The sequence below is a fragment of the Manis pentadactyla genome, chromosome 5 (assembly GCF_030020395.1).
Source record: "Manis pentadactyla isolate mManPen7 chromosome 5, mManPen7.hap1, whole genome shotgun sequence".
NCBI lineage: Eukaryota > Metazoa > Chordata > Mammalia > Pholidota > Manidae > Manis > Manis pentadactyla.
This window is the reverse complement of record NC_080023.1, coordinates 32232254-32342177: the sequence shown is the minus strand read 5'-3', so window position 1 is coordinate 32342177 and position 109924 is coordinate 32232254. Positions and strand designations below refer to the sequence as shown.

Below are 109924 nucleotides of genomic sequence, written 5' to 3'. Positions count from 1 at the left end.
CTGGACCCAGAAACGCCTGACGGAAGACATGTCCTTATGACATACTTCCTAGCTCAAAGCTACCCCGACATTAAAGCTAAACTCAAAAAGTTAGAACAGGGCCCCACTACCCCACAGACTGAGATCCTAACAGTGGCCTTTAAAGTCTTCCATAACTGGGAGGAGGAGAAAGAACGCCGTAAACAAAAGGCTGATCAGGCCAATTTCCAAATGTTGGCCCAGCTGATAAAACCACAACCGGGGCGCCCTTCTACAAACAAGCCCCGCCCAGGAGCTTGTTTCAAGTGTGGACAAGAGGGACATTGGTCAAGGGCGTGCCCCTCCCCCAGATCTCCTACCACCCCATGCCCCAGATGCCACAAAAAGGGCCACTGGGGGTCTGATTGCCCAGCCACCCGAAGGGGAGGCTGGACGAACAACCCCCATCCTAAGCCCGCCGTAGTGGGGCTGGCAGAAGAAGATTGATGGGGCCTGGGGGCTTCTCACCCAACCATTTCCATCACCAAACAGGAGCCCAGGGTTACTTTAATAGTAGACGGTCGCCCCATCTCCTTCCTCCTAGACACAGGAGCCACCTTCTCAGTCTTGCGGGAATACCGGGGCCCTACCACGCCTGCCATTACTCCTATAGTCGGGGTAGTAGGTAAACAGATTTTCCCATTAACCCCCCCCCCCTTTTATGCACAATCCAAGGCAATCCCATACCTTTCTCCCACTCCTTCCTGGTTATGCCCCAGTGTCCCATCCCCTTACTAGGACGGGACATCCTTTCTCTCCCCCATGTTTCCATAACTATATCCACTCCCACAGCCCCCAGTACTCCCTTTCTGATGGCCCTCATAGCCGACGACCCCCCCTCTACCCAATGAAAGCTCCAGTTCCGCCCTCATACACCCTGTAAATCCCAAAGTTTGGGACATTACAAGCCCCTCCGTGGCTCTATGTCCTCCTGCCTCTGTCAAATTAGGTGACCCCTCTCAGTATATCTGTCAGGCCCAATACCCCCTAACCACTTCAGCCCTCATAGGCCTCCAACCCATCACTCAAGATCTTTTAAACAAAAATTACTTCAGGCCCACTCACTCCCCGTTTAATATCCCCATATTAGCTGTTAAAAAAAACCAACAGATCTTTCCGCCTCGTCCAAGACCTCGCCTCATCAACGTGGCCATCGTCCCTATCCATCCCTTAGTCCCAAATCCATACACCCTTTTATCGCAGATCCCTGCCTCGGTCTCCCACTTCTCAGTCCTAGATCTCAAGGACGCATTTTTTTCTATCCCTCTGGACCCCTCCTCCCAAGATTTTTTCACCTTCACCTGGACGGACCCATACACAAGACATTCTGAACAACTCACTTGGACAGTTTTGCCACAAGGCTTCCGAGATAGTCCCCATATTTTTGGATAGGTCCTAGCTCAGGACCTCAAACAGTTTCATCATGATCACTCTGAGTCCACCTTATTACAATACGTGGGTGATCTTCTACTCTGCAGTCCCTCGTGGGAACAGTCTCAACTTGACACTGCCTCCCTACTTAACCTTCTAGTTTCCAGAGGTTACCGGGTATCCTCTGTCAAAGCTCAAATCTCTTCCCCTTCTGTCACTTACCTCGGATTTCTTCTATTTCAACAAAGAAAGTCCATTACCTTAGACAGAAAATGGCTCCTCTCTGACCTGCCCGTTCCCAAAACCAAGACAGAAATCCTTTCTTTTCTAGGCCTGGCTGGGTATTTTAGAGTGTGGATCCCTAACTTCTCCCTGTTGGCAAGACCTATATACGACCTCAGCAAGGGCCCCCCTGAAGAACCATTATCCTCCTCACCCCGACACTCCTTCATTAAGCTCTGTCAAGCCCTTATGGAAGCCCCTTACCATTCTGTCCCCACATCACCTAAAGGATCTCTTAACCTACAAAAGTTTACAGACTCTCCCTCCCTTCAGACTCCTGACCTTACTGTCCTCTTTCCTCCAAAATCCCGTTCACCCCCTTTGCCATCCATACCCGAATCATGACTCTCCCTCGCTCTCTCTTGCTTTTTTTCCTCATTCCTATTGTCTTCCCCGCCACCCCAGCCTCCTTTGTATGGCGATTCAAAGTCAGACAGACTTACACACAGCATCAAACAAAAATTACTGCCCTCGTTGCCACATCAGACTGCCCTCTGAAAGGCTGCTCCGAGCCTTTATACGTCCACTTTCCTCCCTCCACCGAAGTGTTCACTAGCAGCTACCTTTATTCTCCCTACCTCTGCTTCCTCCATGACCAAAAACAAGCCTGTTGCAGGTGATGGCCAGACACCTACAGGGGATGTCCCTACTGGTCTTGCGCCATTCACTACATGGGTAACTCCCGGTACCCACAGTATTACTCCTCCAACCTATTCTCTTCAATACTAACAAACCCCTTCCTTACCTGGCTTTAGCCCATTGCAGGCCCTATAATAATCATTCTCCTCGCCTGTCTCTTCTTGCCTTGTAAAGTTTATCAAATCCCAAGTTGGTAAAATCTCTAATCAAACTTTCAACCAGCTTTTACTCAGGAACTACCAGCTTTTAGCCACAGAAGATCCCTCACCCTCACGTAACCTCCTCACCACATGCTGAGATGGACCCCTCTCTCCACTGGAAACTGTTCCGGGAAACAATGGCCGCAGACGCCTGGCTTCTGGCACCCGTATCCTCTTGGAACCATTAGAATCAACAAGTCCTCGACCTATGGTTACAGGGAACCTTCATTGATTTCCAACCTGAAGAAGTCCACGTCTACTCGTCCTTACTGTGGGGAGTCCTATCAACCCTTTCCTCCCGGTCCTCAAGCCCTCACTCCCTTCTCCGCCCCTGTTCAGCAGGAAGCAGTCAGAGAGAAAGCAACGTCCACAACCCCATAGAGGAGAAAGGGGGGAATGAAGGGCCCCCACCCATAAGATGGCAAAATTCCTGCTTCTCTTCCGGGTCCCCGGTTCCAACCGGCGCCACCTGTACCCCAGTCACCCCTCGCCTCCCTAATCCCAGCACCTAGCCAATAGCCACCAGCCCCATAGAAGTGACACCACAATCACCCCATGCCCCTTCCTATGTAACCCAGCACCTTTCCCTAATAAAGCGGATTTCTGCGGTGAATTGCTGCTGTGTGTTGCTCCTTTCCTTTCAGAAACTATATTGTCCAAATTTATAGCTGCTAGTTTGGGTTTCCAGAAGAATTTTCATTTTTCAGAGGATCCTCTTCAAACTATTTTTATCCTAAACTTATGTTCTACTCTCTCCCTTTCTCTACGCAGTCCTCCTATAGAGCAGTCACTCTTTAAGGCCACCTTGCTCTTCCCTGCCTTGGTTCTGTTGCATTTGCCCTGTCCTTCCATCTGTAGGATCCTCTCTACTCTTCAAAGGCAGATAGGCTACCTTGTCCACAGAGCTTCCCCTGCTCACCTGAATTGGAGGAGTCTCTCTTTTCTGCATTCCCGTAGGATTTAGTCCTCTTACCACAGTACTTCTCATATCCTGCCTCACACCACAACTACTTGTAGTATGTCTGTTTCCCCACCAGACTGTGAGTGAGAGTGGGAACCATACCTCCAGTTTCTGAGTCCCAAATGACAGGTACTCGCTTCTTGGTTAATGGAGTTTGACCGATGTTGGTTGTAAATTCAATATAGTGGTTACCTCTGAGGAATGGGGAAGGAGATGGGACTGAAGATCTAGATACCATTAACTTCTTCCACAATGGCAATGTTCTTTTATAAACTTGGTGATGGGTATGTGAGAGTTCATTGTGTCATGATTCTATGTACTTACTATACTTTGAAATAACACTTTGTACCTACTTGATATTTAATAAACCAAATTTTACAAAAGACAAATATTGTATAAACTGCATCTTCCTTTCTTCCTCTGTCAGTAGATAGCTTCTGTCTGTCTGTCTCTCAACTACATTTCTTTCCCTTTATGTAAAACATGGTAGAATAAAGACCTGAACTCAATTTTCTGAAAGTTTATTCTTATAATTTGGCTTTGCTTATTTCTTTGTCTCTTTTTAAAAATTTTATTCTCTTTTCGGTCTACATCTTTCTTAACCATCTCCAATGATTTGAGCTATTCTAATGAGTGGCAGTCTTACAATAATGAGTAGAAGGACACTCTCTGGAAGACTCATGCCAGAAGATGATCATCAAAAAACCCCAACAAAGATCCACGCACTGCTACAGCTGTAGATGCACTCATCCTACCAGCTCCTGGACTTGCCATGGGAATGAAGGAGATATCTAAGCTGGCCTGTGCATACAGTAAAACAACAAATTTGACTGGATCTATACTGTTGGAACTCAACCAAGAATTAGGAGAAGTGCAAATTGTAGCGCTCCAAAATCTTACAACTACAGACTATTTACTGTTAAAAGAACATAAGGGATGTGAACATTCCCCAGGAATGGGTTGCTTTAATTTGTCTGATTTCTCTCAGACTGTTCAAGTTCAGTTGGACAATATCCACCATATCATAGATAAGTTTTCACAAATGCCTAAGGTGCCTAACTGGTTTTCTTGGTTTCACTGGAGATGGCTGGTAATTACAGGTATGCTTTGGTTATGTAACTCTACTCCTATTATGTTAATGTGTGTGCACAATTTAAGTAGTAGCTTAAAACCTATACATGCTGAAGTTACTCTACAAGAAGATATGTCAAAGAAATAATCAATCTTCCCATGTTTTCTTCCGCCTGCTACTTCTATAGCTTTTCTTCTTCCTTCCTAACTACAACCCTTAAATAGAATTCGTGCCTCATATCAAATTTACCGAGTATCATAATTCTTCCAAGTGGTAAAGATACCTCAAGACAAATGCTGGGCATAGAAGCCACAGGGCATAAATATGCAAAGAAATAAAAAGCTAACCTTTTCAAACAGTAAGGCTTCTCTCTCACTTACCAACTTTACATTTCCCTGTATGGCCCTGGAAGATGACTGGTTAGCCAGAGACGGGTAAGATTCCTCAAGGGAGGAACAACCTAAGACAGGCACAGTCGCAGAGGGGTCATCAGGTGAGAAATTGGGGATCAACAGAGGTGAGGCTTAAAACCTCACCCCCCCGTTCTGAGAGAAATCTTCTGCATACGTGGATGTTTTATTGCCCTTGTCTAGCTTGGATTAACACATAGTCTACAGGCACACACTTGATCATCTACATTTGCTCTCTTACAACACTAAACTATGTTTTCTACCTTTATCTTGTATCTACCTACCACTTCAGCATTTTATTAAAAATAATAATAATAAAGAGAGAAATGTGGTATCCACATGTAAATCAATCATAAAAATCAAATGAGTATTCATATTTGAACTGACTGTTTATAGTTCATAATGCATGAGCAAAACCGAAAGTTTCTGTGATGACTGCCCTTGTACTGTTCACTATGTAACTTATTCATTATGTAAGAATTTGTTCTCCATGTAAGAACTTGTTTGTTATGCCTCAGAAGATTGGAGACTGACGAAAATTAGGCTTGGGGTGGATTAATGATTGTGCATTGAGCATTGACCCCCCATACAGAATTTTATTGTCGTTAACAACCATTTGATCAATAAATATGAGAGATGCCCTCACAAAAAAAAAAAAAAAAAGACAGACTTCCAATGGTAAAATAAATAAGTAACTGGGATGTAATGTATAGCATAAGGAATATAGTCAAGATATTGTAATAGCTTGGTAGGGTGATAGCTGGAACCTAGAATTACGTATATAAATCTTTTATCACTGTGTTGTACACTTGAAACTAATGTAATGTAATACTGTGCGTCAACTACCCTTCAATAAAAAATAATTATCTAAAAAAATAATAATAATAATGAGTAGAAGGAAGTTCTTACATTTAAAAAATCTAAAGTATGTTATCAATTAACCTAGATGCATTTAAAAATCCTCTACGAACTTTAGAGATCATGTACTTTAGTATAGACAGAGTAGTCTAGACTTCTGTAATTTGAAGGACAAGATGAAGTGTGCATGCATGGGCGGGGGAACAGAACATTTTGGCAAAAAATAATACTTCATAAAATCCTTTGGGTGAGTTATTTCCACCCTCCCTGAGAGTTAAGGCTGTCACTGGAAGGAAATATGGAGAAAACAGAATCACTTCCTGAAAGAATATGGTTTTGTGGGTTAGCAGTTAAGACAATTTCATCCGAGAATAATAACAGGTCCATGTTGAAAAGACTCAAGTGATGAGAATACTTATTGCCTTGCATAACAGAAATTTGGAAGAGGATGCTTCTTGGTTAATTCAAGACCTATGTTCCCAAGCACACAGGTCCTTCCCTCCCTTTTTCTCTGCTATCTTCAGTGTGTTGATTTTGTCTTTAGGCTTCCCCTCTCATGGTCTCAAGAAGAGATTGCATTAAATGGTGCCATAGCACCAGCAATTGTGACATCCTTACACCACAATGTCCTTTTTAAGATTAAAGAAATTCTTATAAGAACCACTCCCAACCTGAAGATTTCTCCTCATGTCAGAGCATCTAGAATTGGGTCACAGACCCATCCTTAAACTGACCAATGATGGGGGATGGGGCCACCAAGACTAGCAGAGAAGGATCAAGATTTGCCTGGTGCCTAAGGAAGGGTGAGGAATTGACCATCAGAATGAAAAAACAGGGCTCTGTAAGCATGGAAGAAGAAGTGACTGGTGGGCGCCTTTGTCAATGTTTCTCCTCAATTTCAAGGAGAGGTGCAGAGAGAGACTGCAACCAAAACATAGTCTTGTTTCATTTCCTAGAACAATCTCTTGAGGCATGGTAAGTGTTTTCATTGCCCAACATTTTCTGATGGGTGTCCACAAAGTTGTCATGGGGCCATTATCTCCCTCCAAAGATACGTCTATTTTCACATAGAAAAGTGATATCAGTGTGTGATATTGCAGAGGCAGGCACACATTATCATGAAGAGCTGCATAATAGGCATTATCTTTCTCTCATAAGGTCAGGCCAATTTCTTCTTGCAGAATTACCTCTCACACATTGAATGATGTCTTGGTGGATTGTTAATCAAAGTTTCCTATCAGCCAAGGAGTGACATGTGACCCAAGTTAATTCCCAATTTCAGAACTTTGGTTTTAAGTGCAGTGACATGAGGGTGGAAAAAACGATTTCAGTAGCAGAGTTGAGTTTTTCTTGCTTTTAGACCTGCCAATTTTCCCCCTACCCCCACACTGTTCTGTTTCTGAGCTTGGCTCTCCAGCCTTCCCTTTGATTCTGTGAGCTAGCCATAATATCTTTGCAAAAAGATCCTTTTCCTCTTAAGTTTACAGAATTGTTTTCTGTTGACTGCTGGATATAACATCTAACATCTATTTTATTTCATAAAGTCATAGGATGTCTGAGTTGTAAGAAATCTTATAGATCAACCAGTCAACTCTCTCATTTTAGAGCTGAGGAAACTGAAGCCCCCAGAAGCTGAGGGGTTTCACCCAAGGTCACATCACAGAGCTGTCAGTGACCGAACTGGGTAAAAGACAAGGTGTCCTTTATCCAAGGTAGTGCAGACTGCTTTTTAAAAGGATTCTTTTTTAGTATAAGTCACAGCCCTGCCCAACTTTCTCTCTCACTGCAATGTTTAATAAAGAATAGTGACTTTAAAATCATTCTTTTCTCCCAAACCAACAATTTGCTTTGTGTAGTTTAAAAACTTATTTTAGAGATAGTCCTTTCAAAGAATGTGGCATCTGGTAACGATAGGCATCAGTTTATATCCTTATATGGAGCCTTGATCCTTTCCAGCTCTTTAAATGTTTATTTTCCCCTTACATGAAATTCCTCTTGGGAAAGGAAGTAGTTTGCTCTAGGGAAACATATGGGCTAGGGTTCTGAAGATGATTATTTACCATATCTAAGTCTTGTTTCTAGCTGTGCACATTTGGGGAGAGCCTTCCAAGACTTATGCTAAGAGATATATAATCTGCTCTGGTTTCTGGTTGCTTTAGGGCAGTCATAGTTCATACAACCATTGCTAAAATAGCTTAATGTTGGGGAGTTGGGATAGAGATGAATAATAATGGTACTAATTATGTGCGATGCACTTACATGTATTAGTTAATTCATTTTATTTCACACTAGAAGGTACATACTATTATCATCTCCCCAGCTTATAAGTGAAAAAATTAAGGCAAACAGAGGTTTAGTTACTTGCTCAAGGTCACATAGCTTTTGAGTGGCAGAGTTGAGATTTGAACCCTGATTTGGTTTCCAAGTCCATGATGCTCTTAACCCTCTGCTCTGAGGCATCTTAATCACAGAATTTCTCTATGGAGGTAAAAGTAGATTCTTTTTCTTAGGAAAAAAGATAGTCTAATAGAGGCAAATGCCTTTTTAAAAAAAAATTAAAGTATCATTGATATACAATCTTATGACAGTTTCACATGAGCAATATTGTGGTTTCAGCATTCACCCATATTATCAAGTCCTCACCCAGCCATTGCAGTCACTGTCCATCAGTGTAGTAAGACGTTATAGAGTCATTTCGTGTCTTCTCCGTGCTGTATTGCCCTCCCCGTGACCTACTTATGTTGTGTGTGCTAATTATAATGCCCCTAAATCCCCTTCTCCCTCCCTCCCTCCATCCCAACCCCTTCCCTTTGGTAACCGCTAGTCCCTTTTTTGGAGTCTGTGAATCTGCTGCTGTTTTGTTCCTTCAGTTTGAGGCAAATGCCTTTTTTATAAGCACCTCTAATAGGGAGTTGTGTGTGGTGAATCTCTTGTGCCCCAACAATGCTCAGAGGGTATACTTAGAAACAATACTCAACCACAAATTCTGCTATGTGGCAAATGCCCTGTCTCCCCCCACGTGACAAAGTACCTCTAAAGGACTCAGTTATTTGTGGTGGCTGTGAGAAAAATTGCACACAATGAAGCCTTCTGCTTTGCAAACTCATAAAATAGGATCAAGAAGTAATATTTTAATGAATTATTTAAAAGAATTAAATTCTTTTTACACATCTCAAAGACATGAATTACAATGCAAAACCACCCGAATATTGATAATGAAGGCTGTGAACTGAGTACCTGAGAAGTCCCTTTTCACTTCTGAAGTCCAAAACACATTTTTGTACTTGAAACTTGCTACAGAGAGACAGGAAATCATCTTTATTCCATTCCTGTTTTGGCAAAAGGACAATGTAGCTTTTTATTTTAAAGCAATATATCATAACAAAGTTCCACTCTTATCACAGGAAACCAACAGTGCATAACGATTATATCATGGTGAGATTTTTTTTCTTATGTTATTCTTTATTCAGGATGAAACATTTGTAGAAAAAAAGGGTATTTAAAAATGCTGTCTATTTTAGTCAAGCTATCTAAATAACAGACTAATCTTAGAAGGAAAGCTCTCCATTATTCAGTAATTGCTGCTTTTTTACAGAATAATTAAATCAATGTGAGCAAAAAAAAAAAAAATTTCAATGGCATGTTTTAGTTCCAGAAATTTCATCATAGACAGAAATCACACAGGCTGTGCTCTAGAGAATCTGCTGGTTTGAATGAAATGGATGGTTGAGGAGCAGGAAGGGGGCAAGAGAAGGAGGATAAAGGAGGTTGGTTATTCTGCCTCTCTTGGAAGCCAGTTGTAGGAGCCCTGGGCTTGTGGGCCTCCCCTTCCCAGGCGCCCAGATTGTCTACTTGTACCCCAGACAGGCCAGTGTCTGAGACACCATCTTTCCTTCCTGTTTACCACCACCACCACAGGTGAGCAGTGCAGAACCTCCCCGACATCTCAGGACCCAGACTTAATTGATTAGCAGCTTTTTTTAGTGAACTTTAACTGGAGTTCATTACATGTTAAAGCCTTGGATGGGTCCCCTTTTGATTATTAACATATTGCTGAAGTGGAGGTCTTTTATTTATCCATCTGGTTGTTAATATGACACCTACCTCATGTCAGGCACAGGCCCATAGCAGAGACAGGTAACCCAAACAATTACAATGCAGAGACCTGAAACCCAGACAATTATAATGGAAGGGGCTGGGTTGAGCCTTACTTCATTGAGGGAGTGGTTTTCTCTATCTTTGAAATCCCAGTCCCAAGCCAGGTGTCTGAGGTAAAAATTACCCAGTAAAAGTTTGTGCACCTAACAAATGGAGTGCTATGGGAGCCCAGACAGGGACACCTATATCAAGAAGATGGAAGTGAGGGAAGACTTCCTGGAGGAGAGGACACAATCTGAGTCTTAAAAGATAAATTGGCCAGGGCAGAAAGTATACAGAAAAGGAAGCTCTAATTCAACATCTCTGTCCTGCAACACACACACACACACACACACACACACATGGGTTCCTGATATACAGGAAACAGAAGTATGCTCTCTTTGCAAATGGTAATAACTACACTATTATCTATTTCAAGGACAATGAAGTAATTAATGTGAGAGAGATGGGACTTTGGTAAGCTTGAGAATGTCAGAGTTCTGCAGAGGAAAATCGACAGTACTGTGATTTGTTGTGATATTTTTCACACTATATAATTGGAGTTTGTAACTGCTTAATCAATTAAAGATTAAGTAGTCAGCCTTAAATGCTACTGTGCAACTGAAAGAACAATTTATTACAAGAAAGGTTATTGGAAGAAAGCCAGCTTGCAATCAGAGGCCCACCACTGTAGGTAGCAGTGGACTGGGGCTCCAGAACCAGGCTGCCCTGCTCAACCTGGAGAAAGAAAGAAATAGGAGCCCTTGGAAACTGACTGTGGGTTGAGGATGAAGAAAACCCCCTGCCTCTGCTGACAGCAAGGCTTCTGGCAAAAGTAACACTACACATACAACTAAGACAGAGACTGTAGGAGGAGGGGAAAGATGATGAATTCAATATGGACATGTTCAGATTCAGTTTAGTGGGACATCCAAATACTAATGTACAGGTGCGTGGCAGGAGATTGAGTCTGTGATGTCAGGGTTCCAGGTAGAAATTTGGGCATCCTCAGCGTACAGGTGGATGGTTGCAGAAACCATGGCTATTCCTACTGGATTTCTTGGCTCAAACTGATTTACATAATTTTGGATGAGAAAAGTGCATAGTAAATTCCAAAGGGAATTCTATTTTACTTGGTAGAGTGGACAACAGTTGCAATAAAGTAAGTGTTTGTGGACCTACCAGATGGATATATACATGGATGGATGGTTGAATGAAGTTGAGGAGGTTAGAGTCATGAAAATCTGATGTTTTCTTCTTTTACTTTACTTCATGATTTGTTTGGTTTAGTTCTGGAAAGAAAAAAATATATGACTTCTTAAAGAGGCAAAAAGGCAACATTTGGATGCAATACAATGGAAGATTTTATTCCTGCTTTTAAAAATCAGGGAGCCTTTCATTGTCTAAGCCAACCAATTTCAGACCATTTGATGTGTATTATTGCCATTAGGTATTAATGCCCTAGCAATGACTGGCCCACTGCTGCCTTCACAGCAAACCCAGATGGAGATGACCCGTCGAGTGACAGACTGGGTACTGTTCAGCTAGCAAACACGTGCTTTCACACATGACTTCCCATGGGGAAATGTGAGTCTTGACTCTACACTCCTTGCCAGAGACCAAGTGGTTTTAAAAGAAGAAGTGTGGGATACCAGGCATTGGTTTGTAAAAGCCACCTCTTATACAAATGGTCATACCATGGTCTCAGGGGCTGCAAAATAGACCAAGACTCTAACAGTCAATCACACCAGTATCAAGGAAATACACAGGGAAGGTTAAAAACAAGTCTTCCATTAGCATTGATGGATAATTTTTACCTTATGAGGGTAAGTTAGTTCTGACCCTTCATGAATCATTGAAGATATGCTTAAAATGCACAGTTGTGACCAAAATGATTAAAATGTGTTCATACCTCACTATAGGCACCAAATGGTTTGGGCAATGCCAAGGAAATTACAAATCCAATTTGTAGTTCAGGAAGGTCATCAGGACTCAGATTCATTATCTGCTGAGACTTTGCTTTCCATTTATTACTCTCCTTTGAGTGAAATGGAACTGTGGAAGCAGAGCAGAAACCTCAGTTCATTCAACCCTGACACGTTATTTGTGTCTACAATTTCGCCATAAATTTGGAGAAGGAGAGACAGAAATTGCAAATGCAGGGATTTAAATCCCCTTGTGCTACATTTGTCAAGACGAGCAGATTGTAAATTGCCTCTTGCAAATATGATATGCATTTGGGCATCAAGCTAATAACTCTGAACCACAGACACATTCATTGGCGTGGTGTTTCCCTCCAGAAGTTTCTGAAATTACTTCTGTAGTCATTACATGTCCCAGAGCTGTTCAGGTTTAGCAGGAAGATTAGAAAGGCTTTCTGACTAAGTTGGAGTCTTTTTTCAATGAGATGGAAATGACAAATTTTTCTGTTTACATGATCACAGTCTTCATAAACTGTGTATTTGGAGTACTTGGTTTGAGCTTTCTGAGCTCAAGGAGCTCAGAAAGCAAGGAGAGATGTATACAGTCATCAAAATTGTGTTAGAACTGTATAGGAACATTGGTGATGAAGACATCCCAACTATTGAGACGCTCTCACTCACATTTCTGGCCCTTCTATTGAAAAATAATCTGTGTATTTTACTTAAGTCTTTGGCAGGGCCCTATCCTCTCTTATCTTTCTGACCAGAAGCACTTTTATTTTGCTTCTTGTTTTAATTTTTAAAAATTTCATTTTGTGAGCCATCCATTGATACATTCGCATTATACAAATATTTAAACACTACAGACAACACTAGAGTCCCCTCTGATTACTATTGCAAATTCTGACATTCTCCCTGACACTATTGCAACCCTTTTCACCCCAATCACAAGCATTGTTGATAGTTTTGTATCTTTCTAGATCTTCTAGGGGAGTATGTGTATATGTGTGTGTGTGTGTGTATGTTATATGTAAATATATTACAAGTTCCATACTGTAACTCTTTTTTTTACTCATTGATGCATCTTGGAGTTCTGTTACTACAAAGATGTATTCTAGTCTGTTATGGGCTGAATGTTTCTGTCCCCTCAAAATTCATAGGTTGAGGCCTAATCCCAGATGCAATGGTATTTAGAGGTGGAGCCTTTGGGAAGTAATTAGGTCATAAGGATGGAATCTTCATGAATGGGATTAGTGCCCTTATAAGACGAGACACAAGAAAGCTTGCTTCTTCTCTCTGCTCTCTGCTGTGTAAGGATGCAACAAAAAGCCATTTGCAAACAGAAAGTTGGTTTCCACCAGATACTGAATCTGCTGGCATATCACTCTTGGACTTTCCAGCCTCTAAAACTGGAGAAATAAATGTTTGTTGTTTAAGCAGTCTAGTCTACGGCGTGTTTGTTATAGCAACCCAAATTGCTATGACACAGGCTTCTCTTTATTCTTTTTAACTGTTGTATAATATTCTACAGTATTGAAATACCACAGTTATTCATTTTAGTTGGTTCTAATTTTTTCCCTGTAGTCTATTCCTGCCTGATGAAGAATCTTGAAAAATTCCTCGGAGTGAATTCTTTTAAGTAAAAAATATAAGTTCCATTCACTTTAATGGAAAAAATGTTTATGCATTTCTAAGCCCCCCAAATCCTACTCATACTGTAACACCTAATACCATTCAAATGGATACCATTACTCCTATTGTTCACTTAAGGTTTTGATGTATTTGTCCATTCAACAAATAATAACAGCACCTACTATATGCCAAGCACTGCTTTGGGTGCTGGGAATATAATAACAAACAAAAACTATCCCTGTTTTTTGGAGCTTACATTCTAGTGCAAGAGACAGATAATAGACAAGTAAGTAAGATGGAGAGGATGTTAGGTAGTGATACATCTTAAGGAGAAAGAAAGCAGGGAAAGGGAATATAGATATTCCCCACTTTTTGGAAGTTTGTCTTATATCACTTTGCTTTTACAAAAAAGCTATTTCAGTACCTGTTCTTGTTAACTGAAAAAATCTGAAGAGGATTTTCACTTTTATTAAAAAAAGGTGAACAGCAAAAATAGCATTTAGCATTTGTTTTGCAGTGAGCCTTTACAGAGGGAGCACATACCTCGATAGTGAGAGTTACCCCACCAAGCTCCTTCCTCGGGAACTACACTCAGCATCAGGTCACCATAGCTTTACCCTGATGTGTTTTGTGCATCCAGTAACTAGCAAGATGTGTCCTAAGGTATCAGAAAAGCCTATCAGAGGTTAATTCTGGGGTCTGGGAACACTAAAAATTTTCCGTATAAATTACTGTTTTTTTTAAAAATGTTTTTGTTTTATGCCATTTTGGTTTACCAAAGTTTTCATAGGAGCGCTCTACTTCTTTTGCATAGCAGGGGGAGTGCCTGTATAAAATATAGTGAGTGTTGCAAGTAGACTTGAAGAGACTTCACTGAGAAGGTATCTTTTGAATAAAGTGAGGGCGGGACTGTGAGGCTCTCTGGAAGAAGTATCCTACACATTCCTAAGATGCCCTCTTGGACCCAACAATTCTTTCTGACGGAAGTGGCTGGAGCCCTTCTGCCCTGCAGTTCATCATTTGGTTTCTTGTCCTTTATCACATTTTTCTAGCAGTATATTTTCTCCCAAAGATAGCAGACTAGAGCTTTCCTGCAGAAATGTCAAAAGGCGACCATAGTTTTCAGTGGGAAATGGATCAATCAATGTGAAGTTTATAACATGAGGGAGAATGGAACACATAAGCTATCCACTTTCTCTTGGATCAGAGGCATCGGCAGGAAAAACGTAGTTAGCCCTTTCTCTCTGACAGGGAAATTTATGGAACAATTTGTGTCTGCCTGAGGCCACAGGATAAAGAAGAGCTCAGGTATTAGCTGGAAGAGAACTCAACCCAAGGGAAAATGCACAACTTTTGCTTTTTATGACCACTTATCTGCTATCACTGTGGGCTCTGTGTAGCATTTTATAACTACCTAGATATAAAACCTTGCTCTTCCAATTATTAGTTGGATAACTCTAAGCAGATTATTTTAATTTCTCCGAGCTTCACTTTTCATCTGTAAAATGGGTATGATAATAGTAGCTACCTCATAAGGTCGATGTTGGGGATTAAATGAGATGGTGGAGGTAAGGTGTCTGGAACTCAATAAATAAGGATGCCACCCCCCCATCATCACAGTCACCGTGACCACCACTACCACCACCATCAGGGTCACCATTATTTCTTGGGCTAACTAGGCAACAGCACCTAGATCAGGGACAAGAAGGAATTATTTAGTACATCTTTAAAAGGTTTATCAGTATCTCACGGAACTTGAAGGTTCACCTGAAAGGCTGCCTAGGCAAGCCGTTAATCTTCAAGTCAAGGAAAGCATTAAAACCCCAATGCTCCAGGCAGGTGGAAGAGGGTTAAGGATATTCGGGAAGAGTGGTTTACAAATGGGCTTCCCTGGCCCCAGAGAAGGGAGAGGGGGAGGAGGAAATGGAACCATTTGAGGAATATCAAGGGTACCTGTGAGACAGAAGCGCTGTGTTCATGACGGCCAGGTAGCTGCTTGATGTAAACGTCTGTGAAGCGGTGAAGAGGCCTGTGGGGAGAACAGTCTGGGGGCCTAAAACTGCACTTGGCTTCATTGCGTCTCTTTAGTTCCAGTTTGTTCTCTGTTGCATGGAAACAATGGAAGCTGACGAAGCTGACGACCACAGTCTTCAGCTACAAAACCACCTCTCGTGGATGAAGAGAGCTAAACATCTAAGTGTTCAGATATCTCTAAAAATAATGTTAGGTTTCTCTTTCAGGGGAGGCTGTGGATGATGGTTTAAAATGCTAGCTAGGCAGGCCAGACTGACCTGGGTTTGATTCCTAGCTGTGTTACTAGTTGGGTAACATGGGGTGAGTTATGTAGTTTCTTTGGTCTCAGTGTTCCCCTTTGGGAATACTATCCACCCAATAGGGTAGTTACCGAGATTAACTGGGATAATGCATATGAGACACTCAGCATCGTGCCCAAGCCCATAGTAAATACTTATGAATTATTGTTATTGAGATCTTCTGGATGCATTGTTTTCTGGTGGGATAAATGGGGAAGGGATAGTATTAAGTGTAGAGAAAGGGGAGAAGAGATTTGGAAAAGAAAGGCCGAACTTTAAAAGCTGATCCAGAGAGAGGTATTTAATGACTGTCAAAAAAAATTATTATAATTCTGAGAGAAAAAGGGTAAAGATGGCAGGGACTCAAAGGCAGAGGCTTAGCTTTGCGTTTTGCCAAGGTTCCATCCATCTGGCCTTGGCTTTTACGCTTGCTTTTTCCTCCAAATGGCAGCTCTAGAAGCGTGGGGGTGAAACCCAGGTCAGGAAGATAGACCGTCTCTGCAGCCCCCTAACTTCTGTACTCAGTGAAGGCATATGAAAAACGTACATATTATTCTTTTGCAATATAGAATTCCTTTGAGACTAATAGAAAAGACAGGCCTGTCAAGTGAGTCAGCAGTGACCACAGGCGGGCATAATCCTATTGCGTCTTGGCTGACAGCTCATGCAGAAAAAAATATTCTTTGATCCAGACAAAGGTAAATGTAGCTCCAATCCCAACACAAAATCCTGGCCTTCCATAATCAGCTTCTATTCCCAGTCTATGATGACCCTAGCATCAGACATAGCAGAAAGACAATCAAAACAATTTTCTACTGTTGGGTTGTGATAATGTAATCATCGCCAAAGGTAAAACGCTCAAAGGGTAGAATAACTCAGATTATTTTCAGAACCAAGCAAAACAAAAGCAAACAAACAAAAAAACTGCAACGGTGTCTTTCCTCAGGTTTGTTTAATAGCAGATATTGTAATGAAGCATCTCTTATAGGTGAACATATAGAAAATGAACACAAAACTAAATAAGTTATGAGAGCTAGAAAAATAAAACAAATGGCTAACCACATGATTTTTTCTTTTATGTAAAGACTGGCTGGTCTGAATTCGCTCCTAGGGCTTTTTGAATGCTAATCAACTACAACACCAAGGCAAAATTACAGTTCCAAGATGGATTTTCAATATCTCTTCTGATGTGCCATTCCGAACACAGTAATTTAAGAAACCAAGTTGAACCTGAATGTGAGTATCAGAATATAGGGCATGCTTAAGAGGGAGACTGAAGGGTAATTTTTGCACTACAAAAATTAGTTTGACCTTGAGAAATACTTGCTCTCATAAAATTGAGTCTGGATTGAAATCCTGTATTATGATCCACCCCATATGTTCAGTGCATGTATATGTATACACACACACTTTTTTTTTTTTAGGATGGAAAAGAAATGTCATTTCACATTTTTGCTAAATTACTTCCCTATGAGGTTATATCCTAGATCCCTGGGATGGCTGTATTTGGAATCTGCCTGCTTTTGTTTCTAACTTAATCTCAGCATGGCCAGCCTGTGGAGAAGGTAGGTGACTTCCCAGATATTCAAGCACCTCAGGGCAGCTGATTTCTACAAAGCAAAGGAAAAACTCTTGTCTCTAGAGTCAGACCTCCACCTTACATTTACCCTTTCCTTTAGCCTGTCCAAGGCGGGGCTTCTTTTATTCCTGTGGGCTCTGCAGCTGAGGCGCATGGTTCCTTAGCTGGTGTTGCTGAGGCTGCTGCATGTCCCAGCTCACTCCTGCCACTGCCTCAGCCAGTCACCCCACTCATTTAATCATGAGCTTGATGTGCAGCTCAGTGAGAGACCCAGAGAAAAGAGAGCCTTCCATTCTCAGTAGCACAGAAGCTTAGGCCTCTGCTTTAAGATTTGGGACTCAATTTTGCCCTTTAGAGTCATATGTATCAATACCCCAAAGCAATTTTTCTTGGATGCATTTGCTTTGACTTTGAAATATGCTTTTGATGCTTTCTGTTTAATAAGACACAGGCCGAGGACTACATTCATTATTTAGGCTAGAACTTATTTTGCACTTGATGTAAGAAAAAAACCTGGCACACTTGTTCAGGGTAATTGCATAGAGTGAAATGAACCCAATTTATGTAAAGGATTATTAAATGAACATCAAATTTCCAAAGTAAGCCTGCTAAATCATTCATTCAGTAACTGATTGACACTTGTCCAGATCTGGATCCCATGTTTTGCCAGGTTTTAAAGTAAAGCAAAGCATCATTTTAATGTGATGGTGAAAAACAGCATTGAAAGAGAGCAATCCTGGAGGGGTTATGGGGGGGTGGATATATTTTAAGTGATTATTCTATCTTAAATAATGTAATTCACAGAACAGGGAGCTAGGCCCCAGGAACTATCTTTCAGCCTGTTTCCAACTGGCAACCTTTGACATTTATTAAAAGGTATGTAAATACAATGTAAATAAGTCAGCTACTTTGTAAAGAATAATTATCTCTTGTATTCTTTTACAGATTTCTATTTCATTTTATGATTAAAACTCTTGCTATCACTATAATGTACAATCACAGTATCAGTTGGTCACAGGGACAGCAGTACAGCAGGGAGAATATAGTCATTGATTCCGTAACATCTTTCTATGTTGATAGAACCACACTAGAGGGGGTGAGGATTTATAAGTATGGGTAACTGTTGAACCACTATGTTGTACATTTGAAACCAATACAAGATTCTATATCAATCATACTTCAATTAAAAAAAAACAAAAGAACCTTTTGCTATGTACTGAATGGTTGCAGTTGGGCATAGTTTAATTCTAGCTCCCTTGAAACTATTTGTTTCTTTTCCATTTGCCCTTAACATCTATAAGTCTGGTGCTAAAAAGTCTGATGTGAAGAAACTGTAAGTCTAAGTCCTTTCCTCTGCTCTACACATAAAAAAATCTAAAATTTCTGAAGAGGTAAAGGCAACATTTTCATCCATCATTCTCTAGATTTAATAGAAATATTTCAGGCAATCAAAAAGCAAGTAGAAAAAAAAACACCTTTAATTGATTCTTCAGAGAATTTTTTTCCAGATTGTAAATAAATTGTTCTTTTGTTTTCTATTTGGCTGTTTTAGGAGATACACAAATGAAACACAGGCCATAGGCAAATGAAATGCTAATAAGACATGGGATGGTACTGACATATCCCTATTTTGCCTGTTCGGAACAAAGGCATTCTATTCTATTAGGGGAATAAAAGCAAATGTGTGAATGAGGGATTTTCACTTTGCAGAAGTACAGGCTTCATTTGCCCTGGAGAAAGCCACTGGGTAATTGACATCTTGTGACAGTGTCTGTAAGGATATCAGTGGGCTCTGAACTAGGAGCATTAGATAGAATGCCCACCTGGAATGAACTCGTGGAGCTCAGGAGAACTGCCCGTTGACAGTGGGTCTCTGGCTGCAGGGTCTGGCGGCCTCTCAGGGATCAATATACCAGTGAGCCAACCTACACGTCAGTGATTCCTGCCCTTAGAGGCAATGATAGTATTTGTCACAGGTGAGTGTGATCTGTGTATTCAGGGACCAGCTTGATTCAACTGCAGAAGACTAAAAAATACAGACAGAGGGGTCTACTGTGTTGAAACCCCTTTAATTTTCTATTAGAATGCTTCTAAGCTTTGTAATTTTTGCTATCATATACTTAGGGCTATAAGAACACAATTTTAAACCAAATCCTCTTTAGTATCCCTTTTCATATATATTTTCACCTCATATATAAAGTTTGAGATAGGAAAGTTCAAGGAGGGTGGAAAAATACAATAAACTGAAGGGCAGGACATTAAAAAGCAAGAATTTATCTTGCTCTTCAAATTTTTTAAGAGTTAGAAAATTTATTAGTATTTGTAAGCATTTTAAGAATTATTATAAATTCTTTTTCAGAATATTTGTCTCTAATGGGGTGAGATCATGTTCCTCTCTTGTGAGCACACAGTAGAAACTCAATAAATGCTTATTTTGAGAATGAATGGCTATAAAGAGATACTTATGTTCCTCTTTTATCATAATAGGCAATATCAACAAGAATGTTATCTTTTTCCATGATATTTATGAAACAAAACTTCATTCATTATAAATCAAAAACTGATTTGACGTAGTACTATAAGAATGGGGGATTTAAGGGATTACAGAAAAGTCTAGGATCTGCCCATGAATTTCTAACTACAGCATGCTTGGCCTGGAAAATGGAAATGAAAATTTGTGAATGAATTTCAGATTAAAGGAAATGATCAATACAAAGCTGGGAAACTTTAAATTAACCTAAAGAAAACACAATTATTTGTAAAAACAACCATATACATTAAGAGAAATGATACTCTCTTTCAACCTGCATTCTCAGTACTGTCTGTGCAAAACTGCATGTAGTGTTCTTAAATAGGCATCTGTGGCCAGATGCATAGAAAGCATCCCCTTAAATGATATTTATCAAAGCAATGTGGCCTGCTGTTCCTTTTAACTAGATGGAGTCTGGCCAGGTCACGGCTCTGCTTTTGAACAGCTGGTCTGGATGTGTGACACTTGCAGAATGGGCAGCAGCAGCTGGAAGGCATCCTGAATGTATGTTGTGCTATTGCAACCCTGCGGGAGGAGAAAGACGTGGTAGAAGGGTTATTTTCACAGTTTAAGCTTGACAATTTTTCCAATTTGATAATGCTCCCTCTCGTCAAATCTCATAATATTTTATAATATTTTTCTTGTAATGTTGATGCTTAAAGCAAATGTAAACACATTCCCTTTGGATGGAATGCACCTAGCTCTTCATTACTATACTAACAGAGAAGAATTCACTCAAAATGAGAGACAAGACGTTTCCGTAGACTTTGAGGGTACATCAGTATGTGTATATGCATGACCTGATATATCCAGTCTTACCAATCCTCTTTCCAGACCAACTCTACTTCCTATGAAGGAGACTCCAATGTGTCCTAACCTACAGATAATAAACAAGAACAGTGTACATAAAGCTAACCAGAGACATTATTGTGCAGTTATTCATAGCAAATCCTGGAACCCTGCATCCTCCCATGCATGTTGGTACCTTTTACTTGTTTTGGGTATTTGATGTGCTATTCTAATATACAGTATTACACAGAAAGGCCTTTTAAAGTTTCAGATAACTAGAACATGAGAAAACTTCTGCTGGGGGAGTGAATGAACATTTGATCTCATATTCTTCATGACCTGACATGGTAAATGAGTCTGTTAATGCCTTTTGGGTGAAAAGGAGAGATTTTCTTGTTCTATATTCTGCCTCTGTCTGCCGGGGTGTCCTCTTAGCTGTGTCTGTGTCTCCAGAACCTGCCCCTACAGCTCCTTGTCCCTTCTAGGCAACTGCACCCCACAGTGTGGCTGTGTCCTAAACAATAATACTTGGTGCCACCACTTTGTTAATTTTGTATCTTGGTAGTTTTCCTTAACAGTAAGGTATAATTCTTAAAAACACTGCTACAAATATGTAGGTAGCCCTCCCTGACTTGGCATTTGGTAACTTCCAAATTTTGCAATCGACAGCTTCTTCAGACAGCAAAAAACATATGTACTGCCCATGTTCTAACTCAGGTTCTTAACACCTTGAGGCTTCATCCAGGTGACTTGGAGGTACAGACGTGCCAGTTCCTTATCCTTCAGCTTTTAATGCGAAGGGTTTCTCCACTAGCCACAGCTTATGAGTCAAGAATGAGGCCCCCCGGGCCTCTTTTCTTCTCTTTTATATCACTGCTTCTGGCAAAGGCACAGGGCTGTCGGGGAAGCTTCAAGTCCATGTCACAAAGTCTTTGTGAGTGGGCAGCCCACAGAGTGAGCAGCCACAGACGGTAGTGCTTCTGGTCGCTGAAAGAGCAGAAGCTAGACAGTCTACTTGTCATTTCTGCCTGTTTGGAACTTAGACCCAGCTAAAGTGAAACTTATTGTGAATGCAGGTAAGTGCCCATTTTTACAAAAATCACCATGGAGCAAGAATCGCTCATTGCAGCCAATAATCATGGTGTTGTATCTGGTGTCAAAATTGACAGTAGAAATAAGCTTCTGCCAGAGGAAACAGCAACAGGAATAACGTGCAAGCTTAGTGTTTCTCTTTATAACCTTGAATTCTTGAAAATTAGGTATTGTTGCTTCACCCGAGGGTTTACAGCTGGTGGAACTACACAAATGTACTCAAAAAAGACTGTCGATGATAAAATTTAGAATTGCAATAATACTTGCTGCCTGGAGAAAGACAACTAAATGTAGCTTTAGTTTGCTTTGATCCAAAAGCACTTTCTTCCTGGGGCCACTTACCTCTAACAATACACTATTGATCATAGGGTTAAGGACTTCAGCCTTCTTGTTGCTCTGCAGAATTAAAAGGATGAAATTGACAGATTAGGTGCTCATACTAAGACTTGTCACATAAAATATCATATGCTGGCTTTGCTGAGGGACCTTTTAAGAGAGGAAGGGGAGGAAATGTTGAGGGCTTATTATAGACCAGGCTTCATATTTGGTGCTTCCTCTATATGATCTCATTTAATTTTGTAGAAATCCTAAAAGGTACCATGATAACCCTAATTTAAAGATGAGAAAATAGGAATCAGGGAGACTAACTTGTTTAAGTCACACAGCTAGAAACTGAAACTCAGACCTTTTTAACTATCTGCAGCTTGTAGCGGATCTGGGACTCAGGTGAGATGAGCGAGGCTGAGCTGTGCAAGTACAGGGTCAGATCCTGACTTCACTTAAAATATAGGTATTTTGTTCATTATGACTTTTTTGCATTCATTTTGATTTTTAAAAATATTGCATTAAAATATCTAGATGACTAAAGTTGTTTCTTTGTCTTTTTTGAGGGGCTCCCCTTAGATTCTGCAGTGGTGTTGAGTACCATAGTTGCCTATCCTAATCGAGCCCTGGTCCGTAGTCCTTTTTTTTTTTTCTTGTCCTTTTAAATGGAAACATGGGTACTTGGTTACAGGGTGTGTCTTCCAAATTAGCAGCAAAATTAAAAACATTCTTATATATGACATGCAAAATTAAAACATTCTTAAATATGGCATGCACTAGGTCTTCAGATCCTACTTTGCAAATCATGAATAAGCACAGAATACAGAGCCTGATATAAAGTAGGTATTCAAAAGTAGGAGCTAGTGTTGGTATCATCATCATTATTATTTCTACTATTGTTCTATCAATCAACAGTGTTCTCTATTTAAAAAATTCTATCTGTTCTTAGATAATCAGTAATTAAAGGGGTTGGAAAGAGAGGAGGTAATCTTAATAGGCTGCTTCCCTTACTGTACCTGGAAGACTTTATGATAAACAGAAGCATAAAAATGAAATAAATCTTCCCAGAGCAGCTCACTTTCACTGACATTACTCTGTAGAGGGCAAAGCAATGTCTTACTGGGGAAACCATAATGGAATCTTGGGAAAAAAAGTCTTCAAAAAGCCAGTTATTTTAGTAAGTAACCAGAAAATCCATTATGGTATTTGCTTTCATGTTTATTTGATTATCAATAAACCTCTAAAATATAATAAAAATGAGGGCAATAAAATGACATTGGTTCTTAGAATCAATGAGATGTGCAAGCAATTTAAATGGAGTCTGGAGAGCAATATACACTCATTAACTTCAAGTTATGAGTGATGGCGGTTGTAGAGAATAGGAGCAATAATGATGGAAATGATTCACCACAGCCTCAAATCAGGTGTATTGTTGTGGTCATGTGGCATTTCAATAAACTCTGTTTAGCTTAGCTTTCTCTTTCTCCAAAGTGATCATTTGTGTCTCCCTGATTTTGTGCATGCAAATATTTGTATACATGTGTGTACAATATATGTAAGTGTGTATATATAAGTTTTAGTACACACCCATCTGCCATAGCCTTGCTGCTAAAAATGCAGACTGTGGATCAGGAACATTGGTATCACTTGGGAGCTTGTTAGAATGTAGAATCTCAGTCCCCATCCTTCTACTGCATAAGAACCTGCATGTTAACAAGTTCTCTAGGTGACTTGCTTCCACATTAAGGTCTGAGAAATACTGTGCCAGAATACATTATGTTAAACAGAAAGGCAAGAAATACCATGAATATTAACTACTAATGTAAGTAAATTAATGTTTAACATGAATCATATAAGACATATAATACATACACATGCAGACATATACATCCTCCTCACAAGATAACCATAGATAATCAGACAGCTGGCTATCTGTCTGATGGAAGCCACCTCGGAGTTGAGAGATCGATAGAAAGCCTGGATGAATCAGTCCACCCCTCTGGCTCTCAGTTTCCCAACTAGTGAACTGTGGAAAGAGTGAGAAGAGGGCATAGAGGGTCTTGGGAAGCCAAGTCACCTAGGCAATCTCATCCCGATGAAGACCTCGCACCTCTCTGTGAACCTAGCAGTTATGCTGTCCATGGGCCCCAGTTAACTTAGACAACACTGAGCACACAAATGCATTTCATCAAGCCTACCGTGCCAATGCATTTCCACCTCCCCCTTTATTCTGCCTGCATTCAGTGAGGATCTTAATTCTGAGGGCCTGAAATTACACAACTATAAAAGATGATATTTACTAAATAAGAGACGCAAACCAGATTCCTTGACAACAGAATGATTAGGTAGTATATAGTTCATCCCTAATTGAGTGAGTATGGGAGACACACATCTCCTGACACTTAGGTCCAGAATCATTTCCACTTCTTTTGAGAGATTCTCTTGGCCTCAGGGGGTAGGGAGTGTACCCCAACAGTCAGCCGATCTACATGATATGACCCTGCCCCCAATTATGACTGGTGATACCAAGATGGACATCTGACCCACACTGATGAGCCTTTCAAACCTTCTCACCCAGGAACCTGGAATTTGAATGGACAGACACAGGGTCTGGGAACTGCTGTAACTGAGTCACATTAATAGCAACACTTTAGAGAGAAGATACATGAGCTCTGGTGCTGGGTCCCCACGGCTGTTCACACTCCATTACCTTTAATGAAGTCTCTTTTCTGTCTAAATATTTAGAACTTGTTTTTGTTACTTTCTGTTATGGGTTGAACTGTGTGCCCCCCAAAAAGACAAATTGAAGTCTTAACCTCCAGTAAATCAAGATGTGAACTTATTTGAAGATAGGTTTCTTGCAGATATAATTAGTTCAGATGAGGTCATACTGGCATACCTTAGCCCTATATGAGTGATGTCCTTAGAAGAGGGAAATTTGGACACAGAAATGCACAGAGAGAGGATGAGGTGAAGATGGAGCAAGAGACTGCAGTTATGCTGCCCTAAGCCAAAGAATGCCTGGGGCAACCAGCTGTTGGAAGAGGCAAGGAAGGAGCCTGCCCTATAGGCTGCAGGAGGGGAGCAGGGCACTGCTGACATCTTGATTTTAGATTTCCAGCCTCCAAAACTGTGAGAAGATAAATTTCTATTGCTTAAACCACCCAATTTGTGGTACTTGTCATAGCAGCCCTTGGAAACTAATACATTTGCAACAAAAAACACCCTAACTAAAAAAGGACGTAAAACCTGCTTTTTCTCATGGAAAAAGTCATCTACCCTTGAATCCTGGGCTTTAAAAGAAAACGTAGAAAGGTTAAAAAGGAAAATTTTCTCCTGTCTTCCCTGATCACACTAAGTTTCGAAAACGCACCCAACATCTCACATGTCTGGGATGGAGTGTTAGGGCTAGAACCCAGTTATATGGGAGCCCTAAACTGCTAATTGTTAGATAAAGTGCTCTTGGCCGGACTTCAGTAAACATCCAGGCAAAAGCTTCTCTTTGTAGAGCTATCAAAGAAGGCACTGCATCCTCTTCTTTTCATCACAGCTCCCCATAGACCCATCTCCCTTAAAAAGGTGAAAAAAGAATCAATGTTATAATCTTACCCCAACAGTGGTTAAAGAATTCATAAACTTCTTTGATAAGGAGGCCACTTCCTTGCACATTGCAGTAGTTAATCTGAAATACAAAAAACAAAAAAGGTTTGGGGATTTTCAATAAGGTAAATAATATAACCATCGAGACAATTACTGATATTGATATTATATTCCACTTAAAAGAATGGCACACAAGTTTCAAGAGGCTCTGTAGAAATATTTTCTTAATGATATTCCACAATTCACAATCATGGTTTAATCTAATCCTAGTTTTCTTTGCATTCTCATCTGAAGAATAATTATCTAACTCACTGCACCTCTTTTTAGAATCAAGAGCATATGCAGAAAAATATCAGGCTTGAGCTCCACATGCACAGGGATATAAGATTCTTGCCAAGTAGATTTTCTCCAGTTTTTTGTATTTTTAAAAAAATAATAATGAGCATTCACTGAGGTACTATGTTAAGAATTTCTGTATACATAATCATATTTAATGTTCATAGTGACCTTATAGTCACTTATGTTATTATTCCATTTTATAGATGAAGAAACTGACAAGAAGTTTAAGTAACTTGCTTAGGACATGCAGTAGTAAGTGATAGATACAGCTGGGATTCAAACTCAGATGTTTCTTGAAATCTTGATTAAAGATGCCTCAAAATAAAGATCCTATAGAATATGTTTTTAAGACTTACATCAAAACTCTAAGGTTATTCCAGTCATTCTAGTACTAGGATTTTACCCTAAGAAAATAATGTAAGATAGATACAAATATTTAACCAAAGCAATGTTTGTCATGACATTACAGATTATGACAAAAATTGAAAATAATCTAATTACATAATAATGTGTGTATTGTCTGATCTTTTAGACAATTGTTTATGACTTGTATGAATAGTGATTAAAATGCTATTAGAAAAACAATAACTCCAAGTTAAGATTCTTACATGTTAAAAGACCTAGTGATGTCAGAAGGGTAAATGTTATTTTGAGACATAGGGGTCCTGTCTAAGCTACGTATTCAAGTTTATTGAGCTATATTCATCTATCTACTAATCCACCTATCCACTCATTCATCCACCCATCCACCCATTTAAAAATTATCTGCAGAAAAGGTCAGGAGTAAGGACTGGGAATGGCCCAGGACCTTCTGTCTATGGACCAGGACCACTTGTCTTGACAGGTGGGTGAAAAGGCTCTTCTTTTATAGACAAATGTGAGGCCTATTACCCTTTGCTTGGTGCAGCTTGGTAAGGTTGGGGCAATCTGGACTGGCAATCAGAAAGAAGCTAAGAGTAAGGTCCTGTTATCCATATGCAGGGACTTCTGAACACCCTTCCCCTTTCAAATAAGTACTACAAATATAAAATAGCTCTTAGATGTTTTCCTCAATATTTTAAACTTTTCCTGTTTTGCCCTTTACTCTTCATTCTATACACTGAAGTAAGTATATATTCCTTCTAGGCATATTAAGAGCAGGATTGTGCAGTTCTTATAGTATTTTTGATTTTTTTCACATGTTTAGATATGAAAATCTAGGCAAATCCTTCTAAGTGAGGAAAATGTCATCCATAGTAGAAAGACACTAATATTGACTTTTTGGAAAGTTCTTCCACTAAAAATTTGTTCCCCAACCCACAATACCAAATGCAGTAATAAGCAAAGACTAGTTAGCTAGCAAAGTGAACGAGTGTGTTGAAATGTGTGTGTGTGTGTGTGTACCCATACATTTTTAGGAGGCTGTTATTTTGGCTCCTGGGTCTGTATAATAATGAGAGGATATCTGGACCTGTGCTAATTTTCTATATTGCAACATACAATCATAGGCACAAAAGCTAATGGGTTGTTTTTTACCTCCATACCAACTATTTTAATAAACTCTCCATACCAACTATTTTTATGCATACAAGTTACATATATATACTTTATTTCACTAGATAAACTAATAATAGCAGCCACTACTTATTGAAGAATATAACATATGACAGCACAAATGCACACATATGCAATCCCACAGTGAACTGGCTCATATCAGCGACTATCGCTGCCAGGATTCAGAATTTGCAGAGCTGGTAGGGAGACTGCGGGTGTGTTTGCATATTTTCATGAAGTTAGCTGAGAAGCTGAATTACAGTGCCTTTTCTCTATTCATGTGGTTTGTTGAAAATGTAATTATCCTCAAAGGTCTGTACTTCTAAGACTTTGATCTATTAAAATAAACACTTAGCTCTGAATAGTATAATGCGTCTTCCCTTAAATCTCTTCATAAATAATTCCTAGGATGTCTAGTTAATTATTATTATTCTTGCTAACATCGTTCAGTTCTTAAGAGAGTCCTTATTTCTCAAGATGTCCATAGAAAAAGAGAATTAGTTCCCATAGTCTAAATCATGAGTAGCTTAGGAGGTGTGTTTCTATGTGTTTATATTTGAACGGCACATATATATATAATTGGAAAAAATAAGAATTAAAAGTAATATTTACTTTATCAGAACTTTTGCTTGGTCCTGAGCTGGTTTTTCTTCTTCTTGTCCATGAAGAATTAATTCTGCTACTTTATGAAGCTGCTCGATACAGCGTGCTGTTACTTCTGCCAGACTTTCAATGGACAGCATGTATACTTGCTGAAATATATAAGTGAATGTAAGAAAATTTTCACTGAGCAGATGCTTTTTAAAAAACCCTATGACATTAAAAAAAAATTACATAGTTCTTGAAAATCAAAACAAAAACAAATATGACTTGACAAGTTTACCCAATGGTTAATGGGTGTATCTAAGGCTTTTGTGGGTAGAAATGCTGCCATAAAATGGAAGCACTACCAGGGACCCCAGGCAAGCCTTACTCAAGCTGTGTGCCTCAGAGCAATGCTGGGTACAGAGCAGGTAGGTGCTCAGGAATGGGTGTGGGATGGCAGCTGAATGAATGGACCTCAATGGACATTTTTCTTTCTAGTGGTTTAATTTAGAAAGTTACTTTCTCTAAAATTAAAATTTGATGTAAAATGAAGTTACTGCAAACACACTTTTGAACATAGGCATGTAATAAATGGCGCACATATAAACTTATTAAGCTGCAGAATAAAAACTGCAGCAATGAAATTTTTTTGGAAAAAGCTTCAATTACCTCCTTAGTTATGGGGCATAAAGCCATTTTATAGTTACAAATTTGCATATAAGATGGAATTTTAACCTAAAGATAAATCAATAGTGCTCTTAAAGATCTTTTTTCCTTTAAATTATAATTGCAAAGCTATGGAGAAAAGCTACAATATCTATGCTAAGTCACAAATTTTGGCATAGAGAAATTTTAGTGTTTATTACATTAATGCTCATATTTCTGTAAGGTGAAACAGAGGACAAATGAAAATGAAATGACTTCTCCTCACTTTAAATTAGGCTGCTAATAAAATCAACACAGTATTACTGCTCTTTAGGTGGACGACCTAAATAAATTCACCTCAACCGCCTTAGTTCTCCTTTCTTCCTTTGTGTCTTCTTTGGGGTTATCGGGTTTCTCTTCCTCTTCTTCCTTTTTAGTTTTCTCCTCTGACTCTTCGGCCACATCTACTGACACCACAGTCTGATCTTCTTCCACCCAGTCATGAGCTTTTTTCATAGCCTGCAAAGGCCCCCAACCAAAGCAAAAGGCATTTATTGTGCAAATATGGAGACTAGGAAGTTCCAATCCCAAGCCTAGACTCACGCTGCCCTAAATCTTTGAGGGTGGTTCTCTGTATGTTTATAAAGTCATGTGCAATTCCTTAACCTCCTTCAAACACCTTGTGTTGCTTTCTGGAAAATAGAAGGTAGGAAAAGGAGACAGAATAGACAGAAAGTATGGGGAGAACACTGCAGGGCTGGGGGACTTCTGAAAAAGCATTCTGAAAAAAAAAAAAAGATGTAGAGATAAGAGTAAAAATGACCGTCATCTTGGAAGATTGATAGTATATTTTTCACTTTTCATGATCAACTATAAAGGAGTAACAGTACTTTTTCTATACGTAAGTTATTTAATCAGGGTCATTGCTGAAGCAGATTTCCTCATTTGCTGGATCTCATGAAGCCTTCATGTTTCATGAGCCTAATAACGTATCAGGCTGGGAAGATGAAGGATGGGTCTGCTCCTCTCGGTCACACCAGGTCCTCGGACCTCACGGCGGAGGCGAGAAGAGCCGTTGGAAGCACCTGGCACTGCTCTGTGACTAGTTTAATCTCACATGAGCACAGTTTGAGCAACCTGTGGCCTAAAAAGTTATGGCTAAATTAAACAAGCAGAAACCACCTTCTCTATATGTTAGTTCCTGAATTTAGAAAGAGCAGAGACCCACCCTGCTTTTATCATGATAGTTTAAGCTGTTTGCTTAGGGGAAAGTTTTATCTGAGTTTATGTTAAATGTACTTCTCATCTTAAAGCTTATGTGTCAGAGTGCTGAATGGCAAGAGGGGCCAGACCCCAGCAAAACTCTGCCTGGCGTCTTCTTTTAGGTGCACAGCTTTACCTGATGATGTAAATAAACCAGTGGGTCCCTGGAGGCACCACACACACACACTGAGAGGTGACAGGTGCTGCACAGAGATGAATGAGGCAATTTCCCACTCTACTGAAGTCACTGGCCTGCCAGAATCACTGACCTCTATCAGAGATAAAGAGATCACTCATCTTTCCTCCTCACTGCCTCACTCTGCCCTTTCCTCTCCCACCTTGATAAGTGAGGGTCTATGTCAACTACTGCTTGTTAAAAAAAAGGGGAAAAAAGAGACAAAGAATGGGAAAAATAACACAGCTTTAAGTAATTAATAACCAGTGCCCTTGTTAGGAAACTCTGCAGCAAGACCTCGCATGAACTTGCAAAACATACTATGGTACTATTAGAGGAACCCAGCCCGATAGAGCTGGAACGTTCTCAGACACCACACAGCAACAGCATTTCAGGTGGGAGGGAACGTGGGGCTGACCTGGCTGAGGTGCTTCTCTCCAATTCTAGCGTGTCACTGCTGCAGGGGAGGGGAGATGAAATATGGTGGTTCTGTATCCCTCTTCCCTCCGTTATGCTGAAGATAAACACTGCTCTGCTCTAAAATTCTATTCTGAGGAGAAGTGACTTGTTCAAGGTCATAAGGTAATTACTGGTGAAGTTGCAACTAAAATGCAGGTCTCATGACACAGTCTAGCATGTTCTCTACCATCACATTCCATTATGTTGCCTCCTCGAACTTTAATTACTGGCGTCACACTTCCTTTCCCCCTGCCCGCCACCCCACCCCCCGCCCCCGAGCCATTTGGAGTTTGGGGTTTTTCCATTTCAGATGAATCTCTGGAACTTCACAACTGAGACCTTTTTTAAAAAAAAAAAAACTAAGACCCAGACAAGTGCTGACCTTATTGAGTTTGTCAGGTGTGGCTGCAACATGTAATTCAAAGAGAAGCTCTGTAAGCATGCTAGCAAATTCTTCTCCCTTCTCTTCTAAGCCTGGAAACGGAAAATGACAGAAGTAAGAGGCATGATTTATTTTTCATCCTTCAGAATATGGCAGCTCCCCCAACCTTACAGCCCAAAGTCAGAAGCTGGGGGGGCAGCAGCCTGCCCTGTGGCTGCAGGGCAAAGACGAGCTGTGCCCACTCAGGAGCACGGCAGAGGGGCCGCAGGCTGCTGGGGAAGGGGCTGCGGAGCCTTGCTGCATGCAGCTGCAGCTGGGGTGCCTCGAGGCTGGCCTGAGACCACCAGGAGGGTGGTGGTGGTGGGGAATCAGCCCTCTGTTCCCAGCTATAGGTCATCAGCAGCCATTTGTTGAAATAATGGCTGAATGAGCAAATGAAAGACTTTTCTCAAGCCTGAGAGGCCTGGGCCATTACTGTGTTTACGACTTAGAGCATCGGTGTTATGCTTAACATTGCAACCCTAATAATACCCAGGACACCCTCTGCTGTCCACAGAGCCACAGTGCTGAGTAAGCAGAATTAGTCTCCATGGGCCATGTTGTATCTGATGTAACAGCACTACATCCCTGAAGAAATTTCCCAAGGTTTCCTAGGACAGCTGTTGGCCTTACAGTATTTCTTACTTATTTGTCTTCCTCTCAGATTGGAAGCTCCCTAGGGACACAGATGGTATATTTGTTTTACTCATTCCTGAATCCAGAGAATCTAACACGGTGCCTGGAACACAACAGGCGCTCAAATGAATATTTATGAATAAATAACTTATTAATAAATTATTTCATATATAATAACATATTGATTGTCTATATCATGTCATACATAGTATATCATAAAATTAAGATAATAGCACTGGTGGGCAATAAAGAATAGAGATTTTTAAAAGCTACAATCTTATTTCTCTCATATCTACAAGTTGAAGTCATTTTTAAAGTTTCTCTTAAGTGCTAAGGAATTGATTTCACAAAGGGTTGACCACCAGTTTAGGGGGCAATAAAAGCATCATTAATCTGGCCTGATTATATGATCTCAAAACCCTCTGAGAAGAAATATTGTGGCTTACATCAGTGAGTGAAGGCAGTAGCTTTATGGAGGACTAAGCTGTGTGAAAAATACTGTATCTAACACTTGTGTGCATGTGCTGTTTTCTGTTTTATAGACAAAATGGCTATCAGCAGCTCATGAAGATAGCCAGGATAACCTGTAGGTCTTTGTTCAAAACATTTGGCTTAATCCATTCATCATCAGTGAGAATTCACATCTTGTCATGGGAGAGACAGATTAATGAACAAAATAGATAAGTAAAACATCTATGTCAGGTGCTAAGTTTTATGGGAAAGTATAAATTCAGAAAGAGGACCAGGGACAGTTCGGGGTTAGGAATTTTAATTGGGAGGGCAGCTGTGAGAGGCGCTGGATGAGCAATGACCCAGAGGAGGGGAGGCGTGAGCCACACCAGACAGGGAAGAGATCTCCGGGCCACGTGATACCAGACCAAGTCCAGGAGGGAGGAAACAGGCCCACTCGGCTGGTGCAGGGATGGCAGGGAGCCTGGGTGAGTGAAGAGTGGGCCGGGAAAAGTGTGCCTTGGGATAGGGAGAGAGAGATGGCTGTCTTTTTTCTCAATGCAGCTGACACAGGCACATCATTATAAGTCAAAGAGGTAAATGCTCTGGCTGAGAAGAATTTCACAGCATATAATCCAGTCCTCAGAGGGGTGTTAAGAAGGCTTCCTGGAGGAAGTGATGCCTGAACCTAGTCTTTGAGAGTAAGAAGGTGTTAGTTTCATGCCCAAAAGGAGAGCCAGAGGGCTAGTCAATGACAAAGAAAGAGAGAGAGAGAGAGAGGGAGAGAGAGAGATTTCATCAAAAGTGGAGATTCTCTCTCTTTGCTGGGCAGGTCATAGTCGCACCCTGTCTAGGCAGGCAGAGTAAGAGGAAGGAGCAGGGCACATCTGGGCAGTAGCGACAAGGTCTCATTCCCAGACGGCCTGGTCCATCTCATTCTGTACGAAGCTGTGTTGCAGGCATAAAGCGCCCTGGACTGAGAGACTTGGAAGGTGTGGTTTCTATTCCAGCTCCTGCATTTAGTGGCTCTGTGACCAGGGGTTTAGTCGCAGAGCCTCTTAGCTTCTGTACCCTCCTCTGTAAATTTAAGAGTAATACCCCACTCATTTCCTCTTTAGCCCTGTTGTAAGGACCAAATAATACAACATATGTATTAGTACTTGGAAATGCTAAAGTTTCATGTAGCTATATTGTTATGCACTGCAAAGGTATAAACAATCGGGAGATTAAACATATTTGGGAGTAATCAACACTGAATTAGGAGACAAGCCCTTTATGTAGCTCCAGCCTTTAAATGTGCATTTGTTCTATAAGACAGAAAAATACACCAGTAAATTTTAACAAATATTTTCAGTAAAAGAAAAATCAGAGAACAATGGAAGTAGATAAAGATAGATGACAAAAATGTTGCAACAAAGAATACCTATTACTACAAGTCTTGGTTTATACATAAGGCTGACAAGGTCTTCACAGAGGTATATGTTAGGCTGGAGAAAGGAAAAACAAGGACATGCAAACAGAACAGAGAGATGCCATAGGGGGAGAACAGACCAGACCCCAAAGTCCGTGCCGTATATGGAAAGGGGACAGCTCTCCCTGAATTCCATCCTGATGTGCCAACTAAGACCCGGATGTCAGCCTCCTCCCTCTTGGAAGGAAAAAAAGTTTCTAGTTGTCTATTATGTCACCTTTAGCCAATCATACCTCTACACACCCCCTAGGATAGCTTGCCCACTCCTCCCCCTCCTAATCCCTTATAAGCCCCCCACCTCCCCAACCGGGTGTGACTTCTCTGGCCTGTGACAAGAAGGCCACAGAACCTCACCCGGGGTTATTTAAATAAATTACCTGGCCCTTTGTTGCCTCTCTTTGCCTGCTTATTTCGGCTAGAATTTATCTTACACATACAAATAGAAAATAGCCTCTTAAAATCTTTTCACAATGGCGGTAAGCCAAATTCGAGACCCACAGCAGTGTGGTAAAAAGTACACTCTGCTGGGAACACAAACATGCAAACTATTCACTCACCTTACTAAACACAGAGGAGCCCGATATTAAATTTACCTAAAAATGACACTTCGTTACATTTTCTGAGACTATCAAATAAATGATTTAGGTGTTAGAAGGCTTTTAGGAATATCAGAGCTTACAAGGAAACAATTTGATGAAAATGCTCTGATTTCTCCTGGGGCATAGCTCCTGGACTGTGTGTTCATGTCCACTGACAGGATCACTCTCTGCAGATTTTAGATAATCCCTCCACACTTCTCAAGTTGTGACACTCCAACATCATTAAACTCATTTCATGACAACCCTGTGATTCTTTTCTGCTGGTTCTTCTTCAAGTGTTTGAATGACATTTGTTTATTAAATGAATTAAAATTAATTGTGTTTTGATAATCTGGAGATGCCCTTTGGGAAAAAGGATATATTGAGGGAGATAACAGGTTCTGTCACTTAAGGAGAGACACATCTATCATTTCTTAGGCATATTGTTCAGGGCTTCAATTTTTTTTGTCATATTAAAAAAATCTCAATTTACTCATCTTTTATATTACTATATGTCACATGTAGTAAGTATTATTTTCTGTTCAACAGTATTGACTCAAATTTCTTCTCCAAGAAATAGCACTAGTTGGGGATGCAATCAATACTCCTTTAACATGTACTCGTAACAGTCTCTCTTTGATGTTAGGGGGAATTTGGGATCTTTTTTTATCCTTTCTGAATGACATCCCCAACAGGACCAAGGTCTACCTCAGGCATCATGAAACTGAAGAGAAATAGGCCAGACTAATTTCTGACAATCTTTTTGGTGATTGTTACTCTGGAAAAGAGGCATCTATATATTAGTTCATCTTGGGTCCATAATACTAACTGCATGACTTTTGACAACTAGGGTCTTAGCATCTTCATTATTAAAGTAAAGAGGGCTGTCATCCTGTGTGACTTTTGCAGAAACACAGAAATGCTCAAAAACATTATTCTTCAATTGTGTCTTTGATATTGGCCTGTTTCCATGCTCCAGAATGATTGATTCTTCTGTTTTGATGCCATGAGCATAAATCTCAATAAACTGAAGGCACATAAGGTCAGTATGGGGGAATAAAGTGGATGGTGGTATTTAAATGACAGTTTGAAAATGCTTAGAATAATTATGCCCTGAGCCCTGAGGCTGAAGCATTTGAGCTCTCAGTTTGAGCTTTGATTAAAGGTATGTAACATGCCTGGGTACAAAACACTTCCAGCTACTTGATGGCATGAATGTATATTATCACTACTCTGCATGTGGTAATAACAAGTACAGTCATAAAGAAAAGCTACAATTTATTGCACCTTTACAATTTCTTTTGGCATTATGTTAGCACTTTAATAATAGCGAACATTTTTGGGTAGTTCTATGTGTCCAGCAGTGTCATATATGTTTTTACATAGATTATCTAATTTGATCATCAAATAATCCTTGGGAACATGTGTCAGTGTCTCCATATTACATGTGAAGATATGAGTTCGAGAAAGGTTATGTAACTTGTTCAGGGCCATACAGTGAGTGAATGGTGAACATGTTTCAAATGGGACCCATTAGAAGGTCCTGGGAGAAGCCAGCTCTGGGTCTCCATGGCTCCTTGACCTTTCAGCATAACCTGTATTAAACAACTGTGGTCAGTCTGCTTCTGGGTGATGCCAGGTGGAAATCATTCTCCACGTACAGAAGCTAATGTTTTGCTATAGTCTGCTCCTAAAGGGAAAGGCTAAAGTAATCATTAAGCATGCCTGACTTTGAAAACATTTTTTCCCCTCTCAAGGAAGCCTTCTTCTTACAAACTAGGTTCTAGTGTCGTTGGGGTCGCATCACTGTTGGGCTGGCTGATTATTGGGAGTGTACACCTTGCTCAGTCCAGTGATTTATAACCTGACTGTCTGGCCCTCGAACACTGTGTGCCATTGACAGAATTTTATTTTTTAGGTAGAGTGCAGGCTGCTTCCAAATACACCCTAACTCCTGCATGTATAAATGAAAAGAAAGAAGGAAAACATGGAATCTGTTGAAAGACCTGCCCATCATCAACATCAATCACACTTAACAATTTCCACATGCAGATAAGAAATTAGACATCGGAGCATAAACTCTAGTCATCAGGGCCCTGTTTAGTGTTCTGTGTTCTTTGTTCATCGGATCACATGCATTTATTGCATGACTGTAATGTGCCAGGCATGGCGCTAGATGCCTGGGAAATAAAAATGCCTCAAGTCAGGGATCCCTGCCCAGAGAAAAAGAGGATTATAGATGGATGTGAGCAGCTCCCAGAACAAGAGCAGATGCAGAGGGATTGGAGGTGAGGAGGAGGAACACTTGAACTAAGCAGCTCCACCCTGGCTGTGCTTATTTACAGCAGTTTCATGAGGATTTTATCCCAACAGTTTTTCTTGCTATTTAATTGGTTGTTGTCCTTTACCTGGTTCTTCTGGACTCTCTTCATTCTCTAATTCTTTAGCTGCAAAGACATCTTTTATGGAAATTAGGTCGTTTTTTATGAGTTCCAGCTTCTCTCCATTAAGTGATGCTAAAAATGACTGAACCTGAAAAAAGAAATAGGCCACCGTAACTGTCAGCTTTTCTTCTTCTCGGTAATGTTTACATGATGCTCTCCCCTGTTCTGCCAGGAATGTGGGCCGCAGTGTGGGAGGTAATGCTAGGTTTAATGTTGGACTTACTGCCTGCTGACTGTGCAACTTTGGGTGAGTCACATAAGCTCCTGGGGCCTCAGCATTTACCTTTTTAAAGTGAGATCCACACTTCATTGTGATCCTTTGTGGAGTAACAGGAATAATAAATGTGAAGGATATTGCACAAGTGCACAGAGCAGATGCTAAATAAATGGTAGTGGTAGCTCTCCTATTACAGTGGTTAAAACCACACTTGGTGTCAACTCTGGATTCACATATGAGCTCCTCACTTTCTAATCGTGTGGACTTGGGTAATTTATTTAACCTCTCTATGCCTCAGCTTCCTTATCTGTAAAATAGGGACTAAGAGCATCTACCTTATAAGGTTGTTTTGAAGGTTAAATGAAATAATGTACTTAAAAGTATTTAGAGCAATGGTCAAAAAATTATATATATAATAATATATATTAATATATAAATATTAATGAATGTATTATACTGTAATATGATATACTAATATATGTATGACTTACATTAGATATATAAAATATATGCATTATTTAAATATAATGTGTTATATATATGTATTATAAGTTAATAAATGTATTATGCATACTGATGTGCATATGTATACACTTGCTAGATGTGGGTTATGGTACTGGGTTTATGCATTTGTACAAAAAAATGCACAAGACACATCTTTCTTCTCAGAGATCTTGCAGTCTGAGACTTGCAGAGGACGGAGGCCCATGTTAACAGAATACAGCTACGGCAGAAGTGAGTGGAGTGACACAGTGGGGGCACCAGGGAGGAAGCAGTAACGGCCCTTGGGGAGGCAAGAGGGTGGTAGGGAAACTTCCCAGAGGATGCTGCTTGAACTGACATCCTCCCCCTCTTTGTCTTCCGAGCCCTGCTTTTGGAACTGCCTTTGTAAACACTTAAAAATTATTTGTGCAGATGGCAGTCAGCCTCTGTGAATCTGAAGACTGATTTGAATTTCCAAAATGGCCAGACTGCATGGAGAATCATATAAAAAGTGAAGCATGATTATGAAGTAGTAAGGTTTGTATTTTTTCATTCTTCTGGTCAAACACTTCCTCTGGAGGGAGAGCCAGAAAAGGAGCCACGATGGTCTTTTAATATTTTTTATAGTAGTAGAGTCACACATCAGGATAAGTGAGAGCATTAGAGAGGGCATTTGGGATGCCAGGACTCCATTTCCTAAAAATTGCTAATGCCTATCACTAGGGCATAATGCAATCTGCACCTAGGCTCTGGAAGGAAGTTTGGCAGGAAGTCATCAACACAAACCCCATTAGCCATAGAGTTCAGCAGGTGTGAGCAAATGCTGACACCTCTCCATGATGGTGCATGGAGCAGGTGTGAGCAAACTCTCCATTATGACCACTGCCCATGCTTTTTGCTCTGACCTTTTCAGAGTCATTTCAGCTCCTACACTCATGTTTAGGTCACAGGGTTCTAGATGTGTCCACATCATATTCCTATGCTTCAGAGATATTTTTTAAACAGCAGTTTTCTAAGAGTTTAAGAAAGGAGGTATTTCTAAAGAATCCACTCCAAAACTACTAGATCTAATATCTGAATTCAGCAAAGTTGTGGGACATAAAATTAATACACAGAAATCTGTTGCATTCCTATACACTAACGATGAACTACCAGAAAGAGAAATCAGGAAAACAATTCCATTCACAATTGCATCAAAAAGAATAAAATTCCTAGGAATAAACCTAACCAAGGAAGTGAAAGACCTATACCCTGAAAACTACAAGACACTCATGAGAGAAATTACAGATACAATTAAATGGAAACACATCCTGTGCTCATGGATAGGAAGAATTAATATTCTCAAAACGGCCATCCTGCCTAAAGCAATCTACAGATTCAATGCAATCCCTATCAAAATACCAGCATCATTCTTCAACAAAGTAGAGCAAATAGTTCTAAAATTCATATGGAACCACAAAAGACCCTGAATAGCCAAAGCAATCCTGGGAAGGAAGAATAAAGTGGGGGGATTATGCTCCCTGACTTCAAGCTCTACTACAAAGCCACAGTAGTCAAGACAATTTGGTACTGGCACAGGAACAGACCCATAGACCAAAGGAACAGAATAGAGAGCACAGATATAAATCTATGCATATATGATCAATTAATATACGATAAAGGAGCCATGGACATACAATGGGGATATGACAGCCTCTTCAACAGCTGGTGTTGGCAAAACTGGACAGCTACATGCTAGAGAATGAAACTGGATTATTGTCTAACCCCATGCACAAAAGTAAACTTGAATGGATCAAAGACCTGAATGTAAGTCATGAAACCATAAAACTCTTAGAAGAAAACATAGGCAAAAAAACTCTTAAATATAAACATGAGCAACTTTTTCCTGAACACATCTCCTTGGGCAAGGGAAACAAAATAAAAAATGAACAAATGGGACTACATCATGCTAAAAAGCTTCTGTACAGCAAAGGACACTATCAGCAGAACAAAAAGGCACCCTACAGTATGGGAGAATATATTCATAAATTACATATCCCACAAGGGGTTAATATCCAAAATACATAAAGAACTCACACACCTCAACACCCATAAAGCAGATAACCCTATTAAAAAATGGGCAGAGGATATGAACAGACACTTCTCCAAAGAAGAAATTCAGATGGCCAATAGGCACATGAAAAGATGATCCACATCGTTAGTTATCAGGGAAATGCAAATTAAAACCACAATGAGATATCACCTCATGCCAGTTAGGATGGCCAACATAGAAAAGATTAGGAACCACAAATGCTGGCGAGGATGTGGAGAAAGGGGAACCCTCCTACAATGCTGGTGGGAATGTAAACTAGTTCAACCATTTTGGAAAGCAGTATGGAGGTTCCTCAAAAAACTAAAAACAGGAATACCATTTGATCTGGGAATTCCACTCCTAGGAATTTACCCTAAGAATGCAGCAGGCCAGTTGGAAAAAGACATATGCACCCCTATGTTTATCACAGCACTATTTATAAGAGCCAAGAAATGGAAGCAACCTAAGTGTCCATCAGTAGATGAATGGATAAAGAAGATGTGGTACATATACACAATGGAGTATTATTCAGCCATAAGAAAACAAATCCTACCATTTGCAACAACATGGATGGAGCTAGAGGGTATTATGCTCAGTGAAATAAGCCAGGCAGAAAAAGACAAGTACCAAATGATTTCACTCATCTGTGGAGCATAAGAACAAAGAAAAAACTGAAGGAACAAAACAGCAGCAGACTCACAGAACCAAATGGACTAACAGTTGCCAAAGGGAAAGGGACTGGGGAGGATGGGTGGGAAGGGAGGGAGAAGGGAGAAAACGGGGCATTACGATTAGCACACATAATGGGGGGAGCAGGGGAAGGCAGTACAACACAGAGGAGACAAGCAGTGACTCTACTGCATTTTAGTACGCTGATGGACAGTGACTGTAATGGGGTATGTGGTGGGGACTTGATAATAGAATCTAGTAACCACAATGTTGCTCATGTAATTGTATATTAATGATACCAAAGTAAAAAAAAAACATAAAAAAAGAAGGTAATTACTGAATAAATGTGCTTGAGTACAAAATAGTGAAAATGTATACCCACAAGTGGAACATTCTGATTTTCCCACACCTTCTGCTTGAGGGTAGCCATCCTCAGGAGTAGGTGCATTGGGATTTTATGCTTTTGGGAAGCCTTGGGAAGGCTTCTTTTTAGCAAAAGACTCTTTTCAGCATCTTTCTACTATGGTATGTCTTTTGCTTCTTTCTAGTTCATTCCATTATGCCAAGGTGGTGAGCACTGAGTCTTTACTTCAATCCAATAATAAATAATAAATAACCATGCACGCCTCAATAAATATTCATGGGATGCTCACTCTATGCTTGGTACTATGTTAAGTGCTGCCAGGGACACAGGAATAGACAGTTTGCTTTGTAAATCTTTTCCCTGAAAGCGGGCGTTGAGTGCCATTTTGAAGATTCTGGTTTACTATTCTTGTTAATTATTGAGTATGATGGCAATAAAATTATTACTTTTTCCTTAAGACTTATAGTATACCACTTTGCCATGCCTATTACCATCCAAGAATCAATCTAGTAGAATAGTATTGATAAAAAGTCCTTATATTTCCATACATTGTGACTAAGTTTGAACTGGTGGAATGTCAGCAGGGATGATGTACATCATTTCAGGGTTAAGGCTTTTAAAAAATGGGAGTGTCACCTCTCTATGCTCTCTCTTTATGCTGGGGTGGGGGGTGGTAAGGAAGACAACATGGCCCTAGAGGATGGTGAAACCCAGTACGCTAGACGTGGGCACAGAGGAGTCCACAGGGCCAGGGGTGTGCCCACCCAGAGCCCACACTCCCCCTCCAGGTTGTTGAAGTTCCCCTTCCATGGCCTCTGTGCACCTCTTCCCCGGACTCTTCCTTACGGTGGGACCATCCATTGCAGTGTGCACCCCTATGCCTAAGGGATGGCCAGGAGGTGGCTCTTTGCAGGGCTGTGGGTAGAACTTGAACTGGGGCACCCTCACATGTGCACATGAGGCTCCTTGAGGTCAGAGACAGCTGGAAGTAAAGGGAAGAGAACAGTCAGGATGGTGGTGTAGAAATCCAAGGAGTTCGAGAATTCGTTATGGAAACCTGACCTTCAAGGTCTTTAAGAAGGTACATTTGTCAAGGTAGAATGGCAGGACATATTTTCATTAACAGTTTGTTTCAAAAGTTCTTTAACTTTTAAATATTTGGTATTTGGTATTAAATGTTTGGTATGTGTTGGGTTGCCAGATAAAATATAGGATGTCTAGTAAAATTTGAATTGCTGTTCAAACAATGAAAATTTTCTTGGTATTTGTGTCCCAAATATTGTGCAGGACGTATTTATACTAAAAAGGCATTCATTGTTTCTCAATAGCTAAAATTTAATTAGCCGTTCTGTATTTTTATTTGTTAAATCTGACAACCCCAGTATGAGTTTCCATTTGTATACTTGCCAGAGGCCTGTGAACATTAAGATGGGCCTGGTGGAGCACAGGATGGGCAGAGCCTGGCTCCGGTCCCCAAATGCCGGACAGCTGCTGCTGAGCAGGCACCCCATCTTGGACTATTGCAGGAGTGAGGGTAACTCCTACTGGCTTTGACCCATACATTTTTAGGACTGTTTATTACAGCCAGTAACTATGATTATTAGGCCAAGAAAAAAATTCTGCATTCCTTGCTATGATTACTACAAAAATCTCCAGGCTGCGGGAAAGAAAGCAGAGCTTGTAGGAGCAGTGTACAATCAGCGGGAAATGCCGCCCTCTAGGGACCAAACCTCCTTCCTAGCAACACGAGTCCTTTGGGGCTCCTTTCTAGGGGCCTGGAACCGTTTCTCCAGAGTGGAATCTCTACCACAGTGAGAACCTCAAGGGGCCATGCTTTCCTGTAGTTTTTAAAATAATAACAACAAATATGTATATAAAACAGAATGCATGCAAAATTAAATGTCACCAATGTTATCTATGCATATACATGTATATGTATAACAGGATAGCTAACATTTATATGAAGTGCTTATTATGTATTTAAGTATTCTGCAACTAGCTTCATATGGATTCTCTCATTTAATTCTTGAAATAATCCTATGAGGTAAGTTTATTATTATTCCCATTTCATAGATGAGGAGAATGAGGTAAGATGGATTCAACCATATAGTTACAGATTGGTATTTGGTCACATATTGTCTGACCCTAAGACCAGCTTTTATAGGGAAAAATCTGTGCTTCAATGAAATACTGTTTTCTATAGAACACCTCATCAGATGATCAGATTCTGATCCTGTGGGATCAATTTTACAGCTCTGTAAATTGTAAATAGCTCATAACAGTGCAAAATAATTCTTGTCTGTAGACATGTAAATGAATTTTGTCCAGTGGACAATCTCCCCTTCTGTGCAAAATCCGGGTTTATGTCCATTTGCACATTCATTTCAAAATAGCTTGACTTCACATAAATTTATGCTTTGGCTTTACCTTTGAATCAATGATAACAATCTGTCTGGTTCCTTCATTTAATTAATGATCTAAATAAAAATCTTTACTCGTGTTCATTGAGTATCTGTCTAAGAGTCATGATTTTGCTTTTTAAAAAAATTATCTTTCGACAGTTTAAACACAAGACTGTCACAGATGGCTCCTGATAACAAAAAGGAAAGAAACACATGTAGAAATATGTAACTCAGCAATGCAGAGGTGGGGTGTCTCCAGCCTGTTGGTTCTTGGTTGCCTGTGGTGTGGCGGGGGTCATGTTTCCCCTCTTAGATGGGCATCAAGAATGTCTCAACTTCCTCAAAGTCGAGGTATAAGAGGTTATGGCGTGGAGACAGTAAAAAATCACTTCTCCATTCTTAGGTTCACTTCTAAGTTCATCTTCCTGGCAGTCACTAGGATTGCCCAGAGGCCCTCACAGGAAGTCCAGAGGGCACGGTTCTTGGCCTCCACTGCAACAATACCCCAGGGACAGTGAGCCTGACAGTCACACAAAAGAGCTGTATGTACAATTAAATGAGTGAGTGGTTTAGAAATGCTTAGAATAGTGACTATAGAAGTATCACATCAGTGTTTGCTACACACACTCCACATAGGTCCTTTAAAAAAAAATCATCAACCCCTGCTGATTTCTTCTATTCAAGTTTTGTTTCCTGGGATGGGGGGGGGTGCAGTGAATGTGCAGGGCTGTTAGGTAATTCATAGGTTGCTGCTCAGGACCATTCTCAAAAGGAACTTTAACGCCCCGCAAAATAATCCTGCCCTTTGTGGCTCAGGCATTCTAACAAATGGGTGGATACATAATTATATAGCCCATTAAACTAAATGTGTTAAAACCCTGTAGTATGGAAGAAACCTCAGTTGATTGCTTTCATTGGGTAGGAATGAAGATGCGGCCTGGTAGGGAGGGCATCTCTGATCTGGGCACTATGTCACAGGAACAGCAGCCCGACAGCCAAGTTTTAGGCAGCTTTTTGCACCATGAGGTGGGGGTAGTGACGACTTTTACTGTGCTGGCCCTCTTGGGGCTGAGGAGGGGTAATAGCTTAGCCCATGACAGAGAAGAAATAATCTGGAACATGAGGTGGTTATCAGGTTGTAAAGTATTCATGACGTTAGCACAATAATCATGTGGCTCTAGAAATGAGATATTTTAAAGCAGATTTTCCCAGTTTCTTTTCTGTGTAAGAAAGCACATTAGCGAATGTGTTGTTTCAAATGACTGGTGCAGACGTACCTTACTTTCACTTTCATTGGACAGAATTTCCAGCGCTTCCAGGTGTGACAAGCCTTGATACTCATCAAACAGCATCCCGTAGTGTGCAGTCCTCTCGGCCGGGAGCTGCTGCGCCAGTCTCTGCTTCTCTCTCTCCTTGGCTTCCCTTAACATCTGCAGAAACACACAATGTTTGAACACTAGGTCTAACTAAGCTTGAAAGCCTCATTGCTGCCTAAGATGTGGGGCAGGTGATGATTGTGTATTTGTGAAGAATAGGTTTTAATCACTTGGAAATTTCTTAAAAAATGATGTTTTGTGGTGTGGGGGGGATCATGGGGAAGACAGTGTAGCACAGAGAAGACAAGTAATGACTTCGTGGCATCTTACTACACTGATGGACAGTGACTGCAATGTGGTATGAGGGGGGACTCGATAATGTGGGTGAATGCAGTAACCACATTGTTTTTCATATGAAACCTTCATAAGAATGTATACCAATGATACCTTAATAAAAAATATCAATTAAAAAAATCAATTAAAAAATGAGAAAATGTTCATCAAAAGGTGAATAAATTGTGCTATATCCATACTGTTGAGTACTCCTACTTCTAAGCAAAAGGATAAAAAACTGAGACATGCAGCAACATGGATGAATCTCAAAAGCACTATGCTTTGTGAAAAAAGCCAAAACAAAAACAACTCATTGTATGATTTTGTTCACATGAAATTCTAGAAAAACCAAAACTAGTGACAGAAAGCAGGTCAGTGGTTACCAGGGGCTGCGAATGGGAGAGGGGATTAATATAATGAGCAAAGGGAAACTTTCTGAGGTGATGGAAATGTTCTATATCTAGATTCTAGTGATGAATACACAACTGTACATATTGACAAAATACATTAAACTGTACTCTTAAAAAAAAAAGATGTCATATATTCTTTCTGGCAGATGCCTAATCGATAACCTTGGCTGGAAATATAGAAAACCAAACCAATCCACTGGAATAGAACAATGATTTTTTCATGCACCCAACATACTCATTGAATTAATTAAATTAGCATTAGCTGCTGAACAAATAAATCCTACAATTTTGGTCTGACAAAATAAAATGTTATTTCTACTCAAAAAAACAAAAAAGATGTTTTGGATTGATTCCATGGACAGTTCTTATGTAATATTCCACTATGAGTTTTAGTTTTTTACATATGTGATAAGAGAAAGCCAAAATTTGATGCCTGAGAATAGCAGAGGAAAGAAGCAAAACCAAAGCTCAACGGTGGTCTCCAACTGAAGCGTTTTCAACATGCGATTTTCTTATTTTCTAAAATGTCCAAATCTTCTATAATGAGCAAATTTATGTACACTGGTAGTTTTATCTGTTATGACAGGATTAACTGCAACTTCTGCCCTTGAGCAAAACTTCAAAGCCAAACTTTGCTTAGACAGCAGGGCAGTCTAGGATGTTCCCACACTATCTTCTCTTCCAATCCCCTTCATGGGTTGAATTTGCACCTTGGTCTGCTGGCTCTCCCAGCCTTCTTACCCCTCCCCACATCTATTTTCTCTCATGTAGGCATTTCACCTAACAAAATCCTTGCACTACTTCGGGGGGAACCTAGACTGATCCACACGCTGACTGGTTTCCCTGCCCATGGCCCTCCTCTCTACCCAGTCTATTTTTCAGCATACTCACTGGAGTGATGCTTTTAAAGTGCAATCTTGTCACCCCTCTCTTCAAAACGCTGCAATGATTTCCCTGTTTCACTAACAGTAAAGCCCAAGGTCCTTCCAAATGCCCTCTGTGATCTGCCCTCCCTGCTCCTCATCACCAGTCTGGCCTCTTTGTCACTAACTCCCATCCTGGCTTACTCCTTCCTCTCCTACCACATACTAGCCTCGTGACTTCTCGTTCATAGCAGATGCTTCTGCCTCAGGGCCTTTGCACATGCTGCCTTCTGCATGGAATGTGCTTCACCCCAATATCTGCATGGTCAAGCCCCTCATCTCCTTCAAGTATTTGCTCAAATGTTATCATCTCCACAAGACCATCCCACCCACCCAATTTAATACTTAACCTGTCCCTCACTCCCACATTCCTGATTATGTTCTTCCTTCTCTTTTTTTATTTTTCCTACACAGCACTCATCATCTTCTAAAATACTAAGTAACGTTGATTCTTTCTTTCCTCACTGGAAAGAAAACTCCTTAAGGACAGGGATTTTTACCCATTTTGGTTACTACTGTATTTCAAGTGTTTGGAAAGGTGCCTGGCATATAGCAGACATTCAAAGTGCATTTGTGGAATGAATGGATAGATGAATGAATGAGTGAAAAACTGCTGATTGGAAGATTAAAGTTGGTAGTGCTGTGGTGATGATGTGAATTATAGGTGACACCCAAGTATGCCCTAGAATGTTGTGTACCACGTTCTGCACGTGTTTCAGGTGCGTAATTAAAATAAATGCTGCAGATGGCAAAGTGTGGATTCATTGGTGATACATTTCTATGAACATTGCTACTTAAATTTTAGCAGTACATTGCATGCAGATGTGATAAGATTTGTGAAGGAGGCGCAAAACTACAGTAATCTGGGCAACTGATAAGGTCCAGTTCTTCATTTTACAGGTGTGTAAACCTAAGCTCAGAAAGCCATAGAGTTAGCCATTTTATGGACTTGGTTACATTTTTCCCCACATTATCACCTTCTTAACTAGAATCAAATTCATATATACATATATTTATACATGTATATGTACATACATATATATGTTTATATGTACATATATGTGTATGTATAATATATGGAATATACATATTGATAAAGAAAGATTTTGAGATGTCTTAAAATTAAGTGACATAAAGGCTGGAGAATGGGGGAGAGAGACAAGGGAAGGTAATCAGCCAATAGCTATGGGCCATAGCTAATCAAAACTCTTGTGTTCCTGGATGAAATCATTTCAAAAATCATCTATAAGGTTCTCAGAATCACTGCATCCTTCTTGAGCGTGAAGAGTGCCTGACCATCATCAACAAGCATTTCACAGCCTTCTCTCTGGACCAACCATGTATCCCCAGACTCTCCTTTGCTTCAAGTTAGCCCACCTTATCTGCAGCCAATGTGAATTTAGGGAACTTCCGTTCCTTGAAATGCCTCACAAATGTGCCCTACTTCTTGTGTCTGGAAGACAAATTGTTTCTGTGAACTGGCTTTGCTGCTGGTGAAGCACAACTTCCTGTCCCAGGGCTGAATCCTCCTTGTTGCTGCAGCTGCAAAGGCTCAGTAAGTCCTTTTAATGGGAGATCTCTTGGTCTCCAGAGGTTTGATTTGTCTCTCTTTATACATATATATATATATATATATATATATATATATATATAAAATATTGTGGCAAAGATATTCCTATGGTGCTCACCAGATAGCCTTTTCCTCCTAGACACATAGCTGAACTGTATTTCTCAGCCTCCCCACCGAACTCCACGAATTGAATTAGGTGGACTTATGTGATACATTTTGGCCAAAGGAATGAGGATACAGGTGATGTGTGACACTTCCAGGGCTAGTCTTAAATTGTCCCACATGGTCCTCTGCATCTTTTCTTCCCCTTTCCATGAGGAAGTAAAGGATTTCAGGATGGCAGAGCCACAAGATGTGGGCTCAGGAGAGAGCCCAAACAGGACACTCACACTGCAGGTGTGAAAGATAAATCTTTTTTGTTGTAAGCTGCAATGATACTGGGGTTGGGTTTTTTTATTTTGTTTTGTTTTGTTTTCTTTCTTTCTTTCTTTTTACAACATGTAGCATTAATTACCTGGTTAATACAAATCTTTTTAAAGACGAGCAGCTTGGTGGTTTGGATGATCTTGCCAAGTCCCCACCTGGGTTATAATATCAGCATGGCTATGTGTGGGTTATTCAGGAAGAGACAGACGAACAGCTTAAGACCAAAGGTCCTCAGGAAGTGTCACTGACGTGTTGTCAATGATGGCTCCTTCCTAGCTTCCCAGCCCTGCGCCAGGAGGAGCTATGCTCGCTCTGCCTGTGAAAGTTACAAAATCCACTGCTGCATCAGCCCCTCCAGATTTGTTGCATAAAGGGCACAGAGACCCAGTGTATCAGACTCTTAAGAAGGAAGAGGATAAGGGACATGCTTACACTGTAGGGTATGAGCTGGGCATGTGCCATCTGAAAAAGCAAGTTCACTATTAGAGTTTTATACTTGGAAAACAAGATAAATATTATTTTTAATTTTCTTGACTACTGTAAGTAAGCCAAACATAGATTGATACCATATTTCTCAAGGAGGGTTGGAAAACTTCACAGATGAAAGTGTGAGAGGAGAAACCCATCCTTGCAGATATAGCAGAAATATAAATTAAAATTTTAATGAGATATCATTTTCACCTATTATATTGACCTGAAATAATGGCAACAATAGCTAACATTCCTGAATGCTTACTAGAAGTCAGGTTCTATTCTAACTCATTTAATCCTCACAACAAAGCTGTTGGTAGGTACTGATGCTACCCACAATGTACAGATGAGTAAACTGAGGCACAGAAGGGTTAATACCCTGCTCAGTGGCATGCAGCTACAAAGTGGCAGAGCTGGAATACATACAATGGGCTGAATGCCTGTGCTCCCCACACCTCCCAAATTCATGTGTTGAAAGCTAACCCCCAATGTTTTATGGTATTTGGAGGTAGGGACTTTGGGAGGTGATTAGGTCAGGAAGGGGGAGCCTGCATAATGAGGTTAGTGCCCTTATTCAAGAGACCCTGGAGAGCTCCCTTGCTCCGTCCACTGTGTGAGGATGCACGGAGAAGGTAGCTTTCTGTGAATCAAGAAGTGGGCTCTCAGCAGACAATGAATCTGGCACCTTGATCTTGGACTTTCCAGTCTATGGAACTATAAGAAGTAAATGCTTGTTGCTTAAAAGCCACCCAGGCTGTGGAATTCTGTTATAACAACCTGAATGAACTAAGACAAATGGCATAAATAGGTTAATCTTCAGAAATCATGAAGCAAATAAAGCAAAGGCACAAACAAGTGTGATTAGTGTGCTGCCATTTGGTCAAAAAGTATACATGTATAGTATGTGTGTGTGTGTCTAAGTGCAGCCACATACATCCATCTACATTAGCTATTACATCCATATCTATACACCTCTGTTTATATCTAGATGGTCATTCTGATAGACTCCGTAAGAAGCTGTTAATAGTGGTTGTCTTCCATGAGGAACTAAGTGGCTGGAGAAAGGTGTATTAGACACTCAATTGTTTTCATCCAACTATTTTGTGTCATTTGAATTTGAAGCATGTGCTTTAAAGTATCTATTAGAAAAAGTAAATAAAAACGTATTTACTTTATTGACCGAAAAAAAATAATTGCAAAAGTGTATAATCTCACCTGAGATAAGGAAACAGTTCTCTCCATGAGTGTCTTGGTCCGCTTAAAACCTGGGTCACTTTCTGCAAGGACATTCATGGTTTTTTTGCCGATGAATTCCAAAGCATCAAGGCCTCCAGTTAGGACACTTTTACCCTGCAGATGAGGTAACTGCATGAGATTAGACTTTTGATTTTGCTGTTGTGCAGCAGTTAGCAGCTCTAAAGGGAGCTATTTTCAAATATTAAAATCAATACAGAGTCACAATGTTTACTCATCAGGAGATTTATCATTCAGTTAATCTTATTTTCTTTTCCTTGGAAAAGCATATGTCATTTAATTTGTAGGACATACAATGTTATTAAAAAAGGATGCTTGGAAAAACCAAAGCAATGTTTGGGATTAATTTTACTGGCTCGGTGCATATGAATAGATATGTATCTAAGACATAAAATTAATAGGGAAACCAATTGCTATTTTCATTTGAAAAAATGTTAACCCGAGTAACAGAATTATTTGGAGCAGTCTATTAACATGTCAAATACTTTTGCCAATTTACAGGTTTCTTTAATCCAGGGCACTGGAGTGTAGAATCCTCAGGCTGTTTCTGATGGCTCTTGCATACTTTCAGAAACTAGCAATGACCGCCTATAATTAGTATATTCATGAAGTAAGACAGGTTGCTTTCCATATACTACTGGCTTTAGAAACTGTTCTATTGTACAGTTATTGCCCTGCAAATCTCTTTGCCAGGCATTGTTTTCCTTTAAAAAAAGTTCAAACCACCAAGATTTATTCACATAATCTGTTCATATATACAGCACCATTTACATTTCTGCCACATTGCAAAATATGTACACATACTCCAACGAATGGTATGCATAAATCAGTTTCTTTCTCCCTTACATGAATTTACATACATTATATTTTATTATATTATTACCTAAATGCATTTCCCAATCTACATAATACTGCTTCAATAGCAATATTTGATTTCACTGAATTAATACTCTTTATTAGTCATTTCCATCTTGGACCTTTTTTTCGGATTTGGGAAGCAATTGATAATCACACTATAAAAAAGATTTTAAGATACACATACTTTGGGAGAACAATGGGATATCAGCAATTCACACTTTTGTCTAGTGGGATTTATTTTCTCCTAACATCCTATGATGCATTACTTCAGTAGAGAATAAAATGGGAGACAGAAGGACACAGGGGCTCTGAGTAAGGGCAGACCTGGAAGGGGGTGGCTTGAGCTTGGGAAAGAGAGTACCATGAGGGTGGAGAGGACACAGAGAGAAACCAGAGGATGCTGAAGACCGACTCCCAGTGCCCTGCCCGGCCGCTCAGGGAGACCATAACTTCATTTCTTATCCCAGAGATATTGAAAGAGCTCCTTCCCATCGCAGCCCCACAAACTCACCCCTCATACTGGGTTTATATTGCCATTTGACTCCTCAAAAATATTTGCTGCTCCTCCTTCCCTCTACTTAGTCTAGAGGTCCTCAAGTAGCCAGGCAAGGAGGAGTCATTTTCAATTTCTGTTTGCCCTGACGCCAGAGTCTGGGTGCATTCCCAGCCCTCTCTTCTTCCCATATTGTACTCTCCTTGCCTGTTGTGTTGTCTCTGTCTTCCGGGATATTGTGTTCTCTAGTTTGTCAGCATATACCCAGCGCCTAGCATGGCTCCTGGCACACAGTGAGGGCTATGTACGAGGATAGCCCTAGGTATTAAAAGAAAAGCAAACAAACCATTTTTGTTTATTTAATGATTAAATGAATAAATTGGACATGAACCATATTTCTAGAAAAACCAGCTTGTTGGTTTCACATAGAAGAAAATAAACTTTTCTTCCTGACTCTAAAGACCGGCAAGCTGCCTCCTCTCAGGTGGGGTGCCTCCCCCTTTTTTCATTATTCATCAGTGTTTTGTTGCCAGTAACAAGGTTCTCGAAAAGGCAGGCAGGGCCTGGGTGGGGGTGGGGCAGTGCATAACTTAGGGTTTTTCAAGGAAGTGGGAGAGTGGGAATTGGGAGGTAGGGAGCAGAAGAATGTTGGTCTTAAGTTATCTGGAGACACTTCAGAAACATTCTGGGGATGTTGTTCCTGACTCCTTGCCAGAATTTTTTTTATTTGAATGGCTTTATAATTTTTCAAATTGAAGGTTAAGAGACACAGACCATCTAGGAAAAACAGCGGTCCCAGCCCTGTGAAAGAGCCCTCCCTCTGCCCCAACCAGGGGCTGTCCTTGCCACAGTTAGAAAGGACACTGTTACAACAGACTGAAAAATGTTCCTTCTAAGCAGCTCCTTTCTACTACACATAAAATATATTTCATTTTCCTTATTATTTTGGTGCCAGGGTTACACCTACTCTGCAGGAGAAAGCAAAACAAAACCATAACCCAAGTTATGAACAAGGCTATGTTTTCTCTGATGTATCTAGGTCACTGGTAAGTGTAGATTTCCAGAGAAGGAGCTGGAAGACACTAGGGAAATCAGAGGAAGCCGCTAATGACTTACTGTGTTTTGCACCACGTTGGTGATGGCTGACAGCATGCCCCGGGAGCCTGTCGAGGCAGAAGTGGGTGGGCTTTCTGTGGGGCTCTGATCTGTGGGCACATCAGCTACTAGAGAGAAAAACATCCTTTTAGAGTTAGTTTTGTGGATCTGAATTTTGGGATCTATTTGTGTACATAGTATAACACAGTCCAAGTCCAAGGAGCCCCCAAAACAAATACACCACTCACTTTGAGGGTCTCCATTTTCGGTATCAGGTTGGGCCCCTTCAGAGGAGCCGGAATTCACACCATGAATCCGTAGTGTGGCTCCTGCTTTTTCTTTGACTGCTGTCAATCCATGACCTGTTAGGAAATAAAACCAGGGTTCCTAAGTACAACAGAAATCCATGGTCTGCAAACTCTGTAGCTTATCTTGCAGAGCTGTTCAAGCTGTAGGTGCGCATCCCAGTTGTAAGAGAGCCTAGTAGTTGAAAGCATAGACTTCGCAATCCCTCGGATGTGGGATCACATGTCCAGTTTGAGCTCAGCTTTGCCACTGCCTAGCTGGGTGGCCTTGGAGAAGTCACCTTACCACCCCATGACTCAGCTTCTTCACTGGGTTGTTGTGAGGTGCAAATGAGATAAACATATGTCAAGTGCTCCAGATGCACTGTTACTCCTGTTTGCTTCTCACACTAGCAATAATATTCAAGATATTATCTGTGAATAGTGTCTGTCCCTGCTTTACCCTCTTCCATCTTCTCTACGCTCCTTGAGACAGGTACACAACATTCATTTTTATTAATTCCTGGCAGTTCTAGCCTATTGCAGATGCTCAATGAATATTTGTTGAATTGAAATCAGGTGAGCCTCAACATGCCCTTTCAAGGTGTTAGTCATTCCTCTAGTATGAAGAGTGCAGGGTCTCGAGCTGATGTGTCAAAATCAAAAGGCAGGTCAGTGGGAAAACCAGGAATGGTGCCCAACAGCTCTGACAGCTGTTTTAAGCAGTTCCAGACACAAGCTATGAAGTAGTTAGCAGGATGAAGGGTACTGGTTTTACTCCATATGAGTGGGGACAATACCCATATTCCCCAGAGCCCAGCATAACAGGTATTCAATAACCATTTGGTAAATACAAAGCTGACTTCTTATTCTCCACCCCCAACAACCCTTGGCCTGTCGAGAAATAGTACTGTCTACATTCTATTCTGGAGTGATTTTTTTTTTCTCCTTAGAGGCCCCTATGATGAGCTATAGCTTTTCTCAGAGTTCCCGAATGGAATGCAAATATTTATAGTCTACTGATGGTCCTAAGTGGCTGTTTGAATTCTAGAAGGAGAAACAGGCTGCCATCATCAGCTCACACCACCTTAGCACACAGAGAGAAACGAAAGATTTCACTAGGGCCATGGCTAACATCAGTTGTTAAACCCAAGGCAGCAGCAATATTAGGAAGAGTCCCAAGTCATGGCAGGATTTGAGAGCCAAAAAAAAACATATAGTCTTAGAAAGCACCGTTAATTACCAATTGTCCACTCCTGAATTAGAGAAAGACATGGATGTATCCCAAACCCAAATAGTAGTACTTTTACCAGTTGTAACTTTATCAGAACAATCTTAACATAGTCAGGACATTGATATTTACCAACTAGGCATAGGACTAATTATATCACTGGGAATCACCTGCCACTATACATCATTTAGAAATTTATTTACATGTTTACAACATTAATTACATACAGAAATATATGTCTATATTCATATGCAGCTCATTAGACATAGTTCAAATTCATTTCTGGCTTAGTTGGAAAAAAGATGCACTATAGCTGCTAAAACTGAGTTGAATGAATTCTCTCTAGCTTCTCTAGCATTTCAATAGAAACTTAGGAGAGTTCCAGTAACACATTTAAGCTGTAGGATACAATCATCTAACTTAGTTATATACTGAGTCCATCTTTTAAAAACACATGTATTTTCCAAAAGGAAGTAATGCATATCCAAATCTCAATCTAAATTCTCACGTAGATTTCTGAGAGCTAAAATCAAGAAATAAATGCATTTGAAAAGACTGGGAGGTATCTGCTACATCTTCTTTGCATAAACCATACAAGACAGATGATTTCACATCCTTCCCTGAGACCATTCAAGGTTTAAAGAATCTTATTGCCATTATCTCCTCTTTGACCTTCTGTATCCTTGCAAGTTAGGGCCATGTCTGATTCTTTGCCTAGGGAAGAACAGCTTCTCACCATCTCAGAACACAAATGATTATAAATATGTATGCGTAAGCCACCCCTAGAAAAATCACTTTGTTTCTGGAAGGAATCACCATTTTTATGTGCATATAAATGAGATGTGTCTAACAGACTTGACAATAGGCTGCTACTTACACACACACACACACACACACACACACACGAGCCACTTTAGTGAGGCATAATTGATGTACAAAGACTTGCATATATTTAAGGTTCCTACAATTATATTTTCTGATTAACAATTATTTTTTCTGAATTCTTTTGTTAGTTAAAGTACATTTTTACTGCATTCTACTAGAAATAAAAAGCTATGGTTTTTCAAGCTAAGGTTAAGACTCTACACCACACCCTACTTTGAAGAATAACTTCTAAAACTTTACTTAGTGTGACATCTAGTGCCCAGAACAAGGAAGTAATAATGCACAGAGTCATTGTTACCTTTCCACTGGGAGTTATTCATTCTGAGATATTGATTAGGTTCTACCATAGAAAAATAACAAATAGGAATAATACTATAGGGTATAGTTAATGGATCAGTTTTCTTACATGTCATCATGAACCCTAGTGTCCTCACAGGAATGAAACCCTTACAAATACCATGGTTCTAAAGACGGAATATTCTCTACCTCTTGACTTACTGCAGTAAAAAGAAGGTATTATAAAAAAGATAAGAACACTGTATAAATGCTGTGATACTGTATCATTTTAAAACAAATGTTAAATGATCAGCTGGTGTTTATTACCTACACCCTAGTGGAAAGTGCTGTACACTTAGGAGCCACAAGTCTTGTGGAGGAATTTTGGTTCCATCATTTATTAGCTGTGGTGATCTTGGTGAGTTACTTGACCTTTCTGAGTTCCTTTTGTGTCTTCACTGAAGGAGGATTGTAACACCTACCTCCCAGGATTTTGCAAGGTCACTGAGGAGAGAAATGTGAAACCCCTGGTATTGGTCAACATTTATTGAGACCTTACTGTGTCCCAGGCATGGACTAAATATTTTTAATACAGTAAACTATCTCATTTAATCTTCTCATTATGAGGTAAGGAATATTATAACCATTTCACAACTGAGAAAATGAGACCTGATAATATGAAGTTCCACATCTAAGGTCCCAAAGCCACTAAGTGGCAGAGGCAGGATTTGAACCCAGTCCTTCTGATTCTAGAACTCATAAGCTCAGTCACTAGGTTGTATTAAGAAAGCTTTACATGCCATTTACAAAGTTGACCAAATGTCATTTTAGCCCCATTTCTATAACTTGTGGGAAATCAGATGCTTGATCAGGAGCTTCTTCATCTTTAAAACATTGGTTTATGCTGAAATTAGCTTGACTTCCCTTACCGTGCCCAAGCAGCAGGGTGAGGGGAACCTCTGCAGTGAGATCTTCCTCTCACCCCGTCCCTCCCCACCATGCCTTGGACGGGCAGAGGCTGATGTTTATAGGGATCATCTCTGGCTGTGCGGATGCAGATCCCAAGACACTGTGCTGCTATCATACACCTCCAGTTTCATATTTTTCCCTAAGAACACTGTGATTTCACAAGCTCTCTTCTCATGAATTCCACCAAGTTCAAAACCCCACTGAAGTGCTCCACCCTTTCTAGAGTATGAAGATACTTGATGGTGGGAGAGTCCCTCTGACCAAGAGATAATTTAGGGGAGCATCAGCAGCTCTAGGAAGCACCCAGTTGCTTGCGTGGCTGTATGGGTACTTTCCGCTGGTCCCGCATGGCAAAGCTCCCCCAAGGAGGGCACCAGCTACGTCATTCATCGGGTTTCCCCCTTTTAGATTGCCTTCACTTTTAATAAAACATTTGCTTCTCTTTCATTTTTTTTCCTTTAGTTTTCTTTTTAAAAACGAATATGTATCCAGGGATGCAAGGATGGTACAACATTCGAAATCTATCAACATCATCCACCACATAAATAAAAAGAAAGACAAAAACTACATGATCATCTCCATAGATGCTGAAAAAGCATTCAACAAAATTCAACATCCATTCATAAAAACTCTCAACAAAATGGGTATACAGGGCAAGTACCTCAACATAATAAAGGCCATATATGATAAACCCACAGCCAACATCATACTGAACAGCGAGAAGCTGAAAGCTTTTCCTCTGAGATCGGAAACAAGACAGGGATGCCCACTCTCCCCACTGTTATTCAACATAGTACTGGAGGTCCTAGCCACAGCAATTAGACAAAACAAAGAAATACAAGGAATCCAAATTGGTAAAGAAGAAGTTAAACTGTCACTATTTGCAGATGACATGATATTGTACATAAAAACCCTAAAGACTCCACTCCAAAACTAATAGAACTGATATCAGAATACAGCAAAGTTGCAGGATACAAAATTAACACACAGAAATCTGTGGCTTTCCTATACACTAACAATGAACTAACACAAAGAGAAATCAGGAAAACAATTCCATTCACAATTGAATCAAAAAGAATAAAATACCTAGGAATAAACCTAACCAAGAAAATGAAAGACCTATACCCTGAAAACTATAAGACACTCTTAAGAGAAATTAAAGAGAACACTAACAAATGGAAACTCATCCCATGCTCTTGGCTAGGAAGAATTAATATAGTCAAAATGGCCATCCTGCCCAAAGCAATATACAGATTTGATGCAATCCCTATCAAATTACCAACATTCTTCAACAAACTGGAACAAATAGTTCAAAAATTCATATGGAGACACCAAAGACCCTGAATAGCCAAAGCAATCCTGAGACGGAAGACTAAAGTGGGGGGGGATCTCGCTCCCCAACTTCAAGCTCTACTACAGAGCCACAGTAATCAAGACAATTTGGTACTGGCACAAGAACAGACCCACAGACCAGTGGAACAGAATAGAGACTCCAGACATTAACCAAAACATATATGGTCAATTAATGTACAATAAAGGAGCCATGGACATACAATGGGGAAATGACAGTCTCTTCAACAGATGGTGCTGGCAAAACTGGACAGCTACATGTAATAGAATGAAACTGGATCACTGTCTAAACCCATACACAAAAGTAAATTCGAAATGGATCAAAGACCTGAATGTAAGTCATGAAACCATAAAACTCTTAGAAAAAAACATAGGCAAAAATCTCTTGGACATAAACATGAGTGACTTCTTCATGAACATATCTCCCCGGGCAAGGGAAACAAAAGCAAAAATGAACAAGTGGGACTATATCAAGCTGAAAAGCTTCTGTACAGCAAAGGACACCATCAATAAAACAAAAAGGTACCCTACAGTATGGGAGAATATATTCATAAATGACAGATCCGATAAAGGGTTGACATCCAAAATATATAAAGAGCTCATGCACCTCAACAAACAAAAAGCAAATAATTCAATTAAAAAATGGGCAAAGGAGCTGAACAGACACTTCTCCAAATAAGAAATTCAGATGGCCAACAGACACATGAAAAGATGCTCCACATCGCTAGTCATCAGAGAAATGCAAATTAAAACCACAATGAGATATCACTTCACACCAGTAAGGATCAACACCATCCAAAAGACAAACAACAACAAATGCTGGCTAGGTTGTGGAGAAAGGGGAACCCTCCTACACTGTTGGTGGGAATGTAAATTAGTTCAACCATTGTGGAAAGCAGTATGGAGGTTCCTCAAAAAGCTCAAAATAGAAATACTATTTGACCCAGGAATTCTACTTACAGGAATTTACCCTAAGAATGCAGAAGCCCAGTTTGAAAAAGACAGATCCACCCCTATGTTTATTGCAGCACCATTTACAATAGGCAAGAAATGGAAGCAACTTAAGTGTCCATCAGTAGATGAATGTATAAAGAAGAAGTGGTACATATACACAATGGAATACCATTCAGCCATAAGAAGAAAACAGATCCTACCATTTGCAACAACTTGGATGGAGCTAGAGGGTATTATGCCCAGTGAAATAAGCCAAGTGGAGAAAGAGAAATACCAAATGATTTCACTCATCTGTGGAGTATAAGAACAAAGGAAAAACTGAAGGAACAAAACAGCAGCAGAATCACAGAACTCAAGAATGGACTAACAGGTACCAAAGGGAAAGGGACTGGGGAGGATGGATGGGTAGGGAGGGATAAGGGTGGGGGAGAAGAAGGGGGGTATTAAGATTAGCATGCATGGGCGGGGTGGGAGAAAGGGGAGGGCTGTATAACACAGAGAAGACAAGTAGTGATTCTACAACATTTTGCTATGCTGATGGACAGTGACTGTAAAAGCGTTTATAGGGGGGACCTGGTATAGGGGAGAGCCTAGTAAACATAATATTCATCATGTAAGTGTAGATTAATGATAGCAAAAAAAAAAAAAGTAGTTCCTGTGTGGTAACCTCCAATGAGTTCTACACAATGGTATAAAGGGCATATAAAAGTGTAGGCAAAGGGTCTGTTTGTGTTTATACAGAGGATCAAAGCCTGATTTGGCTACCCAGAAAATCAATTAAGATACAATATGAAAAAGAACTTCCAACATCAGCACTCTCTGGAAGACTCATGCCAGAAGATGATCATCAAAAAACCCCAACAAAGATCCACGCGCTGCTACAGCTGTAAATGCACTCATCCCACCAGTTCCTGGACTTGCCATGGGAATGAAGAAGGAGATATCTAAGCTGGCCTGTGCATACAGTAAAACAACAAATCTGACTGGATCTATACTGTTGGAACTCAACCAAGAATTAGGAGAAGTGCAAATTGTAGCGCTCCAAAATCTTACAACTACAGCCTATCTACTGTTAAAAGAACATAAGGGATGTGAACAGTCCCCAGGAATGGATTGTTTTAATTTGTCTGATTTCTCTCAGACTGTTCAAGTTCAGTTGGACAATATCCACCATATCATAGATAAGTTTTCACAAATGCCTAAGGTGCCTAACTGGTTTTTCTTGGTTTCACTGGAGATGGCTGGTAATTATAGGTCTGCTTTGGTTATGTAACTGTACTCCTATTATGTTAATGTGTGTGCGCAATTTAATTAGTAGTTTAAAACCTATACATGCTGAAGTTACTCTACAAGAAGATATGTCAAAGAAATAATCAATCTTCCCATGTTTTCTTCCGCCTGCTACTTCTATAGCTTTTCTTCTTCCTTCCTAACTACAACCCTTAAATAGAATTCGTGCCTCATATCAAATTTACCGAGTATCATAATTCTTCCAAGTGGTAAAGATACCTCAAGACAAATGTTGGGCATAGAAGCCACAGGGCGTAAATATGCAAAGAAGTGAAAAGCTAACCTTTTCAAACAATAAGGCTTCTCTCTCACTTACCAACTTTACATTTCCCTGTATGGCCCCGGAAGATGACTGGTTAGCCAGAGACGGGTAAGATTCCTCAAGGGAGGAACAACCTAAGACAGGCACAGTCACAGGGGGGCCATCAGGTGAGAAATTGGGGATCAACAGAGGTGAGGCTTAGAACCTCACCCCCCCCCCCGTTCTGAGACAAATCTTCTGCATCCATGGATGTTTTATTGCCCTTGTCTAGCTTGGATTAACACATAGTCTACAGGCACACACCTGATCATCTACATTTGCTCTCTTACAACACTAAACTATGTTTGCTACCTTTATCTTGTATCTACCTACCACTTCAGCATTTTATTAAAAATTATAATAATAAAGAGAGAAATGTGGTATCCACATATAAATCAAGTATAAAAATCAAACAAATATTCATATTTGAACTGATTGTTTATAGTTCATAATGCATGAGCAAAACCGAAAGTTTCTGTGATGACTGCCCTTGTACTGTTCACCATGTAACTTATTCACTATGTAAGAATTTGTTCTCCATGTAAGAGCTTGTTTGTTATGTTTCAGAAGATTGGAGACTGACGAAAATTAGGCTTGGGGTAGATTAATGATTGTGCATTGAGCATTGACTTCCCTATATAGAATTTTATTGTTGTTAACAACCATTTGATCAATAAATATGAGAGATGCCCTCTCAAAAAAAAAAAAAAGTACAGACTTCCAATTGTAAAATAAGTAACCAGGATGTAATGTATAGCATAAGGAATATAGTCAAAATATTGTAACAACTTTGTATGGTGAGAGTTGTTAGCTAGAATTATCATGTATATAAATGTTGAATCACTGTGTTGTACACCTGAAACTAATGTAATACTGTGTGTCAACTACCCTTCAATAAAATATAATTATCTACAAAAAAAAAACCAAAAACAGCAGCAGAATCACAGAACCCAAGAATGGACTAACAGTTACCTAAGGGAAAGGGACTGGGGAGAATGGGAGGGAAGGGAGGGATAAGGGCAGGGAAAAAGAAAGGGGGCATTACGATTAGCATGTATAGTGTGGGGGGGGGCACGGGGAGGGCTGTGCAACACAGAGAGGACAAGTAGTGATTCTACAACATCTTACTACGCTGATGGACAGTGACTGTGAAGGGGTATGTTGGGGGGACTTGGTGAAGGGGGGAGCCTAGTAAACATAATGTTTTTCATGTAATTGTAGATTAATGATAACAAAATAAATAAATAAATAAATAAATAAATGAATATGTAAAAAAGACAACAAAATCTCATAATCTCACTTCTCTGATATATCTGGTTGATTATTAAAATAAAAAGATTTATAATATTAGCAAATTCAAAAGTATAGAAACATAAACAAAAGAAAGTAAACCATCTATTTTCTCCCTAGATAGCTTCCACTGACATCATAGGCAATAGAGTCTAGGACCTTATAAAGGCTATGGAAATATCTAAAACCTGAAAAATATTATTGGTTCTAACAGACATGAAAGAAAAACTACAAATTAGAAATTAAGTACTATTTACTTAAATGTATTCAATGGTGATATTAGGTCAACTAGTCAGCTATAGGTTCAAGTAAATTAAACTCTTACATAGTTATATATGTTATATATACAGTTATATATGTCATATATTTAATGAGGCATGGAGCTGTGTTTTATTATATTTGCTGTGACCTAAGGACTTCCAAAAGGAGGAGCGCTTGGAGTTCTTCCAGGACTCAGAGTGGCCCTGCCTTCCTATCTCCTTCTCCCTACGCCCTTCTAAAGGTAACAACTGTATCATTTGTTTCTTGTGATTCCTTTCAGGAAAAATTTAGAAAAGCCTATGCCTATGTATACATGCTCTGGACCTATTTTTTTCCACTTCACAATACACAGTGGAGGTCTCAGCACACGCAGACGGCAGTGGCCGTGTATGCAGCCTGGAACCAGTGTTCATCCTCCCTGCCGCAGTGGGGAGTGTTGTCTGCTGCCAGCTGTCAGCTGAATGCCTCCCTTTGTAAAGCCCTTTGCCAACGGAGAATTGGTTCCCCCAGGGCTGTACTACAGTGACTGGTCAATGGGGGAGTTGTTGATACAAAAGGTTGGCCCTGTGCATTCATGGGGAACATGTGTGAAGAGCCATCCCAACTCCCCAGCTCCCTATGGGATAGGCTGAGGCCTCTGTCTCAACTGCAGTGCAGTTCAGCTTCTCCCTCAGCCCAGTTCTGCTTCCTAATCCTTCCTTCTCTTGCAAGGCTTGCTCCTGAGAGCACTTCACAGTCAAACACCAGCACGTGAAGCCCAGCCACAGTCTTTCTCCTGGGCACCCAACCTAGAACACTGATCTACTTCATTCTTTTTAATGGTTGCATAGTATGCATTCCACTGAATGGCTATATCACAGTTCAATGTTCTCTATGATTGTTTCAAGTTTTTCACATATGCCTGGTGAATTCCCTCACATCTTTCAGGTCTTTACTAAAATACCATCTCATTAAGTTCTACCCCTCACCACCCTTTTAAAACTTTAACCTGTACTCCCTACTCCACCTTATATTTTTCATTGGCTTACTACTTTCTAGCCATCTATATAATTTTCCTATTCAGTTTGTGCACTGTTTATTGTCTATCTTCTTTAACTAGCATGTAAGATCTACTAGGGCAAGGGTCTGTCTCATTTGCTCACTGTTTTATCTCAACTGCCTAGGATAGTGCCTGGTAGATAAGCATTTGCCAAGTGAATTCTATATTGAACATCTCTGTGTATATATATATTAATGAACTTTTGCAAAGGATCAACAGTGTAACTGCTTAGTGTGTGCATTTAAAATTTAGTAATGCTCATGGCTTTTCTGAAAGTTGCACCAATTTATACTCTTCTTTGGGTGAGTTTTCAAGAAATAGAACAATTAAAAAATACTGACTATATTTCGGACTCTTCTAGCAATGAATTCAATATATTATAAAACTCTGTGAGGAGTATTTGTTTAGAAAAGCACAGACGTTGTTGTGGTTAACTAAAGGAAACTTCAGTGTAGCATAAAGAGCAGTCAATCAACGTTCCTTTTGAAAAAGTCTTCCCTCCCCATAACGATGGTTGATGTCCACTCTGTAGCCAGATACTCACTTCTCTTTAGATTCCAAATTGAAGAGATGTGTTTCTGAACTGATAGTGTTTGCCTAGTTGTCAAACAGAAATTCATTAACCCCCTGGGCCTTATTCATAGATCGTAAAGAATTGTGAACAAACTCCAAGCATTAATCTATTATTGTCTGTATCAATGATCATTGAGAATTTTCACATCATTAGCAATGTCACCTTCAAAAATGCATCCACGTGATATTGAAGGTGATTTACCCAGTTAGGAGTTCTCACTGTAGTACCATTTTGACAAGTTTGCCTCTCTCCGTAATAAACACTGCCATTATTTCTGACAGTGCTGGTAGAATGGTTTCATTAAAATGCACAGAAGGAAAAAACTGTAACTCAGGGAGAAGATGGGGAAAGGGGAGCAATAGTAACTTTGAAAAGGTAAATTGCAGACAGATAAACGTCTCCCTCTGCAGGTACTCTTGCATAAGGTGATTAGATGCATAAAACTGTCAAAACAGGAATTTTAAATAAACTTTTAGGACTTTCGTGGTATCTAGAAATAAAACTGCTCTGTTCTACAACAGAATCTTTAGCTTGGTATATTAGTATATGTTTTAGCATTGTGGACTTTCATTTTGATTGGTCTATCACTTAGCTTGGCCATATTTTCCAGGCATAAGTCAGGTCTCTAAGATGCTTGTGGGAAATCACATCTGATTCTCACAACATCACTTTGAAATTATCATCAAAAATTTTCTTTTTTACATTTTCCTTGCTCCTCTGGTTTCTGCCTAGGTCTTAAATAATAACCATTTCATTGTATTTTATCAACTTGTTCAAAGGTATGGGTGGCAGGTGATCAAGTCTTAGAATGCGACGGTAGTGGAGGAAATGTGTGAATTATGGCCTCTCCAAAAATAATTGTTGGTTGAGAAATGTTTTATTTTATATAGTATTGGGAAAGTCACTTTTTCTCATTTTCCTTTAACTTTGGGGCCAAAATAGTGAGGCAAAAGACAAAATATAAAGATACAGATAGCAAAAAGGCAATTTTCTGTATTTTTCCACTAGCACAGTGAGTACAAATATCTTTCTTCTTCTTTATATAGCCACAGATTATGGAATCATCATATCCCAGCGGTTGGAAGGAATCAGAATTTCTCAAGTTCTCCCATCCACTTATTTTCAAACAAGGAAGCTGAGTCTCAGAGAAGTCAAGGGCATGGTGTACTTATTGACAGTCCTTCAGTCAGGACCAGGTCTCAGGTCTTAGGACTCCTGGTACAGTGCTCTTTCCAAGAGAGTACCATTTCCAAAGATTTCCACTCTCCAATTACTTTCTTGCCAACTCTAAACAGTTCTAACTATTGTGAATGCAGTTTTTCAGCAACCGTAAGAAGTACTGGTTTCTATTTCCAGTGCTCAACTGACAGCTCTGTGTCCTGTTTTGGACTATGTGTTTTTCACTCCTGTCTGCAACTGGAATTACCCCAGGGCAACATGAGGTTTTTTGAGTGTGAATCAGTTGCAATGGAATTCGTGGTTATTTTCTTTCTTTACTTCCCACAGGCAATCTATAAACCTTCAAGAGCTTGGCTACTGCTGCGAGTGCTCTGTTTTCCCGTAAGTTTCTTTGCCTTGTGATAATAACCTGCTAATGCTGCACAGTCCGAGTGCATATTATGCTTCTCTTTATCTCAATGTAGCAGTTCAAAAACCACAGACCATAACCCAGGATGGCAACCTTAACTTCTTAAAGCCTCTGTCCACAGATGGTTGAACCCTATTCCAGCCCTCTGTTTTGGGCTGTGAGTCCAACTCTGGCACGTCTCCATTTGCAGGACTCTTGTTATCTCTGTTTATCTTTTGACCATTGACTGTTTCTAGCCTTGGATCTACAACTTCAGCCTCCCCTTACGCTTCAAGTTCTACTTGTCTATCAAGGCTGCAAAGATACTTTTCTAAGGTACATACTGCTATTGTTTTAGCTACTATTACTATGTAAAGTCACAGCACATCTTGACCAGAAATCTTCAAAATATGCCTCAGGGACAGCTAAGGGATGGTATTTAGTTACATTGCTATTGCATTCATTTGGGTTGTGATGATCAGTGGTGATGAACGAGTTTAATCTTTACTTTTCTAAAGACAGTTTCAATTTATCCAACAGGATTCTGTCTTAGAATGAGCATCAGCATTTCAAAATGTCTTCAGTGTCCCCTGTGTGTGTGTGCCCTTTGGCCATTGGGAATGCAAACAAGAGAAAAATACCAAGATTCAAACACCTTTCAAAAGTCCAACATGTAGTAGAACCATGAAAAAGACTCAGTCTCTGCAGTTGGTGGTGTAACTGATAGGGATTTCAAACAGAAAAGGGAAGTATGGTAGGCAGTGCTGAGAGACTGCCCCCAATATTCCAGCCTCCTGGTATACACAGCCTGTGTAATCCCCTCTCCTTGGAGTGTGGGCAGGATTGTAAATATGATGGGGTTTCATTCCTATGATTGGGTGACATTGAATGGCAAAGACAAAGGGGTTTTTCAGATGTAATTATGGTCCTTAGCTGAATTTGAGTTAATCCAAGGAGAGCTCATCCTGGATAGGCCTGAACAAATCAGGTGCACCTTTTAAAGGGACTGGGCCTTCCTAAAAGGGGAGAGATTGAAGCAGGAGAGATTGTCCTGCTGGCTTTGAAGAAGGACCTGATGGCAGCCTCTAGGAGCTGAGAGTGACCCCAGGCCGATAACCAATAAGAAAACCAGGGTGTCAGCCCTACAGTTGCAAGGAACTGAATTCTGCCAACAACCTGAATAACCCTGAAACATCAGATGAAAAGCAGCTAGTTGACAACTTGATTTCAGCCTGGATAAGTCACTAAGCAGAGAAACTAGCTATCCCATACCTGAACTTCTGACCCACAGACTGTGAGATAATTGGTGTATGATGTTTTAAGTCTCTAAATTTGTTATACAGCAATAACAATGAATACAAGAGGGTATACTGAACTTCATTCTGATATTTTATGGGATGATGTGCCAATGCCATACCCTCTCAGAGAAAACATGCCTCCACCAACCACAGGCAGGAAAGTGGCCATAATGGCTAGTACAGCGATCATGCTGGCCCATGGGCAGTGATCTCCCTTAGCTCCTCTGGATCAGTTACTGTACAGAGCCAGAGCCAGGTAAGAACAATCAGAAGTTTTAAGTGGTTGTGACATTAACAAGATACAACATTTATCATCTTTCAGGTGCCTTCAACAAAGGGAAAACTTCAAGAATAACACCAAACACAAGCACCAGCTACATATTAAGACGCTGACTTTAGACCAAGTTAAAAGATGAATGCCTACCAGGATGGGGTGGGACTTGCCACAGGAATCACATCTTGCTTTTTAAGCAGTATAAAACCAGCATCATCTACAGGTTATGCTTGAACCAGGTAACAAAACCCAGAGGCCTTAGAGCACAGGCCACTGGACCAAGGCTGCACTAGGCAATATTCGTGGAAAGGTCAGATTACAGCAGGACATCTAAGAAGATAATGGAGAGTAAATTCAACAGGCAAGCTGTCAGTTAGTGGATGGAAAACTTTGTAAGGATCCAGCAAAGGCCAAAGTCAAACGATGAGGGGTAGCCAAAGACTAATGAGAAACAATAGCAAACAGACCAACCGGGGCAGAGCAGTTATAGGCAGGTACACCTGTAAGTGCACAAAAACACCTTTAAGTAAGTGCTACCCACAGGACAGTTGATTTTTGTATTTCCTGCGAAACGAACTTATATTTAAAATTTTAATGAGAAGGTAAATGGTAGATCCTTTATAATAGAAACTTCTGAAGCACAGAATTCATTATAACCTGGAGCAGTTCTGGGCTTCATTATATCTGGAAGCACTCAGAACACTTTAATGTTTTACGACATGAGCCATGAGGAGAGCTGTATCATTTGGTGACCATATTACATACTGTTACATGACTTAATGTCAATTTCAAAAACTTTTAGACTCTATAATTTCAGTTTAGGGCTCAAAAAACATGCCACTCCCAAGTGCTGCCAGTGACAGGATCCAACTGACAGCCACTAAAAGCTCAAATATTTTCTCTAGGAAGCAGGATGCCTGCAGGTGCTTGTCACCCTCTTGTGAAGAGACTCTGTCCTGTTCAGAAAACAAAACAGGCTCCTCCACTTTAACTTGGTTAACTTTGCCAGCTGTATCGCAATATCCATGGCGTACCTCTCTTCAACGACAGAGAGGTCAACATTTATTTAGCCACCATCTACTTCTTGCCAGAGCTCTCCTGACATCTAACAGACATAGAAATGGAGAAATGCAATCTATCCATTCTTCTAGGCAGTTTAAATTCTATCAGATTAAATATCTGGTCTTTCAACTGTTTGTGACCATCCACTGGAGTGGGAAAGAGACCTTCAGGCCTTTGTCTCCCTTCCCATCCCTCCAGGTTTTAGGACTAACCGAACTGGACCAGTTCATGTCCTATCATAAGATGGCCATGGCCTCGAGGGTACCTAAGTCAGCTATGTCACCTGCAGCTTCCCCGTCCTTCTCCTTGCTCTCCACCTTCAACATGAAATGCCTTTGCTAAATTATCTTAGACACATCACTGTTATACCTTCAGTTTTCATGAAGAATGTATACAGGAATGGTCACACGAAGAATACTTTGGCAAACGTGCACTGATGAAGACACTGCCCAATATATTTTCTCTTTGTATAGGAGCCAATACAAGAAATTTCTTAAGAAATTTAATACCAGGGAAATTAATTTATCTAGATAAACTAAGTTTTGGCTTGTTGTTCAAAGATAAATAGATGACCTATTGGTAGCTGAGAATCTCAGAGTTAAGGTCAATGCTCAGCTACAGTGACTCTATTAGCTTGGGGTGTGTGTGTAATAGATATCCTTCATACCTGCATATTTGTTGAGTTTGTATTTCATTGCTCTGTTGTCCAAGTGCCTTTTGTGGACACACCTCAAATCCTTTTAGGGAGTAGGTTAGTTGTACATTTTAAAACATTCAAGCAGGATGATAAATACAAGGCTTGAAGGATATATTATGAAAGAGAATATATTATAAATATAAAAACATTTTATATTTTAAGAAGCAATATAATATAATGTTTAAAAACCATACAACTTGGTTAAAATCTCAACCCAGCTACTCCTGACTTTGGACAAGGTCTTAGCCCATGATTCAGATTCCTTATCTCTAAAATGGAGGAAATAGGAATCCGTCCTTACAGGGTTAGTTTGAAGAACAAATGTATTAACATACATGAAGTACTTGGAACAGTAAGCACTAAAAATGACTTGCTCTTATTATACCATGGGCTAATGTTAAACTCTCTCAAGCACATGGTGTGATCAAAATGTCATACCTATTAGGTATGTGAACTTTATCTATTTAAAAGCAACATATAATGCTTACCTACTGTGGCTGATGCTGATGAGAGCAGAGATTTGCCCCAGGAGCCCCAGCCTGCCCAACCTCCTCCATGTGGAGGGGAATCCACAGCCTGTAGAAACAGAGATTAGCCACAAGATCAGCAATTCAGTTTATCCCTGAGTGGAGAAACACCCATTGGTTGAAATAAAAGGAAAAAACTTTTAAAAATCACCAACAACCATTTCTCATTGGCTTATAGTTTACATGGGCCATAAAAGAATATACCAACCCACATTTTAATCTGTACTTTGGAAGCAAATTGATCAGAAGTGGTGTTGGCTTCTGAGGACTTGGCTTGAAATGAGAAGACAGGGTTTGATACTAACCAAGACCCAAATCTCCCGTTATCTGGAAGACAGGGACCAGGGTGGTAGAGGGAAAGGACTTAATACATCAGGGCACAGAGTGATTTGAAAATTTCAAACTCAGGTATCTTTTATATAACTGAACAAATATTCTCTTCAAGGTATAGTTAACTTTCAAATCTCTGGGGTGGTAGGAGGGAGCTTTGGCATGGATGACAGGCAAAGCGTCCAGAAAAATATCAGTAACCTCGGGATAGGAAGCAGCAACAGGTCAAGGTGTCTACTCCATTCACAGTGACCCCTGTAACTATGTCGCTCACTGTCCCTGGGCTCTGCGGATTCGAATTCTTTTGCCGAGGTATTGGACTGGGACTGAGAGATTCTGTTTCAGTTTGAGCTGGAAGCTTGAATAGAAGATGAAAACTCAGGCAATGAAGGGTGACCGTATTCTATCCACCATGCAGACTACGGATTAAGAGAAAGCAGAGTGAACAGAATGCAGGAGCTATGCTCAGAGAAGCTGTCTGAATCACTGGTAGCTTCTCAGTCTCTGGTTCTTGTCTTTCAAGGCCCTGCTGCCTGCTGATCTTTGGGTTCCATGAGATCCCTCCACAATCAGTCAGTCAGTCCAGCTCTCTTTTTTAAAAACGTTTTGTTCACTGATGTATCCTCAGAGCCTAAAAGAGCACATAGCATAGAAAGAGTACATGGCATTTATTTGTTGAATAAATGGCTGACATTCATCCACTTTCTTAGGTGTACAATAGTTCTTCTTACTTGCACCAATGAATCCTGACTCAATTAGTAGAACCACAGCTTTCCCTTATGCAGAAATACATTCTAGAAAATGGGCAAAAATACATTAGGGGTTAATATATAAGGAGCTGGAGAATCACAGGTCTTTCATAAGAAAGGAAGGAAGGAAGGGAGGAAGGGAGAGAGGAAGAAAGAAAGTTAAGGAGGATGTGAAAACTACCTACAGTCTGCAAATTTTCTATCTTTTGACCCAAGCCTGATCCATTAGTCCCCAACTCCTTCCATCTTTGGTGGGTAAGGGTGGCCATATGAAACAGTATTAATTACAGACAGAAAAGGGAAAAGGTTTGCTTTCATGATAAATTACATAGCTATAGATGGTTTCAACTGTTCCCCCCCACCTCTTTCCTGTTCTGAATGTGGACATGATGCCTGAAACTGAAGCAGCCCTTTTTGCTGTCATGAAGGAAAGGCCAGGGAATCACAGGGTCACTGATCCTGACACTGCTGACCTGCTAAGACAATGTAAGTAGTTTCCATCTCCATCCTTTCTGTTAAGTGAAAAAAAAATTGCTTATTTTGTGAGCTACTATATGTTGGATTTTTGTTACTTGCACCCGAACACATTCCTAACTGATTCACCTAAAAAATATCAAGCACCATCCATCAGTGTAGACTACAGGGCAAAAGAAAAGGTTATGGACTTAAACTGCTTGGGTTTGACTCTAGGCTCTACCATTTTGGGCAACAAGTTACTCAAGTCTTTAAAGTGATTATTTACTCATTACAAAATGCAAGGTATGGTAGCATAAGAACCAATAACCTCACAGGGTTATTGAGACAATTAAAGGAAATAATTCACATAAAGCTTTGAGCATAGTGCTTAATAAATACTCTATCAATGTTAACTAGTAATAATAATAATAAGAAACTACATTTTTAACACTAAGAAGCAAAAAGCTTATAAAGTTGGCTTCCACGTTTTTTCTGTCTGGAAACAATGAGAAGCTTGTTAATATGAATGGAAACACTCATGATTCATGACTATCTGCTTTAATTTTTGTGTCTACATTGATTTACTTCACTTCTACAATGGAAGCAGTGGCAATTTTATACCATCATGAAGACAGCTGTAAGTTGGTGATTAATATCATTCTTTCATGGGATAAATCACTACCTGTGTGATTAGGGAGAGTTAATACACTTAGGGTGGACAACTTCTGATAATATTTAATATACTCTGACAGCTGGTAATTGACTAGCAAATGGAAATAAATGTTAAATGAGTCTAGAAATTTTTGCAGTATGATTACTTCAATTGCGTTATTAATAAAGTGCCTTTGACATTGAGCTGTGACCTCATGATCAGCTACAAAGAATATTTGTGTCAATGGCAAATACTTAAATGATTAAGTGTGCACATTCAATATAAAAACTATATAAACTAGATGTTCAATATGAATTATAAATATATCTCATCTTGAGTATTGTCTCCACTTTAAATGGCTTTAACGCTGCACACTTATGAGACTATGAAGTAGGCAGCGTGGATCTACTAAGAACTCCCATTACCAAATACAGTTATTGTAAAACTTCTTTCTCACACTCACCCCATGTAAACCCCCCCACTTCCTTTAACAGACAAGACAGCATCACATCCTAATTCACAGAGGAAACAGAAACCACCTCATGAGAACTCTCTTCACTTCCTGCCTCCTCCCCCAAACTCTCAGAAGAATGACATCATATTACAACAGCAAATCAGACTTGGAGTGATCAGAATCAAGATTCCATCAAATTCAAAGTTCCTTAAATAGTAAAGACATTTGCATAGCAGGTGTTCCATTTTAATACAGATCTTTATCATTACATAGAAAACACATTTATTTATTTCAGGTGATCAAGTTCCAAGGTATATATAATTCAATAGAAAAAAATGTACAAATCTTAGAATTCTATCAAGGTCAAAAGTCTGTGACACTTAGATGGGAATATAGGTGCTGTCTTAAGATCAAAGATCAACCTGGTTGTCCTATATTTCCTCAGATCAAGAATCAAATACTAATTCTAATTTGCATAACTTATATCTAGGGGTGTGTGGGCAATGGGAGCTGTGGGAACAAACCCTTTTTAAGTTTCCTAACTCATGCCATAGCTGCTCTAAAAAGGGGCTTAGGGGACATTGGGGAGGAGGTAAATTACTCTGGATCCCTAGAGTTCTGTCAAAATATTTGCTTGAAAATGGCCTCAGTTAATTCCAGGTAATTTTCTTCCTTGGTGACTATGAATCATTCAATTCTGAGAAGATTTAAAATTAAATATGGAAAGGTTTAAAGCACCTAAGTCATGTTACTAATATTTTCATGCATATTTGGTCTCTTCTTTACTATTAATATTTAAGGAACTTGACAAATTAGAGTGGCAATTTTTGAAAACCAATTTAAAATGAATAACTGAATTATTAGACTTCTGATTTTAAGTTGAAATCATCCTAAGTTTATAGTATTATAACATCTAAGAGGTCTTTAGGTCCACTCTACAAATTTAATTTAGTAGATTTATAGCAATTCTTAAGTTCTCAGCAAGGTTTTGTTTAAGTCAATAAATGATGTACTTAAAAAGGAAATAGGATATATTACATTTGTGAATGGAATATAAAAATATTTGAATGTGTTTAAACTGGTAAAAATGACCGAGCATTAATCAAAAACTCCCTTGAAAGTGACTGTTCAATTTTGCTAGACTTCTAAATAGAGTAAGATTTGTGAGATGAACAGAAAGCTTAGGATGAGCTGAATTTTTGTATTTGGAACCTTAATAAATTGAACATTAATTGTTCAAACCAAATTAAAAATTAATTAAGAGTCTGAGTTGTCCTTTTTATACACAAAACATACACTAGCCTATACCAGAAACCCATCTAAACACAAATCTAACTTACCTGACCCCTGCTCCCCCAACTACTTTCTTCCCTTCTCTCATTTGGAAGTGATGTCCTCCTCTTCGCTGAAATGATCACATCCACTCGAACTCCTCTGGGCCTGGGGTGGTTTTTTTCCCCTTCTTTCCTGGCTTTTCAGCCTTTCTCTATTGGCTACTTCCTGCACTTAATCATGCACATGATTCCTCCATCTTAAAACCAACAAATGGAAATCATGATAAAACATTTCTATCAAACAAACCTGGTTTCTGCTCTACATCTTTCTTCCCCTCCTCTTAAGAAAAAAGTTCCTACCTTCTATACCCACCCTCCCTTCTCTCCTCCCCGACCGCAGTCACTCTCCCATGGCTACCACTTCATGAAACCATTCTCAGCAAGGCCACATTGGCTTCCTTGTTGTCAAAGCCATGGCTCATTTTACTCATTTTATTTCTTGACCTTTCAGTAGCAGAGGAAGCTCAACCACTTTTACATTCTTACAACACTCTATTCTGATGGCTTCCATGCCCTATCTCCTAACTTACTTTTTTTGTTCATCCTTTATTATGATTTTAGTTTACTTTTGAAAGTTTCTGTATGCATATTATCTTATGGAGGCTCCTTAGATTAACCTACAATCTCACTGCTGCCAGCATTCCAATAAAATATGCATAGTCCAGGGTCAGCTGGCATCCTAATCAGAATAGCTATACTCCAGAGGCAGCTATAAAGAGCACTTCTATTATCTACAGCTCTGTTAACACCTGATGCTTTGCTAATTAGTATACCGAATTGCAGAAATGGGTTTTAACTGGTAAACATGGTGGACTATTAAATTAGCATTCTGATATCTGAAAAGGGTTCTAGATGGTGAAATTAAAAGTATTCAAGATTTGTGGATGGTTAAGTATATTTCAGAGCCTCTTTCTGCCTTTATATGAACTGGGTATAAGAAAGGATTTTGCCTTGTGCTAAATGGTTTCCATCCAGCTCTGAACTCTGGGGAATTCTGGTTTCTTGATGCCAGCTATAAGGGAAAAAATCCCACCTCCAGAATGATAGGCATTGGCTTGAGTGAAGCTTTACACTCAGGGTGGTGGTCAAAGCACCTAAGAGGACAGAATCATAGGGCATTCCAAGCCTACGTGAAAAACAGTTCTCATGAACTGCTCTTAACTTTCTTGTTAATTGCTTAATTTAAAAGTCTCAGTATGGCACAATGTAAATTGAGATTTGATTTCACTTATAGAATGTGATGGTGAGATTATGGAGAGAAGAGGTAACTCTCACTATCTAAACTTTGCTGGCTACCATATCAAAAAGATCTGCCATAAAGAATCTTAAGAGCTGTGTGCGACCAAATTGGGTCAGAGACAGGAGCATTCCAGGACCAAGTCCTTGGTCTCTGTGCTTCTTTATTTAAATATAACTTCTGGGAAGTCTTACCCTCTTCCATTACCTAAGTAGCATCCAAGTCCTGACGGCTTCTAAATCTGTCTCTTTCCTAGGCTCCAGACCATTAAAACCAACTGTCCACAAAATATCTTCACTTGGGTGTCCCATGGCATGTTCAATACTAGACTCACCATCTTCTCAATCTCACCTGGTCCCCCAACTAACCCTTCCTCTGTCCTAGCATTAGCGGTTCCCAAACACTGGTCCACAGACTGACTGCAAGAACATCCTCTAGGGAATGTATTGAAAATATAGAGTCTTGACATCCACTGTGATCTTTTGAATAAGAATATCTCAGTGTAGAGCCCAGGAATCTGAATTTTAACAAGCTCCCCAAGTGATTCCAGTACACCACTAGGTTTAGGAAGTGCTGCCCTATGGTTGAATGGCACCAGCATCTGTCTGGTTGTCCAAGCTAAAATCTGAGTGCCGTTATGTAAAGCAGGCTTAAAAGAGCAAATATGCAAACAAAATGGAAGCCAACTCCACTCACTCATTTAAGAGGCAAAAACCTGTCATCAGCATTTCTTAGCTTATGTTCTCTCTTCTTTGTCTCCCTCAAGAACAATTTAATAGCTCTTAAACATTTTGCTTTTCCTTTCTAGGGAGAGATACATTGGTAGTCAATGCTTTCCTTCAAGAGCATCTCAAAGCAACACAGTAATATTGAAATTATTTACCTTAATAATTGGTCTTATGAGTTGGTTTTGGTCAGTAAGGTTGAGTCTTTTGTACTCTGGGTAACATTTCTAGGCGTTAAAATTTATATAAATTTCATCTAGATTGGATCTCTTAGTATATACTGAGGTCCTGCAAAATCTCTGGGAATAAATGCCACTCCTGATTGGCACCCAAGACAAACTTCTCTGAATTGAGGCTGAAGACTTTCTTGACTCCTCCTTCCTTGAGACTGATTTAACTGTTTCGTCTAAGTCTTCCCTGTGCCTGTCCTATCTAGTACTACAGGGAAAACTGTAATTGCTTTTGTACAGTACTGCCTTCCCCAACTAGGCTGTAGGCACCCTGAAGACAGTTGCAAGAGCCAGATTCCTGGGAATAACACATGTTGTTACAGGGTTGGTAAGGCCTTAGAGAGTCTAGTCCAACCTGCAAAGCTCAAGCGAGCATTTCTCATGGGTGCTGGACAGTGGATTCAATGGCTTCTAGTCTGTGTATCACAATGGACCAGAAAGAGAAGGAGCACCAAAAATAGAGAGAGCTTCGCTGAGTGCATGAACTGTGAACAGTGTGATCCTTCAAAGCTGGCAGAGCCACTGTCCTCCTGCTCTTCCCCAGGCCTCCTCCTAGTCACACCATCCTTCCTGCCAAGCTATGGCTGCCATGCTGACTCAGGCAAAGGGGAAGCCAATGATGTGGATTTTAAGGGGACCCAGACCCAAAGGAACTATGCAGATACAAATCACTTGGGGAAAAACAGATACATTTACACATATTATCACAAAATCGAGTGTGTCCTAGACAATACTGGTTTATACTTCCTCAAAGGCTTATCTGCTGTTTTGTTTTTTTAAAAAATATTTTCCAAGAGAGGTTTTAAAGGGGTGTTGAGGCTCTTTTAGGCTCAGATATACCTGGAATCAAATAGGCTTTTGAGTGTGGCCTTTTTCCATGGGACCTGCAAAGATTCAAACAGCCAATTTATAGACGAATTTTTGATTCATGATTTTTTGTAGAATTCATTTTCTGGATCAACAGAACAATAGTTGTTTTCATCACTGTAGAAGGACTTTTTATAAGTGTCTGGCAAAGGGCAAATAAAATAGAGCAAATGAACAATGCTTGCAGATGAAGCATGGGATTGACTTCTCCTAATATTAACTTAAGATAAAAGGATAGGTTATCGATAGAGATAGTAGAATCCCCCTTTCTGGTAATTCTTAAAAAGATACTAAATTTGCACCTACTTAGAAGGATTTAAATATGACCTGGGTGACAGAGATATCCTCTTCTCTCAGGCCCTTCCAGCTAGCCATATACCTTTCTGCCTTCTTAGAACAAACTCAGGAATTCCTTCCACACCATGGTTCTCTCTGACCTGATGCAATGCCACACACACACAGTCACAGCCACGGTCCCAACTCTCTGGCCAGTATTTGCAGTTCCACCCATATACTTTTGGCATGCTTCATTATGAGGAAATGCTCACATTTTCCAAGTCTTTGAAAGCTATCAGTGCTGTACAGGGAGAGGAGGCCATCAGCTCCAACCCTCTGCAGCATTAAGGACATTTATGAAGAACTTTCAAAAGCACGTTTTACCTCGATTTGCTCAAAAAAATTTAAGAAGGCAGATGTGTAGAAGGCATGCTGACTTTTTCTTGTGCTATCTTTATTGACAATCTTGTTATAATTATGAGAAGCCTGAACTTGGAATGTATAATCTATCCATCAGGAGCATATATATTTGGGATTAGTGGAGCTTCTGCAGTTTTTTTAAGTCATCTCAGGTCAGAATGGTATGACTAAGATATACTTTTCTTAATGTACAAGGATATTTATGAAAAGTAGCACTTAAAATAAAAATTGGGAACCAATTCTCCGCACGACAGAAAGAAAGCATGGAGGGAAAAGAGGTTCCAGAGTCAGGCATGTAAGTATATATACTTCAGGTATAGGATATATAAACACACTGTAGTGGTTTTATTTCTCTGGAGAACCCAGATGAATACAGACCCTAGCATCAGTATTTTTTAAAGCTCTCCCAATGCTGGAGATGTTGAAATGTTCGGCTAAAATTCAGAACCTCTGGTCTAGGAGTTCTTACTCCCTAAAGGGATCCAAGGATGGCTTCAAAGCGTCTGTGAACTCTCAGAACTCAAACAAATTTTGCACATATGTTTACCATATCTGACCCAAACTTCTAGCTGGTCCTCAAATCCTCTCCATGACATCCCTGAAAAATGATTGTTTGCTTTTGTTTAAACATCTCCAGTCATGGAAAGCACCCTCTTCCCTGAGGAAGCCCATCTCACTTTAGAACAGTTCTAAGAATCAGATTCCTTGAGCAAACTGGGGCACAAGAAGCCTGATTTTAAATAAAAGAATCACAAACATTAGTCAGAAGGATACCTAGTGGTCTTCATGCACAGTTCTTCATTTTATAAAGGGAAAAAAGTGAGGCACAGAGAAATTCGCTGTCTTGCCTGAACTAAAGCATTAACGACAGATTGGAGGGTGAACTCCCAGGCCCTCTGGTTCGCTGTTGAGTTGCCCTCCCTCACTGCATGCAGCAGAGTCCAGGATGAGCAGGGGTGGGGCTGGCTGAGGGAAGACCCCAGTTCCCTGGTCCTACATCACCACTCTAGAAGGCAGGACTGGAGGAGAGTGGCACACCTCCTTTCAATGCCAAGTGCCTTTCTATCCCTGCCAGTTCCCATGTGGATGGAAGTGAAGATGTCAAGAAAACCCAGCTCGATGCTCATATTGATGTGGCACAGGTACCCACTGGGAGACAGTGGCCTATCTTACCCTCCAGAGAAACAGGTGCAGGCACCGAAGGGAAGAGGCAATGAATGCACTCTACCTCTGTCTTCCTGGAAGGTGGGATATGATGATAAAACAGTGATCGGAATAATTAAGATCTCCATAGTGTATCTGTAAATATGCATTAAAATTTAAGTGATATTAAAGAAACATTGACTTGTTTAGGGTGGAATTCAGCTTAATAATTTGGACTCCTTTTGTTTATTATTATATCTTTCGTTTATTACTGAGTAGTTTAATATCTTACTGGGTTGCTTAATATCTGTGAACCTGATTGCCCAGTCAATAAGTTGGGGTTAATAATATCCAGCTTAGAACCTCAAAGAACTGTTGTATGGAGTGAATGACATAACATATGAAGTGGCTAGCAGAATGCCTGGCCCACAGGAGGTGCCCAATAATTGGTGGCTGTTAGTATTATTAACAACGCAGTTATCAAAATGCAAATATTATAATGAACAATTATTCTTGTATATGCATTTTCTCACCACACAATGCATTTTTGATGACACAGGTGATGTCATGGCATATTATGAACCCCCAATCCCCCCACAGAGCCTGGCACAAATCTGTGCCCATGGCAGGTATCAGTAAGAACTTGGGTCAAACTGAGTTAAACGAACTACTCCTACCAGATTATTCTGTTCTTTCAGGGGTATTTCAGATCCAGCCTCTGCCTCGAGGCTGACGGAGTCAACACACTCGGCAAGCACATCCTCAGTCACTTCTCCATTGACAGGGGGCTCCATGGTGTGTTTGGGCTGCTCAGGGTCCTCCGTGGTAGCAGTCTCTGCATTCTGGATGGGTGCATCTTCATGCACATCTCCTTCGCAGTCAGCCAGTGTTGGCTCATTTGAAACGGTAGTTGAATCACAGTGCACTTCTGCATCTTTGGGTAAAGCATCACTACTGGGATTCTCAGTAATTTCTGCTTTGTCTCCAGTATCTAAGGTGTCACCAGCATCATCAGACATTGTAATATCTGTCAACAGGATTGCAAACACACACTTTATGGTTAATCTGAATTGTTGAACTTTAATTCAAAGCCCTGAAGAATTAAATGAAGTCTGGTAGGGGTAAACTTTCTTCTACCAATAAGTAACTTAATGTAACCTTGGGGTAGGCTAATCATGGTCCCCAAAGACACCCATATCTTAATCCCTGGAACCTGTGAATGTTACCTTATACGGCAAAGGGGACTTTGCAGATATGACTCAAGATCTCGAGATGGGGAGATTATTTTGGATGATCTGGGTGGGTCCTGAATGAAATCACTAGTGTTCTTATCAGAGAGAAGCAGAGGGAGATTGGACTACAAAGAAGAAAAGGTGTTGTGATGACAGAAGCCAAGATTGGAGTGATGCGCTTGAAGATGAAGGAGGAGCCACAAGCAGAGGAATGTGGGCGGCCACTAGGAGCTGAAAGAGTCGATGAAAACATTCTCCCCTCAGCACACACGAAGCCAGGTTCCCCTCAGAGACTCCAGGAGGAAGCAGCCCTACCAACACCTGGACATTAGACCCAAGAAACTGATTTTGGACTTCTCATTTCCAGAACCGTAAGATTTTAAATTTATGTGGTTATAAGTCACTAAGTTTATTGTAACTTGTTACAGTAGCAATAGGAAATCAATACAAACCGACAGAGCTATCTTTAAACTTTCATGGGTCTCTTACTTGGTATGCAGGGATATACATGTGGAACTAAGTCTATCAACTGTATCTATGAAATTACTTATTTAATGTGACTGCATTAGTTATATTTGTAGCAATAATGAGAATAAGCATAGAAAATCCCAGAGAGCTTATCAAAAATACTTCCCACTTAGCTTTGCAATATCGTCAGAGATTCACATTGAGAAAGAGATATATACACACAAATGTGCTCTGTTGGGTACCAGCTGGAGAAGGCCTGGGATCTGTCTAGACAATCGTTTAGGCAGGGAGACAGAAGGATGAAATGGAGGGGAAAGAAGTGAGGTATTAAGCCCAATGAGGAATGTAGCCATCATGAATTAACATACAAGGCAGAAAACTCTTCACCAAACTTGCAAATTATTGCTATCATGTAGAACAGCACCATTCTATATCTGCACAGTCCAGCATGGTAGCTAACAGCCACATGTGGCTTTTGAGCACATGAAAGGTGGTTAGTGCAACTGAGAAACTAAATTGTTCATTTAATTTTAAATAATTTAAATTTAAAGTCTTACATAGGAGCATGCCTAGTGGCTACCTTACAGGAGAGCACAGATCTAGAAGGCTAGGTCGAAATGAGAACTTTCTTAGGTTTAAATGTTGACACAGTGTTCTCACCACACAAGAAGTCACCAAGTTCCAGTCAGACCAGTAGGTATTTTTGTTGACCTCAGTGTAACTAACTGGTCAACTCTCAGGCTGCTGCTAAAAGCAAGCCTGTGAGAAGCCCTTTAGCATTCTGGCCATATTGGTGGTCCAGGCTTAGAACTCAGGTGCACATGCTAGCCCTCTTCCCCTCAAACAGCCACTCCCCAAGGTTGTCTGGCTATTTGCCCTCTCTCCATTCTCTCTCTTGGTGAATCACATTCCTTTCTCACAACTGTATTATTCACCACTTACATGCTGTGAGTTTCAAATATCTACCTTTATTTCATAGAGACAGAAAGTAAATTAATAGTATCCGAGGACTGAAGGGAGGGGGGATGAGGAGTGACTGCTAATGAGCACAAATTTCTTGTGAGGGTGATGAAAATGCTCTCAATTTAGATAGTGGTAATGGCTGTGCAACTCTGTGAATAGCTAACTAAGAGCCCCTGAGCTGCACATGTTAAAAGAGTGAATTTTATGGTATGTGAAATATACATATACTTTAAAATTTTAATAACACTGTTATAAAAAACATTCTACCTTGGATGAGTTCTAATGGCCACTTGGACATCTTTTCCTGTTCAAAAGGAAACCTGTTGTTTTGCTATTAATACTAGGTCTTCTCTAGATTTTGTGTTTCTTTTAGTGGCACCTATATCTTCTCAACAACCCAGGCTTAAAACCTCAGAAATGTATTAACTAAACCTTCATTCTCTCACAAATATATAAGACTGGCAGCTGTTATTTATCAAGTACCTATTAAATTCAGGTTCTCTAAATGTATTATCTTCTATTAGTTGATATCATGAGCTCCATTTTACAGATGAGGCAACTGAGGCTCAGAGGTTACACTTTTAGTAAGTGGCAGATTTGAGATTTGAACCTGCGTCTGACTTTATGTTAGAGCCATGTCAGAGCCCTCCCTGCAAAGCCAGCTGTCTTTTCTCTTACATTCAACCAGTGCTCACATCCTAGAGGCTCTTTATTCAGAATTTATGTCCTTTCTACTTCTATCCTCACTGCTAGTGCCCTAGATCAGGTCCTCATTATGGTTCACATAGATTTCAATATTTGGGTTCTGCCCTCCACTGCTGCTCTTAGTACACCACTGTCTTGCTCCTGCATCCTCAGGGGCTCCCCACTTACTGCTGAGGTGAAGCCACATGCTCCAGATGGCATCCAAGAACCTTGGACTCTGATCCCAGTAGGCTTATCTCCCACTATTCCCTTCCAAAATCTTAAATGAGGCAATGTAAGTATCTGTGCAATGCCTGCCTTTCACAAAAACCCCTCAGATGGCTGTTCAATGTTTTTCACACATTTAAGGCCCAGTTAAAATAACCACCTCCTCTATTTTTTGTTCTTCCCAACTGGAACTCTCAACTCCTCTGATTTTTCTTCCTCTGAATTCCCAGAGTGCTTTGCATCTATCTCCCCCTGGACAGTTACAATCATTTTTGATTAGTTGTTGGTGTTTTCCTGTTATAATGTAAATTCTGTGAAGACAAGGAACTTCCTCACTTTGTTTTCATATTTTATAGCACTTAACAGTGTTTTGAACACAGTGGAATGTTCAACAAATGTGTTAAATTAGACTAATATTTTTGTGAAGATTTAAAGTTAAAATGTAATTTGAAATGAAGGCAAATAGAGTATGCCTTTACCCCATTCACTAATCAGGAGTATCTTATGTAAGTGGTTCCAAATGACCCGTATGTGTGTTTCTTTTCTTCCTTCACCTCCCAGTTAACTGAGTTAGAATGGCTCTTCTTAAACAAAAATCTGTGTTCTGCAATTACACTTCTGTAAACAAGGCTACAGATGGGAAAGGCAAAAAAAAATGCATATTTGCCTTTGGCTGGTATAGTGAGTTTAAAATATTCAAGGTTGGAGATGGTCTGCCAATGTGCATGGTCAATGCCTGGTTGAAATAGTAAAGAATGAAACAAGGCCTGTACAGAAAAGGGGTAGTTACTGTGGTTCATGGGAAAGGGTGGGATTGAGGGAGGGTACTTGAAAAGCTATTATCATTTGCAAGCTTATAAAAGCTTTTTGGAAACTGCTGAGTCAGGACTGGCCTAGGACAGGAGGTTGGCAAACGACAGCCTGGGGGCCAGATCGTACCCTTCGCCTATTTTGGTAAATAAAATTTTATTGGCACACAGACACTCATTGCTTATTTAGTCTATGGCTTCTCCAGCACTACAACAGTGGAGCTGAGTAGTTATGACAGAGACCATATGGCCCACAAAGTTGCAAAGCCTAAAACATTTACTAGCTGGCCCTTTACAGAAAATGTTTGCTAACCCACGGTCTAGGATATTGACTGACTGCCATGGCCTAAAGATTTCTTGGTCTTAATTTATCCTATCCTTGCCTGGGTCCTAGGGGCATAAGGAGAAGGGGTCCATGAATAAACAAAGCTTCAATATCACTTTTATTTCTATTATTTATTCATCAATAGCGGGTCATAGACACAGTCTGATATTTTCAGGACTTTGTAAGATAATTTGAAAATCCTTATTATTAATCCAGATTATTAAAGAGCTCCAAATGATTTCACTTTTCTATACGCAGGGGCATGAGAATAAACCTAGCTATGACAAACATTCATGGGCAAATAAAAAGCATTATGGACATTTTGTTGATACGCTTTGCCCTAAACATGTTGTAATACTGTTCATAATGTACAATAAAATGCTTCAGCAAATACCATGTGACATACATGTGGGTTAGTGGTGATTTATACCCCAGGGGTGGTTGGTTAACATCTTAAGTACCCTTTTCAGGAATATACTCTCCAAAGGCCTTTAGTTAGCATTTCAAAATCTGTAGCTGGGTGTCCACCTCTTGAGATCACTTAACTATAATCCTCTCTGATCAAATACCCTAGGGTATGCTAATTAGCATAAGGCATATCAGAAATAATTCTTCACTGGTGAAATGGAAGGTGCTTAAGATATGTGCATTGGCAAGAAATAATGTACAGGTCTTTCTGCCCTTCTATTACCAAGGTATAAGATTATACTGAGTCCAGCAGTTTTTTGCTCTTCGCAGGTTTTCTAGTTCTTTCTAGTTCTTCTGGCTGATTGTGGGAGAACTCCAATGTCTGATTAGAAGGTTAGCTGAGTTGTGCCTCTAGAGCCATCCTCATCAGCAGCCTAAAAGGACAGAGGGCTAGGACTTCATCAAATTTATATGAACAAATTGATCACCAAATTGCCTTAGGTCAGTTCACCTCAACAGTAGAAAAATTGCTGCAACAAAATCTCTCTTCTCTGCAGCTGCTTCACATTCAACTAGAAAGATGAAGCCATTTCTTTAGAAATTCCCCAAAAAACAGCTGGAAGCTATTGAACTGATATTGTTAAAAAATATTCACAGACAACTTATCAATTTCAGGAAGATACTTTTACATGTTTCAATAATAAAATGGTCACTGTAATATTCAGCCCTACTTTAACTTCTCATTGTACATACCCCCAATCTGTATTTAATTCTACCTGTTATACGTCTTACATTTCCCCTAAGCCCAAATCAAAACCAAAAATCTTTTTTGTTTGTTCCAGTAGACCCTTGTTGGGATATTACTATGACAGGAGAGATGTATCATTTTTAAGACTGTGCCCTTGTGTGTGAAGCCATTAGAAATGTGTGTCCTAAATACATAGCTGTTTCTGTGTAGTCACTGTTGGGAGTCCACCAGGACTACAATCATGATACACGCTGTGTTTCCTGGGACAGTCCCCATCTCTGCCTGGGTGCCTCTTAAGCAGTCAGGCTTACAAACCTCTCCTGATTTATGGCTTGGAAAGTTGATCACTGCAGCCATGTCCTGTGGCTTTGATGCTAGGGAGACTCAACTCACAGGAACAAGGAGGCTTCTTCAGTAAACTCTAAGGAGAGGAAGAGTGGAGTATAAAGGAGCCTTTGTGGGCTGTGGATAAGTTAGTTTTTCATGAGTAAATTCATTCAGCACCTAAAATGCTTCCAGAACTATGCTAGGGTACTGCACTGCAGCCACAATATCATTGCTCCAAAAATAAGTTTTAAACAGAAGACGTGGTTACTATCCTTCCGAAAATGAATAACCTGTTTTCATTTTATTCCTGGTCAGTGAAGATCCAGGAAACTATGTCAGCTAACATAAAATGGTTAATAATAATGTAAAACAGCACATCGAGTCAGGGAACCATGTGCCTGAACTAGACTGATCTTGTGCAAGGGAGAACCTTGAAAATAGCTTTGATATGGTTAATAAGGCATGAAGGGATAAGAGTATGTGCAAATGCCCAACATCAGGAATTAATTCTAAATATTCAGATTGTATGTCTGAGCGGCCAGGCCAAGAGGTTGCATGGAGGAATCGGGAAGGGTGGGAGGGATGGTATTCTGAAGTGGAAAGAGCTGTGCTCCAGTCCCTCTGTCCCTTTAGGGACACATGACTCACTCCTTCTTGTTGGGCTTCCTCACTTCCTCCTCTGCAGAGTAAGGCTGGCCAAAATGATCTGGATACTTTGTTCCCTAATGCTGGACTGCCAGACCAGCCCATGATGACAGAGAAAATGAGGACAAGATAGCAAGTTTTTTGTCAATCTAAATTTATTAAATATAAAGGACTCCCTTCATCTTGCAAGTTTAGCCTTCATACTTTTCTTGGTATTAAAATATTTTTCATTTTATGAAACAGTGGTGCAGAGGACAGATTTTTTAAAGTTGTCCCATTTAGCCAAACAAGAATTTGGTAACACAGTACCCTGTGTGAAATCACTGCCTCCACTTAAAAAAAAGTGCTGGTCAGTGAAGGAGCAGGAATAAAAACTCTGGGTGACAGCATTCTCAACTAGGTTGTAAGAATTCCTAAGCAGCTTGATAAGTACATGTGCCGGGCCTCCATCTCACTTGCATCCAGTCTAGCCTGCGGGGTACTTTTTTGAAACACAGATGGGACCTATTTTCTCCCATTTAAAAACCATGAGGCTTAAACAGCTTTGCAAGGCCCCTGTGTCCCCTCATAATCCAGCTCCAATCTCTCTATCCACCTCTCAACACACCCTCCACTCCTGCCTCACCAGACTGTCCATCAGTGACCACACAGCTCAGACACATTCCCACCTCCCTGCCTTTGCCTGGGCTGGCTCCTGGGCCCAGGCGGCCCTGCCTCCAACTGCCTGGCAAACTCCCTATATGTCTCCCAATGTCTAATATCACTTTACAGGCTGAGGTTTTCCTTAATGTGCCCCACTCTTTCAAAGAATTAATTGCTTCCTCTTCCATGTTTTTTTTTTTTTTTTTGCAATACTTTACATGGACTTTTATGGCAGTCATAAGGAATGTTTGTCTCCATGTCATTCTCTCCTCTTAAGACTGTGACCAAAAGCACTTTAGGTTGGTTTCTGACCCTCAGACATTTACTGAACTGAAATAATAGTTTGATATTGACTGAAGAGAAACAATGTTTCATATAAGCCTAGTCTTAAAAATAAATGGCTACTTATATGGACTGAGTCCTTGAGATTCAGGAAGGCCCCCTCCCGCCCTCAAATTCCTTCTGCACTGACTTCCTTATGCCTCAAATTCCACCCTGTTCGTTTCACTCTTTTGCTTAAGACTTACAACGTAAGGAATTTATCAGATCCTTTCCTGAGCTCAGGATTTGATGGAGGAAAGGGAAGGAGAGCACTGGGAATGAGTATGAGTGAGGTAAGAAGCCGGCACTAGGTGGAAAAGATGGCAGGAAGAGGCCTCTGAGGAGAAATCCTGTCTCCGCAGTTACCTCTGGTTGGCTGAGGTTTCGTGGGGATAAAGAGACATTGATTGAAAAAGCTACCGGCTTGTATCTCTCGAGATACTTAGGATGGAAATTGATGGGACCAGTAGGATATATATATGGCCCCTGCAGCTTATAGGGAGATGTCCTCCTACTCAAGGAAAGGGCTGTGCAGTGCAGGGGGCACCTGAGATGGCTGGAAATACTCACCAGATTACAGGGGAGAAGATGAGCCCATTGGGTGTGCGGGTTGGGAGCTGGGCTGAAACCCCAGGCTGTGAATTGGAGTGGTGCTAGCTTAATTTAGGGTGCCGACTGGGGTGGGAGACCAGGCAGGGCATGGGTCTACAGGGGGAGAGATGATGGGCTTAAGTGGGAGGTCAAGGCCTGAGCTCGGTTTTCTGAGGCCAAGGGCAGGCGAACCCCGGGATGCGGCCTTTGCGTTAAGGCGACTTGCTCCCTCGGTGCCCTCTGTGCCCTCGGCTGCGGCATCCTGCAGATTGCTCTGACTGGGACCTGGGGCACTGGGGAACTTTCAGACGTGCTTGGTGCCGGGACCGGATACTTCGGAAGCACAGGCAGGCTCCGCGGAGGTTCACGTCGGCCGAGGGGGCAGACTCGGAGTGCGGGCGTGTGGGTGTGTGCATGAGCGTGGACCCGGAGCGACACACACTCACACACACACACTCACACGCCCGCGCCCACGCAGGGCCCTCGGCCGCGCCGCCTGCGCCCCCGGACCTTCACCCCAAGCCCGGTCCTCCCGGGTTCCGCGCCCGGTGCCAAGTCCCTCTAGCCTGTCACTAACGATGGCTTCTCACGAGCGCCGCGGGCAGGACTGGGGGCCAGGACACGGCGCGCCAGCAAGGTGTCCCCCACCCCGCTGCGCGGCCCCCGCCCGCCAGGGAAGGGGATGGGATGGGGAGAGTGTGCTCGGGGTTCTTACCGCTCAGGCGGCCGAGTGTGCGCGGGAGCGCCCGGCGGGTCCCGCCCCGCCACGTCGGCAGGGCCGGCGGGGACGCGGCCGGAGGGCGGGCCGGCAGGGGCACCCGAGGCAGACGGGCCCGGCTGCCCCGCCCCGCGGCCGGTCCGAGGGGAGCCCCGCCTCGCGTGCGCCGCGCCCCAGCCTCCGAGCGCTGCCGGGCTCCCGGGCACCGCCGCCCCCCAGGCTGGGGCCCCTGCTGAGCTGCAGACCCTTCCCCGGGGGCTCTGCTTTCCCAGCTCGGTGCCTGCGGAGAGTCGGAGGGCGCCTCCCCGGCCGGGACGGGTCTCGGGGTTCTCTCGATCCCTGTCCTTCCTTCGGAAGCGCCCGGAAACCCGCGCAGTTTCACCGGGAGGAAGTCGCCCAAGTTCAGCAGGAGTTTGCGATCCCCAGACTGCGTTAGACAGCGTTCCCTTACCCTGTTTGCAGGAGTGTAATCTGATGTAAAACTAACCTATCAAGCAAGGACACTTTATAGAAGGCCAGTGTGGGGGTGTACACCACAACTGAAATGCATTAGCCTTGGCCCAGGAATCCCACATCTCTAATTTGTCCTCAGTAAACAATAAAATGTGCAGATATGAACGTACAAGGGTGTTTATTGCGGCTGTTAATGCCAGGGGAAACCTGGAAATACTCTGTTCTACAGTAAGGGATTGGTGAAGTAAACTAGAGTAACTTCAAACGATCCGATATGCTGTAGCCGTTAGAAATTAAAGCTGTATATACGATTTGTTGACTTGGAAGGAAGGCAGACCCTGGCTAAATACTGAGTCGAAGGCGAGGGATGCTTACAAAAGTGTATGTAGAGTATAAGCCCATTCTTGTAAATACGTATGCAGGTATATAGTTTTATATAAGAGGGAAAATGTAATTTTGAACAGTCATTCTTTCTGAATTCTGCAATGGTGAGCGTAAACGATCAGCTCCAGCTGTGACAGGTGCGTTTTGGTTTATACACAAACGCCATGCCTGTGACTTCTGTGCCTGCCTCTGACAGCGGGCCCCTTTGCTTCACCTGCTCCTCCCCAGGCAACAGCCCAATCAAACATTCCCTTTTAAAGAGCTTGTTTCCTTTTCTCCTTTGACCCAAACCACACCTTTCCGATTAAAGAACATCAACCAAGCAACTCTAGCCAGTTTTGTTGCTGACGGCAAATTATGACCTTTTACTCAAATGTTGCTGCTTCTGAGCCCACCAGGTTTTATCTCAAAACTTTTTTTTTGCAACTTACATTATTTTTATTCATTAACAAAATTATGGAGTATTTAAAGCATATAGAAAAGTAGAGAATAATATGACAAATACTTATTTGTATAAGAATAAAAGTACAGAATACTATGACAATATATAGCTTTGTCAAATTTTTTTGCCGTATTTATTTTAGAAGCTTCTAAAAGAAAAATAATGTTATAGATATGTTTGAAATGCTGTCTGTTCTATTCTTCATCTTCTCTAGAGGTAACCACTTTCTTGAGATGGTTGTGGATCCTTCCCATCCGTATTTCTACACTTGGCCTCACATATCCTCAACCATATATACTATATAGAATTGTTTTTCAACGTTTTAAACTTTTATAAATAACATCCTATACACTTGTTTACTCAGCACTGTATTTTTGGGAACCATTCTTGTTCATACGTGAAGCTCTAGTGCATTTCAAAGTCTTTATAGGATTCCATTGTAGGAACATGCCACAATTTATCCATTCCCCAATCAATGGACGTTTAGTGTGTTTCATATCTCACTAATACGTACGGTGCCACAATGGTCATCTTTGTGTATGTTTTTTTTTTGTATCCCAGGCTAGAAAGGTAATAGGTCCCTTTACTAGACATTGTAAAATTGTCCTCCAGCATATTTCAACCATTCATGCAGGAAAACTCTTTGCACATGTACTATGTACTTACAGTTGCTGTAGCAGCTGGGAATACAATAAAAAGCAAAGCAAAGTTCTGCTCTCAAAGAACTTGCATTAAATTAAAAGAGAGAGAGACTCTAACTAGGTAACATATCAGGTGGTAGAATAAAGTAGGATACAGAGTCTGTAGGGTCTTGAGAATGATGGGTGGGAGCAACTGTGGGCAGGGAAGGCTTTGCCCATAAGTGACATTTCACTGTAGGCTCCTTGGAAGAGTGTGAGCAGTAGTGAAATTTCAGGTAGAGAGACAACATGTGGGAACATGCCTTGTGTGCTTGCAGAATGGTAAGTGTGGCTGGAATGGAGGGAGGATGGACAGAGTGGAAGGAGATGAGGCCATAGAGGTAGTGAAGTCTGAGAGATGGGGCTGACTAGGCAGTGCCTAGCACACCACAGTAGGTATTTTGGCTTCTACTTCGAGTGACGGGAATCCTTCCAACTTTTGAGTAGAAGTGTCTAATTCTAGTGTCTGATTCTACTAGGATTGGGATGGGGTGGAGGTAGATAGTTAGAAGGCCATGTGAGAGATGATAATGGTTTTGGCTACCATGGAAGTGGTGGACGATCATGAGAGGTATTTTGCTTATGGATATATTTCAAAGAAAAACCCAGCAAAATTTGCTCATAAGTTGAATGTGGAGTTTGAGCAAAAGAAAGAAATCACAAATTACTCCCAGGATTTTGAACTGAGCAACTGCAAGAATAGAAGTATCATTTATGGAGATCAGGAAGGATATAAAAGGGACAGGTTTGGGGTTTGAAGTAGTGAGTATTCAAGCATTTGGTTTTCAACAAGAATAGTTTAGCAAATGTTTAGCAGTCTGTTGGATGTGAGAGTCTGGAGTTCAGGGGAGACATTTGGGCTGAGATAGTAACTGGGGTATCATCAGCAAAGAGATAATTTTAAAGCCATGGACCAGGAAGGGAGCAAATGCACAAGACTGAGGCTTGGCTATTCAATGTCAGATGGATGAGGAGGGCCCTGCAGGAGACTGGGAAGGATGCCAGTGGTATGGTAGGGAAGTTGGGAAGCAGGTATATGGAGTGGAGGATGGGAGGATGGGTCCAAGAATCTGAGAAAACTTTTCAAGATCTTTAACTGTGTTAAATGCTGCTGATAGTTCAGATGAAGATTGAGAATTGATCCTTGGATTGGCAATGTAGATGTCATTGGTGACCTTGAAAAGAGCTATTTCTCTAGAATAGTGGGGAGAGAAACCTGATTGGAGTGGGTTTGAGAGAATGGGAGGAGAATAATTGCAGACAGTGAGTAAAATTACTCTTTTCAAGGAGTTCTGGTGTAAAGAGGAGCAAAGAGGAAGAGATTGTGGGTTCAAAGGAAGGGAGTTTTTAAAAAATATGACAGTGTAACAATTATGTATTAATTGGAGCAATACATTGCAGCAGAAAAATTGATGATGCAGTAGAGAGCAGATAATTGCAAGACTGATTTCCTTGATAGGCAAGCAGGAATGGGATTCAGTACTCAATGGAGAGGATTTGGTTCTTGACACAGAATTCACTCAGAACAGAGGGAAGTACAGGTGGAACAGGTGCAAACAGTCAAATAGAGTTTTGGTGGAGGATGTGGAAATGCTCTTCTGGTTGTATTTATTTTCTTTGTGCAAAATGAAGTATCATCAGCCGAGAGTGAGGAAGGGAAGGAGGTGCTGCAAACATAAGGGAGGGGAGGAGGTATAAGAGATGAGAGAATGAATGGGCCAGGGAGGGGAGTAGAAAAGATAGTAGGGTTGCTGCTCCCTCTTGAGGTTGGGTCCCAGTCATCTATTTCAGGCAAGACAGTTTATTTTCTCCAAGTGCATTTGGCAGCTCAGACTCAGTACAGACCAGAGGTGAGCTGGATTTAACCTGGCTTAAGGAGAGAGAAGTAAGGTGACTGAGGGTGAATGCAGAGGGAGGATTAAAAGGGTGGCTCATGATCTTTCGGTCTGCTGCAGTGGTGCCAGGGAATTGTTGGCATCAGCAAGAGTTGGGGGTGGTGGTGGCTGGAAAGCAGGATGCCAGCAGCTGAGGTAATGGAGAGGGTACAACCATTCGCAATAATATCTATGGTATAATAAGGGGATACGTGGCTGAGGCAGGTTGCAGGACAAGATCAGTAGAAGAGAGAGTATCAAAGGACCAAGAAGCCAGAGGAATGAAAGAATCTCTACATAGCAATCGAGATCACTAGCATTATGGGAGGGGTGGTGTTGGACTTGGTGAGCAGTGCTAAAATACTTAATGAGTAAGAGAGTGATAGGGTCTGTGGATGACTGCAACCAGGATGGTAGGTGTCAGAGGTTAGAGGGAGGAACGGTGATCTGGAGGTAGCAGTGAGGGTAAAGGACACCTGCATCACCTCCAGGCCCTGAGGTGTGAGGGGTGCAGCTGAGGAAATAGGGATCACTAGAGGGCAACGGGGCTAGGAATGCGTTTAGGTCTCAGAGAGCCCTGATTCTACATGGTTGGAGCATCTAAACGGCTTTTAAATTAATACTGGTGCCCAGCCCCATCCCATACCGTTTAAGTCAGAATCTCTGGACATGTATGACAGGTCTTGTTTCCTCCCATTCTGACCAAAATTAGGCATTATTAAATGTTCTTAATTTTTGTTCATCCCAATGGTGTATAATGGTGTCTCCTCGTTGTCTCAATTTGTATCTTCCCATATTCTAATAAGGATGCATTCCTCATATGTTTGAGCTATTTCTGTTTCCTTTCCTGTAATCTATCTGTTTATGTCCTTTGCTAATCTCTCCCATTGGGTTTGTTAGTTGTTTTCTTACTAATTTTTAGGAATTCTTTATATATTTTGGGTATTAATCCTTTTGTAGTTATATGTGTTACAAATATCTTCTCTCAGAAAGTGGCTTGATCTTTTTTTTTTTTGGATTCAGCAGAAGATTTTGGCTTTAACATCAAAATTTAATATCTAAGTTATCAATCATTTTTATTTCTAGTGGTTTGCATATTTATGATATTGATAATTTTCATTTAACTTGTTTTAAAGCTGTTGGTAGACACTAATATTCATTTATTGATTTTCACAGAAAAGACAAAGGGATTTTTTTATAAAGTAAGAATTATCAAAATAACGTTTTCCTTCTGTCTGTATTAGGACTGTATATTTTCTGTCCTTTGACTATGTTATTTTACTTATCCCACTATAACACTATTTTATTTGTAAATAATAAAAGTAATGCACATATGTAATAAAAAATTCAAACCAAATGAAAAGCATAAAATGGTGAATAAAAATATCTCTGCCTTGTTTCTTTTGCTCAAAGGTAAGAAAAAAATATTTTTATGCATATATCATCATATGTATGTAGACCCTTGTGTCAGTTTCCTATGGGTGCCATGACAAATTCCCATAAACCAGGTGCTTAGAACAGCAAACCTTTATTCTTGCACAATTCTGGAGGCCAGAAGTCCAGAATTAAGGTGTTGGCAGGCTGCCAGCTTCTGGTGGTTCCTGGCATTCCTTAGCTAGTGGCTGCAAAAATGTAATCTCTGCCTGTGTTTTCACCTTGCCTGCTCCTCTCTCTCCCTTGTCTCTCCCCTGTGTGTGTCCCAGAGGATACACAGTATCATCTCAGGCAGCGTGGTGGTACCTGAAGCACACAGACGCAGAGGCTAGACTGCATCTCGGTTCAAACCCTTGCTCCACTGCTGACCAGTGTGCAACCATGGACAGTTGCCTAACTGATCCTCCCCCCCCAGTATAAATGGGGATAATGATGGTACTAATCTCATAGCGCCTTTATGAGGGTTAAATGAGTTGACATTTACAAAGTACTAAGAACGTCTGGCAAGGTAACCTTTGTAAATAGATGTCTGACAGACCAGATTTTATGCAAGTGATGCCACACTCTCCATTTTTCTCTGTACCTTGCTTTTCTTCACTTACTAGTATATCCCAAAGTCTTTCTACCTTAGTATATAAAAATGTAAGTCTTGCATGGAATTCCAAAACTCTTACTATAATAACTTCTCTTCTGTATCAATCACTGTTCCAAGCACTTCATATTCATCATCTTCCCTAAAAGTCACAAGTACTCCCATTTTATGGATGAATAAATGGAGTCTGGGAGGTTATGCAACTTGCCCAAGGCCACACAGCCAGTACGTGGCATTGCAAGGAGTTCAGCCCAGCACTGTCTATATTTTCTGCTGCCATGTTTTCTTCCACAGTACTGGCTGTCATGAGGTTTGTCATCTCCTTAATGACGTTTCTTAGAGTTGTAATAGTCTCAGCAAGAATAGTCTCCTTGTTCCCCAAAACCAGAATTATTATGCAATATCCTAATGAGAGTTTGTTTAAAGTCACTGTACAATATGATGAAACCTGCAGTAATGAGTGTGTACGTGTGTGTGTGTGTGTGTGTGTGTGTGTATTTTCTTAAAGACTTTAGTCCATTGTTGCTTGAAATTCCCAGTTTCATAAAGCTGGAATTCCAGTGTCACAGACACGTACTCGTTTATACCTGTTTCCTTTTGCTGGTCCAGCAGAGACCCATGTACTCTTTGCTGACCCTCCCCAGATCTGAGAAGACCTCTGGTTACATTTGGTGAGTAAGAATGAATAGTAAGAAGCTGGCTTTCTTCTTCCTACTGAAAGCAGAAGTTGATTCTTACCCAGATGTCCAATTTAGTCATGGGTCAATTGTAGGGTCTTAACTTCATTTTTGTAAAATCTGCCTGTGTTTTCACCTTGCCTGTCATGTCAAGTTGTGGAATTAATATAGAAGGATTATTTAACTTATATGTTCAGTTCTTTATAGAACCTCAGTTAAGTGGGAAGTCTAGGGAATATCCGGCTGCCTCAACTTGAATATATACCAACCACTCAATTTGAAAGTTGATTTTTTAAAAAACAAATCTTGGACCTAGGCTTATTTTATTTTAAAGTATCTCACCCAGCTAAAATAATGCTCTAAAATTGTTTGATAATGGTAGCTGCAATTATTTTGTCAATGTTAAATATGGTTATAACAGAAAACAGGCAAAGTTCATAGCTCTCCACTCTGGTGGCAATTTAATGACTCAGGCTGCAAGTCTTTACAGATCAGCATTGCCTTGGAAAAACATTTTTCTTCACAGAGAAATTGTCATAAGCTATGTGCTCATATGAATTTAGACAGTTCATTACTGTTTCAGTCTAGCACAGAAAAACCTGCTGACCCACATGCTTAGCCAGGGACCGTTAACATGGAAATTCACATGTAGGAATAATTCCAGTAAGGTCCAACAGATGGCGCAAAACTGGTTCTTCGGTATTGTTTTGCTTATACCAAGGACTTGCACTTCGTCAAGCACGTATTTTTTCCCGTCCATTTAGAAGTTATTTTCTCTTCTTCTGAGAAGGAAATCTTGGTAAGTAAGAAGGTTTTTGTGGCTTTTTCAAATTATGGTATAATTACTTCAAAAAGGCAAGAAAATGCTAATGATTGTATAGGAAATAGGTAACGTTTCTTTGAAATTTTTGCAAAATGTTTTTTTTTTAATGAATGTCCTTTTGATTATACAAGAAAGATATGAAGTAGGGTGCCTCTATAGCTATCTTGAAAAGATATAAAAATAACTAGCACTCGTAGCCATAGTTCAGGAAAAGAACTAAATGATGTTATTTATTTCCTCTGCTCTCTTCACTGTTCCTTAGTTCCTGGTTTTCAGTAGCATGTACAGTAGTTTATGCGGCTGATACGGCCCCAACACACGTCTGCATTTTTATAGTAGACAAGAGTGCTTGACCTTTCCTCTGTTTCAGGGTATTATGAGTATTTATTTGTATCTGTCGTTAGTTTATATGCACTTTGAAAGAAGGGGTGATGCCAGTGCTAGTTGTATTTAAAGCCCCGGTGCTTACGGCCTGGTACAGACCTGGCACACAGTAGATCTGAGTCAACGCTGATTAAATGTAGGAAGTGGCAGGGGACTGTGTCTTCCTTTAGGTCTCTCATCTAAACTCTGATAAATAAAACAATGTCTCGCTTGCATATTTGTTGACTTGATTAAGGCCTCACACTTACGTGTTTTCTGATCTTGTGTTTCTTATAGTTTTAATTTACATAGATCCTTTCCACCATTGTTTGTTTGGAAATAGAATTTCCATCTGTCTTTTTTCTCCCTCGTTTAACTTGATGCATTAAGAAAAAACCTATTACCTTTTATCTCTTTTTACTTTCTTTTAAAATAAATTGTGAACTCTCCAATCTTCCACTCTCATCTCTCTTCCTCTGCTGTATTTTTCTTAAATATAAAAGCACCTGGCTGGTTTAAGTGTATATACTAGAAGTATATATGCTTGAAGGGTAAAAATGCCCCTGGAGGAATATCTGTGCTTTGGGGGCCGGGTGCTGTTAGAGTAGCTGGTCAACTTTCCCACACGGTGGCCAAGTTTCAGCCCTCTGAACACAGATTTCATGGACAGACCTCTCGCCAGTATCTAGCATCATGTGGAAGAAGTTCTTTCTATGTATTAATATTCCAAATAGCACAAGTGTCTTTCTTTAAATATAAAATATTTTTACATTTGTTATATTTTTAAGACATGTCTTAAATGAAACTACTTATAAAAGATGTTCAAAATTAGAAATTTTGGAAATACACAAAAATATAAGAAAGAAAATTAAATTCATCTATGATTCAGACATCCAGAGATAACCACTGTTAGCATTTGTTGTATTTCTTCCCATTCTTTTTCTCCTAAGTTTTGTGTATATGCCAGGTTCTAATCATATTTTACAAAATGAGAGTTCTACTACACATACAATTTTGTATTCTTTTATATACTTAACATTGTATTATAGACATTTTTTTTTCAAAAGTGCAGTATATGAAACTGCATGTTATTCCATGTTATGGGTGTACCATGACTGATTAAACCATTTTCTACAGTAGACATGATCATTTTTTAAAACTTTTCATCATGCCACACTTGTGCTATTTGGAATATTAATACATAGAAAGAACTTCTTCCACTTTCAGCATCTTCATAGTAATATTTTTATGTTTATCTCCTGTAATTCCTTTAGAAGAAAATTCTGAAAAGTGGAATTGCTAAAATAAGGGCAAGCATATTTTTAAGGAGTTTATATAATGTGACCAAATTGCCCTTTAGAAAGATTGTACTAATTTTCATTCCCACCAATAGTAAATGAGAGTTCTTTAGTCCTACCCATCAATACTGTGTATTATATTTTGGAATTTTTCCAATTTGCTAGTTGAAAATAATCATACCTTTTTAAAATCTTTAAGAAACAAAAATTCCCACTTGACTCATTTTATGTTTATGCTTAAATATCTTGAATTACAGATATTCTGACATTCTATTTCTAAATGCTTCACTCTGTGTCTCTAAAAAATGCACATTTTCCAACACAGCTGAATAACATTATCAAAAATTAACATTTATTTCTTAATAGAATCTAATACTTGGTCTATTTTAAAACCCCTTCTCCCTTGTTACTCAGGTAACTTTTATAGTGTATCTGTCTATACTGTGATCCAATCGAAGATCATAAGTTTCATCTAGATGTTATATCCTATGTTGTTTTAATATGCATTTTTATATTTTGTAGGAGTGAATATTATTCATATTATGGACTATTGATTTTTTCTTACTAAATTTTCTGAGCAAATAATGTGCTGTACTTAATTTTCAATATTGAACATTTGAAAACTACAGATAACAATAAGAGGAAAATTCCCTTATAATCTTAACATGTAGCGATAATCACTGTTAATATCTTGGTATGTATCTTATTAGCTTTTCCATGTATATGTGTACAGTTACACATAATTACACATAAAAATGTTGTACATTTTAAAAATAAATTGTTTGTTTTCACTTATATATAGTGAGCAATTTTCCATGGAATTAGATTTACTTATTTTCAAAGACCATATAATAATTAATTTCATGGATATACCATACTACACTTCACAACCCGCTATTTTTGGACAATTAGATTTCTTTTTCAAAAATGATTTATTTTGTGCTGCCCACTTCATTGCATTCTCTTACTAGTGCTAACAGTTTTTCAATTACTTCTTTTGGCTTTTCCACACTGACAAACATATAATCTAAATGTAATGATAATTTTATTTCCTCCCTTCCAATACTTCTGTCTCTAATTATTTCCCCCTTATTACAATGGAACTTCTAGAACAGTATTAAATAATAGTGGGCATCCTTGACACTGAGTTTAATGGAAATGCCTTGGCGGTGGAATATTGGTTTAACTTAGATATTTGATATATTCTTTATTAAGTTTTTTAAGTATCTTTTTGAAACCTATTTTAATTAAAGTTTTTAGTCAAAGCTGGGTGCTGAATTTTATCAAGTGAATTTTAACATCTATGAAGACGCTCATCTGTTTTTCTCCTTTTATCTATTGACATATCATTGTCAGAGATTTGCTAATAATAAGCAATTCTTACAATCCAGAAACATCCTAATTAATCACTGTATATTATTCCTTCAGTACAGAGCAAGATTGATTATGATTTCATTCTGAGCTTCTCCCCACCACCAAATGATTTGAACTCCTCTTTTATTTAATTCTAATAACTACTCTTAATTTTATAATATATGTACTTCAATATATTTTTCTAACATGTTGAGTTGTTTGGTATCTGTAGCTTCTCTTCTATCAGAGAAGGATCTTAACATGCTTTTTGTCTATTCTCTTCCTCTCCCCCACTTTCTAGTAACTACCTTGTTATTGTTGGAAATTTAATTGCAGATTGTTAGTAAAATTTTTGTCACCAATACTTATTGAGACTTAGCAGTAAATTTTCTACATTATTTTGCAAAGCATCCCTTCTTGCGTTTCCCCCACCACCCCTTTTTTGGAGTGAGCTTATTTTTCAGAGGATAGAGTCTATCCTCTGGTAATTCAGATAGTGGATCTGTCTTCCATGTCTTTTAATATCTCTTTCATATGTTCCAACTCCTTGGCCTCTCCTACTGTGTTGTGGGAAAATTCCTCTTCTTGTTCTATCTCAGTAAGTTTTACATCAGTGGTGTCACTCTGCAATTCAACTTATCAATGGGTTTTCTATTTCAACTATTAAGTTTTTAATTTTCATGATTTCTATTCCATTTTTTTTGAAAAGTTATTTCTGAAAATATCTATTTTAAATAAATATTCTGCTTTTTATCTCTATTTCCATGAGTGTTAACTTCTCTCATTATTGTGAACTAAAGTCCATATTTTACATTAGGATTCAGTCTTCGTGTTGTGTAGTGCTGTGGGTTTTGACAAATGCATAATGTCATATATCCACCATTACAATATCATATGGAATAGTTGCACTGTCCTAAAATTGCTCTGCTTACTCACCCTCCATTCCCACAATCCTTGGCAACTACTGACCATTTTATTTTCTCTTTAGTTTCACCTTTTCCCGAATGTCATAGAGTTGGAATCATACAACTGTTAGTCTTTAAAGACTGGCTTCTTTTACTTAGCAATATGCATTTTGGTTCCTCCATGACTTTTTGTAGCCTGATAGCTCATTATTTTTATTGCTGAATAATATTCCATTGTTTTTATACACCAGCTGTTTTACCTTCCTACCTATTAAAGGCCGTCTTATTGCTCTCAGTTTTTTGCAGCTAGGAATAATGCTGCTATAAACATCCATGTGCAAGTTTTGTGTGCCCATAGATTTTTTTTTTTGGTATCATTAATCTACAATTACATGAGGAACATTATGTTTACTAGACTCCCCACTTCATCAAGTACTCCTCACATATTCCATTACAGTCACTGTCCATCAGCATAGTAAGATGCTGTAGAGTCACTACTAGTCTTCTCTGTGTTGCACAGCCTCCCTGTGCTCCCCCCCACATTATACATGCTAATCATAATGTCCCCTTTCTCCCCCACACCCCTTATCCCTCCCTTCCCACCCATCCTCCCCAGTCCCTTTCCCTTTGGTAACTGTTAATCCATTCTTGGGTTCTTGAATCTGCTGCTGTTTTGTTCCTTCAGTTTTTTCTTTGTTCTTATACTCCACAGATGAGTGAAATCATTTGGTAGTTGTCTTTCTCCACCTGGCTTATTTCACTGAGCATAATACCCTCTAGCTCCATCCATGTTGTTGCAAGTGGTAGGATTTGTTTTCTTCTTATGTGCCCATATATTTTTAATTCATTTGGATAAATACCTGAGAGTGTGATTGCTGGATCATATGTTTATATTTAGCTTTGTAAAAAACTGTCAGACTGTCTTCCAAAGTGTCTGTACCATTTTTAATTCCCACCGAAAATGAATGTCCCTGTTGATTCATATCCTCATCAGTACTTGATATTGTTTGGGATTTTGGCCTTTCTAATAGGTATATAATGATATCTCATTGTTATTTTAATTTGCAGTTCCTCGATGACATATATTATCTTTTCATATGCTTATTTATCATTTGTCTATCTTCTTTGGTGAGGTAGCTATGCAGATCTTTTGCCCACTTAAAATTTTGTCATTTCTCTTTTCTTATTGTTGAGTTTAAGAGTTCATTGTATATTTTGGATGCAAGTCCTTTATCAGATAAGTATTTTGTAACTATTTTCTCCAAGTCTATGGCTTTTTACATTATCTTAATAGTGTATGTTGCAAAGCAGAGAAATGTCACTCTAATGGAGTCCAAGTTAAATTTTTTTTCTTTTATGAATTGTGCTTTTGATGTTGTATTTAGAAAGTCATCACCAAACTCAAGGTCACTTAGATTTTCTCCTACATTATCACCAGGTTTCATAGTTTTGCATTTTACATTTAGGTCTGTAATCCATTTGGGGCTAATTTTTGTGAAAACTCTTCAGACTTTCTTTCTTTTTTTGCCTGTGGATATCTAATTGCTCCAGCACCATTTGTTTAAAAGACTATCCTTTCTTCAGTGAATTGCCTTTGCTCCTTTGTCAAAGATCATCTGACTATGTTTGTGGGGCCTATTTCTGAGTTTTTTATTCTGGCCCATTGATCTGTCTGTCCATTATTTCACCTGTACTATGCTGTCTTGATTACTGTAGCTGTATAGTAAGTCTTGAAGTTGAGTGGCATCAGTTCTCTAACTGTTCTTTTCTTTTGTCCCTGTGAATGGGCAATACTTTCTTATTTCTTGCATGTTTCATAGTTTTTTTGTTTAAAGCAGGCATCTAAAATATTCTAATGTGGCAAGGTAACTCAGATTTTCCTTTCTCTCAGGGTTGTTTCTGCTTGTTGTAGGGTGCAGCTGGTTGTGTGCTTAGAGACTTTTCTAAACTAATTTTGTAAAGATTGTATTCTTTGTTGTGTGTTGTCATTGAATTATTTGTTCCATTGGCTTAGTGGTCAGCTAATGATTTAATAGGGATTCTCTTAAGCACCTGGAGAAGAACTAAAACAAAACAAAAATAAAACATCTGATCTTTTCAGATGTCTCTGTGTTGAAGCACTTCATCAATGTGTATCCAATCAGTTTACAACTCTGTCTTAGCGTTCACTTCCTACTGGCACAGAGCCTAAAGGTCAGCCAGAGGTGAAAGTTTAGGATTTTTCTCAGGACTTTTCTTAACATGTCTCTAGTCCTGAGCATGTATGTAGTTTTCTAGATTTTTTGGTATATGTGGAGTCTTCCAACGACTTTTTTTCCTGATACATCTCTTCTCCCAGCCTCCTCCTTCCCTGGATTTTTGGTGTGTCTGCTGCTTGTCCCATCTCTTATTCCTTTATTCCAGATGTCTGTGGCTAGAATATTTGCCTTTGAAAGCTTTCTGTAAACATTATCTAGGAGGTTGCTCCAGTCCTGAGAAAGTTCTGAGGGAAGTAAAAACAAAGGCAATCCTGAGTGAATCCCTTAGAGATTGCACCAGCCAGGTTAAAACACACAACCACACTTCTTTGATAATAAGGTTTGTATTGCTTCCCCTGGCACCAGCAAGCTATGTAAGTAGGAAAAACATCACATTTAACTATGGGGGCAGAAATGACAGTGCAAAAATCATTGAGATTCTCTGTTCAGTAGGTGAAGGTTTGAAAACGATCATCCAATTGTTATGCACCTTAATATATGTAATATTTCTAGAATTTGGACGCATATCAAGATGCCCTGAAGAATATCAAGATGCCCTGAAGAATAGCAACAACTTTTGGAGGATAGCCATTTCAGCATCATGACCAAAGACAAAGAATCTATTGTCAGAAGCTTTCATTATGTTTACATTGTGACCTTAATAGTTGGAACCATAATCCAGTTCTCTGATGCAAGTGAATTTGCAGTAGACATGTCGAAAATAGGCCTTACTCATGTTCCAAAAGACCTGCCACCAAAAACCAAAGTCTTAGATATGTCTCATAACTGTATATCTGAGCTTCACATCTCTGACATCAGCTCTCTCTTAGGGCTGAAACTTTTGAGACTTTCCCATAATAAAGTCCGGGTCCTTGATTTTAGTATTTTTAGGTCCAACCAGCATTTGGAATATTTGGATTTATCTCACAATCAGTTGCAGAAGATATCCTGCCATCCTATCATGAGTCTCAAGCATTTAGACCTCTCCTTCAATGACTTTGATGTCCTGCCCATATGTAAGGAATTCAGCAACTTGACACAGTTGAATTTCTTGGGATTAAGTGCTAAAAGGATACAACAATTAGATCTCTTGCCAATTGCTCACTTGCATCTAAATTGCATCCTTCTGGATTTAGAAGGTTATTATGTGAAAGAAAATGAGACAGAAAATCTTCAAATTCTGAATACAAAAACACTTCACCTTGTTTTTCACCCAAACAGTTTATTCTTTGTCCAGGTGAACATATCAGTTTATAGTTTAGGGTGCCTACAACTGACTAATGTTAAATTAAATGATGACAACTGTCAGGTTTTAATTAAATTTTTATCAGAACTCACTGGAGGACCAAACTTACTGAATTTTACCCTCAACCACATGGAAACAACTTGGAAATGCTTAGTTAGAGTTTTTCAATTCCTCTGGACCAAACCTGTAGAATATCTCAATATTTACAATTTAACAATAGTAAAAAGCATTGGTAAAGAAGATTTTATTTGCGATAAAACAGCATTGAGAGCATTGAAAATAGAACATATCGCAAACAGAGTTTTTATTTTTTCACAGCAAGCATTATACAGAGTGTTTTCTGAGATGAATATTATGATGTTAACCATATCAGATACGCCCTTTGTACACATGCTTTGTCCTCAGGCACCAAGCACATTTAAGTTTTTGAACTTTACTCAGAATGTTTTCACAGATAGTATTTTTCAAGAATGTTCCACTTTAGTTAGATTGGAGACTCTTATCTTACAAAAGAATAAATTAAAAGACCTTTTCAAAGTAAGTCTCATGACTAAGGAGATGCCATCTTTGGAAATACTGGATGTTAGCTGGAATTCTTTGGAATATGGTAGACCTGGTAGAAATTGCAGTTGGGTTGGGAGTATAGTGGTGTTAAACTTGTCTTCAAATATGCTTACTGACTCCGTTTTCAGATGTTTACCTCCCAGAGTCAAGGTACTTGACCTTCACCGTAACAGAATAAGGAGCATTCCTAAACCAGTCATGAAACTAGAAGCTTTGCAAGAACTCAATGTTGCTTTCAATTCTCTAGCCCACCTTCCTGGATGTGGTATGTTTAACAGTCTCTCTGTACTGATCATTGACTATAATTCCATTTCTGACCCTTCAGCTGACTTCTTCCAGAGCTGCCAGAAGATTACGTCCATAAGAGCAGGGAATAATCCATTCCAGTGCACATGTGAGCTAAGAGAATTTATCCAAAGTATAGGGCAAGTATCAAGTGAAGTGGTAGAGGGTTGGCCTGAGTCCTATAAGTGTGACTATCCAGAAAACTATAAGGGAACCCCACTGAAGGACTTTCATGTGTCTCAGTTAACCTGCAACACGGCTCTGCTGATTGTGACCATTGCAGTCACTGGGCTGGTGTTGGCCATTACTGTGACTGTCCTCTGTATCTACTTTGATCTGCCCTGGTACCTCAGGATGGTGTGTCAGTGGACTCAGACCCGGCGCAGGGCTAGGAACATACCCTTAGAAGAACTCCAAAGAACTCTCCAGTTCCATGCTTTTATTTCATACAGTGAACATGATTCTGCCTGGGTAAAAGGTGAATTAATACCAAACCTAGAAAAAGAAGATATACGGATTTGTCTCCATGAGAGAAACTTTGTTCCTGGCAAGAGCATTGTGGAAAATATCATAAACTGCATTGAGAGAAGCTACAAGTCTATCTTTGTTTTGTCTCCTAACTTTGTCCAGAGTGAGTGGTGCCATTATGAACTCTACTTTGCCCATCACAATCTGTTTCATGAAGGATCAAGTAACTTAATTCTGATCCTGCTGGAACCCATTCCGCAGAACAGCATTCCCAGCAAGTATCACAAGCTGAGGGCTCTGATGACGCAGCGGACTTATTTGGAGTGGCCCAAGGAGAAGAGCAAACATGGACTTTTTTGGGCTAATATTAGAGCTGCTTTTCATAGGAAATTCACACTAATCACTGAAAACTGATGTGAAAACTTAAAGTCATAAAAATCCAACTAAGAAATCATCATTCACTTGGATTCTGATGAACATTATGGTTTTTAAGTTACTGTCTGGATGGTGCCTCCCTTATCTCTACATACTCAGGAAATACTTAAGGAGAACTGTTTCAACTGAGCTGGGGAGCGAGAGTGGGGCTGGCTGATGCTCAAACTTGCTTATTACAGATTGCTAATTTTCTTCTGGTTTAACCATTGTGTTTCAAATTGAAACAGTTGCTTTTGAGTAAATGCAGTCATTCAAGGAAATGTCCTCTCCCTTCTCCTTTCCCACACGGATTCTGTGTGTATGGCACCCATGGCAGCAACCCCAGAACTGTACACCATGGTCCTTGGAGTGTCCTGTGGATGCTCATTGGCCTCTGATATGCTCTGCAATCATGTCCAACTTTGGGGCTTGGGAAAAAAATTAGACGAGTTGTGGAAAATAAAGGGGCTTTTTTAGTTCACGTGTTGAGTATAGTTTTTAAATATTTAACCCTGCTAAACAAATATATAAATAACCAGTGGGGACTCATGGCATAGTGATTTATGTATATGTATAATGGGAAATGCAGTCTTTAGTCATAGGCTGTTGATGGCAAAGACACAGAATGATCTGCTTGCCAAGGAATCTCAGAGTCAAATTTATCTCTAAGTGTTATTGAACAGGACTTTTATGGTTGTCTTAGAATTTTGGTGACTGTCTCAAAGCTGACAAAAGGCAGTAAATATCACCACATTTGAAAAGGCAGTGTTAGACGCAGCCAGGCTGGGCTTACTAAAAGATAACAGAAAGAGGCAAGTGACTGTCAATTCATATTCATCTCCAGAAGACTAGATTCAAAAGGGTGATTAGAGAGTCATTAACTAGAGGTTCTAGTAGACCTAGGAGAGACTGCTTTGGATTTCTCCAAAAGGCAAATGAGAGAAGCTCTAAGCATAGTAGCTAAGTATTCTGGCATCCAATTCCCAGCCTGAAGGCTTGTAGAATAACAGGAATGTACAAGCTCAGTGCATTGACAACTCTTGAAAGAGCTTGATGAGGGTCCCCTGGAGTTTGGGGAGGGGAGGGTTGTCACTGTGAACACCGAATTGGTAAATAATGTTTGCAAATATAGGTGCTTGATAAATATTTGTTAATTGAGTGGATGAGTGCTTCCCACCTAGAGAATTCAGAAGGGGAGAGATTGGCTTGGGCAGCCCAAAAGGGCAGGATGAGAGAGAAGGAAAGTAGTGATTGAAACACACCCTTCCATTATTTGGCATAGCAAAAGTACATGAATTTCCTGTGGGCCATATTGGCCATAGGAAGGGTAGCTAGGCTCGAGATGTCACGATGGGACTTAGGCTGAGAAGGCAGCCTGTTGTGCAAAATGATAATAGTGGTAAGAAGCTGTGGGTTTGGGGGAAGAGGTGTATGGTAGGGATCAGCTGCAAGCGGTCAGCCGGGAAATATGCCACTTACATCAAGGAACAGTGTGACATAGGACCCGCTGAGGCCTCTGAATAACAAACAGATGCATCCTGTGAAAAAGCCAACATTCTGACTTGGCCAAAATAAGGGCAGGGGAATGATGGCCTGTCTGCTTTATCTAGTAGTTAACTACTAGGTGATTTGCTCCTCTTTGTCTACTATGCTCTTCCCTCACAGTGGCCTGGGGACATCCAGAATATAGAGAAGACAGAGAAGATGGAGAAAGAGTAAAGGAACTGACCACACTCCTTCCCCATGAGTCTTCTGCCCAAGATTCAGGATGAGTCCTGAATTGATAGAGGGAAGTTCAGTAAAATCTGTAACCAGGCAGTGGTTAGAAAAAAATAAAGCCTTTTCCTTATGTCCTTAGCTCATTCAATAAACTAGTTTCATAATTAATAAATATAAAGAAATAAGCTTTGGTGAAATCCATTAGGGTCATCTTCTGCCTGCATAGCCCTCCCTTACTCTTCAGGAGAGCAGTTACGGACCTTCACAGGACCCCTCTCATGTGGTATATTTTAACTTAGTCTCTGTTAGACTGTTTCCTAAACTAAAAACAAAACAAAACAACAAACTAAGACAAACTATGCCATGCATTCCAAATGACCACATATTTTTAAATGATGTCAATGTTTCCCACAAACTATTGACACTGAAAATACAGAATGATAATTTATAATAGAATTAAACAAATACATTTGTGTCACATATGAAAATACACATTTCAGGCACATGAAAGTTCTACCTTAGGAGATTCGTTACTTTTTAGGGAAAGATTTTGTATCTCCAGGAATCCTTTCCTTTGTTGAATTCATCTGGTTGCAGGTGGCAGATACCACCCTGAGAAACAGGGTGTTTATTTCAAGGATACAGAGGTGTCTCACGGGGCCAAGCTGCAAGGAAGTTTGGAAGCAGAGATGGTCAACTGTCCAAACTTATTCTCTGTCTCTGATCTCCAACCCAGACCAATAAGCTTTAGTTGCGGGGTAAAGATAGTACTCAAAAAGGAGGCTGTGGGATTGCCTGCCTCATGACCATTAACAAGAAGGATTACGTATTAGTCCATTGGAGCTGCTGTAGCAACATACCACAGGCTTGGTGGCTTTAACAACAGAAACGTATTTCTCAGTTCTGGAGACTGGAAGTCCGAGATCAAAGTGTCATCAGCAGGTCTGGTTTCTTCTGAAGGCTCTCTCCTGAGTGTACAGATGGCTGCCTTCTTGCTGTGTCCTCAGGTAGCCTTTCCTCCACACATGCCTGGTTCTCTCCCTCTTTTTGTAAGGACATCAGTCATATTGGATTAGAGCCCCATATTTATGACATCATTTAACCTTATATACCTCTTTAAAATCCCTTTCTCCAAATATAGTCATATTCTAAGTTACCAGGGGGGAGTGCTTCAACAAATCAATTTTGGAGAAGACACAATTCAGTCCATAACAGATGGCCATGCAGAAAAATTTTTAAATGTTGTGACAGAGATTGCTAGTTGTCATCAATATCTGTTCTTCCTTGATTTAATACTAGAGAGTGTGAGTTTTACCAGGGCATCTGGCACCCCAGCCAGGGACTACATTTCCCAGGCTCCTTTGCAGCTTGGTGTGGACCTGTGACTAAATTCTGGGCAATGGGATGTAGCTGGAATGTATATGCCTTCTGGGTCTATCTCTAAGAAAAATGAATATGAATTCTTTTGTCCCTTCTATCGCCCCATTGGATAAGAATAAGAACTTGAGGAGCCACCTAGAGATGAAAGCCACATGCGGAGGATATGCTTCTCATTCTGCCATTTTGTGCTGCCCAAGCCCAACTGTCACCATGTCCTGGACTGTTCACTTCTGTTATGAGTGAAAAGTAAACTTCCGCCTTGTTTAAACCACTATCCATTCAGATCCCTTCCATACAGCATCTTCATCTACACCCTGATGAACACCGACATTTACAATCCCCAGGCAGTAGTACAGCCTTTGAATATTTCCTACCTATGCACAACTATTATGAGAGGACAGCGTGCACCTTGCACTCTGCAACCTGGAGCGGGCATCCGCCAGCCTGACTAAGCCACCAGTATCTCTCACCTGTATGACTGCCACAACCTCTAGCTGGTCCCTTTACTTTTACTCTTGCCTCACACATTCTCCAAACAGCAATCAGAATACTTGTTTTTAAAGTGTAAATTAAATTAAACCTTTCCTCTGCATAAAACCTCCTAGTGCCCTTTCCTTGCAGTTAGAATAGAAGTTACGCCGCTTATCATGGTCTGCTGTCATGGTCTGCCTTCCTCCCGCTCTGAACTTCTCTGTATCCCTATCCTCTTTCCTCCTGGCCCGTCACACTCCAGCCACAGTTGCATCCTGGCTGTCTCCCAATGCACCACTTTGATTCCCACCTCTGTCCCCTCTGCTCCTGACATTTTCTGCTCCCTCCCTCTAGATTAGCCTTTTCCTGGAGCATGCGTAGCTTGTTCTTGCTGTTCATGTCTCAGCTCAAATGCCACCTCCTCTGGGAGGCCTCCCCGTAATTCCCAACCTAAGGGAGCATTTGTCCCCAGTCACTCTCCGTCATGTTGTTCCTTTTGGTTTTCTTCACAGCACGTGTTGCCCTCTGAAATTATCTTGTTTACTTATTTTCTGTTAAGCTCTAGGAGAACAAGAACTTTCTGTCCCTTATTCACTGCTTAACTGAGAACAGTTCACGGCCCATTGTAGATACTCAGCAAAACTTGGATGGAGTGGCTCTGAATGGCCACAAACCATGCTTTGAAGTCCTCATTTTTATCTTAAAAATCCATATAGAATATCCCCTCCTTTTTGACTGCATTGTCTTTACATGCGCTCAACCAACTGCCACAAGAGAAGTTTGTTTTCATATGTTTTCATTAATTAGCACTGTGATGAGAATAAAAATTAGGTTCCTCAATAAGGTGTCAGGTTAGAAAGAATGGGACATGGCAAAGGTGATTAAGGAGGGCTTCGAAACTGAGCCCTGCAGACAGAGAGATGTTTGGGCAACCCAGGGGGCATAAAGGTCCTGGGCCTGTGGCTGCAAAGGCCCTGCAAAGGGAAGGCATCATAGGTGCAAAGGTGGAGGTAAAAAGGGCACCATGAGCAAAGGGAGCATCAAATTGGGAGAATTTGAGGGAGAAATGTCCCACGCCATTCTCCCAGTTTCTGGTGGTTTGCTGGCAATCCTTGGTGTTGCTTTGCTTGTAGATATATCACTCCAGTCTTTGTCTGTCTTCACATGGAGTTCCTCTCTGAGTCTGCCTTCTCCTTTTATGTCTCTTATCAGAACACTCTTATTGGATTTAGGGCCCTCCTTATCCATGTCTCCTCAGGTGTCCTGAGGTATGACCTCATTTTGAACCTTACTTATGTCTGTAAAGACCCTATTCCAAATAAGGTCACATTCTGAGGTTCCAGGTGCACATGAAAAATTTTTGGGAGACATGATTCAACCCACTGCCCTAACATTGGCATGACTGTCTCTGATGGCCTGGAGACCTGATTGGTTATATCAGTAGAAAAAAATAAACGCTATCTTGGGGAGAGGGGAGAATATGAAAGAAGCTGCTTGGGAGGTCAGAGGTGCCCAAAAGGGAGAGATGGGCAAAGAGAATAGACTGGATAGGTATGAGAGAATAGGACAGAGACAGTGACCCAATGACTGGGATATAAATGGGGAGAGTCTGAATTTTAATGCAAATGAGAACACAAAATACTGGGGAAGGAGAAGGTCAATTGATTTGATTAGAAATTAATCACATTAAATTACAGGCAGTGACAGAGACCTGGAGGGATTTCGAAAGCCACAGGGGCTTTCTGGGGGTTTTAAGTTATACTTCATTTCTATGGAATCTCAGCAGAGTCAAGTCTAAATATGAAGTAGTTTTTAGTTTTCCCCAGTCCTTCCATTAACTGGATTCTGAACTTCTCACCCTCTCCCCACTTAGTGATGTCTGAAGCAGATTTAATACCTCTCCAGTCTTTTTGAGGTATTAACAGTGCAATCCAGTTTTAAAATTAATCTCCAACTTTTTCTAATGCTCATCTCCTTTCTCCATATCACAGGCTAAGCTTATGGATATTGGAGGTGGACATGGTCTTCCTGAGGTGCATGCTCCTTCCACTTCTCTACCCGGCCTGGCTTCCTGGTGTAGAAATGGCAGTTACCCTTGTCTATAATTGCATTGGTTAAGGTACAGGATAGGGAGACCCCAAACACAGGGATTTCAACAAAATACAAGTTTCTTACTTTCTTAAATTATAAGTCAAATATAGTCAGGAGGTCTAGAACAGGAGCTGTCTCTGCTCCACAGTCATTCATGGGCTTAGACTGGCCAGTTGGCTGTTTCCCATAGCTCTTGTCTTCTCCTATGTCCTCCGTTCTCCTTTACATGGGGCACAGGAACCAATGAAGTCTTCCTGTGCTTACTTTGAGTATGTGGGCAAAGGGAAGCTGAGGTGAAGATATATGCCTTTCCCAGATACGTGACCCCAGTCTCCATTTTGTCTGTTAAGGTTTACTCCAACAGAAATCTCCAGGAGACTAGAACCAGGTCATCGGTTCACTCACACTGCTGAACTCCTGGGGTGCCAGCAATGTTGTCCAAGGCTGCTCAGAGAGGGACCACTCTTGGGTCAGAGCAGAGGTGTCTTGTGCGTTTCATTAAAGCAATCACCCACCCGAGGAAAGAAGTGCCTAGTCTTCCTGTCCAGTCTCCATGAGTGATTCTACTGACATGTCCCTTTTAGCTTGGGAAAGAGAGGATGTCACCTTCCACCTGGGAGGAACAGCCTACTGGAACTTACGATGTTCCATCATAAACACTGGTATCCCATGTGGTTGACTCCCTCCCCACCCTGCCCAGCATTCTTAGATGGCTGGGAAGTGTGAGGGGGAGGTGAAGGTGGGGATGGCAGTATCTGGTTGAACTGTTTTTGAGAATGCCCTGAGGGAACATCTCGGCCCCAACTGTCTGCAGCTGTCTTTAGAATATGGGGTATATAACGCTTCCTTGTCCTCTCTTTTGAACCCAAGTCATAGGAAAAGTTCCAGTCAATACCTTATTTTGTAATCAGTAGAACCAACAGATGGGAAAGGAAACTGAAAGTGTTGTCAGGCTATTGAATTATATGGCAGATGAGCAACCTAGAATTTGAATTAAATAATCATAAGAAAGACATATCATTCATAGCAACAGAAGAAAAGGCAGAAAATAATGGTATGAATTTACATCCATTGGTTCAGTCCACTTCATGGAATACATATATGAAGAAAATAAATACTCATATGCATCCTAAGGAAAAGTATGAACATGCTTCTTAGTACAGAGTTGTTTATAATAGCAAAAATTGGAAACAACTTAAATACCCAACAATAGAAAATTGGTGAAAAACATTGTTAATTAAAATATTTAAAAAATACATTGTAAGTAAAATAGGATATTTTTCAGCCAATATTAAGTTGTAGATAGAAATTTACTGACATAAAAATATATTTATGATGTGTTATGGGTTAAAAAGAGCAGATCACAAAATAGTATGCATAGTATAATGCTATCTGAGTATGCATGTGTGTGTGTGTGTGTGTGTGTGTGTCACTTGGTAAAAACCTTCTGAACAGCAATTTGGCAGCAAGCATCAAAGCTGAAAGCATGTTCATTTATACAGAGAAAGCTACATGATTGGTAGAAAAACTATATTGGTTTTCTATATAACAAAAATTATATCCCTTGATGGTGAGGTT

General features: G+C 40.1%; 2 protein-coding genes and 1 long non-coding RNA gene across 10 annotated transcripts; 1 reads left to right on the top strand and 2 right to left on the bottom strand.

Annotated features, from left to right (window-relative positions):
- Positions 1-10851: 10851 nt before the first annotated feature.
- Positions 10852-12420, bottom strand: LOC130683779 (uncharacterized). Its single transcript, XR_008997723.1, has 2 exons — positions 11861-12420; positions 10852-11240 (listed from the first exon to the last, which is right to left on the bottom strand). It is a non-coding gene; the product is annotated as an uncharacterized LOC130683779 (long non-coding RNA).
- A 4329-nt stretch (positions 12421-16749) lies between these two features.
- Positions 16750-86338, bottom strand: FAM114A1 (family with sequence similarity 114 member A1). Of its 8 annotated transcripts, none has more exons than XM_057502153.1 (15): positions 86191-86337; positions 77762-78111; positions 68173-68260; positions 52331-52444; positions 52104-52210; positions 49598-49732; positions 44211-44363; positions 36692-36815; positions 31798-31887; positions 31110-31201; positions 29188-29349; positions 28213-28352; positions 25738-25810; positions 22147-22200; positions 16750-20448 (listed from the first exon to the last, which is right to left on the bottom strand). In XM_057502153.1, the coding sequence occupies exons 2-15, from the start codon at positions 78101-78103 to the stop codon at positions 20347-20349; spliced, it is 1776 nt and encodes a 591-aa protein (XP_057358136.1). In that variant the 5' UTR covers positions 78104-78111; positions 86191-86337; the 3' UTR covers positions 16750-20346. The 8 variants fall into 8 exon arrangements, with proteins under 8 accessions (XP_057358136.1, XP_036764371.2, XP_036764372.2 ...); XM_057502154.1 differs by lacking the exon at positions 16750-20448 and adding an exon at positions 20456-20800; XM_036908476.2 differs by lacking the exon at positions 31798-31887.
- A 7112-nt stretch (positions 86339-93450) lies between these two features.
- TLR6 (toll like receptor 6) lies at positions 93451-103154 on the top strand. Its single transcript, XM_036908472.2, has 2 exons — positions 93451-93528; positions 100222-103154. Exon 2 carries the CDS (start codon positions 100310-100312, stop codon positions 102683-102685), a length of 2376 nt encoding a protein of 791 aa, XP_036764367.2. The 5' UTR covers positions 93451-93528; positions 100222-100309; the 3' UTR covers positions 102686-103154.
- The last annotated feature ends 6770 nt before the right edge of the window (positions 103155-109924 follow it).

Coding starts and splice junctions, on each gene's coding strand:
- FAM114A1 (XM_057502151.1), bottom strand. CDS start 78,103: ATGTCTGATGATGCTGGTGACACCTTAGATACTGGAGACAAAGCAGAA. Junction 31,202..31,797: donor CCAATCTGAGAGGAAGACAA/ATAAGTAAGAAA, acceptor TTCCGTTTCCAG/GCTTAGAAGAGAAGGGAGAA. Junction 28,353..29,187: donor GGAGAACTAAGGCGGTTGAG/GTGAATTTATTT, acceptor TATATATTTCAG/CAAGTATACATGCTGTCCAT.
- TLR6 (XM_036908472.2), top strand. CDS start 100,310: ATGACCAAAGACAAAGAATCTATTGTCAGAAGCTTTCATTATGTTTAC.